General features: G+C 38.1%; 4 protein-coding genes across 5 annotated transcripts; 2 read left to right on the forward strand and 2 right to left on the reverse strand.

Annotated features, from left to right (window-relative positions):
* The first annotated feature begins 8,546 nt into the window (after positions 1-8,546).
* On the forward strand, positions 8,547-35,485 carry LOC134658223 (activin receptor type-1). The gene is made up of 11 exons (XM_063513833.1): positions 8,547-8,632; positions 10,067-10,243; positions 12,251-12,460; positions 14,416-14,516; positions 15,154-15,317; positions 17,222-17,407; positions 18,102-18,248; positions 18,801-18,979; positions 19,936-20,149; positions 21,688-21,850; positions 35,472-35,485. Exons 1-10 carry the CDS (start codon positions 8,547-8,549, stop codon positions 21,838-21,840), a joined length of 1,617 nt encoding a protein of 538 aa, XP_063369903.1. The 3' UTR covers positions 21,841-21,850; positions 35,472-35,485.
* On the reverse strand, positions 31,089-74,491 carry LOC134657947 (tubulin beta chain-like). 2 transcript variants are annotated; one of them, XM_063513546.1, is made up of 3 exons: positions 74,344-74,491; positions 37,406-37,514; positions 31,089-32,310 (listed from the first exon to the last, which is right to left on the reverse strand). In XM_063513546.1, exons 1-3 carry the CDS (start codon positions 74,398-74,400, stop codon positions 31,106-31,108), a joined length of 1,371 nt encoding a protein of 456 aa, XP_063369616.1. In that variant the 5' UTR covers positions 74,401-74,491; the 3' UTR covers positions 31,089-31,105. The 2 variants fall into 2 exon arrangements, with proteins under 2 accessions (XP_063369616.1, XP_063369618.1); XM_063513548.1 differs by lacking the exon at positions 74,344-74,491 and adding an exon at positions 67,370-67,404.
* Positions 74,492-87,050: 12,559 nt separating this feature from the next.
* LOC134658224 (uridine 5'-monophosphate synthase-like) lies at positions 87,051-90,890 on the forward strand. Its single transcript, XM_063513835.1, has 2 exons — positions 87,051-87,188; positions 90,393-90,890. The coding sequence occupies exons 1-2, from the start codon at positions 87,051-87,053 to the stop codon at positions 90,888-90,890; spliced, it is 636 nt and encodes a 211-aa protein (XP_063369905.1).
* A 2,601-nt stretch (positions 90,891-93,491) lies between these two features.
* Positions 93,492-106,159, reverse strand: LOC134657949 (tubulin beta-1 chain). Its single transcript, XM_063513550.1, has 2 exons — positions 105,996-106,159; positions 93,492-94,980 (listed from the first exon to the last, which is right to left on the reverse strand). The coding sequence occupies exons 1-2, from the start codon at positions 106,050-106,052 to the stop codon at positions 93,694-93,696; spliced, it is 1,344 nt and encodes a 447-aa protein (XP_063369620.1). The 5' UTR covers positions 106,053-106,159; the 3' UTR covers positions 93,492-93,693.
* Between the last annotated feature and the right edge of the window lie 1,625 nt (positions 106,160-107,784).

A 107,784-nucleotide genomic window follows, 5' to 3' on the forward strand; every position in this document is an offset into this window, starting at 1 on the left:
ACCTTAAGATTCAAAGTGACATCCCTGTAAAGCCGTGGTTTTACAATAAAAACTTTAAAAGACGTGAAATATCATGTTTAACACGCATGAGATTGGGCCATACATCTGCTCCTTCTGACCTTGCTCGATTTAAATTTACTAACGATCCCAATTGTGACTGTGGTGCCGAGGAGGCGGATATTAATCATATATTCTTTTCATGTCCTTTTTATGATCGTACTGCTTTGATGGATTCTTTACTATCCAAAAATGTTCCATTTCCAATAGACATCCCTTCCTTGCTCATCAATCCAGACTTTTATAACATCCTAGCTTCATTCATCGTTTACAATGATATAAAGGTATAATATTTTATAAAACTAAGTATATTTATCATTTTGTATTTCATCTATATACCTACCTGTCCTGACCACTACACTTTCCAAATTCCGAATTACCTTTAATCCTTGTTCCGCGTTTAATTTCCTTCCCTTTAATTTACTTGACGTTGGCTACGGGCAACACCGCCCTCAAGTCCATTAAAAAAAAAAAAAAAAAAAAAAAAAAAAGTTTGAAATCTGCATGAATCTAGTATAACTGGATTGGGCATGAGTGGTGGGGATAACTGACAGAACGGGATAGTCTTATGTATCTTTCAGTAGGAGTAGCAGCGAAAGCGCTATTATTGTTTGTCCTTGTCACAGTCTCACATCTTGTTTAATTCCCCACCGTAAATTGACCATCGTGATTGGTCGAATTCATTTGTTACCCACCATAACAAATAAATTCGACCAATCATAGCGGCGCAATGCGACGCTATGATTGGTCGAATTTATATGTTTTGTCCCTCACGGAGGCACGGGTAGACCACTTCTATAGGATGCTACCTTCTATGGAAATCTGGTTCCCTCATTGGCGTCTTATTTTTCGCCAGGAGCGGTCGTCCCTGGTAAGTCGATATAGACTACACTACCTATAGATATTTAGGGTACCTAAAGATATTTTAAATTAACTCGAGCCTCGTCAATAGTCTTTTAAATAAGCATTCCGAAATATATTAGTGGTAAAAAATGGAGGAGCGCGATCCGGACAATCTACCCTCAAATAAACGGAAAGCTTTAAATGAAACCGGAAATACAAAGCGTACACGTTACGATGAGGTTTTAAATAACTTGTCATTACAAGTCGCAAATATTCAAAATTTTCTATCAAATCATTACCCACCAACAGAAAACCCTCCATCCCCTAGTGAAAATATAGAATTGTCCGCTGACGATGCCCTTGATTTAAATGCGAGTGGGGAGCTTTTTTTCCGATGAGGCATCCGGGTTACCCTTACCGGGCGATCAGGTAATTGATAGTAAAAAAGAGCCTAAGGTTCCTGAACAACCGTTTTCAATGACCTTAGAAACCGTCACTAAAGATCCATCCGTCCCAAAATCAGTAACAAAACACTTGGAGTCGTTAAAACAGTTTCAAAGATTTGAATCTTCAGATTGGGCAGAAATTCGTTATTCCGAGGTTCAAAAGAATTATGTGTCTACCCCCGGTTTCATAGAGTTGGAGACGAACGAAGAAATAAAACCCTATGATAATTTTAACAATCTTAGTCATACAGAAAGAGGTTTCGCGGCTATTTCCTCAGGGTTGTTAAAGCAATGCGATGCGATGGAACAAGGAATTCGCACCTTTATGTCGTGGATAACTTCAACTGAGGTGGTAGATGTCGTAACAATTCAAAATAAGATCAACGAGATTTTCTTGGAGGGTGATTACAAGAAAATCTCGTCAGACTTATTACAGATGGCCTGCGGCCATCGTGCTGATTTAGTACAGCAAAGGAGAGACGGTATTTTACGTTCGGTCAAAGATAAATTTACAAAAGAAACCCTTCGTAAAATACCGCCATCATGTGACAGTCTTTTTCATGTGGACACGTTCTCAGCTACGTTAGAAAAGAAAGGTGGCACAAGTAAAGTGTTTTGGCCTCTTAAAAACGAAACTCGCCCCAATAAGAAAGCCGCGCAGGCTGATTCTATTCCAAGTGCAAAACAAAGATACCTATTGCCCGCGCAGGGTAATCAACCAAGTTTTCAAACTGCCGTACCACCGGCTATGAATAATTATTATTATCCACAAACGGCAACCGCGCAGGTTCCCTACTATCCATACCCACCAGTACCTGCTGCGCAAGTTGGTTATGGGATGTATGATCAAGCTTTGCCAAGACTGCCCACGCAGGGTAACCGCAATTTTCGCTCTCGGGCCTCTAGGGGCAGGTCAGGTCCCGCTAGTAACCATGCACCTAGACAATCTTACAATGACTCACGAAAAGAGTCTCGAGGAAGGAAAAAATTCTGACTCGATGTTTCAGGCAGGTCAAATATCCCAATATGCAAATGTATGGGAATCCTACGGAGCAAGTCCAATGTTATTAAAAATAATACAGGGATATCGCATCCCTTTTTGTTCAAAACCGATACTTCAACTGCCATGCCTATCCAACCACCCTCAATTAACATTACCGTCAGAAGAAATGGACTTGGCAATCAATCAGCTAATAAAAATGAAAGTCCTAGAACCAGTACAAATGACCCCCAGTTTTGTTTCTCGAATTTTTTTGGTCAAGAAACCAGACGGCACACACCGTCCAATATTCAACCTGAAAAGCCTAAATCAATTTGTATACGTAGGCAAATTCAAGCTGATAAACATACAAAGAATCCCGAGTTTTATTCAGGCTTCAGATTGGATGGCCAAAATCGATTTGTCGAACGCTTACTTCCACCTTCCGATAGCACATGCCCACAGGTGCTTTCTAAGGCTAATTTACAAGGAAACTTTATGGCAAATGACCTGCCTGCCATTCGGCCTCTCATCAGCGCCCAAAGTATTTGCCATGCTCAGCAATTGGATAGCTCAAATATTACGCGAACAAAACGTCAGAGTCATCGTTTACTTAGACGATTATCTTCTAGTGTCTCAAAACAGGGAGGTACTAGAATCTCATGTGTGCCTGGCCTTAAACCTATTAAAATCTCTCGGATGGCACATAAACATGGCAAAATCGATACTAGTACCACAAAGAAGCTTACAATTCTTGGGTGTAATGTGGAGCCCCCTCACAAATTTAAAGTGGTTACCATCAGACAAATGCCTTGCCCTTCGAAAGAAGTTGGAATATGTATTGACAAAAAAGACGGCAAATCTAAAACAAATGCAAAGTCTAGTAGGAACATTGAACTTCGCAAGTTTTTGCGTCATGAACGGGCGATTAAATCACCGAGCCCTACAGCGGTTTGGTCAACACCTCCAAAAAACCGATCATTACAACGAAGTCCCGATTCCGTCAGAAGCCCAAAAAGAGCTTCTTTGGTGGTTGCAAAATCATATGAATGCATCCGACATTCATCAATACCCGGTAACACATCACCTGACGACAGACGCATCTGGTCAAGGCTGGGGCGCTCAACTAAACAACCTATCAATACAAGGACTTTGGTCCCCCCAGGAAATATCTCTGCATTCCAACGTAAAAGAGATGCTTGCTATCTACAAAGTTCTAATGCAAACGAATCTTTCTCATACTACAATGGCCATACAATCGGACAATCGAACTGTATTAGCATATCTCAAGAATCAAGGGGGAACAAAATCTCGACAACTTTCGGATCTGACTGCCAAACTCTACAAAATATTAATGGCAAGGGACATATTTCTGTCATTACATCACCTACCAGGCCTCTACAACGTAGAAGCAGATCACCTGTCTCGTCAAAAGAAAATGCCAGAGTGGCATTTACTTCCTCACTTCACTCAGATGTGTTTCAAGAAGTTTGGAACCCCCGTGATCGATCTCTTTGCCTCTCACCAGGCTCACGTTGTCCCACGTTACGTGAGCCTCAATGTGAAAGACCAGAACGCAGAATTTCACGATGCGCTAAGTCGAACATGGACTTACTCCCTGGCATGGGTGTTCCCACCCCCATTCTTGATACCACGAGTATTAAATCATCTCAATCAAGCAATAGGTCGTTACCTCATAGTTGTACCCAAATGGGAGAAAGCTTTTTGGCGTCCGGACCTCAAACAACGGGCCATAGCGCCCCCGTTCACCATTCGAAACCTAAACCAGGTTCTGATCGACACAGCGACGGGCACTCCCCCGTCCAAAGTACAAAATATGACCATGGAGATTTGGAAATGTGGGGGTGGGATTCGGCATTAAAAAATTGGACCCCAGAACAAAAGAAGTTCCTAAAATCCAGCTGGCGCGAATCTACCATAAGAACATATAAACCGGCTTGGCGACGTTGGTGCGAGTGGGCACAACATAACAGCGTTAATTTCAAAAACCCGAACAGCGCAGATCTAGCTAGATTTTTGACAGATATTTTTATGACAAATAAATTCTCTTATAGCACTATTGCGCTACACAAATCTGTCGTTTCTACCTTATGTGACCCAGACAAAACCAAGAATTTAAATTCTCATCCGCTAGTTCGTCATGTGATGAAATCGGTCAAGATAAGTAAACCAAGACACGAAAAGACACCAATATGGGACATGGACATATTGGCAAATTGGTTAAACAACACACCAAAAACTACTAATCTTTACGAATGCTCCAGAAGGACAGCTTGCCTTCTTCTACTCTGTTCGGGAAGAAGAGTCCATGATTTGACTCTACTTTCTGTAGAAAAAGATAAATTTATTATAACAAATGATTCAATAATCTTTTGGCCGGATTATGGCTCAAAAACAGATGGCCCTGACTACAGACAACAAGGATGGCGTCTGCTTAAAAATAAGGACTCTCAAGCCTTGGATCCAGTGTATTGGGTGAAACTATTGTTAGAACTATCAAGTGAAAGAAGAAAAGAAAATATAACAAAATTATTCATTAGCATATGTGGGACACCTAAACCAGCTTCAAAAACTATGATTGCAAATTGGATAAAATCAGTCCTTAAAGAAGCTGGAATAGAAGCTACACCGGGAAGCATAAGAGCAGCAGTTGCATCAAAGAATTGGATAGAAAACTGCCCTCTTGACGAGATCCTGCAAAGAGGAAATTGGCGGTCCCACAATACTTTTATGAATCACTATCAAAAAGTAGTTAAAGTAAGTAATTATAACACATCAAGTACTGTAACTAGATTATTTAATGTGATCAATTAAAATAAAATTAAGTATGGTGTATACATATAAATATATTATCCTTTATGATTGGGAAAGATAAATAAACAATGTTTTGTGTAAAGTGATTTCTTTTATTTATGAAAAATACCAATATCTCCTAATTACTTAACAAGTTATTGCTTTTTTATGTCTAATTACAGCATAATTATAATCTACTTGAAAGTATATTATCACTTTCTATGCCAAGAACTCCCTGGGTGTTAGGCATCAAAGGTGTTAAATATTATTACTTCCTGAAATCACATTGGCATCTTATCACACCAGGCGATAACAAACAGGTCTCATTATAATGTAAGGTTTTGAATAACGGTACAGGATTTAATGACAGCGTTTTACCTACCAATAAAACGCTTATTAAATACTTACCTTATTCAAAACCTTACATACAAGCTCTGCCTGGTTATAGTTTTTCAAAAACTTCATAGCTTATGAGACACAATGAGGGAACCAGATTTCAAACTTGTTTTTATAAAGACTTGAAATCCGCTGCCTGGTGTTGCCAGTAGGTAAAAAGTTGACGTTTTATGGGAAATAATAATAGGGATGACCGCCTCCGGCACGAAAAACGAGCGCTGCTCTCATTATAATGTAAGGTTTTGAATAAGGTAAGTATTTTTTTCTACTCCAGCACTTAAATGTGTCAATTAAATGACTGACAGTGATATCTAAAGCAATGTCATTTGAATGATTTGTCTATAGGCTCATAAGATGACTGCTAGCAGTCATCTTATGAGTATAATACAACTGCTTTATTTTTTTTAAAGATACAAGTTCCGATCATCTTGATTGAAAGAGGTATGTTTTCATTTACAATAATAACTCTTATTTTTTTAAATAATAACTCTTTTTTTTTAAATAATAACTCAATTTTTTTTAAATAATAACTCTTTTTTTTAATAATAACTTTTTTTTTTTTTTTTTTTTTTTTTTTTTTTGCTGCAGCTGTCATAGAAAAAGTAATGTATGCAACAGCTCATAATTGGTTCTTAAAATTCTCGGGTCTTTTTTTACAAAACTCGACTACGTCTCGTTTTGTAACTTCGACCCTTGAATTTTAAGAACCCTTATTATATCACTGTTGCATAAACTACTAAATAAGCGTTTTATTGGTAGGTAAAACGCTGTCATTATAGCTATCTTCATAAACACACATGAAGGTGGCCTATTCACTATCAGGCACTAGTTTTATCAATGTTTGATAATGCTTGAAGGTGTGAAAACGCTTAAGTGTAAGTTTTAAGTTGCGTTTTGTTATGCATCAGTACTGTAGGAATGTGTAGGACTAGGACAGAGTAGTATAAGGGTATGCGCGCACGGGCAACTTAGTCGCCAGGCGACTTATTTGTCTCTTACGACAAATTAATCGCCTCCTCGCCGTGATGCGCGCACGAGAGCGACAGCAACACGACTTTTTTCTACGCAGTCATCAACATGGATTGCGAAGAGACGGCTGTGGTCGTTGCACTCGTATTAAAAAAACCGATGAAAACGTTGAAAAAATCAATATTGGGTGCATCCATTATGACTATGTTGTTTAAGTTAAATAAAGGATTCTACTTAATAAATAATTATTACAAAATATATAGAGGTCTCCATTCCACTTCTTCAATTAGCCTACTATTATCGATTATCATCTTCTATGACCGGCATTTTACTTCGTATTGAATGCGGGCGCGTATCCGTACACGTACACATACAAGCTCTCGCCGCGGCGGTCGAGTGGCATCTGGCCGGCCGGCGACTTATTTGTCGCCCGTGCGCGCACTAGCATTTAAACCAATAGGGAAGGAGACAGTTGCGTCGCGGGCTTGTCACCGAACCCGCGGACAAAAAAGTCGCCCGCGAGTCGCGTCGCTACGTGAGCGCACTTCCATACTAACCCATAGACTTGACGTGAGAGACAAAATTGTCGCGGCGACAAAAGTTGCCCGTGCGCGCATACCCTAATATGCAGTTGAGCTGATACTCTTTTTAGGGTTCCGTAGCCAAATGGCAAAAAACGGAACCCTTATAGATTCGTCATGTCTGTCTGTCCGTCTGTCTGTCCGTCTGTCTGTCCGTCTGTCTGTCCGTCCGTATGTCACAGCCACTTTTCTCCGAAACTATAAGAACTATACTGTTGAAACTTGGTAAGTAGATGTATTCTGTGAACCGCATTAAGATTTTCACACAAAAATAGAAAAAAAACAATTAATTTTTGGGGTTCCCCATACTTCGAACTGAAACTCAAAATTTTTTTTTTCATCAAACCCATACGTGTGGGGTATCTATGGATAGGTCTTCAAAAATGATATTGAGGTTCCTAATATCATTTTTTTCTAAACTGAATAGTTTGCGCGAGAGACACTTCCAAAGTGGTAAAATGTGTGTCCCCCCCCCCCTAACTTCTAAAATAAGAGAATGATAAAACTAAAAAAAATATATGATGTACATTACCATGTAAACTTCCACCGAAAATTGGTTTGAACGAGATCTAGCAAGTAGTTTTTTTTAATACGTCATAAATCGCCTAAATACGGAACCCTTCATGGGCGAGTCCGACTCGCACTTGGCCGCTTTTGGAAAAACAAAACGCAAAGAGTGACCGGAAGTATATTTTACAATAAATACACAACTTTTTTAATTGATTTCAAATAAATATTGTGTCTAATGTTAGTGCAAACTCACTATATCAAATAAATAATATAATATATTTTTTTAAACTAATACATTTGCAATTTTTATGACTTTTAGCAAATATCTGTCTTAATGAGTTCAATTTTGAGTTCCGCAGTGCATTGTTATGATGAACGTAGAATGGCGGACGTTGTCATTGTGGGATGGTTGTTCACATTTTTATTGATAAACACTTGCCATGGTAAGTAATACTAAGTTTATATACTTGGACATAATCTGCAACTCATATTACTCAATACTTCAAAAGTTCATGAGCCTGCATTTCTCACAGACCGCGTACGAGATGATTGTTTTTCTACTCGTGCAGCCAGCTTTGTTTTTATATTTCAGTGTCTTTTTTATTATTGTAATTGCTCCTAACTGCGTTTTCAGTTTACCTTTGACAATTTTGTAAAAAAACTTGCTTATAAAAGTGATGCGTGTACTTGTACTACTAAATGTTAATTCATGGAAGTGATTATGTATTTGTATTTAAATTTAGTACGTCTTCAGGTCTTCTGGACTACCGTAGTAATGTAATATAAACGATAATTATTGTTATTAATCTTACGGACTTCCCTACGAAGCCATATATTCTAATATCATACTCGTTCATAGTAAATAAACACAATAATTACTTTTGGTACTCTTAAAATACTTAAAGTATCCTGTAAGTGAAACTATAAGTTCTGATGGTGACTACAGGAGGAATGGTGGACCCGGATGACGACTCCACAAGGAGCTTCGGATCCATGCAGCTTCTTGAGGATCAAAAGTCGACTGTTAATATTTTCGGGTATGTATCATCAATTTTTTTTACTTTATTTAATGTTAAGGAGATCTGAATCACGGGAATGGTGAATTTAGGGCATATTGAATTTTGATTTGTCAATTTATTTTTGAATACTTGTTGAATAAAATTTTGGGCCGCGACAGGTTAAATACAGATAATTTAAAGCTGCTCTATTTTTGTTTAATAGTCTACTAAATTGTGTATTCTAGTAGGTTTTACATAAAAATAATTATTAATTTATGTATCTATTCTAGATGAAATGACAGCACAGTATTTCTAATATATATATTTTTTTTCACAGTATTTCGAATATATTTATTTATTTTTGCCATTTTCATAGCTTTGCTTATTATGGCTAAAAATAAAAACATTTTTTAACCATTTTAATTAATTTATTATCACTATGCTGCCTAAAGGAAAAGGAATCATAAAAGGTGAGATATAAATATTTACCTGGTCTATATTGGAGCAGAAAACAACTTAACACAATACACATATCTAAATTTGTCTCTAAATATTCAATCGGAGGTTGTGGGTTCCAATTCAAACCCTGGCTCGAACCAATGAGTTTTTGGAACTTATGGTATATCATCCAGTCACTTTTCGGTGAAGTAAAGGGGTCCCGTTGTTTCCCATAAAGTTTTAAGTCATAATGTATTGTTTGTCATATTATCATTAGTCATAAAACTGAAACCGTTAACATTTAAGGATTTTCGTTAGGTTATCCTATAGATAGGTTACTTAGGTTAGGTTTTTTTTATGGGAATCCTGAAAAGCGACGCGTTTCTGAACCAAATGAATTATGACTAACGAAAATGCGGGAAAACAATACATTATGGCTTAAAACTATTTGAGAAACAATAGACCCGAAGTAAAACATCTTGAGGAAACTGGACTAATGGCAGTCACTTTCATAAAACCTAGTGCTTATGCCAGTTCTTGGGATTGGTTGCCAAACGGACCTCAGGTTCCTAGTTCCTATGAACTGGGACAATGTTATCTTACCAAAAGTTTACTGTATCGTAAAACTACAATTGTTTACCATTATGTTGCACAGAAAATTCTATATTAAAAGTATTAAAACTGGTTTCCCACTAGCGGTGAGCTCTCTTTAGCCCTTTTGTACGCTTTGGATACCCTCTGTAACCTGGAGCCAATATTTCCCCGCAGACCTTTTGATATCGTCGTCAACGCATATTGGGTCTATTGGGTCTACTTTGAGTACGCTCGAGTGGGCGTTTACTCCACAAATCGGTCTTTTAGTGCTATATGACCAGCCCATTCCCATTTCAAATTAGCTACGCGTTTTACAGCATCCGTGACCTTGCTCTGCTGTCTTAGCCGCTCATTCGTTTTACGGTCTCTCAATGTGATCCCCACCAGTTTTCTTTCTAGTGAGACAGTAAAGACAAGATATTTATCAACTTCAAATTTCAGATACAAATGCCACCAATGCGAGTCGCCATACTGCGACACGCCCCAAGAGTGCTCCGAAGCGTTGTTCTGCTTCAAATCCTCAGTCCGGGAATCCGATGGGTCCCTCCGGTTCTCGCGGGGCTGCAGCGCGGGCCTCGCCCATGCGCAGTTCACATGCCATCACAGGCCTGACCAGAGGTAATTTTAACCCTTAAATGCATAGTGATGCATTTATACACACAACATAAACATCAAATGTTATGCATTATTAAACAAATTCTATTTGTTCTTGTATATTATTTCAATAGTAAAACTAATAAATTTTCCGAATTATTACATAAATTTACGCAGTATTTTAATTTATAAAAGTTACATTTGTTTATAGACGAAATGTCGGAAAACTTGGAAAAACCTGGAAGTTGATGATTTTTAGTATGTGATTTTGGGCAGATTTTTCGGGGTTTGTAATTATTTTATATTTACAAATTTTATCATAGGAACATCACAAATAGTGTACCTTTCTGTTGGCAGTTAAGATTTTTCCTATACCCCTTACTAATAGCTATATATTTCCAAAAATATGATTTAGACTATGCAACTTTTAACACTGATTTCCCAGTGAAAATCGATGATATAATTTTTTTTACTATTTTTCCTAGAAACGGCAAACAATTATGTGATATATATATTAATTTCGGGCAAAACGAAAAAATCATGTATTTAAGGGTTAATTAAATTCGTGAACTTGTGAAGAAATTTTATTTCAAATTAGTACTGGCTTGTTCTTTGGGTGACATTTTAATTTCGCTTAAACTGGCCACCCTAAACTAAAAATGAATTCTATTCACCTATAAACAGAATTCATTTTATAGTTCGTTTTTTTTAGCATTAGAAATAAGGTAAACAATCTTGATGTGTCTTTTAATTGAAAAACACATTTTTAAAATAAGTTACGGTAAATATGTAACAATTATGAATCTAATACGATCTTTTATAGTCTTCTGCTTTCATAAGTAATAGTTATTGATTTTTAAAAAGTGTTTTCAATTAAACGACATGTCAAAATCGCTTACCTTCTTTCAAATTCTTTCTAATGCTAAAAAAACGAACTATAGTATGTATAGGGTGGCTAGTTACTGATGAGTGGCCAGCTATTGATACCTCTAAACTAAAATGAATTCTGTTTATAGGTGAATAGAATTCATTTTTAGTTTAGTGTGGCCAGATATTGGCCGGTGGTCAGCTACTGGCGAATTACCCTGTGTAGTTGTTGATTAAAAGTGGATTACAATGAAATGGTAAATATTTTGGTATCACTGTCTTTTGCGTTTAAAATGTAAGAGCGCAACCAGGGGGGTGTCACTCCGCAGTTTAGGTACATTTGGCCGGCGCGCCCATCGGATAGGCGTATGGCAGTGGGCTGCCGCTCGGCGTGCACGATAGTCGTGTCACTTGGCGCTCGCGCAAAATTGAAAATACACAATGGCTTCGAAACTTACTTCCGCGAGAATCAGACATGCTATCTTCGGATAATAAATGTATGTTTACATAATCAACGTTTGTAATTCCTACATATTTATCTTAAAAACAATAAATCAGTGGGTATAGGTATAAAATCTTGTCAAGTGATAACCCCGTGCCGACACTCACAGCTCGGTCATAAAACTGCGGCGCGCAAAGGAGATTCACGGTTCGTGCGCGGTTATAAGTTTCAATTTTGCTTGCAGGCGGCGATATAGGTGTAATTTTGTACCTAAACCTGACTTTTGAGAAGGAGTGAATTTTCTGTACGGTAGTACTATTAGTTATTCTGTGGCGAAACATCATAAACTGAGTCAGGAATAAAAATACAAATTTAACACATCATCGCCACCCAGCCAAACAAAAAATCCGCACCAGGCCACAAAAATTTCGTCATACAAAACTGTAGTACCACGATCCCGACTATCGGGTCGTCCGGCCTGGGAACGAAATCATAAAATACCCGATAGTCGGGTTTTCGGCACTGAATGTGTTAAAATGTGTGTTACAAAATACAGTACCTTTGATAGTCAAAGAAGGTTGCCACTTAGCAAAATTTCTACTGAAAAACTGTTATAGTCTGTTCGGAAAGAGAAGAGTCGTGGAATGTATTGGGCCCCATACATTCCACGACTCTTTTTCCGCACAGACTCTAGGTACCTTATTTTTTTTTATATTTTCCAGCGTTCGCAAACGCCACGCGAGCCAGCTCAACGTGACCTGCTGCACAGGTGACCTCTGCAACACCGGAGACTTCCCGCTCTTGGCTCCTCAGGACACAGCGGTGGAACCTCTGCCCGACCACTCGTGGAAACTGTGGGCCGGAGTGCTAGCTGCTGTGTTGACGGTCTCAGCAGCCGTTGTTGCTATAGTGTTGCTGAGAAGGAGTCATAGGTAAGTCAAGCATAGTACACCTCTGTAACACCGGGGACTTCCCGCTCCTGGCTCCTCAGGACACAGCGGTGGAACCTCTGCCCGACCACTCGTGGAAGCTGTGGGCCGGAGTGCTGGCAGCTGTGTTGACCGTCACAGCAGCCGTTGTTGCTATAGTGTTGCTGAGAAAGAGTCATAGGTAAGTCAAGCATAGTACACCTCTGAAATACCAGGGACTTTCCGCTCCTGGCTCCTCAGGACACAGCGGTGGAACCTCTGCCCGACCACTCGTGGAAGCTGTGGGCCGGGGTGCTGGCAGCTGTGTTGACGGTCTCAGCTGCCGTTGTTGCTATAGTGTTGCTGAGAAGGAGTCATAGGTAAGTCAAGCATAGTACACCTCTGTAACACCGGGGACTTCCCGCTCCTGGCTCCTCAGGACACAGCGATGGAACCTCTGCCCGACCACTCGTGGAAGCTGTGGGCCGGGGTGCTGGCAGCTGTGTTGACGGTCTCAGCTGCCGTTGTTGCTATAGTGTTGCTGAGAAGGAGTCATAGGTAAGTCAAGCATAGTACACCTCTGCAACACCGGAGACTTCCCGCTCCTGGCTCCTCAGGACACAGCGGTGGAACCTCTGCCCGACCACTCGTGGAAGCTGTGGGCCGGGGTGCTGGCAGCTGTGTTGACGGTCTCAGCAGCCGTTGTTGCTATAGTGTTGCTGAGAAGTCATAGGCAAGTTGAATTTTTTATCCTTGTCAAGAGAATGTCCTGGCAAAGTACCTCCAACTGGCCAAACCAGTGTGGAGTTCTTGTACTCACAGATTTTAGAATGGAAACGTTCAAGGGTGTAGGCAGGGGGGAGTAGAAGGGGCAGCTACGCCCCTCCCCTAGGGGTCCAGTGATATCAACTTGCTCAACCTCCTAGTTCAATGGCCCTTGAACGCTTGTGATTGTGACATCCCTAGAGGTCATCAGAAGCGCTTATGATCAGGCAGGTTATATGCTTATTTGCCACCTGGTATAGAAAAAGAAGATCTCTGAAGAAATATTAAATCTAATGCATATTGTTATTGCATACATATATATATCATAGTTTTACTACGTTTTTTAGGGTTCCGTAGCCAAATGGCAAAAACGGAACCCTTATAGATTCGTCATGTCTGTCTGTCTGTCTGTCTGTCCGTCTGTCCGTCTGTCTGTCCGTCCGTATGTCACAGCCACTTTTCTCCGAAACTATAAGAACTATACTATTGAAACTTGGTAAGTAGATGTATTCTGTAAACCGCATTAAGATTTTCACACAAAAATAGAAAAAAAACAATAAATTTTTGGGGTTCCCCATACTTCGAACTGAAACTCAAAAATTTTTTTTTCATCAAACCCATACGTGTGGGATATCTATGGATAGGTCTTCAAAAATGATATTGAGGTTTCTAATATCATTTTTTTCTAAACTGAATAGTTTGCGCGAGAGACACTTCCAAAGTAGTAAAATGTGTGTCCCCCCCTCCCTGTAACTTCTAAAATAAGAGAATGATAAAACTAAAAAAAATATATGATGTACATCACCATGTAAACTTCCACCAAAAATTGGTTTGAACGAGATCTAGTAAGTGGTTTTTTTTTATACGTCATAAATCGCCTAAATACGGAACCCTTCATGGGCGAGTCCGACTCGCACTTGGCCGCTTTTTTTTTAATTAATAGAGGAAGACAAGTCCTTATTTTATTGTACTGATGATGTGCAGTCAGAATGTTTCCAAAATTGAGAAATTTTCACTTCGAACAAACCTGGGGTTAACCCGTTAACCCAGTGTCAAATTGTACTGGTTACCATGGTAACTCCAGGTTTAACCGGTTAGTGGGATGGTGCAAGTGGCGCTTAGTGTTTCATGAAATTTTCAGCTAAATTTCCGAGAACTTTTCAATCTTTTTTGAAATATTCCGTAACTTGTAAATAGTGACGGTATTGTTTCAGATTGCGCGTGTCCCGCGCGGCGCTGCACAAGCTGGGTCCGGACTCCAACTATTTTTCAAGCAATGTGTATAGTCCACAAGTCACCAGCGCTTACTATGAAGGTAATCATCATATTATTTACAACTTATTTTTCAACTTGTTAGGGTCCCACTGGGACGTAGAATTAAAATCGCGAACTGTATCAAAATAGGCTTGTTTATTCCGCCTTAATCACAAGGAGCGGCAAACATTTATAAAATTGAATTCGGTATTCGTCCGTTGCCGGTGAAGTAGGTAAAAATATGTTGAAATGTTGGGTTTAATGGTGCTAACTGTAAAAAAGGTGTTTAAACCTTCAGTGATATTTGTAATTTCAGGATTAAATCGTGAAATCCCTGAAAGGGATAAGTTCGCCTTTGTACAAATGTGTGTTTTTCATGTTGTATGTTTCTTTTTGTACAAAAAAGTGTTAACAAAAAAAGATCTGTGTCCGTAATAGTATACTTGGGAATAATAATAATAGGGAATTTGACTAGAATTAGTGAATTTACACCATTCACTATAAAGTGATTGGAAAAACTTGGTTATATTTTAACTCTATTTTTATTTAATAAATTTGAAAGTACTATATACTAAACTTCATAACGGCTAATCGTTTTGACAATTCAAAAAAGTTGCTGATTTGACTGGTGGACTAGTCAATCAAACCCCTATTTGCAAGCATAAGGAGGTCAAAATACCAACATTATTGTTTTCCAGGTGTAGACGGGTCCCAGAATGGAGTCCGAGCGACACTAGCGGGTGACTCTACACTACGGGAGTACCTGCAGGGCTCCATGAGCTCGGGCTCCGGCTCCGGCCTGCCCCTGATGGTACAGCGGACCCTCAGCAAGCAGGTGTCGCTGCTGGAGTGTGTTGGGATGGTAAGGACACTGTGTCCGGGGGACACTAGCCGGTGACTACACTACGGGAGTACCTGCAGGGCTCCATGAGCTCGGGCTCCGGCTCCGGGCTGCCCCTGATGGTGCAGCGGACCCTCAGCAAGCAGGTGTCGCTGCTGGAGTGTGTTGGGATGGTAAGGACACTGTGTCCGGGGGACACTAGCCGGTGACTACACTACGGGAGTACCTGCAGGGCTCCATGAGCTCGGGCTCCGGGCTGCCCCTGATGGTGCAGCGGACCCTCAGCAAGCAGGTGTCGCTGCTGGAGTGTGTTGGGATGGTAAGGACACTGTGTCCGGGGGACACTAGCCGGTGACTACACTACGGGAGTACCTGCAGGGCTCCATGAGCTCGGGCTCCGGCTCCGGCCTGCCCCTGATGGTGCAGCGGACCCTCAGCAAGCAGGTGTCGCTGCTGGAGTGTGTTGGGATGGTAAGGACACTGTGTCCGGGGGACACTAGCCGGTGACTACACTACGGGAGTACCTGCAGGGCTCCATGAGCTCGGGCTCCGGCCTGCCCCTGATGGTACAGCGGACCCTCAGCAAGCAGGTGTCACTACTGGAGTGTGTTGGGATGGTAAGGACACCGTGTCCGGGCGACATTAGCCGGTGACTACACTACGGGAGTACCTGCAGGGCTCCATGAGCTCGGGCTCCGGCTCCGGGCTGCCCCTGATGGTGCAGCGGACCCTCAGCAAGCAGGTGTCGCTGCTGGAGTGTGTTGGGATGGTAAGGACACTGTGTCCGGGCGACATTAGCCGGTGACTACACTACGGGAGTACCTGCAGGGCTCCATGAGCTCGGGCTCCGGCTCCGGCCTGCCCCTGATGGTGCAGCGGACCCTCAGCAAGCAGGTGTCGCTGCTGGAGTGTGTTGGGATGGTATGGGAACAGTTTTCGTCATTTCATTATGATCAATCGAGATATTGGATTGTTCGTTTCTCCTTGCCATCTTTATGTGTTTCTGTTTGGCCCTATCGTTGACTGGTAGAGAATTTCATTCTGGCATTCAGTCCGCCATTTGTACATAGTTGTATATCTTTGTGCAATAAAGTTTAATTAATAAATATCCCGATCTTGAAAGATTTTTTTGTAGTACGACAAAAAATAATATTTGACTGTTTAAAATAAATTATTTTACACCATGCATGAAATAAAGCACCAGAAGATTAATAGAAAAACGTAGCTAGACAGCGGTTATTTTTAGACACAATTTATATTTTAAAACCCGTATAAAACTATAAACAGTAGGTAATTTGATTGTGACGTCACATGCTAGTGTTTCATATCAATTTCATAGTAGCAAAATCTCAATTCGAAAAAAGAAACAGATTTGACTAATGGTTAAATACCCTATTTAAATGGGGTTGGCCGGTCGTAGTATTTAGCAGATGGCGCCATCATAGCTTGCCCTGTCAATCCCTAGAATTGTGTCAATTTTTTTTTTTAATGCCCTGGATGCCAGCTCATAGAAAAAGGGGCAAGCTATGATGGCGCCATCTATGTAAACCTTTGACAGTTGCCAACCCCAATAGGGAGTATTACTGCAATGTTTTGCCGCCAGAGTGCAGCACTAGTGACTTAAGTATACCATAGAGTAACTTATACATACTGTGCCTTAAACTGTTTTTTGACAAGTTTTCACAGACAATCAAATATGACATTGATACATGAAGGCGGTTTGTTTACAAAGGGCCTACGGGGAAACGCGAAATCGAAACTCGGCTATCTGCCTCTTTATCGCTCGAATATGCAAGAGTGATAGAGAGGTTAGATAACAAAATACTCTCTCGTTTGCGGTAGACCCTTAGATTGTTTACTTGTTGTAGGAGTGGCGCCCCCTACGCAGACTTTCGCGTAATATTCCCTATTTCCATTTTTCCCAGGGCCGCTACGGCAAAGTGTGGCGCGGCCTGTGGTACGCGGACAGCGTGGCCGTCAAGATATTTTTCTCGAGAGACGAGGCCTCGTGGCAGAGGGAGACGGAGATATATAGCACCGTCCTGCTCAGGCACACTAATATACTGGCGTATATAGGGAGCGATATGACTAGCAGAAACAGTTGTACACAGGTAACAATATAGTAGGTTAAATCTTTTTAGGGTTCCGTACCTCAAAGGGGAAAAACGGAACCCTTATAGGATCACTTTGTTGTCTGTCCGTCTGTCTGTCAAGACCCGTTATCTCGGGAACGCGCGAGGTATCGAGTTGAAATTAAAACCATATACTCAGGTCTACGTACCCTTGAAGCTGTGAATTAATTAAACTTTTAAGTTAACGTAAAAAAAGATACGGCCGTTTATGCCGGAAAAAAAATGTTTAGACACTCAAGGTAATCAAAATTTATAGGGTACTTCCAATACAGGGAAGACTCGAATACTTAACTATAAATGTGTAAAAAAAATAAAAAAGGAAGTAGTTAAATTTGTACGAAGCTTGCAATGAACCTATATGCAATATGTACCTATGTATGTTTGTACGGGTTAAATCTTGCAAGTTACACTTCCCGACTTCCAATGAAGCTGAAAATTTGCATACATACATAGTCGGGTGACAATGCAATATTATGGTACCATCGAGCTGATCTGATGATGGAGACAGGAGGTGGCCATAGGACTCTGTGATAAAACAACGAAACCTAATTGTGTTTGGGGTTTTTAGAATTGTCTCGACGAGTATTAGTTGGCTGTGGAAAGAAAAACTAGTCAGCGATAAAAGCTTGTACCAAAAATGATTTGTCAAAAACTTATGTTTATATATTTTCAGTTATGGCTGATAACGCACTACCACCCTCTGGGATCGCTGTACGAGCATCTACAGAGGACCACGCTAACGAGGCATCAGATGATGCTGATATGTCTGTCCACTGTTAACGGACTACTACATCTACACACAGACATACATGGGACACAGGTTAGTTTCTGTTTTAACTAGCGACCCGCCCCGGCTTCGCATGTGTTATTATACACAAACCTTCCTCAAGAATCACTCTATCGATAGGTGAAAACCGCATGAAAATCCGTCCAATCGTTTTAGAGTTTATTGCGGACAAACACACAAACAGACAGGTGCGGCGGGGGACTTTGTTTTGTAACGTGTAGTGATTTAAATGTTGACAAAAATTAAATGATAATATAGCAAAGTAATTATCAAAATATAAATTATATTTATTTTATATTATTGTATTGTTTTATACTATGTAGTGAAGATGTATTAGGTAAGTTTTATGTTTTACACCAAATAAAGTAGTTCTATTCTATTTCTATAGTAGTAGTAATAGGTATTAAGTTTATGTTTCAAAATGTTTCAATAAACAAAAAAATTACACCTTTCACGGAAATTTGTCTCTTTTGTATTTTAAATCTGGCCTTAAAACTCACGAAATCACAATTTCGTTGTAGTTTTTGAGTACCAACTATTCTGAAACTTGTCTAACTCTACTCAACTTATCATTTTATTCCTCAGGGCAAACCCGCCATAGCTCACCGGGACATCAAATCCAAGAACATACTCGTGAAAGTGAACGGCGAGTGTTGTATAGCGGACTTCGGCCTCGCCGTCAGCGCCGCGCACGTGGCCAGGCAGGAACCTAGTGCGAGGCAGGGCACCGTGCGGTACATGACTCCCGAGGCACTGGACCAGAGGTGAGAAAACATGAACATCCTTGTGAAAGTGAACGGCGAGTGTTGTATAGCGGACTTCGGCCTCGCCGTCAGCGCCGCGCACGTGGCGAGGCAGGGCACCGTGCGGTACATGACTCCCGAGGCATTGGACCAGAGGTGAGAACACAAGAACATCCTTGTGAAAGTGAACGGCGAGTGTTGTATAGCGGACTTCGGCCTCGCCGTCAGCGCCGCGCACGTGGCGAGGCAGGGCACCGTGCGGTACATGACTCCCGAGGCACTGGACCAGAGGTGAGAAAACATGAACATCCTTGTGAAAGTGAACGGCGAGTGTTGTATAGCGGACTTCGGCCTCGCCGTCAGCGCCGCGCACGTGGCGAGGCAGGGCACCGTGCGGTACATGACTCCCGAGGCACTGGACCAGAGGTGAGAAAACATGAACATCCTTGTGAAAGTGAACGGCGAGTGTTGTATAGCGGACTTCGGCCTCGCCGTCAGCGCCGCGCACGTGGCGAGGCAGGGCACCGTGCGATACATGACTCCCGAGGCACTGGACCAGAGGTGAGAACACAAGAACATCCTCGTGAAGGTGAACGGCGAGTGTTGTATAGCGGACTTCGGCCTCGCCGTCAGCGCCGCGTACGTGGCGAGGCAGGAGCCTAGTGCGAGGCAGGGCACCGTGCGGTACATGACTCCCGAGGCATTGGACCAGAGGTGAGACACAAGAACATGCTCGTGAAAGTGAACGGCGAGTGTTGTATAGCGGACTTCGGCCTCGCCGTCAGCGTCGCTCACGTGATTCTCGCTCATTAGATATTGGGTTAACAATCTTGATGTCTTTTTATTGAAATACACTTGAAAAATAAGTCACAGCAAATGTGCAGCAAGAACACATACATATTTACTTTCTTTTGGTTTCATTAGTATAAGTAATACATTTTTGTTTTATGTTACTTTAATATACATTATTGTTTCAGCATGAACCTCCAATGCTTCGAGTCGTATCGCAAATGCGACATATACGCTCTCGCGCTCGTTGTATGGGAGGTCTGTCGACGCGTCAGCCCGGCACGAGAGGCCAGGGTGCCATTCTATGAGCACGCTCCGAGTGATCCATCGGTGGAACTCATGAGGAAGATTGTCTGTGTGGACGGGGCAAGGCCGGAGCTTCCTGACACTTTCACACACCCAGTAAGTAACACCGGACCACAGAATAAATAATAGTACTAAGTACAGAAGACTCACTCTCTAACAAAACGCGTCTGTTATGATCAGCACAGATATGGCCGCTAGGTGGCGACAGCGCCACGCGCGGCTTATGGCTTTCCCCAAAATTGGGGCCGAACGAATGTACTTTTAGCTACCTGTAGCAAAGCGACGAAATCGCGGAGTGAGACACGCCTGACCGGACACCCTAAACTGCAAGCGTTCATAGACTACTATGTTCTCTTACAGTTCACCTTCTACCACGAGACAGTGTGGAGTGTCACAATAAACGTCATAAGGAAAATAAGACAATCGTTGTGACGTTACCACACTTGGTCATAGTAAAATCTGTTTAAAGTTAGCTCGGTCCGATTCTAAGTACCAGGAGTGTATAAGTCGGTAGGAGTAGTCCCTAAGGAAGCTAAGTGAGTCCATATTCTATGAGCATGCACGGTGGAAGTCATGAGGAAGATTGTCTGTGTGGACGGGTCAAGACCGGACCTTCCTGATACCTTTACACACCCGGTAAGTGCGATAAATGTACATAAAAAGCTTTCAAAGAGGTGGCAACGCGCTTGTGACACCATTAGATCAGTGAACATCTATAGGCTACTTGATCCTCTTACCAAAATATGTTTTAGTGCTTGTTTATCACGAATATAAAACTCGCTAGTGAAATCTGAGGTACCAGGAGCGTATAAGTCGGTAGGAGTAGTCGCTAAGTTAGCTAGGTGAGTCCAGAGCGGGACGCTAGAGTACCATTCTATGAGCACGCTCCGAGTGATCCATCGGTGGAATTTATGAGGAAAATTGTCACCTTCACACACCCAGTAAGTAACTCCGGACACCCTAAACTGCAAGCGTTCATAGACTACCATGTTCTCTTACAGTTCACCTTCTACCACGAGACAGTGTGGAGTGTCACAATAAACGTCATTTAATGGAAAATACACAATCGTTGTGACATCACCACACTTGGTCATAGTAAAATCTGTTTAAAGTTAGCTCGGTCCGATTCTAAGTACCAGGAGTGTATAAGTCGGTAGGAGTAGTCCCTAAGGAAGCTAAGTGAGTCCATATTCTATGAGCATGCACGGTGGAAGTCATGAGGAAGATTGTCTGTGTGGACGGGTCAAGACCGGACCTTCCTGATACCTTTACACACCCGGTAAGTACGATAAATGTTCATGAAAAGCTTTCAAACAGGCGGCAACGCGCTTGTGACACCATTGAACCAGTAAGCATCTATAGGCTACTCTGTCCTCTTACCAAAACTGGGTTTATCACTAATATAAAACCAGCTAGTGAAATCTAAAGTACTAGGAGCATATAAGTCAAGACGGGGCAAGGCCGAAGCTTCCTGACACCTTTACATACCCAGGGCCGGTAAGATAAATGTATGTAAGATAAAGTTCGATGTACATTGCTGCTTTTGGTTCGTTTCCTTGGGATACCATGCTTTAGTTTGCTTTACATTGCTACTGACATATCCTGCTTGACAGACTATATATTATTGTCCACAGACGATGGCGGGTATGGCACGCCTCATGCGTGAGTGCTGGCACGCCAACGCCTCCGTGCGTCTACCGGCGCTACGTATCAAGAAAACCCTTCTCAAACTCGCTGCCAACGACAACTCCATACACCTGGACGAGGACAGCGAGGTGTTCGTGTGAAGCGAGGCAGGTAGACCTCATGATAATAATAGTAAAGTTACATTAAGAGGCAAACTGTATACAAGTATATAGTGCTAATCTGCCACATAATCATATAGATAGAGATAATGGGATAAAAGGGCCATATGGGGCATTATCTATGAAAAGGGACGTTGTCGATGGCGCTTACGCCGCACAGCGTCGCGCGGCATTGTATTTATATCGGAGCATCGTTAATAATGGCGTAGCCGCCATCGACAATAAGGTCCTTTTTCATAGATAACGTCACATATAATGAGCTCCATCGTCGTTGAATTTGAAGATAACGGAATTTAGAGGTCTTAAGCGACGGAATAAACTTGCAACGTTTACAAGACAAAACCGTCTTTGCCCTCATTATAAAAACCGGCCAAGTGCGAGTCGGACTCGCGCACAAAGGGTTCCGTACCATTACGCAAAACATGGAAAAAAATCACGTTTGCTGTATGGGAGCCCCACTTAAATATTTTATTCTGTTTTTAGTATTTGTTGTTATAGCGGCAACAGAAATACATCATCTGTGAAATTTTCAACTGTCTAGCTATCACGGTTCGTGAGATACAGCCTGGTGACAGACAGACAGACGGACAGTGGAGCCTTAGTAATAAGGTCGCATTTTTACCCTTTGGGTACGAAACCCTAAAAAAGATTGAGTATAAGCCTTAAAATCGACGTTAAGACTCAGTTTATTTGAACGTTTCTCAAAGGAATGTATGAAAAATAATGACAGCTGTTTTTTTACACTATTTTTAGCGCTTTAATTACGACATAAGTTATTACTTACATATTAGTTTTATAAATTCGTAAATACGTCAAATTATACATAAACTTGTTAAAATTTAGCACATTATAGTTTATTAAATAAGTGCCTATACATAAAGTCTATTTTTTTATTCGGTAGACTAAAATGACATTTCATAGTATGAACATCATGTGTCATTTCATACTATGAAATGTCATTTTAGTCTACCGAATAAAAAAAAATTACTTTAGTGCCTGATAGCAAAACTCAAACTTGAAAATGTTATAAGAATTTAGTTTGCTATAAGTACAATGAATTTATTGTATGAAAAAAAGCTTTACTTAAAAATTGTTATTTACTAAAAATGCTTCCTATTTATGGCATATTTACATATGAATTTCGTTTTTAATTTACACTTGCTATCCAATATATTTTATATAAGCGGCCAAGATACTCAAATATATCTAAACATGCACTCTACATTACATAATAGAGGTATTTTCATATATTTATGAATACCTTGTCCGCACAGATATATCTGTCCGCAACTGTACTTTTAGCTGCTTTCTACGCCATATATCTAATCATATATTTAATAAGTTTTGTTTTATATATTTTAGTTACTTTACTTTATTAACATTATCTTAATTAACACTGATTTAAACTTTCACGATTTTTACACATTTGATTTGTTTTTTTTTTGTCTTCTCTGAGACCACGGGGACAACGCCGTCCTCGAAACGTCGGAGGTAAACGCGATTAAGTCTCGTTGTAATTTTTCACTCAGTTTGACCAGTAATAAGAATACATGATCACACGCCAACATCTTTATTTATTAAGACATATTGTCAATACGCTTCAACGAATAAAGTTTTTGCTTCATCCCGGGAAAACTATACTAATGGCTACAACGTAGCGCTGCTAGCGTAGCTTAGCAGTGACGTTAATAATACATATTACCGAATGTGGAATGGTCATTTAGAATGTTTGAGAAATATGTTAAATAAGTAAGTACAGAATATTTAATAAAATGAAGCGTTCAATAGAATTGGTCAAAAATGTAATTAAATATAATACTCGCAATACAAATACGTAATTAATCAAAATCTAACGTAAAGTAAGAATGTACAGTCAACAGCAATAGTTACTAAGCGGGCGAGGTGTTCAAAATGATCTTGACGCGACTTTATTGTTTACGAGAATAAGAGCGTGTCAAGGTAATTTTGAACACCTCGCCCGCTCAGCAACTTCTGCTGCCGACTGTAATATTCATCAAAAGCTTTTGAGTACAATGACAATCAGATAAAGAATACTATAAGACCCATAAAACTGTCTTATATAATAATGTAGCGGCAATTTTGACACCTGAAAAAGCTGGATATGTCAGTAGCAATGTAAAGCAAACTAAAGTACGGTATCCCTAGGAAACGAACAAAAAGCAGCAATGTACATCGAACAGCTATGAAATGTAAACAAAACAGTTCCACAGATAATATATACGAGGGTGAATTGAAAAGTTTTGAGCCTAACATTTAAAATAAATTGAGTTTTTATAACAATTTTATTTCTCTACATAGTCTCTAAAACTATCTATACACGTTTGCCACCTTGCTTCTAACTTCATTATTCCTTGTAAAAAAAAATCAAGTCTTACGTCCCAGTATTATTTTTTCCTCTTATCTTCATTATAAACCTCAGGCTCAAAACTTTTCAATTCACCCTCGTAAATGACACGCGATTGTTGAAAAATTCAAATGTAGTGTTGCTAACCCGCGATTTTTCTACTGACAAGATTTGCTCGACCAAGTATATTATATTTTTATATTTAGTATATTATATTTTTATTTATGACCACTTCTGTTGATCTCTCTAACTTAGGATAAGTGTAATAATATGTGTCTTTATACTGCCTTACTGGCAACATGTCAGGATATTTTGACAGAATATGTCAGTCATGACTGCCATGTCAATTACTGGCAAAATGTCAAAAAATTTGTCGGATTATGTCACCCATGAGTGACATAATTATTGAAAAAAGTCAAATTATTTGACAGAATATGTCAGTCATAATTGTCATGTCAATGTCGAGTCTAGATACTTAATAAAAAGTGCCGAATAGTATTTGTAATTATTTTATAAGATGTATAAATGTAATAAAAATAAAATATAATTATAGTTTTAAGATTTAGAATTTAGTACTAACGAAATTTTAGTTTAACAATTTGCCTAAGTATACAATAGCTCGTCATCTATTCACTCATTTGACTTTGACAGAAAGTAAAATAAGGTCAATGTGGCTAATTCCTTCATAGGGACTATTCCGTCCACGAGCGTATATTTCCTTGATTTTCAATCGTAGGAAAAAACCCATTTGCTTTTGATTGCTGAAACTAAAAGCAATAGGCTACACGACTATTTTTTTTATGGTATCAATCGATCGGGTTTGTTTTTAGGATCAAATGTCTATATGGGACCCATTGCATTAAAGTAACACAAAAATCAGAAATTGTAGTCAAAGTCCTACAGTCGCACTTCACTCGCGAAACGCCCTATACAAAACGGGCAGAGGCCGTGACGTCATCGCCCATCTTGTAGTATGGACAAAACAAGAAAATTGCGTTTTTGTCGGTGAAATATTGCGTTTATGTATACAGGGTGGATTTTCTTTTTGGGTCAGTGAGGGCAGCTACCAGATCCCGTGCTGCTACGAGAAAACGGTCTAAGAAGACCTTCCCTCGATTTCAAATTAATGAAGATTGGCTTTTACAGATTTTGGAAAAAACATACAGGGTGCGAGAAAAAGGTCATTTTTGACAAACTTTTTTTTTGATGCCAATCGATCCCATTCCTATTAAGGATCAAAAGCTTGTATGGAACAAAAAAAAAATTTCCGGCTAGAAAAGCCACAAATCGAGGAAAACTTTCCCCATACAATTTGTATGAAAATGAAAACTTGTATTTTTCACATGCTGTTTTTGTATGCCAATCGATTCCATTCCTATCCAGTATCAATAGTTTCCTAGGGGTCAACTTACGGTAATGTACTAAAAAGCCACAAATTAATAAAAACTTTTTCCATACATTTACTATGGAGAAAACGTGAAATTTAATTCACATTTTTCTATCTGGCCAATCAGTCCTGTTACATTTAAGGACCATAATACTGTATGAAGACATTGCTGTAGGACTGATGGGCGAGATAGAAAATTGAGAATATGACGGAATTAGCCACATTGACCTTACATAGTTATTAATGCTAGAATAGGAATGAAGGTAATGTGTACTATTGGCAAGGTGCGAAGTCGGTGGAGGGGGAAGTGGCGCTGATCGTCACAAACACAGGTAGTCTTATGGAATGTCCGACATTAGTACTAACGGCAGCCGCTTGAACTAATTTTACTCCATAAGATTTAACGTAGAAAGTCCGACAAAATGAGGGCAGCACCAGTCGTGCACCTAGCGAATAGGGAGTGTGCATGAACTGAAGACGGCAGCATAGAAGCCCCCTATTCATTGGCGCAAAGCACTTATGGCAAGTTTCTATTTTAAATTCAAGCCACTAGGTGGCAGACCCTCCAACACGTTTGAGTTTCCAAAATTTCCACTAGGATTTTTTTTATAGTTCGTGTTTTTTAGCATTAAAAAAAGACAACGCGATTTTGACGTGTCTTTTAATTGAAAAACGTTTTTTATAAATCTGTAACTATTACTTATGAAAGCAAAAGAATGTAAATGATCGTATAAGATTCATAGTTGTTACATATTTGCCGTGACATATTTTTCAAAAGTGTTTTTCAATTAAAAGACACGTCATGATTTTTTACCTTTTTTCTAATGCTAATAAAAACGAACTATAAAAACTTCTCATATTTTTGTATGCCAACCTTTAGGCAGACAAATATCTAAAAGATGCTAATATGTAATTTGAAAAATGTTTGAAAAAGATGCTATGCGTCAATTTTGAGTATGACGGTTTCAAAAGTTGCTAAATTTAGCAATTAACTATATTTTTACACTAATTTAGCAGCTTCATATTGTAAGTATAGTTATGTCTTTCGTTGCCATACTGTAATGTTCTAGTTATTATTGTGCATTTTATATCACGGTGACGTTTTATAGGTATAATATACGATTGTAATATGTTAATTAATTATAACCAGTACTATGCTTTGTGACATAAGCTTTTTGAGGTCATCTTTTATATGCAGTTAAATTAAATATATTTGTGTCTTTCCATCACAGAAGGGTCCTTATGACTCAAGTGAAATAAGGACCTTTTTATCTGTTATTCCAAAAATATCTGATAGGTTGATCCTTATTGCACAAGCAAAAGGACCCTTCTCTGATGGAAAGACACATTATGTACGATTCCCACCGACCGGCTGGAGTCGGGTCGTGTCGGAACGCGTTTTCAATGTGCCTATACATTATGTATGGCAGAAGCGATGGAGTTAGGGTTGCCAGATGGTCGGAATTTGGCGGGATTCTCCCGATTTTTGGCATGTGTTCCCGATTCCCGACAAAGTGAAAATTGTCCCGAAAAAAAGCTTCACGTTATAAAACAATAATTTCAAGTTCCTAACTGTCGTCGCGCGAGCGAGCGACCCGCGTCGAGATTGGGCAGAGCAGCTGACGTAGTGCCAATAATGTAAAATATCATTGTTACAATACAATTACTTTAATTTGAATGTTTCTTTTTTCCCGACTTAAGTCCCAAAATCCCGAAAAATTTATATTTTTTCCCGATACTAGCGCCTTTCGATCTGGCAACCCTAGATGGAGTCCGTCCGTATCCGGCCGCGTCCGCGAGGAGCCGATCGGCTTGCGGCCGTACAAATATCAAATGCGCTCCGACTCTGCCAGTTCGGTGGGAATGGTACTTTATAGAACAATTCACTTTTTTAAATAATTTTTTTACAAGAATAATTTTATTTTTCTGATTTAGTCAGATAGCTGAACAGCATCGTATAGTATCTTCTGGCAATATTGGGGCAACAATATTTTCCACTACTTTGTTTTGTCTGCTAGAACTATAAAGGTTCCGTCACACAGGCGCGTTTTCCGGGCGGGGCGTGAGCGGGACGCGCTGCTTTTACATATAAAACGCTCACGCCCCGCAAAAACGCGTCTGTGTGACTATGACGGAACCTTAAAGTAAAACACTTAACGTTCTACGTTATTTATGGCCAAGTAAAGAAAGTTTGAAAAAGTTAAGGAACTTATTAAATTATACAACGGGACTTAATCGCGTATCTAAGTTTTAAGATTTACCTCCGACGTTTCGAGGACGGCGTTGTCCCCGTGGTCTCGGAGAAGACTGGCTTAAGTTGACATCAGCATCGTTTAACCGCGCGAGTTTTTCGAACTACCCGCACTTGGTCTTGTTTGTCCGCTGTCAAAAATCGTCAGGTGAACAAGTCTGCCGTGGCTGAGCATTTACTGGAGTCAGGACCAAACCACTGGATTGAGCTGCATAACCCTAAAATCCTGTCCACGGATCGTCATTTCTACAGCAGGAAAGTACGGGAAGCCATTGAAATCAAAAAACATAGTAATTTCAATCGGGAGAGGGTTTCAAGATCTCATCCACATGGAATCCAGTCATTAGTAAATGTAAGCGTAAACGAATATCGACAGTCGATAAATCGAATATCGTTAGTGTTGTGTGTCGACAGAGTGACATCCCTAGTGCGCAAAACGTTCAAGCGGATAAACAAGACCAAGTGCGGGTAGTTCGAAAAACTCGCGCGGTTAGACGATGCTGATGTCATCTTAAGCCAGTCTTCTCCGAGACCACGGGGACAACGCCGTCCTCAAAACGTCGGAGGTAAATCTTAAAACTTAGATACGCGATTAAGTCCCGTTGTATAATTTAATAATGTGTAAAAATCGTGAAAGTTTAAATCAGAGTTAAGGAACTTTTTCAAACTTTCTTTACTTGGCCATAAATATACAATATACAATTATACATATGTAAAATCATTTTCTGTACGAGGTTTTGGCCTTATAATTTCAAAATTGTTATGATTATATTAAAATTTGTATATGTGTTTGGAGGCTAAAATGTATAAGTATGTGACATTCCACGGGCAAAGGTACCTTATGACGGTCGGCGCTAACGCCAATATTAACAACGCTCCAATACTAATGCGGTGCTACGCGACGTAAGCGCCGCCCGCCAGAAGGTACCTTTAGCCGTGTAACGTCACATTTAAATATAGAATCTCGTAGCAATTGGGTCACTTGTTAAACAACTACACTTCTTTGTTGGTGCATTTAATTTTGGTTCCTTACTACTTAATACTCAAAAAAGACAAAACCTTGATCATTATGTATCCTCTGGAATCCAGAGGATTAAAAAAAATGGGACCTTTTCAATCAAAAGGTACCACATTGTCGGTTGTCGATAAGGTTGATTTTAAATTGAAGCTATATGGAAATAGCGCCTTATTGACCGACAGTAAGTACCCTTTTGGTTGAAAATGGCACAAATATGCTAGAGCCTTACCAAGCTAAGACTGCCTTTCCACTGACTGAGGCACAGATGACCGGAGATGGGAGGAATTGGAGATCCAGCAGAGCGGAGAATAGATTTGGATTACAACGACTGCTATTGGTTGATTCCCGTACGTCTCATCTCTGCTTCAGTGGACTGGCAGCCTTACTCAGTACAGGCTTTCCAGTGGCAGAGTGTGGAGTGCCACCGTAAACGAAAAGTCTCCCAGGTACCTTTTGTTGATTTTCCAGGTTTGGCTGATGTGTTCAAAAAAAATTGTAAATATAGATGGTCAAGCAAAACTTGTTAGTAAAAAAAGGCGCGAAATTTAAATTTTCTATGGGACGATATCCCTTTGCGCCTACATTTTTCAAATTTTCCACCTTTTTCTACTGACAAGATCTGCTTGACCAAGTATAGTAAGTATGCAAGCTAATAACAGTAAGTGTATGAGATATGATCAGAGCGAAGAGAATAAATATTTGTTTATTGAAATATTTGATTGTTTTAATTGATAATTCCATTTTATTTCGGTCTAATAGGGTAATTCGCCAGTAACTGGCCACCCTAAACTGAAAATGAATTCTATTCACCTATAAACAGAATTCATTTTAGTATAAGGTGGCTAGTTATTGAAGGCTGGCCAGTTATTGAAATCTTATACTAAAATGAATTCTGTTTATAGGTGAATAGAATTCATTTTTAGTTAAGGTGGCCAGGTATTGGCCGGTGGCCAGTTACTGGCAAATTACCCTACTCAATTCAAGAAGCTTTTGCTTTAACCTTATGGGCGCCAATGGCCGATATATCCGCACCGTAGGTTCAACGCCAAAGACCGATTAATCGGTCACAGACCACAGAGCAACATAGACCTATGTGCATATCCATAAAGTTCTACTTCAGTTTTGACACTTCAATAATGTGGCGTCTGAGTGACAGCTTTTGTGTTTGACACGGCGTGGAAAAGGTTAAGCTGGACTTCAATTAAAGTTACCTACAGCAATTAAAAAAAAATCCAATATAACCAGTATTAGATCAACATATTCCAGAATAGACTTACTAAAATGGGTGTATAAAATAAGGGAAGGTACATATCAATAAAAACATTGGGATTTGTGTAAAACATTTAATTATAAATTAATATATAAAAGCATACAAGACGTTACACTAACTTAAGCTAGGAAATGCACGAATTGGTACGTTCCTTATTGCTTCCTTATCTATATAGAATTTCTGTAATACTATATTACTTGCACTTTCAAAATCGTCAATAAATTGACGCTTCAGTACGTCTCGTAAAAATCTCGATCAAATGTAGGAAAAATACAGAAGTAAGCTAACATTACGTTAGAATTCAAACATTTAAAATGTAGTTTCATCGTAAGTAGAATCTATTCCGATTGGTCATTCGGGACGCCATTTTGAATTGCTGCTGCCTATCGGCTACTGCGATACTAGCGCCAGTGTTGCCAACTTCGCGAAATTCTCCACGACTTGTAGTTTTAGTGAGACGCCATTTTGAATTGCTAGTCTATCGGCTACTGCGATACTAGCGCCAGTGTTGCCAACTTCGCAAAATTCCCCATGACTTGTAGTTTTCGTGAGTTCATTCTTTCATTGGTCCGCGTCGGACTAAATGCGACTTAGCCTCTATTCGTTGGACATATAAAAATTAATATTTCGAGCGAGGATAAGTTTGATTCGTTTATAAGCTCTGTTTCCGAGATTAGTAAATTCCATAATTATTTCATAGATAAGCCGACTAAATCTTTAGAAATAACTACACGTACAGATATAGTGATGTAGTGCATAATTATTTTCCATCGTATTTTCACGGAAATGTACGAACGTGTTGCTATTTCAGTCAGTCTCGGTACAAAAAGTACTGACTTTGACTGGAGTAGCATGATAAATACGAACGTTTCCTAGAGAATACGATGGAAAACAATTATGCACTACATCTAAACTAACCATGGAAACAAAGGCTTATCCTAAATACTAAGCTAAGACTAATTATGCTCATCCTGGGCCAACTCCTCAAGGTCTTCTTGATCAAATTCAGTGTCGTCTTCGGCCGTCGCCTCCTGGTACTGCTGGTACTCCGACACCAGGTCGTTCACGTTGCTCTCGGCCTCGTTGAACTCCATTTCGTCCATGCCTTCCCCAGTGTACCAATGCAAGAAAGCCTTGCGCCTGAACATAGCCGTGAACTGCTCCGAGATACGCTTGAACAGCTCTTGAATGGCTGTAGTATTACCAATGAATGTCGAAGACATTTTCAAGCCCTTAGGAGGGATGTCGCACACGGCGGTCTTCACGTTGTTAGGGATCCATTCGACGAAGAAGCTGCTGTTCTTATTTTGGATCGACAGCATCTGCTCGTCGACTTCCTTCATGGACATGCGGCCGCGGAAGATGGCGGCCACGGTGAGGTAGCGGCCGTGGCGCGGGTCGCACGCCGCCATCATGTTCTTGGCGTCGAACATCTGCTGCGTCAGCTCGGGCACGGTCAGCGCGCGGTACTGCTGGCTGCCGCGGGACGTGAGCGGCGCGAACCCGGGCATGAAGAAGTGCAGACGCGGGAAAGGCACCATATTTACCGCCAGCTTTCTAAGATCGGCGTTCAACTGACCAGGGAATCTGAGACACGTCGTAACACCGGACATAGTCAGAGACACTAGATGGTTCAAGTCTCCGTACGTAGGGTTAGGTACTTTAAGGGTCCTATAGCATATGTCATATAGAGCTTCGTTATCGATGCAATAGGTCTCATCCGTGTTTTCAACTAGCTGATGAATAGAGAGGACGGCATTATACGGTTCTACGACAGTATCTGATACTTTGGGGGAAGGTACGACTGAGTATGTGTTCATGATTCTGTCAGGGTATTCTTCTCTGATTTTTGAGATTAGGAGTGTGCCCATTCCTGAGCCGGTGCCTCCGCCGAGCGAGTGTGTGAGTTGGAAGCCCTGGAGGCTGTCGCAGTTCTCGCATTCTTTCCTGACGACGTCTAGGACCGCGTCGACGAGCTCTGCGCCCTCGGTGTAGTGGCCCTTGGCCCAGTTGTTGCCGGCGCCGGACTGGCCGAACACGAAGTTGTCCGGGCGGAACAGCTGGCCGTACGCGCCGGAGCGCACGGCGTCCATGGTGCCAGGCTCGAGGTCGAGCAGGATGGCGCGGGGGACGTACTTCCCCCCGTTCTCCGCGCACGCAACTGTAAGCAAACGGAATTTTAAAGGTTAGACTAGCTATCTTCTTACTAGCTATCGTCTTAGGGCTCATTTAAATAGACGGTGCGAGAACTCGCATGCGAGTTTCATTACATTGCGTCATTTGATCGGTCGGCTGAATTGATGTAACCTCAATGGTCCGCAATGTAACTAAAGTCGTATACGAGTTCGCGCGCCGTCTAAATCAGCCCTTAGGGTGTGAAGAATTGTGAAACTAGTAAGAGGAATTCTGCAACTAGATTCTTAAGAAATAAAATTTTAAGGTTCGACTAGCTTTCCTTGGGACGAGGACTTGGATATGAACGAGACATCTAAGAGTGAGTCTAGTGCTAGATCCTTGAGTGTGTTTCATTCATAATGCAGTTACAAACTGTCTGATATTCCTAAAACCTAGTTCTAGTAGGTAACCGAAACAGGTATTCCGCAAATGGAATTCTGAATCCTGGGAATGAAGCAACGCAATCTCCTTCCTGAATTTTCAAACACCTACCTACCTAAAATTGTAGGTAGTACTTTTTGAAATACCGTTTTAGCAATTCTAGCATAAATAGAGTTACTATTAGTCCATCCAAAAAATCGTACCTACTTGTCATTCTAGTAGTTATTAGGTTAGGAGTTATTCATAGGTAACTACCATACCTACAGAAGCAGATGAGCCTAATCTTCCTAAATGATTTTATGGGCTTTAAACTGCTCTGACGAAACCAGGATTTAACCTCTTTTAAATTAACCTAATTAGTATCTGGCCAACAACCCAGGAAATTCTAATTCTAGCTTTTTATGGCTATAAATAGTTAAGGTTTTAAGTAACAAAAATAGGTCGAACCTTTTTTTGCTTGATTAAAGCATGAAACTTGGCACAGTTGTTCCTTATATCAAAATAAGCCGATTAAGATCGGTAGCCCGAGGGACCCCCCGCTTAAGCCCGAGAGAGGGGGGGGTCAAGTAGCGCCCCGCCCGGCTTCATTCTAAAAATTCTAACAGGCCCCGTTTAGCTAATAGGTCATATTTGGTATCAATTTCGGATAAATAAATAACGTAGAATTCATTATTGGTATAAAAAATTGCAATTTGTTGAAAAAAAAATTAAAAAAACACAAAAAATCTAATTTTTCAAGTGTAATTTTCGTTTTTTATTTATTGTCAAAATTAAACTGCTTGGTTTTTCTACATACAAAAAATATGTCAATAAAGCCTATTTAATGCAGATTTTAAAAACATAACTTTTACTAACCTTTATGAAAAAGAAATTGCATTAAAAAAACATATATCGTCCCGCGCCGGTGAATATCTTGTTACCGACATAGGCATCGATATAGACAACATCCGAAGTACACACTCTGGAGACCGACTAAATGTGTTGTTTATTATTGTAGATCATATATTAAAGATAGAAAGGCGTACATAATATTTGATTAGAAAAAAAATGTGTCGTTCAGTGAAAAAAGGGACCTTGGAAAAATTTATCATAGAGCCTCTCTTTTGTATAGAAGCATAGTTAATTCCAACCACTCCATGGACTCCATGGTCCCTGTTCTCAATGAATAAGAAGTAAACTGTAAGTATTATTTAATCTACTTACTTATTACATTGTAGAATAATTTGCCAGTAACTGGCCGCTTTAATAACTAGCCGCTCTAAACTAAAAATGAATTCTATTCACCTATAAACAGAATTCATTTTAATATAAGGTTCCAAAAACTGGCCAGCTTTCAATAACTGGCCACTGGCTGGCCTAAAATGAATTTTTGGTTTTGGGTGGCCAGTTACTAAAAGTGGCCAGTTACTGGCGAATTACCCTACCACACTTTAATTTTGCGTCTTGTGTCGTAATACGGTTCCTTCCCCAGACACATAAATGCGTACATTTCATCATTCATGTAGTTGCATCGCGTTTTTTATTCCGGTTTGCATTTACTTCTGGTCAGTTTCAAACATATTCTGACCAAAGCAGGTGTCAGACCAGTGTCGAACCCATCGTCTGCTTCTTGCTTCCATTCCCAAGAAGTCTGACGGACTGAGCAAGTTTGACGACGAACTAACGTCTGAACCTAAACATCAACCCCTCGGTACACTGCGCGTAATAGGGCATTTATATGGCTCCCTTTTGTTAGAATTAGGTATACATTATGGAATTTAATAATAAAATAACTTAGCAGTGACTTAATCTCATAGAACAGGTATAACATTATACAACTCTTCATTTCAATATCCCGGTGTAACTTGCCTTCTTCAATATTACACTTATTACCGATCATATAATAACATTTTAGTACTTTAGGGGAATGCTTTTAGCCACTGCTATTGCTCAATCTTGTAAGAGCTTGAATCCTTGTAGTGGTTTGGTTGAACTCTGAACAGATTCCATGCTTCGAATTCACTTTTTCTCCCCTTTCCACTGAATGCTCGAAACAGGGCTAAGACTTCCGCTCTTTTAGGGTAAATAAAAGATAGTTTACTTAGCTTATAGAATAGATAATTTTATTAGCTTAAAATATAATTCCTTGATCTGGATGCAATGGTGTGTCATGTGATATAATTGTGTTTTCCACTGTGTCAACGTGAGCCCACAATTCCTGTAGTTGGGGAAATATTCGTACGCATGAATCTAGTCTAGCTGCTATGACTACGTTCATGTCTACTGTGCGTATCAATACCTTGCAATGACTGTTTTACAGCATCTGCAACTAGGGCCATCATATTAAATGAATCGGACTTTTCATGGTTCTTGGAGTATTCGGAATCTCACGAGGAACATTACTTGTGACATATTTCTCTACACAATTTCGCGATGGCATAAATAAGGACTTTTAACTCTTCGAAGTTTTGTCAACACAGTGTCTCAAAATAATTTACCTAGTGGTAAAGAAATGAGTTTCACTAAAAGATCAGTGGTTATAAGTGAAGCTTACCGTCATGGTAAATTAAACTCTAATTTATTTCTATCGGGCCCTGAAAAACCAGGAGTCGTGCTCGTATTCCAAGCATTCTCTCGATCGACCTTGTAATACTGTAAGCTCAATAAGACTTGTGATGTGGGTACTACGTGATATATATCATATATATTTGATACATACACTCAAAACATCCATAGGTAATTCAGGAACAAGTATTCACGATAAACAAACAAATAAATGCCTTCTAGAATTTGAACCCGGGTTCCCCATTTAATATAAGGTGTATAAAAGTGAGATCTAAGCATGGACCCTTTTTAGCCTGGCCGATACAAGGATTCAAGCTCCTACAGGATGGAGCAATAGCAGTAAATAAATAGCATTCGCCAAAACTTTATTATACCTTTATATGATGATAGGTGAAATAACCTTGTAAAGCAAAGTACAGTGATACTTACAGATAAAGCCGTTGCTAAATAATTAAAAAATGCCCGAAATAATTCTTTACATGAATCGACTACTGAAATAGAAGCAGCCTTATCAGGATAGGATTATATGTTTGGGGTCAGACTTTAGTTCCTCTTTAAACTTGCTCAGTCCGTCTTCTTGGGAATGAAAGCAAGGAGCAGACGACTGTTTCCAAACTGTTCTGACAACCCTGCTGTGGCCAGAATATGGTTGAAACTGACATATATACGTGAATGACGAAATGTACCCATTCATGTGTCGGGGGAAGGAACTGTATTAATATACAAGACGCACAATTTAAATGTGGTATAATGTAATAAGCAAGTATATTAAAGAATACTTACAGTTTACTTCTTATTAATTGAGAACAGGGACCATGGAGTCCATGGAGTGGTTAACTGGTGATTAACTAAATACGAGTATGCTTCTATACAAACACGAGGCTGGCTGTGATAATTTTTTTAAGGTCCCTTTTTCACTGAACGACACATTAAAAAAAAATTTACGCTTTTCTATCTTTATAATAGAATCTACAACAATAAACAATACATTTAATCGGTCTCCAGAGTGTGCACTTCGGATGTTGTCTATATCAATACCGATGTCGGTAAAAAGATATTCACCGGCGCGAGACGATATAAGTTTTTTTTATGCAATTTCCTTTTAATAAAGGTTAGTAAAAGTTATGTTTTTAAAATCTGCATTAAATAGGCTTTATTGTCATATTTTTTGTATGTAGAAAAACTAAGCAGTTTAATTTTGACAATAAATATAAAACAAAAATTACACTTGAAAAATTAGATTTTTTGTGTTTTTTTATTTTTTTTTTCAACAAATTGCAATTTTTTATACCAGAAATGAATTCTACGTTATTTATTTATCCGAAATTGATACCAAATATGACCTATTAGCTAAGCGGGGCCTGTTAGAATTTTTAGAATGAAGCCGGGCGGGGCGCTACTTGACGCCCCCCCCTCTCGGGCTTAAGCGGGGGGTCCCTCGGGCTACCGATCTTAATCGGCTTATTTTGATATAAGGAACAACTGTGCCAAGTTTCATGCTTTAATCAAGCAAAAAAAGGTCATTTCACTTAACACCCTCACTATAAACTAGGACATGCAATTTAAAATGGTAATTAACTATTTATGTTGGTTTATGCATTTAGCCCGGTACGAGAATAGTAAGAATGTTAACGGTGTAAATGTGTCTGTAATACCTACTTATATGCTTTCTATACCTATTTACATATCAATAACACAAAAATTGTTCTGTACCTATATATATTCACTCAGCAACTGAGGGGGTACTCAATTTCTCCTTCCTTTATTTTATTGTTCACTAAAAAAACATATCAGCAATAAAAACTAAACATAAACAACGGTAGACAACATGCAGCCTTATCTAACGCTAAGAAGCGATCTCTTTCGTCAACCTTTGGCGAGTGGAGACGTCTTTTATTCAGACGCAAGACGTCAGTAGGTAATCCGAGGTCGTTGTCCTCTGCAATTGTCTGGCAAGTCTGGCAATTAAAGCAATTGGACAATTGTTCCGGGTAGGGCTTGCCTGAGTCTGGGCTAGGACTTTCGACAATTACTTGCATGGCTTGCGCGGAGACGTGCAATTTGCTGAATTTTAAACAAAGTTACCTAATCGTAGTTATGGAGTGCTGTCCTAGTAGACGCCCTGAGGGTATATAATAAGATAAGATAATACTTACCAGAGGCCTCATTGTAGTAGACGGAGATGCGCTCGAGCTGGAGGTCGCTGGTGCCCTTGTAGACGCCCTGAGGGTCGATGCCGTGCTCCTCGGATATGATCTCCCAGAACTGAGGACAAATACAGTTCTGGTTAAATTTCAAGTCGACAGCGTAAGTAGTTCTTGAGATATTTACCGATGTGACAGTCAGACGGGCTGAGTCGCACCATAAGGGTTTCTTTTTACCTAAAAACGCTATCGGATTGAATTAGGGTTCTGTACCCAAACGGGAGCCTATAACTAAGACTCCCCTGTCCGTCCGTCTGTCACCAGGCTGTAACTCATGAACCGTGATAGCTAGACGGTTGACGTTTTCACAGATGATGTATTTCTGTTGCCGCTAAAACAACAAATATACTAAAAACAAAATAAAATAAATATTTTTAAGTGGGGCTCCCATACGACAAATGAGATTTTTGCCGTTTTTTGAGTAAAGCGCGAGTCTGACTCGCACTTGTGTAACCTCCCACTACCTACTTACTTACTTACTTAACTAACCATGATATAAACACCCTCTTTAGATTTACCCTTAGAATATGGCCATGTGATTTAGTCGTGATCGTCTAGTCTAGCGTTAGGACCCCTCGAAGTGAACCGCGGTACCCTAAGTTCTTTAATGAATATCAGCTATATTTTGGACTCTGATTTAATTTACAATTACCTGGACTTTAGGATAAATATATTATGAAATTGGAAGCACGTTTATTATGATGTTAACGAATAACTTACTAGAAAAATTTATTAAAATACTAGAATTTAGTACCTAAAGCCAATATTTTATTAGTGTAATGTAAATGGCGTTATATTTTACTTCAAATAACATTATTTAGGTAAATGCAGCATATATGATAATACCAATATAAAAGAAATATATTTGATAAAATGAGTTTAAAAATGGGGTTGGTAAAAGCCTGCTACAATCTATTAAGCCTCCGGGATAACATATGAGTAGCACTCCTGGGGTAAGCCCATTTACTCCTAGCACTTCAAGTTAATATTATTAACTTTCAGCTTCTATACGAAATATGCTACCCATACGCTCGATGCAGGTTTGGGGGCTCCTAGTCCAATCAGCAAGGTCAATTGGAACTCCTACCTACCCTACCTTTTTAGCCAGACGGGCTATGACCAACACTTCGGAACCTATGCGTGCCTAGATGGCTATGGAAAGAAGTGTCAAAGTATCCATCAGTCATCAAAATTACTATTCTTTTTATTTCAAAAACTAGGGATGCGAATCCCATTTCCATTCCCCAGAACTAAAATATAAACTGTATTTCTAGTCTTTTAGAAGTATAAACGAAGTACTAAGTTTATTTGTTAAAAATATACTATATTTTATGAGACTGAAATATCAAGATGAGCATTATTTCACTCAAAATATCCTTCGGATTACTCTTGCCTGCCAAAGGTTCCCTAAAACAGCTAGTCGTCGATTTTCTATCTCCAAATAGACTGTGTTCCTAATCCCAACTTGATATTTATGATTTTATTATGTAAATACCTTAGAAACATGATTGTAATACTCAGTACCTCGTCTTTACACCAGCCAGCCTATTATGGATAGCTTTATCCATCTTTATCCACGTGATAAAATAACTGTCACTGTTTAACACCGTGGGAAAGAAAGTGACGGACACCGTTTTATCACGCTGTCACGTAGACAAGAACGACCATCATATCCGTACTGAAAACCAGCCAGCCTATTATGGATAGCTTTATCCATCTTTATCCACGTGATAAAATAACTGTCACTGTTTAACACCGTGGGAAAGAAAGTGACGGACACCGTTTTATCACGCTGTCACGTAGACAAGAACGACCATCATATCCGTACTGAACTTCATAAATAAAAATAGAGATAAGATTTTACGTTAATTATTTTCCCCAAATAATTTAAATATTGGAAGATCTAAGCAATTCAAACCCTATACCTATTTACGTTACGCACAATTTTAGTATAGCGAGACCGTAGTTGAAGTCCCTTAAAAAGAAAAATACATCAGTTTTACAGACCAAGACTAAAACGAACCCTAAATTCCGAATAATTAGTGTGTGAATTTACCCTTAACCTACCCTTGTCCCTACTCTAGTATAACCAAAGCACAGTTCGTACTTACCATCGACCTGGTACTTTGGAATATACGCAAGTGTATCCCTACTAAGAAGCTGTAAGAGTTCGGCGAGCGATTCCGAGAATGCAACCTAACAGCTCGTGGACTTGTCTCCCCCCATGGCGGGTTGCACAAAGGCAGGGTGGCAACATGGGTAAGACAGGGCCCTATTATGTATATAAGTGGTATAAATAAATATATTTAATATACGAAGCCTCCAAATACTGTAGATTTCAAATGGGCCCAGATTACTCCGGATGATGCGCACGTGACATCCCCATTATTCATCTAACAGCTGGACATTGGAGAGCTAAGGAGGGAGACGTTTTTCACCTTCTATGTTGGTAAAGAGAAGGTGCCAAGATAACCCTCATCTTGGAACAAAAAGACTCCTAGACAGCTCACATTTAACACCGCAAGGGGTGAGCGGTCCAGTCGGACAAACAGTCAGTCCAAACAATGATCTGGTTTTAAACTATATAGCAAAAGACCCCATAGTAAAACACTAAAATAACTAGGTTCAATTTTACGAACCAAACTACTCACAAAATCAAACTAACTAAACACAGAAGTGAAATTCCCTTAAACACCGCTATCTAAGTTCAGTTTTATGACGATATTGTCCCCACAAAACCAAACACAGACACGCTTTCCAAGCCCCTGTTATGCAACGATATTGTCCCTGCATAACGTGACGGCACTTAGAAAACACAGTGTAGAAAACTTCACTATAACAACACACAGTAGCAAAGAATCCCCGCAATAGCCCAAGTTCAGTTTTACGACGATATTGTCCCCGTAAAACTAAACACAGACACGCTTTCCAAGTCCCTGCTATGCAACGATATTGTCCCTGCATAACGTGGCGGCACTTAGAAAAACACTGCGTAGGAAACTTCACTATATTTAAATCCCGTACACGGTAACAAAGAATCTCCACAAAAGTCTAAGATCAGCTTTACGACGATATTGTCCCCGTAAAACCAAACACAGACACCATTTCCACGTTTAAATTCACCAGGATAATTCCCGGCAAAAACAAACATAGTAACAGTAGTAGAGGAACTTTGCTCACCGAATATTTAAACGCCCGAGAACCAGAGTCACTGCTAGCCGATGGTTGAAGAATGAATGAATACCGGCGGTCCGCACCTGCCTTTTATACTCTTTTACTGGCTACATAACGGCGACATAACGGCGACATAACGGCGACATACTGGCGACATACTGGCGACATAATTGCGACATACTGGCGACATAATGGCGACATAACGGCGACATACTGGCGACATAACGGCGACATACTGGCGACATAACGGCGACATAACGGCGACATAACGGCGACATACTGGCGACATAACGGCGACATACTGGCGACATAATGGCGACATACTGGCGACATAACGGGACAAACATTAATCAGAAAGTACCAGGATACCATGACTGAAGAAGAGGTTATTTGCCCCGTACCTATTAGCGATATGCAACCGACGACCAGTGATTTATTAAGACAAATGTTTACCAAAAGTACCAGGCTTCCATAACCGAGGAAGAGGTCATTTGCCTTGTGGCGGGTGCCGACGCTCGATTCAAGAAGAAAGATCCTAAGTCCTATTTTGTTTACTAAGCCATACGACCGTAATATTAAGGTTCACATTCGTAAAGTTCGATGCTACCAAGATCTATCCCTTTCACGCTTGCGTCTTAGAGAAAGACGGAGATATTCTAAATGACGTCTACGCACACATTCACAGGCAATAGTTGGGTAGTCAGTTTGAGTAGACTAAATTAGAATAAAAAGGAACGCTTTATGGCCCCTCTACACGCACGAACCTGCAAGCATTATTTTACTTTGGGATACTTCTCTTTCCGAAAAACACTCCTGTGTGGAAGTATTTTACGTTCACCAGTAGCAAACATACTCAAAACATAGCGGGAAGTTTAAAATCTTAGGCGTTTTGGACTGTTTGTATTAACTCTGTACTAGGAGTTCAGACTCCAATACGACCGAACGTCACGCTGTCAATGTCACTGTCATTCTCAATGCCAAAGTTCACATATTTAGTTTAGTTTCAACTTGAGATGATTACTTCACGCAATTTGATTTAAATAGCGAAAATTTTATAGTGTGTTATATATTTAACGAGACCACAAGTGGCAAAATATGAAAAAGTGTGCTTCAAGTTGTAATTGTTACACTATCCATTGGAATCATGTATGAAATACGCGACTGAAGGGGATCTTAGTATTCAAGGTATTTCTTTCTAGTTTGCGGGTTTTGTAATGAACAATTTAGGTTAATACTAGGCAATAGGTATACGACCAGCCACACTTGGCCGGTTTTTTATCCGTCTCTATTATGATATGAATGATCTTTGATCCCATGCGTCTTACATGTGTGAGTATGTACCTAGGAGAGCACGACAAGTCTCAACATGTTTCAAAAGAGAGTTGACTATCGAGTTATTTTTAACGAAATAACAATAATTATAACCTTTAAGAATTATCTCCATGTTATTTCAATGAGTCATACGACGATTTGTACTTGTGTTATGTGGTACGTACAGTACAGTAAGTCATAGTCGAATGAACACATGCTGCTATTAATTGAAGTGAAAACATGATAATAAATGTGTCATAACGGTTTCAGTTGATCTTGGACTATAAGTACCTATAAGATAAAAGTTTTCGGATGTTTCGGAGGTAGGTACCTACCTACTTACTGTGATAGTAGGTAGGTTACTGTGATTTATATTCCTCCGGTGAAGTGGTGACAGTAAATCCCATTATTGTCACTAGCAACACCCAATAACCATCAATAACTATTGGGACATTTGTAACTACGGCCTGAATTCTGAATTACTATTGATTTGTTTAACTTCAGGATTTTAGGGCGGAGGTGGACGACTTTTGAGTTAGTAATATGTATTGGGATTTAGTATACTTAGGACAACAGAGTTCCTAGCCAAGATGACAATATTTATGATGAAGTTTGGGTTCGGGAGCTCGAAAACAATACTAAAGTTAATCATGGTTCATATCCCGGTCGATATAAGTCTATAGGTAGGTACTAGTTTTTAACATAGAGTGGAAACTAAGGCCTTATTGGAATAAGTACTTTATCTATCTCTATAAGTACCTATATTATTATACAAATCCCCGTAAGAGCGAATATTTATATGATGAGCATGAATTAGACAACTAAACATAACATGATATCGGCAGCCATTTAAAAATCGATGGCGCCCCACACGTTAGGTTTTCCGCAATGTCCAGTATACACCCCGCAATTTGTAAGTTCCTGGAAGTAAAGTACTACAAGTGACAACCCTAGCAGCTAGGGCTAGCCCCACGTCAGCCTAAAGGCCAGTCCACACGGGCCAATTTTTCGCATAATCTGATAAAAACAACACTTTAAGGCCGTGCATCGAAAAATAACAGGATCTTAGAAAGGTGGCAGTGGCTAGCCCCGGAAACAAACAGTAGTGATTTTCGGATATATGTTTCTTGACTATATGATAAGACATTTCGTAGTAGTCGAAACACGAATGCTTAAAATTTTCTCGATAGAAAATAAATCCAAACTTACGTGTTCATTTTTCGGTTTTAGCTTCGTGCAACTAGAAAACACATCCATATCCAGCACAATCCACCTTACAGCAAAGGTTTTCATCTCGTCTTAACTTTCAAAGAACTAAATATTAACTTATTATCCTTTACCGATGGATTTATTATCGATTTTTGATTTTATGAATTCAACAGCAAACGCCCATTTTACGCAGTTCGGTTTCTCTTTCTGTCATGCGTCAAAGTCATAAATGCATTCTTTATGCCAGTAATGTTAGATGGCCGTCGTGCCTCAAAGAGGTAAGACCTATGTCACTTCGCGCAGCGCTCCGAATTACGTAAAATTTTAATATCCAATAAACGTTGAGTCGTAACTCCATTGAGTAGTAACGGAATCGGAGGTAAACCTATGATGGTGCCTTCTTACAGGCCTATACGTTACGCATGTGTGCGTGTTTGCTTAGCTACGTCATGCTACGTCGAAATCTATATTCTTTGTCAGTTACAACGGGTTAGGAAATTTCGACAGATATTGAAATGTATCGGTAGCTGTTTGGTATTTAGCCATCAGAATCTAACCGTAACTTTTTGCTTTATTTTTGTTTGAAAATAAAATATCTATAAGAATATATTTTTTGCTTTTTTTCTATTGTAATGATAAAAATAAATCTAGTATGTTTCATGCTCAAATAATTTAAAATAATTGAATAAATATTAAAAACTAATTGATATTATTCGTTTTAATTATTATATTATTAAGTTTGTTTGAATAAAATATTTTATTTCAATAATACGAAAAGTTATTATATTTAAGTACCACTAAAAAAGGTCTCTACTTACAAAAACTCACTTGCACGGGCCGGGGTTCGAACCCGTGACCTCCGGTTTGAAAGTCGCACGCCACTACAATTTCACATAAGTAATTAACAATGACATGATACCGTGGAAAAAGTGAATATTACAATGTAGGGCCCGGCCACATGTCAGCGGTGCGGCGCCGCCGCCGCCGCGCGGCGCGGCACCGCAGAAATCTGCGGCGACGCCCGCCGCAACGCAAAATTTTGCGGTGCCGCGCTGCGGCGCCGCAAAGCGGTGCGCGGCGCCGCGCGCGGTGCCGCAAAGCGGTGAGTTTCGCCGCGCGCGGTGCCGCAAAGCGGTGAGTTTCGCCGCGCGCGGTGCCGCCAAGCGGCGTGCGGCGCCGCGTGCGATGCCACGCTGCATAGTAAATAATAAAATTCGACTACCAGTTGTTTAATCAGACATGGATCCCTTCACACGTGTTCTGCTCTTGCTGTTGTTATAGCGATAGCGGTTCGCCAAAAAACGCTGCAAATGGTGTTAAAGGTATGAAAATCGGTACGATTGAGCTTTAGGACATTTGAAACAATTTGACCCGAAGCACCAATAAATAAATAAAAACGAGAGGAGTTATGACGTCATCTTTTTTTTGTATGAAATTAAAAAAAAAATTGTTTAGAAACCTATCGTGTGTAGTATTAAACGAAAGGGCTTTCTGAACCGATTCCAAAAATATATCACATCATTACATTTGAGTCATTTTTTTTTATTATAATAAAAATATTTTTCAAAACATACCAAGTTTGGGTTTCTCCAGATACAATACCGTTAAATTTTTTTTTGTTAAATATACCTCAAATTATACCTAATATCCTCATATCTAATTCTAATAAAGCAATTTTGAAAATATTTACATTTAGTATATTTGTTTTAATTTTTTCTACTCCCGTACCTTTATTTGTCATTTAAAAGGTCATCACACACACATACACACACCTTTAAACCCCTATGTTATAGTTGTCAAGACAAGTCTTTAGTCTATTCCCCAAAAAAGTATTTGTGCATACACGCAGTATCTTTTTGGTACTTTTACGATACTTCGTGTAATCACCACTTAAAAAATATTGTATTGAAATATATTGTTGCCAACCTAATTTTAATTGATTGATGAGTACTAAGTGCATTGCTGCCAATTTACAAAATATTCATTAGGTTCTATAGTAGAAACAATAAAATTCCTTCAGAAGTCAGAAACGCGCATGTGACACCCGTAATATAGCAAGATCCATAGACTACGAACACCGCTTAGCGTTGCTTGTTAGTCTCCATAGGCTACTGTGGCCAAAATTGAGAAAAAAAAAACTATCCAAAATTGTAATTTAACTAAGAGCAAGTACCAGGGCCTCATGAGTTACTAGAAGGTGTCGTTGACCATCCGGCCGTGGGGCGCGGGGCGCGGTGGCCGAGTCGCGTATCTTAGCTGTATACTTTTGGTTTGTTTACCTACATATATGTCCTATATGATTCCACTTGTTTAAAGTATTATTTTTGTTGAATGAAAAATATTTGTTAAATTTACAATTTTTTTTTTTTCAAAGTAAGTAAGTGCTTGGTCGTAGAAAAAGTATTGTATGCAACCATAAATCATAAATCATAAATCATTTATTTGCGTGAAAAGGGTACAGTTACAGATGTTCACGTTTATTGTTGTCCTCCTTATTCAGCTATCCACAAACAGCATGCAAACAATACAGTTTTATAAGCAGGAATATTAAAATATGCCTACTTATTAAACACTTATAACTAATAAACTAAACCATGCCTATATACAAGAATGTCCATGTGCACATACTTAATTAAATAACATAATTCAAATTTTATTTTCATAATTAACATAATATAGGACGTTAACATAATATAGGAGGAACGTTGTTTAACTGAGTCAAAAAATACTCGTGGCGTCTTTATTAACAATTTTCGGCTTCGCCTCAAATTGTTACTCACGCCACTCGCCTTTTTTGACCCCTCTTAAACAACGGTTGCATAAAATACTATTTCAATTTTACAAAGTGTAATAATACCCCTGCCGAATTATACTCATAATGTCATTCGGGTAAAATAAGAGTATTGAAACTTGGTTTACATGTTCCTTTGGTAATATGTAAGCTTTAAGTAAGAAAAAGTTCTCATAAGTGGGGGGTGGAGAACTTGGGGAAGGGGGGGGGGGGTTAAAGGTGAGATTTTTCAGTTAATTCTTACATAAATAATTTTTACTGCGACTTATAGATTCCGAGATATAAGCGACTTTCTGGAAAAACCGTTATACTTATATTAATTTTTTTGCTTTCTATTTAAATATTTAATTGAGAGATTCATAGATCACACTTTGTAAAATTGAAAAATTAAAAAAAAAGTACTTCATGAAATTATTTTCAAAATTGCTTTCATAGGGTTAGATACCTAATATCCTAATAGGATAATAGGAATAATAGGATATTAGGTATAATTTGAGGTATATTTTACAAAAAAATATTGAACGGTATTGTATCTGGAGAAGCCCAAACTTGATGTTTTGAAAATTATTTTTATTATACTTAATTAAAAAAAACCGGCCAAGTGCGAGTCGGACTCGCGTTCCAAGGGTTCCGCACATTACACAATTTTTAACAATATGTTTTTTTTTAATGAAAAGTCAGTAAAATGTCTTTAAAAACCCGTAGGGGTCGGATCAAAAACTAAATACTCAAGTCCGACTCACGCTTGACTGCATATTTCTAATAGGTTTTCCTGTCATTTATAGGTAAAGAACTATTTAGTGTATTTTTTTCAATATTTTAGACCCAGTACCTAGTTTCAGAGATAAAGGGGGGGAAAGGGTCATTTTTTTTTTCTATTTTCTTGAATAACTGCTAAACTATTTATCTTAAAATGATCATTCCAAAATTTAATTAATAATTAAATTAATAAACTTTACTTTGAAACACTTTTAGGTACAGAAATTTACAAACTTTTCTCAAAATGAGCTCTTTCATTTGATATGTAACACGATATCTTAGTTTGAAAAACTTTATTTTTTAATTTGCTCTTTTACCCCCCAAAAGTGGCCTACATATTTAAAATTCATTTGTTTACGTTACATATATGTCCGTCTTTGGGTCACAAACTTACATATGTGTGCCAAATTTTAACTTCATTAAAAGTGAGTAAAACGTCTTTAAAAACCCCGTAGGGGTCGGATCAAAATCTAAGTACTTAAGTCCGACTCACACTTGACTGCACATTTCTAATAGGTTTTCCTGTCATCTATAGGTAAAGAACTATTTAGTGTAATTTTTTCAAAATTTTAGTCCAGTAGTTTCAGAGATAAAGGGGAGGAATGGTAATTTTTTGCCTATTTTCTTGAATAACTGCTAAACTATTTATCTTAAAATTATAAAAAAAAAATATTTGAGATTTTCAAATGAGATCTTTCATTTGATATGTAACACGATATATTTTGAATAACTTTATTTTTTTATTTGCTCTTTTACCCCCCAAAAGTGGCCTCCATATTTAAAATTCATTTGTGTACGTTACATGTCCGTCTTTGGATCACAAACTTACATATGTGTGCCAAATTTCAACTTATTGAAAAGTGAGTAAAATGTCTTTAAAAAACCCGTAGGGGTCGGATCAAAAACTAGTACTTAAGTCCGACTCACGCTTGACTGCACATTTCTAATAGATTTTCCTGTCATCTATAGGTTAAGAACTATTTAGTGTATTTTTTTCATTATTTTAGACCTAGTAGTTTCAGAGATAAAGGGGGAGAATGGTCATTTTTTGCCTATTTTCTAGAATAACTGCTATTTATCTTAAAATTATAAAAAATATATATTTGAGATTCTCAAAATTAGCTCTTTCATTTGATATGTAACACGATATAGTTTGAAAAACTTTATTTTTAAATTCCTCTTTTACCCCCCAAAAGTGGCCTTCATATTTAAAATTCATTTATTTACGTTACATGTTCGTCTTTGGGTCACAAACTTACATATGTGTGCCAAATTTCAACTTTATTGGTCCAGTAGTTTCGGAGAAAATAGGCTGTGACAGACGGACGGACAGACAGACGCACGAGTGATCCTATAAGGGTTCCGTTTTTTCCTTTTGACGTACGGACCCCTAAAAAAAATGACTGAAATGTAATGATATGATATTTTTGGAATCGGCTCAGAAAGCCCTTTCGTTTAATACCACACACGATAGGTTTCAAAACAGTTTTTTTTAAATTCCATACAAAAAAAGCGGCCAAGTGCGAGTCGGACTCGCCCATGAAGGGTTCCGTATTTAGGCGATTTATGGCGTATTAAAAAAAAACTACTTACTAGATCTCGTTCAAACCAATTTTCGGTGGAAGTTTACATGGTAATGTACATCATATATTTTTTTTTAGTTTTATCATTCTCTTATTTTAGAAGTTACAGGGGGGGGACACATTTTACCACTTTGGAAGTGTCTCTCGCGCCTCAATATCCTTTTTGAAGACCTATCCATAGATACCCCACACTTATGGGTTTGATGAAAAAAAATTTTTTTGAGTTTCAGTTCGAAGTATGGGGAACCCCAAAAATTTATTGTTTTTTTTTTCTATTTTTGTGTGAAAATCTTAATGCGGTTCACAGAATACATCTACTTACCAAGTTTCAACAGTATAGTTCTTATAGTTTCGGAGAAAAGTGGCTGTGACATACGGACGGACAGACGGACAGACAGACAGACAGACAGACAGACATGACGAATCTATAAGGGTTCCGTTTTTTGCCATTTGGCTACGGAACCCTAAAAAGATATCTCATCTCATTTTTTTAATGGTGCTTCGGGTCAAATTGTTTCAAATATCCTAAAGATCAATCGTACCGATTTTCATACCTTTAACATCATTTGCAGCATTTTACTGAATTTCTCGGTATACTGCCAGTGCTATTAAGAAGGCGCAGAAATAAAAAAACAATTGAAAAGAAAATTTTGGGTGGACCCATATCTTCGTATAATGAATGAAGATGCAAATCATTTCAAAAGAAAATACCGGCGCGGCACCGCAGAAATCTGCGGCGCCGCACGCCGCTCGGCGGCACCGCGCGCGGCGAAACTCACCGCTTTGCGGCACCGCGCGCGGCGCCGCGCACCGCTTTGCGGCGCCGCAGCGCGGCACCGCAAAATTTTGCGTTGCGGCGGGCGTCGCCGCAGAGCGGTTTGCGGCGCCGCAGATTTCTGCGGTGCCGCGCCGCGCGGCGGCGGCGGCGCCGCACCGCTCACATGTGGCCGGGCCCGTACTGTGTTACTATCATTTTATAGTTTATTTTGGCTTGACAAGGAGGAATGAGAAAAACGTGCAAAGCGAGAGGATTAAATCTCTCTGTCCCTTTCTTAAAGTAGCCAATCCTAATTATGACATCTGTTTTGATATTAATTCTTTGAACATAATTTGTCGATGTTCTTTTTTATATCATCGAGAAAGATTTTTATTAAAAAAATGTGTTGAATTTATATGTTTTATTTATGTTTTTTTGGCATAAATTTCATTACTTTTGACAAATTTTGATTGTGATGACAAACGATTTGATGTGATGTGTGAAACGAACCATGTGATCAACGATTTATCTAATAAAACTTCATTTAGTCGAAAAAAATAGTTGTCTACTACCGGGTGGAAAAAAATTATGGGCCCTGGAGGGAAAGTGCCTTAAAACCTTACGTTTGCTCATTTTACTTAAATGAAACATTATTGTTTTTTAAAGAAACAATTGCATTCAAAGATTTTTGAAGTGAAAACTTCTTTAGCGGCGCTAGGCACTTTTTGAGGTGGGGAAAAAATGATAAACTCGAGACAGCGTAAGGCGATCATGTGACCGTAAGGTTTAGATGGCCAATCATTTAGATGGCATTTAAATCAATAAAGAAAAACTCAATGACATTACATGAAAAAGGTTATAATCTTGTACGGGCTGAAATACGAGGATCTCACAGTATTATAACTTTATATCACTCAAATATAATTCAATAAAGCTACATCTTGATGAAATCGCTAATAAAAGTGAACTCTAGTACTGGTGAATAAAACTCAAAATATCATGACCAAATATATTTAGACGCGAGGTCTGCAAGGTAACTTTACAATTTCTATTCGAATTTTAAACAATTAACGCTATAAATTTGAATTTCGAATTTTAAACAAGCTCACTGACCAGCAATTTCGGAACCAAAAGTTTTCAATAGAAAGGAGGATGGGTCAATTATACATAGTGCTGCAGACATTTTGGACTAGTCATTGAGTTTTCACTTCTGTCGGCACTCCCGGAATGCAACACGTTGTTTTTTTTTAAATTCGCTTAGTCGCGCCCGGGAATCGAACCTACCTTTTCCACACTGTATAAAAGAACACAAATGCTTTTCTTCTGGTAACTTAAATGTTCTATCTATATTGGTGATATGTCAATGCAATCAAATAATCTGAAAAAATAATAATAACCCAATTTATGAATTCCGTTCCTTCAGAAAAATGCGAAATGTACGTACAATTTTTAGGGATATCGTACTTTTCCCAGAGACAAATTTAGTTGGCTAAGACACATTTTCACTGATTTGGGGTCTGTACTAAAAATCTAACATAATATGATAAGGACTTAATCGTTTTAAGCTCAAGAGTGAGTTTTCCAAAAGCTTTTTCTAAAAATTATGTCTTTATTAACGTTAGGAGTGCACTGCAGCATGTCAAATGTATGGCAAAATGTCAAGGGAGAGAACAATAAATTAAGTTTAAATTCCACTTCCACTCATCAGCAAAGTGATATAAGTATATCAGCAGTTTAAAGTTATTTTAGATTACAAAATTAGCGCATCAAAAAAATCAAAGTGCATAGAAAAAAAGTCTCCTGAGTCATAATAAAATTGATGTCTCTTGGGTCACTAGAAAAGTCACCAGGGAGAACGATGACCCAAATCACATTTAAAAGAAAATGTAAATTTTGTGTACTACCTACGAACATTTTTCAAAAAACTATGTTTTTATAACATATTAGACCCAGGATAGATCTAATACCTCTTTTCGTACCCCGGATAAAATGGTCGGCGACTAAAAAAGTAACTGAAACGTTACGTTATTAGGTTCACGATGCCGCGTTGTACCCTTGCCTTCGTTGCGATATGTTTGGTAAGTCAGGAGACTTAAAAATGATTATGGGACATATTAACAAATATTTTTTTGAATATATATTAATTTTAGCGGACTTTAATAATTTACCAGTTAAATTAGATGTAAATACCTTTTTAGTTAATCGTTAATATGATATATTAGTAGCAGTAAAACACTTTATTGTACAAAAAGACACATAAAACATGAAAAAACACACATCCTTCGTATATGGTAGAATATATTTTTCACACTTATAAGTAAAAACCAAAACCGATACGCGATTGGGATACGCTCTTTTTGTATGGGATAAAAAAAAATTCTCCTGGGTCACCAAGAAAAATCGACATATTAAAATAATTCAGTTCGTTTTTAAGTTCTAGTCAGATTGACTTTTTGGTTATTTGAGATAAATTACAATAACGCTTAGATTTGAAAAACATGATTTTCTATTTTGTTGCGATCGACCCGGGTAATAAAAATACGGCGAATTTGAACTTTTGTTTGTTGTCGTTGTAAAATGTATTAAAAAATAATGTACCCCTGACAATTGAAATTCAAAATTATCCAGAAAAAGCGGCCAAGTGCGAGTCGGACTCGCCCATGAAGGGTTCGGTATTTAGGGGATTTATGACGTATTAAAAAAAAACTACTTACTTACTAGATCTTGTTCAAACCAATTTTCGGTGGAAGTTTGCATGGTAATGTACATCATATATTTTTTTTAGTTTTATCATTCTCTTATTTTAGAAGTTACAGGGGGGGGACACACACATTTTACCACTTTGGAAGTGTCTCTTGAGTTTCAGTTGTTCTAAGTATGGGAAACCCCCAAAAAAAATTTTTTTTTTCTATTTTTGTGTGAAAATATAATGCGGTTCACAGAATACATCTACTTACCAAGTTTCAACAGTATAGTTCTTATAGTTTCGGAAAAAAGTGACTGTGACATACGGACGGACAGACGGACAGACAGACAGACAGACATGACGAATCTATAAGGGTTCCGTTTTTTGCCATTTGGCTACGGAACCCTAAAAATGAGTGTTTCAAAAAGGCACCCTGTATTCCTTACATACCTAAATAATCTCTTATTCAATAAAACATATAATTACTAAACACTGTGATTTATTTCAAATAAATGCAAATCGATCGGATAAAAGATATTAATACCTACCTATACAACAATGAATACGAGTACAGTCAGCTGCAATAATATGTTACACACCGAAGGCCGTTTTGCGGTATATGTTAGATCTTATTTGTAGAGCCATAAGAGCGTGTCACATATTTTTGCGGCCGTCGAAGAGTAACATATTATTGCAGGTGACTGTACCTATGAAAAATTCGAGGGTTAAAAAGCATTTCAACCAAAGCATTTATAATAATAACGACCATGGACGCCTGCAACCCCAGGGTTATTGTAACCCCATAACAATAAGGTTGAAATTTGCATTTAGTGACCGCAAAGTCAGGTGAGCGTAATCAAGTAAATCTGTTTTCATCATATTTTATCAAAAATAATCTCTTTTCTGTTCTTGTGCTATTTTCTTATTATCAATACTCTTAACTTATATGCTATATACGCTGCTGCTTCTATGATGTTAACATCTTCCAAAATAACAATAAATATGCAGGTTTATGAATTAATTATTTTATTGTTTGCTATTATGAACAAGTAACAACGCCATCTGTTTAAATTTTTTCCGAATTTAAGTTTCTGGCCGACCGCAGCGACCACGTATAATGGTAGTTAACTTCTGTAACGTTAGATGGTGCTAAAAGGTCACACAAACTTCACGTGCGGCGCGAAGCGTTTCCATGTGTGCGTGTTAGCGGGGAGGGAAGAACTAGCGGGCGTGGTTTACGAAGCGCCAGACGCGGCTGCAGTAGGCCCTTAAGACGTGTATAGAGGCAACATTGAAACTACTTAACTAAGATTGTAAGATTATGACCGATCAAATAGAGGTGCGGACGCAAGAATACCAATTTTCGGCGCTAAGTATACGCAATAGGGGCGTTTTTTAAATTTCGAGCGCTCGTTTGTCATCTTGGCTAGACATCCCTGGTGCTGAATGTCTGACAATAATTTCAGCCCTTAAGTGTATTCTTATATTGACAAGTTAAAGTGCCACAATAGGCCTAACAGAGACATGCTCCGTAAATTGATGCCCGTATAGATCAATGAACACCAATGCTGACTTATTGTCAGACGATTGTGTTCACAAGTCGTTTGTGCTCCTTACACGGAGGCGTTGACCCCAACTCTTATTTTTATGACTTTATAGATTATAATTACCTATATTATGTAGGTACTTATATCATTCTATTTAACACCAACTGCATTTTTGAAAAGTATCAATGGTAATAATTACATTAGGTACTGCATTTGGTCGATTGATTGGATTCGTTGCTCCTACTTAGCCAGCAATTATCTAAAATCACGTGCCAATTGGTTGCGACGTCTATAGAAGCCTTAAAAGAAAGCGAGTAGGTAATTTAAAAAAATCTGGCTACATCAACGGCTAGCCAGACTTACGTTGCTAAACCTACCACTTACACTGGTACTTTTTACAGTTTATTGTAGTTTTCTGTGATTGTAGGTATGTATATTTATGATGCACACAAAAAAATAATTAAATTCTGTCAAGAAGTAATTTATATATCAATGTGAAATTCATTACAAATTATTAAGTACTAATCATTAAACCAGAAATCCTCATCTGATGTAGGTACAGTTAGGTACAGACCGAGGCACTGCTGGCATCGTAATTCTGCCAATCGGCTTAAAAATAATTGGAGCGACTAAAAAGCGAATAATCAAAACGAATCTCGTTTTAAATTTCGAAATACAGTAACGAAATAATAATCGCAGTTATTATGATCTTTGCAGATTAATATCGTCAGGTGACAGGCAAAAGTCACTAATTATTAAGTATAAAATATTTAAACAAAAATCAACCTTCTTTTCGTACTAATATGGTTCACTATGGCTATGAACTTGTGGAGGTACTTTTGCTTGTCACCTGACGATATTATAACGCACCGTTGCAATTCGACGCGTAAATTAGTTTTTGCAATTCAGAGCACTATTTTGCGAGGATAAGTACCTATAGAGAAAGTACTGAAAGTAGTAAGTGATCAATTTCATCTCGATTCACAAAAAAAAACATCGTGTTCTCTCGCGTCACGTCGCAGACAGCGACGAATCAATCGATGGAGAAAGTCTTTCAATTTCGTTGTCATAATCTGTGACAGGCGGACAATAAGGAGAGTGTGAAATTGCCTTAATGCCTGCGTACTGCCAACGTAGAAAATCGAATTTCATTTTTTATGAACAATGGAATTGTAAAAGAATGTAAATCGCCGTTATTAATGTAAATAGGTTCATTTGTTTGTGTTAGCACTTGATTAAATATTTGTTCAGAGAGTCTTCAACTTTAGAGAACCGTTGTTTTAAATTTAGAACACCGCTGCGTTTCGAAATACGCGGCTATTTTACATAATTTCTTTTATTTCCCTTTCCTTCGTCCGCTGCGCCGCTGCAATTTGAAAATAGAAGCGACATTTTTTTCTTATTGCATCGCGAGGTGGCCGTTGACATCCAGTGCGTCTTATTTTCGGCCAGTGCGGAGGGTATCCAGATATGGAAACGGTTACTTGACACGATCAACAGATCTCGTATCCTCAAGGATATAATTATTAGCTCAGGAGGATATAATCTGTCAACGACTCTATGCTTAAATACTTGTCGTATAAACTATAAAGGAATCCGTTAGTTTAAAAAAAAATACCGCCAGAAACTGTCGATGGAAAAGAAACATGCGTTCTCAGAATAGAATAAGTAAACATTCATGTAGGTGCTTAAAGGGAATAATACTTTGAAAATGTCTGTATATTTGAAGACTATATCAATGTTTTAAAAACATTATGGCAGGGCAAGAGGTTTATTTTAAAACGTCAAGTAATAACAAATGGCAAGAGATGTTTAAACAAGGACTGGCAGTGTAAAGTTTACACTGTAAACAGGCGTCGGCCACTTACAAGAGTGGAAAAAAGTTTAAGTAAAAAGAAACGGAAACGGGTGTTCTGGTTCTTCAGTGTAGAACTGTAGACTACACAAGACTGGTACAATCTAAGATGTTTAGTATTTTTTTACAGTTAAATCCCCCTGTTTAAATGTAAATACTTAATAGATTCGACATTTAAACAGGAAATTATTAGGTAAATATTAAAAATGCGCGTTTTAAATGTTTACTTCTTGGTAGTCGTATCCGATCCGACATATGATATCGGAATGGACAATGTGATAACCAGGCATCGGAGTTTTTGTCGCATGGTAAGACTAATAGCAAGCTATGGAGTCGACATTTGCCATAAATGTAAACTCTTATTCATACTCATACTCATGATTAATTTTATTTAATATGAGAACAGATTACTAAATAGTTACTACGTATACGAGTTTAATTTATTATTAATTTTGAGCTGAGTGATAGAAAAATCACAAACAGTACATTGTATAACGGACCGGTCGGGATCATATATTATAGTTCCTCGTGGTTTTCTATCCAGTTCTGTATAAAGCTTGAAGTCCTAGTGGATTTCGTTTGATGAAGAATACTGTTGATTAGTTTTAAAATTAATGTATGTTTTAATTGGGTGAGTTGTACTTCACAACTCAAGCACAATATAGCAGATTTTTCATAGTCATATTGTAAATCGTATGGCTGTATCCATGCCGAAATTGCAGCTATTTCTGGGTTAGGCATAATAATTAATTATGGAATATTCCACAACGTATTTACCACTTACAGATATAAATAACTACTACGCTTGCAATCACTAGTGATTGACACATGACAAATACTAATCAAATTTATCAGCGGTCAGTAGTTTGTATAGTTGTATGTTAGCAGCGATGTAGTTTGTATAGTTGTATGTTAAAATAGTTGAAGTTATGAATTCATAATGTAATAGAAAAATATTTTTTTATATAATTTGACTAAGATAATATACACGACCGACCGCTCTAAAGGCATTTTAAGATAAATTAAATGAATGAGTATGAGTATGAATAAGAGTTTACATTTATGGCAAATGTCGACTCCATAGCTTGCTATTAGTCTTACCATGCGACAAAAACTCCGATGCCTGGTGATAACGCTCTGAGTACCTACTTATTATGTGGCATAATAAATTATTACATACTAGCGACCCGCCCCGGCTTCGCACGGGTTAACAAATTATACATAAACCTTATTCCTCTTGAATCACTCTATCTATTTAAAAAAACCACATCAAAATCCGTTGCGTAGGTACTTAAAGATCTAAGCATACACAGGGACAGACAGACAGCGGGAAGCGACTTTGTTTTATACTATGTAGTGATTATGTGATTTGTAACTTTGTAGACCTCCTTTAAATGAAATTCATAATTCATAATATCTTTATTGCGTCCATGTTCATGTTTACATAGGATGGTATTACAACATTATAAAGTCGGTACATGGTACCCTGTTAGGGCATGGCAATAATCTTAATACTAAATACTAATTAACGGTGACTATTTACAAATAATACTAAACTTACAAATGTACAACAGGCACACGAAATGTCATTTCAATATCATAAATTACAATCATAAACTTATGTGCTTTTACTTTACGTTAAGTGCATGCTTTCCACATATCCCTTAATACCCAGCAGTAAACGTTATTTGCTGGCTTGTTTGAACAGGCCTCGTAAAAGGAAGTAGTACTGACATTAAAAATAATTTACACTAGCATTAAATAAGGCCGAAGTGCTTTTCTTTGAACTTCGGGATTGTTGGCGTCCGGGTTGGTTGAAAGTGAAACAATTTGTAAACTTTGCAAATAGGAAGGATGTGGCATGTAGGTACCCACACTTTGTTATGTTTGTGGCGTGTGGTTACCAAATCCAAATTTGGAATTTCCTGACAAAATTCCTGATTAGCGATTTTTTTTCTTGACGCTAGTATCGGCCTAGCCGTATGCGATGCCGATATCTATATGTATGCTTGATAAGTCAATTTGAATAAAGTAAGTATACCTTTTTAGGTACATATTGTTAATTCACTAAAATTCCTGACATTTCCGTATTCCGGCCACATTCCTGACATGTCAGGAAAATTCCTGACATGTCAGGAAAATTCCTGACACCAACCCTACGGTGTGTGGTGCGCTATAGTCTGACAATAAACAAGCGAAAATGATAATTTTTAATCTATAGCTGGTCAAGCAAATCTTGTCAGTAAAAAAAGGCGCGAAATTCAAATTTTCTACGGGATGATATCCCTTCGCGCCTACATTTTTCAAATTTGCCGCCTTTTTCTACTGACAAGATCTGCTTGACCATCTATAAATAATGTCTAAATGAATTGAGCGAGCACTAATCGTTATACTCCACATAATATATATCATAATTGTACATTTAATTACTTATTTAACCTGTAGACAGGAAAATGCATTAAAGAGTCATCGCGCCGCAAAATTATGCACAAGGTATTTACTCGAGTTACTAATGGCTAAAGCTATGTTTACATGGTCCGATATACTTTTCCTTCCTCGGTTTAAAAATACACAGAAACATATGTATATGTCGGAGCGAGACACCAGAAAGACGTATTGCAGCATTACAGTTCATAGTTAGACGCCTGTAAAAGTCGATTAGCAATGTTTGACTATGTATTATTTGCTTGTAACGAAATAATGAAGCTGCGTAGTGAGTAACGCCACCATCTATTGGCGTATTATTGAACTAAAATGACAGGTAGAAGGCTTTGGAACGTCAAGATGTGTATCTTGAGTGAAGGTAGGCACGAGCAGGCATTTTTGTCGTTATGTTGGTAGACTGGTCAGGCAGGTTTACCAACTTGAATTGGAGGCGGGAGCCGTTGGCTCCGCCGCTGGAACTGGCTTCAGTCTTCTTGATCGGACCGCGCTAGAGATCGGACGTTAGCCAAGCTCGTGCCTAATTCGCTACGTTCCTGAAGGCTTACACCTGAAGGATTATTCTGAAAGCTTATAGATTCTCACGTTGTTTAACCGTTTAGCTAAGTGTTTTATTCCAAGTGTTATTTTGATTTCTTATGTGCCATTAGAAGCTTACTTTTGTAAAATAAAGATTTGAACGGTTTCACGTGATCTTTTATTTTGATTCAAATAATTTTGGAATAGTGATTAGTTATTTTTATTATTTAGTACTCAAATAATAGTAGGCACTAGTATGGTTAATGAGTCCGAATGTTTATTTCATGCGTAGGTAGCATACCTACTATTTTGGCTGTGAAGTAATACATCTAGGTACTACCCCCACGCGCCCACCGCCATCGGGACCATCCGTCGCCGACATCAGCAAGTGGGATAGATGCGGAGTTTCATGTATTGCTTACACAGCCACCTGGGAGCGTGGTGTATTTCTGGTGACCTACATTCCATAATCTGGACACGTGGTAAATGGTAAGCTCACGTGTCTAACCTTCATTGAAAGGTGAGTGCAATTCATTGTTATTTGGTGAGAATTATTGTGAAATTGTGAATTATGATTGAGGCAGTCGAGCATAGCGGTCGTTACGTGACGTCATCTCTGGGATCGTTATGTTTCTTTGTAATTAATTTTTGTAATCCATTTAAATCGAAGCGATCTTGAGTTATTTTGATTTTAAATCCATACTGTTAATTAAAACCAAGTATTAGCTATCACGACGTGATATTATTTTATCGTTCACATATGAATCTACCCTCAATAATTGATTTGAAAATACAATTAATTTTTAAAATCCATTTAAATCTAAGTTTGGTATGAAATCCATATTGTTAATTAAAATCCAATATTGGCTGTCGCGACGTGATATTATTTCATCGCTCACTTGTGAATCTACCCTCAATAATTGATTTGAACATACAATTAATTTTTAAAAATCCATTTAAATCTAAGTGATCTTAAGTTATTTTGGTATGAAATCCATATTGTTAATTAAAATCAAATATTGGCTGTCGCGACGTGATATTATTTCATCGCTCACTTGTGCATCTACCCTTAATAAATATTTTTTTTTCATGAAAATACAATGCACCGTTAGAAATTGATCCTGCTGATTTGCCAATGCAAGCATTATGTAATCTTTACCCTGTAATGTTTAGTAATTAATAAAATTGCGACAAATTATTGCTCGTAATGCCGTGATAGATCACAAATCGTGCATAATATGGAAACATGAGCTACGCATATGAAAATTAATGTTACAGTGTCCTGCAGCCAGAGCCGAGCGAACTTGCAGACACCATTACGCCCGTGGCACAGAAGCAGCTGTGCAGTATCTTCTGTGCTGGAGATTTGGAAATAAAAGGACAGGTTTCGTTCTAATTGTTTATTAGTGAATTTTATTTTGAGTGTAATGGCGAAGCATAACAGTCGAACGTAACTAATATGCTGTCACTTTTCGTATTGGCCCATTTTACCTTGTTACTTATTTTTGGAACACGTGTTTGTTTGTTCATAGAAGGAAATAAAACTCACTCATTGAAGTTTAAATTTTATTCTGAGATTTTTGAAGTCCCGTATACATTGGAAACATGTTTTTTTTTGTCTCTGCTACCTTGCATTTTATAAACCTTTTGAGTTTAGCCTGCATACATGATAAACCTGATACCGTGCAAATGATGATTTCAGTAACAGCCAGCTATGTTGAACCACATCGTGTCTCTCGCAATCTGCCGCAGCAACGGCAACGGCAAGCGGAAAGGATCAGCCTCCGTGCTTGGGTTGGACCTCACCACCACCACCTTTGACTTGGTCGCGTGCATCATACTTTATTAAGCTGGTGAGCAGTTCCCATTTCGTTGGGATTATTTTGAGATGTCTTACATCTGTTTAGAACTCTTGAGCGAGTTTCTGTTGTAAAAGCTAAAGTAAAAAGCGATTTTCAGTTATTTTGATCAGTAAAGTTCAGTTTCAGTTGATCAGTTGACGCTGATAGTACCAATGGTTCTGAGTAACATGATTTAAAGACCTGTTTTTATTTTCTTTTTTTTGGGATTCACTGTTAACATTGTTTTGCTTTCGACGGACTGAAAGCTTGTACTTTCGTAGGACTGAAATTACGCCCGGACTGGGCAATACTGTCATGCTTTCGATGGACTGAAGGCACGCCCGATGGACTGGGCAATACTGTCATGCTTTCGATGGACTGAAGGCACGCCCGATGGACTGGGCAATACTGTTTTGCTTTCGATGGACTGAAAGTATGCCCGATGGACTGGGTATTGTTTAGTGACCGCATCAGAAGTGCCGGAGCATGTAAGAGGTGCACGTGGTCTGCTTTTTATGTGCAGAATGCTCTTTGCGAGGAGTAGCACTTACGCAGCTGAGATGGTTACTTCTGACGAGGGTCTGGTATCTGCCGAAGGACTGGCAATGCACCGAAGGACTGGTGTTGTTTTGTTAAAAATGAATTCCTGTTTATGTACTGTGTTCATATGAGTAAAATTGGAACTATCAATTCAGAATGTTAGTTATTTTAAGATGTCTTACAAAAATTTAGATCACATATGACCAATTTTTTTTTTAATGACAGATAATTTCCCCGTAAATTGATATTGACGACAATAGTAGTGATACTGCCGAGCAATGAATTAGAGCTGTTGTTACTTGTGTTTTTGATGTTTGGGATTGTTCTGTTTTCACATAAATTTGAAAGTATCCGCCAGTTGGAGGCGATGATTATTGGTGTGTATCCGTTAGATAGCGGCGATGATTACTGATGATTATTTTTATTTAGTCGTTGCTCGATGGACTATTTTTTGACTAGAGAATTGAGTATTGTTAAAGTAATTTTGAACAATTATTTTTTCTGGTTTGATTGATGACAAAGTTTGATTTTAATAGTAATTTGAGTGAGACCCAAATTGTTGGTCAGGAATGACCGAGCGATGAGATACTGTGCTGAGTATTTTGTTACAGAATCAAATGCATACACCCACACACGAGGACGTGTGTAGCGCAGGACGGCCGTGTCGGAGCGAGACACCAGAAAGACGTATTGCAGCATTACAGTTCATAGTTAGACGCCTGTAAAAGTCGATTAGCAATGTTTGACTATGTATTATTTGCTTGTAACGAAATAATGAAGCTGCGTAGTGAGTAACGCCACCATCTATTGGCGTATTATTGAACTAAAATGACAGGTAGAAGGCTTTGGAACGTCAAGATGTGTATCTTGAGTGAAGGTAGGCACGAGCAGGCATTTTTGTCGTTATGTTGGTAGACTGGTCAGGCAGGTTTACCAACTTGAATTGGAGGCGGGAGCCGTTGGCTCCGCCGCTGGAACTGGCTTCAGTCTTCTTGATCGGACCGCGCTAGAGATCGGACGTTAGCCAAGCTCGTGCCTAATTCGCTACGTTCCTGAAGGCTTACACCTGAAGGATTATTCTGAAAGCTTATAGATTCTCACGTTGTTTAACCGTTTAGCTAAGTGTTTTATTCCAAGTGTTATTTTGATTTCTTATGTGCCATTAGAAGCTTACTTTTGTAAAATAAAGATTTGAACGGTTTCACGTGATCTTTTATTTTGATTCAAATAATTTTGGAATAGTGATTAGTTATTTTTATTATTTAGTACTCAAATAATAGTAGGCACTAGTATGGTTAATGAGTCCGAATGTTTATTTCATGCGTAGGTAGCATACCTACTATTTTGGCTGTGAAGTAATACATCTAGGTACTACCCCCACGCGCCCACCGCCATCGGGACCATCCGTCGCCGACATATATAATTTTAATTTACCTAATTACTAAATTACGAAAATTAAAATATGTCGGAATCCATTTATCCTATTTATATTACCTTACCTATTATATTACCTCCCTACTTGCACTACATGTAGGCATACATTCTAAAATATCTGTGCACAGTATATGCAAAATATAATATATCATTTTTGAAAATCATATTATGCATAAAGCCCATAAAGGTACATGCAAAATAACTCCTAGGCTAGGTCTATAAATATAGGACAAGTGTCTTCAACCGGATAATTGTATATTTCCTACACTAACAGGCACTAACTTTAGACGAAGTTCAGAAGAAGCTTTTCAAAATTAGCATGGAATTTGTTTTCGTTCCAAACCACCCAAATTATGTGAAAAATATTTTCTATGTCAATATTCAGGGAGGAAAATGGACACTACAGGAAAAGCGGTCATCCACTGTCCTCTTTAAAGTGGAAAACGGAAAGTTTGATCTAGGGTTGATCAGTTTTTTTTTATAGACTAAGACTAGTCATAATTCACATCCAGCCACGTTACGTTCCGCGGCGGCGTCGAATCGTGTGGACGCGCTCTAACGTCTGTCAGATCAGCAATTATGGCCGCCGGTCGTCGACCCCGCCACAATGAAAAATAATGGTCCACGAGCCAGGCGCAAATTTCGTCAGTCATCGCCTCCCGGGTGAAAACTCGTATACTGGTTAACGGCCATATATGATGAACCCTCGTGGACGTCAGCTGCCGCTACGTTGGTGGGTTGAGGAATGGCAGCCACCGAAACACGTAAAAAAAAAATGTTTTTCAATCATCGCCTCCCGTTTGATACTTAGTCAGATGAAAGTTTAGGTGCTATTGTTAATAAAAACAATCGTCAGCCGGTTGTATCGCGGTGGAATCACCGTCAGCTGTACACATGAACATGTAAAAAAAAATTTTTTTTTTCAGTCATCGCCTCCCGCTTGATACTTTGTCAGATGATAGTTTAGGTGCTATTGTTAATAAAAAAACTCGTCAGCCGGTTGTATCGCGGTGGAATCACCGTCAGCTGGTCACATGAACATGTAAAAAAAATTTTTTTTTTCAGTCATCGCCTCCCGCTTGATATTTTGTCAGATGATAGTTTAGGTGCTATTGTTAATAAAACAAATCGTCAGCCGGTTGTATCGCGGTGGAATCACCGTCAGCTGGTCACATGAACATGTAAAAAAAAATATTTTTTCAGTCATCGCCTCCCGCTTGATACTTTGTCAGATGATAGTTTAGGTGATATTGTTAATAAAAAAAATCGTCAGCCGGTTGTATCGCGGTGGAATCACCGTCAGCTGGTCACATGAATTTATAAAGCAAATAAATAAATACAATCTAAAATTTAAAATAATTGGTTTCAGTCATCGCCTCCCGTTTGATACTTTGCCAGATGATAGTTTAGGTGCTATTGTTAATAAAAAGAATCGTCAGCCGGTTGTATCGCGGTGGAATCACCGTCAGATGGTCACATGAACATGTAAAAAAAAATTTTTTTTTCAGTCATCGCCTCCCGCTTGATACTTTGTCAGATGATAGTTTAGGTGCTATTGTTAATAAAACAAATCGTCAGCCGGTTGTATCGCGGTGGAATCACCGTCAGCTGGTCACATGAACATGTAAAAAAAAAATATTTTTTCAGTCATCGCCTCCCGCTTGATACTTTGTCAGATGATAGTTTAGGTGCTATTATTAATAAAAAGAATCGTCAGCCGGTTGTATCGCGGTGGAATCACCGTCAGCTGGTCACATGAACATGTAAAAAAATATATTTTTTCAGTCATCGCCTCCCGCTTGATACTTTGTCGGATGATAGTTTAGGTGCTATTGTTAATAAAAGAGATCGTCAGCCGGTTGTATCGCGGTGGAATCACCGTCAGCTGGGCACATGAACATGTAAAAAAAAATATTTTTTCAGTCATCGCCTCCCGCTTGATACTTTGTCAGATGATAGTTTAGGTGCTATTGTTAATAAAAAACATCGTCAGCCGGTTGTATCGCGGTGGAATCACCGTCAGCTGGTCACATGAACATATCAAGCAAATAAATAAATAAAATCTAATATATGTTCATATGACCAGCTGACGGTGATTCCACCGCGATACAACCGGCTGACGATTTTTTTAATTAACAATAGCACCTAAACTATCATCTGGCAAAGTATCAAACGGGAGGCGATGACTGAAAATATTTTTTTTTTTACGTGTTTCGGTTGCTGCCATTCCTCAACCCACCAACGGAGCGGCAGCTGACGTCCACGAGGATTCATCATACGTAGCCGTTAACCACTATAGGAGTTATCGCCTGGGAGGCGATTGGTCATGGAAACCTGTTCGTGGCTCGCGGTCTATAACCCATTTTGAAATTAGAATGACGTGTTCACTGCAGGTTTGGCGCATAATCGGCATTGTTAGGGGTTCCGTAGTGTACGAAAAACCCGTAAAAGTTCTGCCATGTCAATCCGTATGTCTGTCAGTCTTTCCTTAACAAGTATCTACAAACAAACAAACAATAATTTACATTTAGCTCAGCAACCCTGTACCGTAAGTACCTACTAGAAAACCTTAATTTGGAACATGTAGGTATCTAGGTAGGTACTTATATGAAGGATTACCTACTATATTAACTATAAAACTAGCTCCTAGTAAGAAGGTATTTTAAAGTTTTAATATTTACTTACTTACTCAACAAAATGAGTTTGAAGATTACACAAAACTTGTACAAGACTATAACTGGAATTGTCAGACCGAGCTAAAAGCGAAGACGTTTAGGTTCAATCTAGAAATTAGCCAGACATGGCTGCTTACTGTAAAATTGGCCCAATTAGCTCATCACATTAACCATTTTGGCAAATGGGCTCATGCCGTGACATTGTCTCAGTCATTTTAAAGTCACGAACGGTCAACTTAGAGCATGTAGCTATTTTATTTAGACTTCCGCAGACAACTAGAAACATCTTGTATACTTAATCATTTCGTCATGTCTAACTACCAGTACGGATATGATGGTCGTTCTTGTCTACGTGACAGCGTGATAAAACGGTGTCCGTCACTTTCTTTCCCACGGTGTTAAACAGTGACAGTTATTTTATCACGTGGATAAAGATGGATAAAGCTATCCATAATAGGCTGGCAGGTCTATAACCGCGAAAATCGAAGTTCGCAAATTGCGGGCATTTTTCTCTTTCACTCGAATTACGCCTTCATTGGAGTAAAAGAGAAAGATCCCGCAATTTCGGTTTTCGCGGCAGCCCCTCTGTTTTGACTGTCTGTCCGTCCGTGGCTTATTTAGCTCACCTATACTTGGTCAACCAGATCTTGACAGTAGAAAAAGGCGGCAAATTTGAAAAATGTAGGCGCGAAGGGATCGCATCTCATAGAAAATTTGAATTTCGCGCCTTGTTTTACTGACAAGATTTGGTTGATCAGCTATATTATATAAAAGCCGTAATTTCGTATAGAAATTAATATCGACCACGCTAACAAAAAGTGGTAAATCCCTATTTCAGTTTTTTATTAACCAAGACATAAATGTCAGTAAATAACTAAATATTACCAAATAACAAATAAAACCAACCATAACTTCCGGGCAGTTATAGTTTTGACATCTTGGAGCGCTGCCAAAACCAGTATACATCCATATAAAAATCATTTAACACTCTTTTATAAGACATTTACATTAATAGCTACCATCTATATTTATTTTTATAATTCGCTGATGAAAGTATAACATTTATTAACAGATATTTTTAGAGTGTCGTTTTATGATTTATAACTGGTCAACCAAATCTTGTCAGTAAAAAAAGGCGCGAAATTCAAATTTTCTATGGGACGATATCCCTTCGCGCCTACATTTTTCAAATTTGCCGCCTTTTTCTACTGTCAAGATCTGGTTGACCAAGTTTAAATAATCTACAGATAATACACGACTAGTAATCAAATCATTCACTCGTTCATTCGTTCAGTCCAGTCAGTCCAGTGGCGCCACATCAGATAAATGCATAAAAAACTGTAATGAATTTGAATACCTACTTGTCTGCGGTAAACAGTTTCTAAGAAATATTTAGATACCTATTAGAATGACTAAGTCCGTGTACAATACAATATTATTGTTCAGTCGTCTTCTCGGAAAGCAATCAGCAGACAGTGAATCAAGGGAAATGGATTAAAATCGTGATTCATTTTAGAAACAATTTTGTCCAAGTTCAGTATTATTCGTCAGGTTTATTTCACAACCTTTCCTCAGTCTGGTAGAGTAGAGGGCATTTCATCTTTCTTCTTTGAATAAAAATATCATATTTGTATGTGATTTAATAGAATTATGTTAAATGCATGTAGTGGGCAGCTGGACACTCTTTTTAATATTATTATATTTTATATTTTAACGACGGTGCAAGTAATGGACACGTAAATAAAATAAAAAAACGTTTTTCTCTTTGTCGCCATTCTTCAAACATGAGTTTAATATTTAATGCATGAGCATTAAATATTAAATTCAATAAAACATGTTCTGCCCATAAACAATACCAACTTCAGATCCAAAACGTATCAGCATTGCGATACAGCGAGAAATTGTCACCAGCATCCTTGGTACAATGCCTCAAGGGCCTATTTTAGATTTAAGCTAGTTTTTAATTTCTTTTAGTAATACACTGTATATATCTTGTTTGAAAACGTCTTAAACCCTTCCTCAAGAACATGTGTAAAAATCTGCGGCGGTCAGGGCTATAACCGCGAAAATCGAAGTTCGCAAATGGCGGGCATTTTTCTCTGTCACTCTAATTACGCCTTCATTGGAGTAAAAGAGAAAGATCCCCGCATTTGCGAATTTCGGTTTTCGCGGTAGCCCCTCAGGAAGTGGTCGTATTTCACAGTTTAAAAAGGTGACAATGAAGTTCCTTGGCAACAGACATGAGTCTATTTGCTTTTAGGAAAGCAAAGACCGTGGCAATGAATAATCAAGATACGGTCCCGTGCATTGGCCGTGAAATGCCTTACATTAATACTAAAAGATCTTTAGTTCATTTTAAACGGATGTACCGTATTGCATTCTGGAAGTAAGTTTTCGTTGCACGATGACTGCACAAGGTTCTCTTATAGAAAATGTTTAGTATGGGTTTTACTTGCTAGTTTGCAACGATTGCAATGTTGATCACAATCTTTTGTTTATTTAATTTGATTTCATGAGGCTTCACTATAATTGTTTGCTTTGCTAACATGAGAATGGGTATTAGCAAAATAAGAGGATCCATAATCATAAGTTACTTAAAAGCAATTTTTAGAAATATTGTGCAACACGCGTGGCCAGGGAGTAGGTAAATTGTTCCTGTTTGACCATTAGTCGAAAATCCAAAAAGTTCAAAAGTAAAATAAAAAAAAAATTGAAGCTAAAATGCATACAACGCTAATGAATATGGCATTATTTATGAATAATACATATTAAGGAAAACAAAACAGTAGGTACCTGAGTAAATGGATGACAAAGGTTCGAAGCAAAGCAGCGCCCAGTGCCGACTGAGCGATTACAGGAAACCTAAATATGTACATTGGTTTGGGGCTGGGCGAAACAGGCTGAGGAAATACGGACACTTACGGCAATCGATTGATTTTGAATGTCACGTGCAATTGGAGGTACCTACTAACTTGACTGTATTGGTTTTCATTAAGCCATTGAAAATACTTGAAAATTAAGTTCCTGAAGAGGTGAAGAGACAAGTAAATTTTATGCATATTATATGATTGATATATTTGGCGAAGCCGCAAAAACTTAGTTGGTTATTTTGGGTTCCCATAGAATCTGCTACATATTTCTTTAAACTAGATGGATGGATTCTGTCTTCACAATTTGCTATACTTAATGAATTTCACTGAATTTACTGAACATTTCTTGTTGATTCGCTCTTTATTAAAAACTTAACTGTTTGGTTAGGTATTGAACTAAATTTAGAACACGAATGAAAAACATAACTAAGTATGTACTATGTATTGATATGTTTTTCAACAAAATACAGGATAATTTACCTAAGCCTCTTTTGGCTGCTTATTAAAACCAAATCAGTCTAAACTTTACCTCCAAGACATCTTTGGCGGCCGTAACTCCTAATAAGCGACATGGCTTGAATCTAGATTTCGTGCCAAACGTAAGTACAATTAGCGTCAAATGGCCGAAAAAGGACGACAATTGCAAGTGGCCGGACGTTCGTCAGCTGACAATGGACAAGGCGGCGCGTACGCACGACGAATTGAGATTAGGGTGAATCACGCACAAGGAAAGTTATTTGCTACACAAAGAACATGGCCTGCACCCGATGTGAGTATGTTTCGAAAAAAAAGTACAGGATCACGAAGTCAAAGGGTCATATCAAAAATCAATTTAAGATTTAAGGACAATCAAATACTGTAATTACTATGGCAAACTATAAAAAACTAAAATACATAAAAAAAGCCATATGGGAAGTACCTTTTTTTGAAAAAAATCATTATTAGACTTAACCGACCGTGTCTAAAACCATTGTCGTGAAAAGTACTTATTTACCAGGGGAATTTTTCTTTTTTTTTTTCAAAATTTTTGTTAACCTAGTTCAAAAGTTTGAGGGAAGGGGTTTAAAATTTAAACCTTAAATCATGCATGTTATGCGGTAAAATATTGAAAAAAAATGTGCCCAAAGATGGTGAGTTCTTTCTAATGCTAAAAAAGTAATTATAGATTCAAGAAATATTGATCAAATGACGGATAAATAAATCAGTTTCAATATTTTTCTAGATAGCAGTAAACTTCGTCTCTCAGATTCATCTGCATACTACAAAGAAAATCAGTATGCATAGTGCATACCTCACAATCCAAAGCGCAGAACGGAAAAGACATTAATCTAATCATACGGAAGAACACATGAACATAAACAACAAATGAAAACATAATAGAAAACTAGGTACGTACATCAATTACTAGTACAGATAAGATAGGAATTATGTATGAAATGAGTGTACCTATTTATTGTGAACGAATGATTAACCGTTGTAGAATGATAAGTCGAATGGCTTTCGATAAACAACATGTCCCTACCTATTTACAATGGTGTATATATAATTGTGTATATACTTTAATAACGTAATTAAATAAACAGTTTTAAATCACTCTTATTGGGATTCAGCCATGTCAACTTGGTTATGGTTTTCCTTCCGTTATTATGAAAATATTTTCAAAAAAATATTCCTTTTAATGGTATGGTAGTGTTAATAATCTATAACTCTGACTTATTTAATACTATAAAACACAACCGTTTAGGAATGAATAACGCTATTAAGGCACTTTAACACGTGTCTATTATCATAGTGGATATATTTATAGCTACCTCCCAATTCATACGCTTTTCGCATACATTAATCGCCGTAGCCAAATTTCACACGTGTAATAAAATTAAAATAATAACTGCACGAATTCCATTCGTTCATTCATTACTTACCGATTGTAATCGCGTATGGATTCCATATTTGAAAGTGATCTGATGATAAAGTAACGGTCACTAACGGTCGGGTGACCACTTTTCTGTAATAATGGCCAGTAGTAATGACAAGTAGAATTATTATCGTTAGCTGGAACAATACAAAGATATACGTGCGCGCGGATAAATCTGGAACTAGCGTTAGTGCATATAAATCTGAAGCTGGCTTGCGACAACAGCGCCGCTTTTGGTGCTAAAGATAAAATTGTATTAGTACAAAGCTGGAGAGGCAATTAGATATGAAATTATAGACGGCAGTGTCAGTTACAGATGTTCCGTTTCGGCCGCCACGTTGGGACAAATGCAAGAAATCAAATATTTACAGTTCCTCACATGTTCCGATCGAAAACATAATGTATTATTTAATTAATATATTAACGACAAAGTTAAATTGGGTCATAATGGATTTCCTTTACACCTACATAAATTGACTACATATATTTTCGTATTGGTACCAAGAACAGGAGCAGGAAATACAAACTTCTATGCAGGCGTATAGTACCTTTTCTCTGCAGCTGTGTACATTAAACATTAACATTAACACTACACGTTTAAGTAACTTCATTAGATATACCGTTTTATCACCAACAGAGTATTTACCTTGAATCTAGATTCCACTCAAATGCAACCTAATTTCAATTATTTCAAATAAAAAAGGTAAAATTTCACTTTCTCCAGAATCAGATCGCATTAGGCCTGGTTAGAGTGGTTAGTGGTTACCTCACGAATTCAAATCATCAAATTACCTTTTAATTCTCAACTTATTACGCGTTAAAGAGCCCAAAACGATCCTAATTATCACTACTATCATTATCACTTGTTTCACAACTGTTATGGGTCAATGACCTCGTTTAATGATAGTTCAAGGGAAAGTTAATGGTAATATTTTATGATTTTTAAAACACTTAATTCGTTTTATGAAGCAGAACCAAGTCGTAAAGTGTCTTATAGTTTTTAGTTATGAATATAATTAATGAAGTATAAAAATTACAATTACACTATTTTAATTAATAGCAGGTTTATTTTCAATGTGAATTAATAGAATTAAATATATGATAAGTTTCAACTTTATATTAACTTTAATCTTTATTAACATTTGAATTTAAAAACCCCCAACATACCTATCATACAAATTCTGATACAATTTTTTAATAGAAATGTAGTATGTCAACCTCATTTTAAATCTACTCTATTTTCTACATAAAGTCCGTCAACCAAATCTTGTCAGTAGTAAAAGGCGGCAAATTTGAAAAATCGCGGGTTAGCAACACTGTGTTCAAATAATTCCAAAACGCGTGTCATCTGTGTTTTATCTGTGGAATGTGGATCGTGAATGACAGCCGTCACCTTATTTGTTTTCATTTGGTTTTCATTCTGAATCGTTTCTGTTTCAAGAGATATTTCTGCTGTCACCATTAAATACCAATACATTAAATAAGAATAAGCAAAGCTAAGGGGCCTACAATGTACAATCATGCTCGTTGATGGTAAACATTACTAAAAATTGAGGTTATGACAAGTATTGGAAGAACTCTTTCGAACTTTTAAGATTATGTTCAGTTTTTTTGTTTTAGGGTTAAAAGGCATAAATAAAATTAAAACGTATGCCTAAATCTATCCAACAAGACCATAAATTGTGTCCTGGAAACCGTCCATAGGCCCACATGTCTAATATTTTCAGCAATCAGTTGTGACTATTTACAAAGGTAAACCTTTTAAACAGTATTAAGAGCCTTGATTATATCGCCGTTCTTTCGCAATATCTACCTAATCCATACATGTTTGTTGCAGGATTAAATCTTGCCCAATATAAGGCGTTCGTAGTAGGTAGTATATTTTCAGACAATACTTACCTATGGCGGTTTATGTACGTGTACAACGCAACCAAGTCGAAAAGTGACCCTTATCTTATTTACCTTTAAATTAAATAAACACCCAAATATCAGTTGTTTCATTTTTAATATGTATATTGTACAATATATACCAATCAAAAAAATTACACAGGTATGTCATATTCATCCAGAACAGTACACTAATTTACATTAACAAGTGGCATATTATATTGTAAATAACAAATATATGCACTATCTAATTATCTGCATTTTGATATGATTTTATTTTAGTAAACTTAGAAGACATAGATAGGGAACAAAGAGAATATAAGCACTACGATAGGGAGTTGTTTTTGATATCTTCAAATTTGTTCATCATTTTGATTAACATTGTTTTAACATCGCTTCTAAATTGTCCGTCCATGTTTCAATTTTTTTCAATAAACCGCGAGTGACAATTTGAATTGACGTACGCAGGGCGCGCTCAGCGGAAAAAAAAAACTGTTGGTTCGATGTACATTGCTGCTTTTCTTAGCGCAATACTGCTCTTTGAGTGTTGCCCTACTTTAGTTTGCTTTACATTGCTACTGACAAGATTTGGTTGACGGACTATATTATATTACTTATTGAAAGTAGTAAAAAACTTAACAAAACTATTATTTAAATTAAACAAACGGTTTTCTAGTCTTTATTAGTAGTTGTAACAAAAAAACATTTTTGGAACCTAATCCAATAATAAATGAGGCAATAAATATAATTTTATTCGAAGAAAACACTATTTTTGTAGGAAAAATTAATTTTCATCTTTTTTTTACCAAAATCTGTATCTTTGGGATAGATTTCCTAGCGATATGACTAAAAGTAACAAACGCAAATTAGGAATAATCCAACGTATCCTAGTCTAGGCTAGACCGTAGAACATGTGTGCAGTGAACAATTTTTTTTTTTTACAAAATCTGTATTTTCGCAACAGATTTGCCAGTGAAATGGCTAAAAGCGACTTCAAATTGGGCATAATCCAGCGTATCTAGGCTAGGCTGGAGACTGTAAGTGGCATGTTAGAAAGCATATCGGCGTGCTTGCTCCAATAAAAGGTGTAAAAGCGGACGATCACGACCGTTACACTTGGGTACTGGCCGGAAAAGCATAGACAAGTTTTTTTTTTGAGCTAGCAATTTCCTTTTCGTTGGGATGACACTTTAACTTTAACAACTTTTTTTTTAAATTTAATAAGATCGGTATCTTGAATACTTGGGTTTAAAAAAATCATCACATTAAATAAGATAAGAACAAAATATAGTCTGGTAAGCCAATTTTGTCAGTAGACAAAGGCAGTAAATTAGAAAATGTAGGCGAGAAGGGTCGACCTTCCATACTAATTTTGAACTTTGCACCTTTTTCTATTGTCACAAAAACAATTATGAATAGTCTCTAATTATATTGTCCATAGTTTCTGATTTGTCCCAATAACTATATAAAATTAAAAACTGATTATAGTGATTATGATATTAAAGTAACTTAATTACTACACTCAAGAGCAATAACAGCAGGTCAAAATGTATAAATATTTCCATGGAATTCAAAGTCATCGCTCTAGTGTACTTACATTGAGTACTTACTTCAATATTTATAGTCTTACAAAGGCGTAGCGAATTAGCCATGAACTTGACTATATGGACTAAAGAGGTCACCGAGGGTGAAACGAGCAGATGTCCTCGTCTCGACGTTAATCCCGGGCTTTAGGAAGGACTAATTATTATTATAATAGGCTCCTTCTAATACATACATATATCAACTGAGTTGGCTTTATAGTTCGTTTTTTTAGCATTAGAAATAAGGTAAACAATCTTGACGTGTCTTTTTATTGAAAAACACGTTTTAAAGATAAATAATGGCATATTTGCCAATTATGTAACAATTATGAATCTAATACGATCATTTATATTCTTCTTTCATAAGTAATAGTTACTGATTTTTAAAAAGCGTTTTTCAATTAAAAGACATATCAAGATCGCTTACCTTCTTTCTAATGCAAAAAAAACGAACTATAGTTAGCAACTAGAGTCCGTCTATGCTAACTTTCCACCGACTTGAATATAACAAATTTAATGTATTCGTATTTTCATAGAAATTTGATATTAATGATGACATTGTCTTTGCAAATTTCATGCAGAGTTAGCTTGGTCAGACTCTATTTGAAATTTGTCTGGAAAGTGAGTTTCTAAAGCGCATAATTGCTAGATTATTCTCGACAGGTAGTAACAAATTTGATAACGTATTTAAATTTAACGTAGCATAACAGAAACAAGATAAGTTTACATTTGATATTTTTTATAAAATAATAAACCGTATTTATTTGATACGCAAGAAGCTAAAATTGTTTAATAAATAAATCCGTGGGCATGCGTATTTTTAATATTTAATAATGTTAATTAACACAGCCAGCCTTATGGGAACCCTCCCACAGGGATCGGACCTGGGTGATCTAGCCTAATATATACATATTGGGCTAGGTCACCCACATTATCTTTATTTATTTTTTAGGTATTAGTTTTAGTTTTGTAGGTAGTTTTAATTTTTATTTTAAGTTTGTTATTAATTATGTTTATGGTTTTAATAAAAATAATTATAATGTTAATTGATAACATAAATAAATGCCATTTGATCCAGTCTGCGTACTCGTGTAACTATTTACTTAGTCAAAGTAGTATTTGCAACCGCAGAATTTAATGCTGAGTGGTAAATAACGGCATGATGGGTAACTGTAAACTAAAACAGTCTCGATTACCGGAAACATGAAATAGGCTATTATACCGTATCCTCTTGAACTGTGACAATAGTAAGTACCTACTAATTTCCATTGAGCTTTGTTTAATTATTTAATTAAACGAGATTTTATTAAAAATGTCATTAAACTCAAGCATATAATGATTTAAAAAATTAAACAGTAAAATTAACATCGTCTTTCAAAATGTAACTTCCTACTTTACATATTTTAATAAAAACAATTAAACGTCAAAATCACTTCAAAAACTCAAGCAAGTTGAACGAACGCAACTGTCAAAATTCAAACTCTCATTCCAAAATCAAATTTAAAAACTCACTTTAGCTCCAATCTGGTTCCCGCACTGTCCGGCCTGGAGATGCACAATTTCCCTCATGTTTATTTTTTAATTTGTTCTTTTAATCGGTTTGACAAGCTGCGGCCGGTGTGCGCTCCCTCGCCGGCTGAACTGAACTGAACGAGCGAAATGAACGAAAGGAACGGGAAGGGTGAGTGTGTGGCCGGCTTATCTCAATGCCTTATTTTAAAATTAAATAAAATGTCCCCGTATTCTAGTGATGAATCGTTATAATTAATTATAACGATTAATAGTTGGTAAGATGAAAAGGAGTTTCTTATAATAGCATAAATTATTATTAAATAGATTCAATCCATTTGTAAGTAGGTATTTGTACATAAGTACTTATTACTAGTTAACTTAATACATAATACATAGGTATATAGATACCATTGTTTTATTTTAATACTTATTTGAAATAATGAGTACCTACCTATTTTAAAATGTAAATGTATATAGTAATCGTAGTTGCCACCGACCACCGACATCGCAAAAAAATAAAATCGAGTAAGTAAATAGGGTATTTCCATTTGTCCTCGTCGGGCACAGATGGGAATAGGTGTTTTCATATAATCATTCCCGTTTGTCACCGTGGCGTGGCAGCGGTCACGTGGGGCGGGGACAAATGGGAATACACCAGAAAATTTAGTTGAAAAAAATAGAAAATTCTAATAAATTTTAAAGTTTAGCATGGCAACACTGATGAATCATCAAGATCAAGCGACAATGAAACCATTAATTAGCAACCAGTGCAATCTGTCGGCCAACTACACTTAAACCCCGGTTTGTACAGTCGCCAACGCCATCAGATATATCGGAGCGGCCGAGGTGCTCACAAATATCTGAACACGCAATCTGGCGCCCTGACAATAGAGGCGTGTTCAGATATTTGTGAGCACCTCGGCCGCTCCGGTATATCTGATGGCGACTACCACGTTTGTACCCAACCCTACACAAACTAAGGACTAAGGATCAGGAGGTAAAAGTATAAACTTGAACTTTTAAAGTAAATGGTTCCGTACCCAAAGGGTAATAAAAACGGGACCCTATTACTAAGACTCCTCTGTCCGTCTGTCGGTCACCAGGCTGTATCTCATGAACCGTGATAGCTAGGCCACGCGTCGGCGTCTAGTCAGCGCTATGGAGAATGGCGTCGCTGCGCAGTTGCGCCAACGTTGCGTCGAGCAGCAGCCATAGAGTTGACTAGACGCCACGCTCGGGAGACGCTAGTGTGTGGCGGCCCTTAATTTCATTTCTAAGCCACAAATCACTTGAATGTACATTTTTTATTCAGCGGTCAGCAACACAATCACTTACCCTACCATAATTACCCGAAAACTGGGGTAAAGTTCCCGTTCAGTGACCGACGTAACCTCGAATGACCGATAAGTGAGACGCATTAAAAAATCATTAATGTACGGAGCATTATTCTACTAAACAATGTCCTAGGGTGTCGTTTCTAGTTGAGTCATAGGTATTTAAGTACAGCCAAGTGTAAAAATATGGGTGCATATAACTTCTCAAAAAGATATGTCCCACCCATAGTTCTTAATTCGCTGACATAAGAGCTATTATGGGACATAATGTTGAGTATGATGTGTGCACCCATATTTTTACTTTTACACTTGACTGTACTTCTGTTCCGAAAAGTAAAGGATGCTAGAGACAAATCATCTAAGAGGCCATTTCTTAGCTTTTTTCTGCTCCTCGGCATGGAGTGAAACGTGTTGAGACTTAAAATACGCGAGTGAGCCGTTTTATATAGGTAGGTACTTATTTAACATTTCTATTATTAGCACTTACTCGTTTCTATACCTTTTTTATGTAGGTAGGTAGGTAGTGAATAAGTATATGGATTATTTCTTACTATATTTACTTACTGATACTGACCTACGCTGAGATGAGTTAAATAAAAACTTACAAAAGGAAAACATATGTTGTATGTCTGTCTGTGTGAGTAATTGAGTATGTGTTTAAAAACGGCTAACCTTGACCGGGAGTAAGTGCATCGAAAATATCACATATAACATTTCGTATTCTCAATCGCACTTAAGCCTTATACTCGGTCCCTCGTGGATTGGCTCACTTTCCAAAGAAAATGGTTGAAAGGCTTGAAAGTGGTTTAGTTTCTACAAGTGCATAGGTACAGTAGAGTCGCCATCAGATATATCAGAGCGACCAAGGTGCTCACGTTACGAAAGCGTTATGACTTATGAGTGTGTTTAGATTTTATGAACACCTTGGCCGCTCCGATATATCTGATGGCGACTGTAACTAATACATTGACCTGTCTCTTTCCAACTTATGACTGTTCCCGTGTCTGGGACCTGAACTGTCATATTATAATATTTTCCACATAGCTTGAGTACTATGGGTACGGTGACAGCTGTCATCTCAACTCAATAGTCTCAATAAGTACACCAATATCACCGTCCCAAATATGAAAAATGTCAAAGTATCTGGGACATAAAAGCAGAGCAGAGCTTTTTGATCCCGTTTGTTACCTAAGGCAATGATCTACTGCATTTCTAAATATGCAACGTAGTCACCAAAAGAATCGACATTTCGAGTAGCGCCATTGACCAATACAGCGCAAAGAGACTTCGGAGACCGTTAGCAGATCGGCACGCGAGCAAAAAGTTTCAAAGTCTCGGTCTCGGTATTCTCCGAGGGCATGGCATGAGTGGTGGGGATAACTGACAGAACGGGATAGTCTTATGTATCTTTCACTAGGAGTAGCAGAGAAAGCGCTATTATTGTTTGTCTTTGTCAGAGTCTCATATTTTTTTAGTCCCCACCGTAGTTTATGGTGGGATACAAAAAATGCGTAAACGTCAAATTGGTGTGAAACATATGAACAGTGCAAAGATTATCAGGAAAAATATTGAAATCAGTGTTTCGTGTGCATGTAGTACGAGGGGCGTTCAAAATATTCTCGGTATTGATATCTTACGACCTCTTCTAAAATTTCTTTCGTTACTGGCCGCTAAGGTTTATTCATTGACATTAAAAAAAAGTATAATTCGAACCGAGATAGTCTTTTGTTTTTCTGCAATTGCTGAACAAACATGAACATCCTGTGCGAATTGACAATGTTAACTAAATTAGAACATCGATGCGTGATAAAATTCTTGACAAAACAAGGTAAAAATCAAAAAACCATAAAAGAGGAAATGGATTGTGTTTACCGTGAGTCTGCTCCTTCTTTATCTACCATTCAAAAGTGGTCAAGCGAGTTTAAACGCGGAAGGGAGAGTATTGAAGATGACCCTAGACCTGGCCGGCCTGTAGTAGCTACTTCACAAGAAAATATTGATAAAGTGGAAAAACTTATATTGGAAGATGGTCGAGTGAAGGTAAAATCTATAGCACAAGTAACCAATCTCTCTATTGGTACCGTACATGATATTATACATGACCATCTTAATATGTCAAAAGTAAGTGCAAGATGGGTTCCGCGAATGCTGACTCGGCTTCAAAAAGACATGCGTGTAGCTTGTTGTTCCGATTTTATTGACCTGTGCGGTGAAAATCCTGATGAGGTGCTGCAAAGAATAGTTACTGGAGATGAAACCTGGGTTCATCATTATGACCCAGAGAGTAAACAAGAGTCCATGCAGTGGCACATTAAGGGTTCAGCTCATCCCAAGAAGTTGAAGGTCATCCCTTCAGCTGGCAAGGTCATGGCCACGATATTTTGGGATTGTGAAGGAGTATTACTGATCGATTATAAAGAAAAAGGTGTAAATATCACAGGACAGTACTACGCTAACATTCTACGTCAATTAAAGGATGTAATTAAAGAAAAGAGGCGAGGAAAGTTAACCAAAGGTATTCTGCTTCTGCATGACAACGCCCCCGTCCATACTGCTCATATTGCCAAGGCAGCTATTGTTGAACGTGGGTTTAAAACTGTTACTCACCCACCGTATAGTCCGGACTTAGCCCCCAGCGACTTCTTTTTGCTCCCCAATCTTAAAAAGGATCTGCGTGGAAATAAATTTTCTGACGATGAAGCATTGAAGACGGCAGTGGAGGAGCATTTTTACACGAAAGATAAAAAATATTTTTACGAGGGATTAAAAAAAATAATTGATCGATCTTTTAAGTGTATGAACATAGGGGGGGAGTATATTGAAAAATAAAAATATCAAACTTTTCGTACTTGTTTGTTTTCATTCTCATACCGAGAATATTTTGAATACCCCTCGTAGTACTTAACAATTCAACAAATATGGTGAATTGCTCAGTTTTGCGCTGTACAAGTGACTGCCGGCAAAAACAGTACACAGTGACAGTTATTTTATCACGTGGATAAAGCTATCCATAATAGGCTGGCAGGACAACGTAACATTTCACAGGTAAATACAGTATTTTATACTTCGGTCACATTATCATGCTTAGTAACAGTATCCTACAATCTATATCAATTAAAATCTGAGTAGAAAAAGCATTTACAGTAAATAATAACTCGGGTGAAAAAATTAACCTATAAATATTTCCTGATAAATTAACCGACCAAATTCCGTACGCATATTGACAGTAAGCCGTCACCCTTTTAATAACGTGTATTCAATTTAGTCGCATAGCTATTATTCGAGGGATACCAGCCCGCGATGCATATCATTACCCCAAAATTCGGGTATTTTGTATTTTAATAACATTTTTATAAATAATTTTGCTGTAGAACTGGACATATACGAACAATAAAATTGAACTGTGTTTAAATTAGAATGTAAATTATATTTATTTAAGCATTACGGATTCTTTCTAACGTTATAGAGGGTTTTGCCACGACTCAGAGAATCTAATTCTATGATATGCTGCAGGCACTAATTCTTAATTTTGCAATAAGAGTGACAGATTACAAAATGAATATTTCGTTTATTACCTCCAGATTCCCACAAGATGCAGGCACGCGTGCTAAATGGATTTTAGCAACCGGAAGGAGAAACTGGGCACCGACGCAAAACTGCCGGATATGCTCAAAGCATATTACGAAAACCTACCTTTTCTATTTCTTCCTGTGGCACACAGTATGCTAAAAATTCTTTCTTTAGGCGTAGGTACTTGTAATATGTATAATGAATCGCTTAATGATATAGACATTTTTGTTCATAGTTTGTCCGTTTCCAAGAACAAAGTTCGGCATATTTTGTTTACTAGTAATTGAAAAATTGTTTCAAGTAAATATTTTGCATTGTTTTCTTACTTTATTTGCGTGTTGTACTCACAACTATACCTACGGGTAATTTATAATTAAGTAACCTATTTACTTTTCATTGTAATAGTCAACTTAGTAACGTATGAAACTAGGTCTATTTTTAGTCATTTTTGTAAGACTTATTTGTAAAAGGCTGTTTGTTTTCTAAATAAATAAAAAAAAAAGAAAATTGGCCCATTGATAAAGTCCGTCAACCAAATCTTGTCAGTAGTAAAAGGCGGCAAATTTGAAAAATCGCGGGTTAGCAACACTGTGTTCAAATAATTCCAAAACGCGTGTCATCTGTGTTTTATCTGTGGAATGTGGATCGTGAATGACAGCCGTCACCTTATTTGTTTTCATTTGGTTTTCATTCTGTTTCAAGAGATATTTCTGCAGTCACCATTAAATACCAATACATTAAATAAGAATAAGCAAAGCTAAGGGGCCTACAATGTACAATCATGTTCGTTGATGGTAAACATTACTAAAAATTGAGGTTATGATAAGTATTGGAAGAACTCTTTCGAACTTTTAAGATTATGTTCAGTTTTTTTGTTTTAGGGTTAAAAGGCATAAATAAAATTATAACGTATGCCTAAATCTATCCAACAAGACCATAAATTGTGTCCTTGAAACCGTCCATAGGCCCACATGTTCTAATATTTTCAGCAATCAGTTGTGACTATTTACAAAGGTAAACCTTTTAAACAGTATTAAGAGCCTTGATTATATCGCCGTTCTTTCGCAATATCTACCTAATCCATACATGTTTGTTGCAGGATTAAATCTTGCCCAATATAAGGCGTTCGTAGTAGGTATAGGTGAACCAGGATCTATTGAGGGTGCGCCATGTTGCGGAATTTCACTGGAACTAATTTTTTCATACTACACTGAATTGTCACCCTATACATGAGAATAACAGCGCCCTCTTGACAATTATCATATATTACTGGTCAGGCTATAGTATCTTTTCAGACAATACTTACCTATGGCGGTTTATGTACGTGTACAACGCAACCAAGTCGAAAAGTGACCCTTATCTTATTTACCTTTAAATTAAATAAACACCCAAGTATCAGTTGTTTTATTTTTAATATGTATATTGTACAATATATACCAATCAAAAAAATTACACAGGTATGTCATATTCATCCAGAACAGTACACTAATTTACATTAACAAGTGGCATATTATATTGTAAATAACAAATATATGCACTATCTAATTATCTGCATTTTGATATGATTTTATTTTAGTAAACTTAGAAGACATAGATAGGGAACAAAGAGAATATAAGCAGTTGTTTTTGATATCTTCAAATTTGTTCATCATTTTGATTAACATTGTTTTAACATCGCTTTTAAATTGTCCGTCCATGTTTCAATTTTTTTCAATAAACCGCGAGTGACAATTTGAATTGACGTACGCAGGGCGCGCTCAGCGGAAAAAAAAAACTGGTGGTTCGATGTACATTGCTGCTTTTCTTAGCGCAATACTGCTCTTTGAGTGTTGCCCTACTTTAGTTTGCTTTACATTGCTACTGACAAGATTTGGTTGACGGACTATATTTTATTTATCGCTGCGTCTTACGTAGGCGAACAACTCGCGAACGTGATTAAAATTACCCCAATATTTGATAATATTGGGGTAATTTTTACCTATATGGTATCCCCGGGTTTGTGACGTCATCTATGTCTATCCCTTACGGGGGCACGCGGTAGGCCACATCTATAGAAATACTACCATCTATGGTATTCTCAGTGTTCGCGACTCGCAACTCTCGCGGGCGAGAGTCGAGGTCTCCAACCAACCTTAGATAAACCCTGATTTTCGTACCTCTGCCCCCTGGAGGGGTATTCGACAAGCGACGTTTGACGTATCGTGTTGAACACCCGTTGAATCGGAACAATCCTGTGTCAAGATATGACATTAGCAATCCACATCAGTTAGGTGACAACCAAACCAAACCATTATAAACCTTAAAGTATGTAGCAATTAAACGTAGATTTTTGTTGAATTATTGGTTGTATCAAATGATATCCGCAGTTGATGAACATGCGATTCAATTAATCAACTGTTGAATTAAAGTGGACGCGAAATCTGACTACAGTTGTACATCTCGAATAGTGGCCCAGTCGTCAGTCCCCATTCGCCTAACCAATATGTAATTTTAGGCTAAAATATTAGGATAATTGATTAGTGGATTGTGTAGTGTAGGCCATTCGAATTTAGGTTAACGTATTTATTAGCAATAATTTAGCCTATAACAATACGAGGTGTTAAGCTACGGGCCCGCGCAGTGCCGGCCGTGTATAAGTACCTACTAAAAGAGACGTTCGTATAAATGCAGGTCCACCAGTGTGCAGCACAAGCATACCTATGCAGTACAAAAATGCTTGCGCTGCACACGCACAACGCCTTAAGGTGCGTTGGGGTAAATTCATAAATCACAAACTGTCTGCATGATCTCAATCTGTTGACGCCTCAAATCTCAAATTAATCATACATCACTGCACAAAACAATAAAGACTAAGGAATACTACCTCAGAAAAAAAGTTATACAGTTTAAATTCCAATACAGAAAAAACAGTTACCTACAACAGCAGTCACTCACCGTGCAGATAAAGTTATCTTAATCTTTGTTTACGACGCGAAACACTCAGACAGACGGACGGACAGAATGGCATTCCGGAATACTAAGTACAATATTGATTTGGAGCGAGAAAGTTTATCACTGAGACTACTCAGAGCTTATAGTTGTTGAGTGGTTTGTTCTTAAATACTATTAAAAGTAGGAGATAATTATCATTATTTCTGTGTATTTTTAATTGTATGGTGCACAATAAAGAATATTTATTATTATCTCTTTATTTACTTGAACTCTTAGGCTAGGTGATTTATAATATGAATATAAAAGTAAAATATAAAAACACTTACAAAACAATAAAAAAATATAAACACATTATAAAAAACCTAGCCTAGGGTGCCGCCAGCAGCGGGGCAAGGCCCAAGCTGCCGGTGGTCAGGGCCGCAGAGAGAGGAACCGGCGGACTATCCGCGCCGTGTCCAAGATCACCGCCTTCTGCATCTGGCCCTTGATCCAACCACCTTGCACCTAGCGAGAGTCTCTCAAGATGTTGGTCGAGACTCTTCGCTATTAGACCGTTCGCTGAAACAACTATCGGGACAATTATTATTATTATTATAAAGAAGCTCGTAAAATTAAGTTTAATTAAGTGTAGTTTTACTACACTTAATTAAACTTAATTTTACGCGATAAATCCCGGGCGTTGTGAATAATAATGAGTAAAAATCATGAAAGTTTAAAGGATAACTCACGCTAGGCCGGGCCGGGGCCGGGCGGGAGCTTCCGGCTCTTCGTTATCTATGGAAAGCACCATGTGATCACCGATCAGAGGGCCTACCGCGAACCACGTTCGACGTGTTACCTCCCTGTCATACTTACGTACGAATTTACAAGTGCGACAGAGAGGCAACACGTCGAACGTGGTTCGCGGTAGGCCCTCAGCAAATGGGCCAAATGGCATGTCGGACGCCTCAGCCGGGCACGGCCATGGCTGCACCCTTGGGTACATTGAGGTATATAACAAGAGACGACATCTCGAACAAAATGTTTCCACACCTCAGAGAAGTGCATGCATGCATGCGAAGCCGAAAATTGTTAATAAAGACGCCACGAGTATTTTTTGACTCAGTTAAACAACGTTGCATACAATACTTTTTCTACGACCAAACATTTACTTTGAAAACTAAATAATAGTAAATAAACAGTTATTCCATTGCTTACCGGTGAATGTTATTCCATCCCATTTATTATATTTTCTTGTGCTATTGTTGCAACTTTTTAACACGCACGAAGGCATTCTTTATTTTTATTTTTTTTTTTAATTTTCTGTAGGTACATGTGTGGCATCTCGTCAGTGGTCGGTGACGTACTAAAAGCAAAGAAGTGCATGCACTTTTCTGAGGTGCGGAAACATTTTGTTCGAGATGTCGTCTCTTGTATAGACCTCAATGCTTGCATGGGCACATAAGAATTTGGGGCCCGTTTGAAAAGATAAAAATCGAATTCAACTAACATTTTTCTACTATGATCTTCTATTTATTATGGGTAATCAAATATGTGACGTTATTTATGAAAAGGGACCTTATTTTCGATGGCGCTTACGCCATTACCGATATAAATATAATGCCGCGCGACGCTGTACGGCGTAAGCGCCATCGACAATAAGATCCCTTTTCACAGATAATGCCCCATATACTGTTACTGTCTGTCCTTCAGGGCCCCCCTGAGGATGGGCCCCGTGTGCCCTTATGGTAAAGACGGCACTGTCGTGGGCACGGCCCGGTCTAGCGTGAGTCATCCTTAAATCAGTGATATACATACATATAGGTTAGAATCGTGGTGTCTCACCTCACCTGGAAGTAACTAGGTGTGGATCAGGGATGTTGCGGATGCAGATTTTTTGACATCCGCGGAAGCGGATGCGGATGCGGATATTTAAAGGCTCACATCCGCGGATGCGGATGTCAAAATTAGGTACTTAGAAAACGTCAAATATTACATTTTTAGTATTTTTTTATTAAAAAAAAACGAAACGTTTAGTATTTGAGCAAGAATATAGGTGCGTTATATTTAATAAACAGTAACTTGGCCGACTTTTCTGGATCTAGACGGTTTCGTTGTGGGTTTGACGAAATTACGCTAGCACTTTACGCCGCCGCTAAGACGTTCCTGTACCGACTTGTTCGACATCCGCATCCGCATAAGCTCCGCATCGATTTTATGCGGATGCGGATGCAGATGCGGATGTTGAAAATAATGCGGAAGTTTTGCGGATGCGGATGTTCGCAACATCCCTGGCGTGGATGTGCGCGGGCGCCGGCGTCAACGACTTGTGGCGCCGCGCCAACTCCGTTTAGTTGTCTATTGTGCTTTGCAGTTTTACTGCCAGACTGCCAGTGGCCATCGCTGATATAGTTGGTCAAACCAAATTTGTCAGTAAATAAGAACAAAAAAATCGGCCAAGTGCGAGTCGGACTCGCGCACGGAGGGTTCCGCACCCTTAACAAAAAATAAAGCAAAAAAATGGTGTTTGTTGTATGGGTGCCCCCCTTAAATATTTATTTTATTTTTAGTACCTATTTGTTATTATAGCGGCAACAGAGATACATCATTTGTGAAAATTTCAACTGTCTAGCTATCGCGGTTCATGAGATACAGCCTGGTGACAGACGGACGGACGGACGGACAACGAAGTCTTAGTAATAGGGTCCCCGTTTTTACCCTAAAAATTACATTTTCAACGTGAAAGACAAACACCTTCTTCGTATGTTTTTTAGTTCACTGGGCCAACGTAAACGTAAATAGGTAATAGGTATGTACATGTACAATAATAATACACTTTAAGTAAATATTCCGCATTCCTAACTACGACAAACTAAAATAACCTTCACCTTCAGTTAATTTAATTGCATATATGTAAATGGATAATATATAAATTAAATAGGTAAACAGAATTCCATCCATCTTATGAGATAACATAACATAACCGGTACATTCGATAGACGTTAATTTGTTTACATTGCTGATTCATTGACAGACTTCCAGACGAGTAGGATGTATGTTTCTCCCTTGGACTTGTTTGGGTTTTAAAAAGTAAAAAGTTGCGGCCATTTTGAAAAGTTCGCGCGTTTTGTTTGTGGTGCTTTTTTTTGCTGAGCAAAAGGATAGGCTAAGGTAATATAATTTTCATTTGATGAGTGGAACCGGATTTTTTTGTCGAAACCGAAGGTTCGGTTTTGCTCTAGTCTAGTAGCTTTTTAGTGCCAAGCACTGAGGTGTGCAGATTTTGGACACCTGAAAAAATAAAACCAGCTGCAAAAGAGTGCACGGCCACTTTATGAATAAGTTCCATTCAGACCTATCTAATATGTCCATGCAATTTTGAAGCTCGTTATAAAAAATACCTACGATAAATAAATAAATTAATAAATATTATAGGACATTCTTACACAGATTGACTTATAAGTCCCACAGTCCCTCAGCTCAAGAAGGCTTGTGTTGTGAGTAGGTACTCAGACAACGATATATATAATATACAAATACATACATAATAAATACATACATAGAAAACACCCAAGACTCAGGAACAAATATATCTGTGCGCATCACACAAATAAATGCCCTAAGTTGAGTAAGTGGATAAAGTAACAATAATAAGCCGATAATAATTTTTATGTTGACTTAGTTAAGTATATAATTATACCTATCATCACAGTTATAACATATATATAAGTACTCATCTATGCCTATTTACCCACTGCGTATTTACAGATTATAAGTAAGTTTTTTCCTCATAATTATCTAAGGATCTTTGTATCAACAGTAAATATATAGTTAACCTACCTAACACAACCAATGAAAGTCTTTTAACTCTGCCAAATACGAAACTTCATGTTGTCATTGTCTGTTAGTCTAGAATATTTATGTGGGAAATAAATGAAATGGAATCTTTTAAGCACGATCTGGTCTCATGCATGGTAATTTGGGGCACTCGCGTAAACATGTCATAAACAACTCGTAGAAAACATTTCCATGGGTGAATAAATTAATTACCGAATCGATAAACAATTTGGTAGGTAGGTACCTAAACCTAGTTGGAAAAGCACGGATTGTAAGCCGGATATAATAGGTCTATGGCCGGATGCAATTTCGGCGTATGATAACAATTTAACGAACTAATTATAATGACTACTTACAATAACTATTTACTATCTGACTTAGTAACTAGTAGCCTTACCACGAGTACATCTCGATGCTTAGAAAGTAAGTTACGCATCACGTTAGTGAATATGTCAGTGTCTAACTGGTGGTAGCCGTGAAGAACTCAAAAACGACCCCAAAATCGACCAAATCGTCAAATATTGTAATGCCACTTAATAAGTTTGAAATATAGTAAGTAAGTATTTTAATATTAGCCAATTAATTATTGTGGTATTACAAAAAAAATAGCTTAAATCTATTAAAATAGGGCCTTGAGGCATTGTAACAAGGATGCTGGCGACATTTCCTCGCTGTATCGCAATGCTGATACGTAGTGCGAGGTAGCCGCCAGCTCTTCGGTCACCAGTTACGTCAACCAGACGCTTCGCGATTTATTTACTTTCTTTCATAGTAATACCACTGTATATATCTTGTTTGTAAATAAATGCTTATCCAAATATTAAATATTTTATTGACCATGCAATTAACAACTTTTTAAATAGCAGGAATAAATGTAGCTATGGGTAATATTCAAAGCTGCTATACCTAATACATCATATTAGGCTAGTTTTTCATATTGGTCCGGTGCGGAGCTATCCCACCCCGAAAATCATCATGACCCCGTTTCCTCCTACGTCTTCCTACTGAATTTATGAATAGCCCCGTATGCGCACTTAATACTGCCTATTTTTTCAGATGTGGTCTCACGAGCAGCTTGCGTTGGAACTCTTCGACGCCGGCGCAGTCCGCCTGGGCGACATAGAGGCCAAGGCGGGCCGACGGACGCCCATCTACTTCGACCTGAGGGTCATCGTTTCTCACCCCACCATTATGGTAACTACTTCCCTCCTAACTCTTCCCTACTTCCTCGTCCTAATCTCATATCGTCTCTCAGGCATCGAAGCTAAAGGGCCGGCGGACACCCATCTGCTTCTACCTGAGGATCATCGTGTCTCACCCCACCATTATGGTAACTATCATCATTCGCTGGCTTGAAGTGGTCTCGTGAACAGCTCGCGGTGCAGTCCGTCTGGGCGACATAGAGGCCAAGAAAGGCCGGCGGACGCCCATTATACCTCGACCTGAGGGTCATCGTGTCTCACCCCACCATTATGGTAACTATCATCATTCGCTGGCTTGAAGTGGTCTCGTGAACAGCTCGCGGTGCAGTCCGTCTGGGCGACATAGAGGCCAAGAAAGGCCGGCGGACGCCCATTATACCTCGACCTGAGGGTCATCGTGTCTCACCCCATCATTATGGTAACTATAATCATTCGCTTGCCTGAAGTGGTCTCGTGAGCACCTCGCGGTGGAGTCCGCCTGGGGGCCGATTTTTGAATTTCGACCACTCGATTTCGTGTATTTCGTTAATTAATATCTCCACTACTAGGCATTTAAATTCTACTAATAGAATTGAAATTGAGTGGTCAATACCAATAGATTCCAAATTTCGATCGCTCGTATTTCAAAAATTAGCATTTCGCCGTTTTCCACCGATTTTCGAGTGACGAAATCGAGCGATCGAAATTCAAAAATCGGCCCCCTGGTCGACATCGAGGCCAAGGATGGCCGGCGGACACCCATCTACTTCGACCTGAGGGTCATCGTGTCTCACCCCATGACCCCACCATTATGGTAACTGATCATTCGCTTGTCCGGCCTTCTCCTATTCACTTGGGGTAGTACAGTCAGTCACCATCAGATATAACAGAGCGGCCAAGGTGTTCACAATATCTGAACACGCACTCTAATAACGCCTTGACAATAGAGGCTTTGTTCAGATATTTGTGAGTACCCTTGACCGCTCCGATTTATCTGATGGCGACTGTACCTAATTACTTCTGTGACCCTTTTCTGTCATATCTCATCGAGTCATCAGAAGGTCGCAAGTTTTTCAATTTTTCCTTTAGTCGTCTCATTTGATGTTAACAATAAAAGATACAGGAACTAAACGATAGGTACTGTAGGTATGTAGTTCATATTATGACACTTCCTATGCGTCTCAAAATATCTACAAATAGTACAAATGTAGGTACATGTATTTCCCGGGTCCTAATTCTTAAAATTCTAACGGACCAGTTTAAATGTGAGCTAGTTGGTAAAGCGGAAGAGGTCTCTAACACCAGTTATAGGTACGAGATTTTCATCGTGAAATCCGTCATGTCTTCCTAAAGGGGCCCACTCATTAATAGTCCGCCGGACGATATCAGCCTGTCAGTTGTTCGGAACTGTCAACTTTTTGTTATAACTGACAGGCCGATATCGTCCGGCAGACTGTTAATCAGTGGGCCCCTTAAAACTCCCCATATCCGGGAGCAAAAGTCGATAAAATAAACTAGGTTTTATATCAGAATCATTGCCAAAATACGCAAAATAGTGGTAAACATATCGCCTAGTTCTAAATTAGTACTTTTATTAGATTTTTGCCCGTTTATCGATTATATACGTAGGTACCTATACTGTGATAAGTAGCCGAACGTTTGGGTATTATACGATAAATAGGTATTCTAAGTAACTAAGCTCAATCTTTTTACCAACCAAACAGTACCTCTAATGAGTCACTTTTAGTTTAGTTTTAAAAGTACCTACAAATATTATTTAAAGAATATTAAAAGTTTTAAAAAGAATACAAAAGAAGTTTCTACATCTTCATGTTTCATAAAAATAGAAACGACATTTTAAAATGGCGGCAATTAATCTTGCTTAAAATCCCCATACAGACGATATATTATATAGATAGACCATTAAATGCAGATTGATGGCCAACTGACACAAAAGTTTCGATCGCCACAACATTTCAGCTGAGCCACTTTCAGCCACTCTCCGTTGTTTAAAAAAAAAAGCGGCGCTCTTAAATACTCGTAGCAACGTCAAGATGCGTTCGAAATAAAATAAGTTAACCATAGACAAGCAAAATTTTACAGCTGTATTGACGTAGAAGATTAACCGTTGCACTTTATTCTAAAGGATTAAGTTTCAAAATCAATATAAGTTTAGACATTCGAGGTGTATTTGTAAGTTGGTTTTGTGTAAGAATTTGTGCGTTTCCCGCCGTCTATTCTTATCGAAGGCAGACGACAAAATGATAACTTCTAGCCGAAATAGTTTGTTAAAAGTTTTACGAATTCCTTTCGCGTGGAGCTATTCATCTATGTCAGGATTTCTCAAACTTTTACCCCGCTCAATCTCAACCTACCCCTGATAATATTTTTACTCAAAAGTAGGAGGAAAACCCCCTTTATTGCCAGCGAACCCCCTGGATTACTAGCCCATTTCTCTGGCAACTGAGCTTTCACTCAATCACAGATTAAATAATAGTACTAGACACGATGACAGCGAATACTTCCAGTATATTATGAGGCGCCTTTTGAGTGATATCACCTCGCGAAATCTGGCTAATGATTGAAAAATCATCCCTTTATGCACATTATTTACACGTTCTACACGCCTCAATAGTGGCGATCGGCAGTCCATGCTCAAATTTAACTTAAAACATCTTTAAAGTTTAAACATACATTAAACTACGACATGTCATTAATATAAATAGCCCAGTTTTACGGAAGGACTTATTGTTTGACCTACTTGTTGCCTTGAATATCAAGGCTTGAAACGAAGTGAATCAATCGATGTATTAATGTGTCAACTGGTCAACTCTGTAGGTACCTATTCGGTTACCCTAGTTATACTATACATGACTATACCTACCAGATGCCATTCCAAAGTACCTACACTACCTACTCCGAATTAGAATAAAAGATAAATAAAATAAAAAACATTTTCGTTTATAAAAATATACTTTCTGATGAATATAACTATCAAGTTTTATCTACCTAGTATTGTGTCAAAAGGTCGTGTCTAAGATCAGTAAAGTATTTTGTATTTTTAAGTCGCCGTTAAATCAAATTTTATACCTACTTGATAAGTAGATAGATAAGTAACGAATTTCTTAAAATAATAAATAGATTGTATTTTTATACCCAGCGACATCTTTTCGAAAACGCGCACAATCATATTGGTAATTTTTCTCTCTTTACACAGATGGCGGTAGCACTGCATCTCCAAAAACTAGCAGCCGAAATAAAGCACGACATCCTATGCGGAGTGCCGTACGCCGCCCTCCCGATCGCCGCCGTCATGAGCGTCAACACCGGAACCCCCATGATCATGAAACGAAAGGAAACTAAACTATACGCCACCAAGAAAATCCTCGAAGGAATCTTCCGACCGAAACAAAAATGTCTCGTTATAGAGGACGTGGTGACATCTGGCGGCAGTTTGCTAGAAACAGTAAGCACGCTACGCAACGAAGGCTTAAGCGTCACTGACGCCGTAGTAGTTCTCGATCGAGAACAAGGTGGCGCTGCTGTGCTCAAAAGGAATGGCGTCACTGCACACTCGCTTTTCACAATGAGCGAATTAGTGAAAATTCTTAAAGACGCCTGGCGATTAACAGATGAAATTGTAGAAATGGTTTCTGATCATATAAAAGTATGTCAGTTCGGTATTGGAGATAATTTAGAAATAGCTGAGCACTAACTAATGGCACTAATCATTAGAAATAAATATTTGTCGTACAAGACGACCGGTACTTACTGCCGGTAGAAAACATGGCCGATCTTCGCATTGATTTTAGTGTCCCTATAGGCTATACCACCTATGTGCACGTTAGTTATAGATGTTCCTGTTCCTACGTGACAGTATAATGGTATAACATAATATTATTTGTGATTCAACAGCCGAGCCGGCCTGTTTAGTTTTGGAGGCGGACGGCTTTACCATATCGGGTGGGAGGATGAATAACTTGAGTGAATCAGCGATGCGATGAGTAGTAACGCGCCTATTTCTAACTTAAAAATAAATCTACGAGCTTAATAAGGATTTCATAATAATAACATTTAATAGCCTTCATATGAAATCTACATATCTAGCCGTAGCTAAATAAATACCTATCTAAGCTAAGTTGTTTGAAATATCGCTGAACCAAGTCGAAAATCTAATTCCTAGCCTAGTAAGGACCTTATACTTCCTTCGCCAGCCCTAAAATTATGGGTTTTCCTTGCAAGATTACAAGAGAATCGAAGATTAAATAAAAGATTGGGAACCTCTGACCTTGGTAACTTTTTGTACTTGTGTACTACTTACCGAATCGATAGGTAAAAAACTCAAATCGTAATGTATGAAGTATTATCTATATGCCTACCAAATTGATTAGCCAATTTACACTATATTTGCATATTTTTGTTACTTACCACACTTGTAGGAACTAACAATGATATAAAATGAGCATGCCACATCGATATGAAATTATGAAAATTCAATCCTGATGACTACCAGTAATTTGCTTGTTGTGTTATCGATCTGATGTTATGTGATGATGGAGCCAGGAGTAGTGGATCTAATTGTCAAAATTTTAGCTAATCTTAGTACCTATAGGCCGGTGGTTCCTAACCTGGGGGTAATTACCCCCGTGGGGGTAAAACTGGTATTTTACGGGGGTAATAAGCTAACCTAATTATAACAATACAATAAACGTACACGTTTTATTTTTTATTACCATTGGGAGGAGGGGAAAAATCAGGTTCCCTAGTTAGTCTTAGGGGTGAACGGACTGAAAAGGTTTGAACCACTGCTATAGGTCTATAGGTACTGTATTAGATAATGAAGTCTCGCTATCTAAAGGTACCTAGATAATATTGACGGTTAATCCTCGAGTAATTAAACTAGTAATGCGGGCAGGCTATTGTACATTGTACCAGTTACGTGATACATGGCCTGTCAGACTCCCGTTATCTAGCCAAGGAAGTGTGGGATCCGGCCATATGCAAATGCATTCGATATGCATACCAGGCGGTCTAGCATGAGTTGCGTTCTCGCGCGCGACTTCAAGTATGGTCTATGGAGTCGCGGGCGGGAACGTAACTCATGCTAGACGGTCTGCTAGCAGTTTTACTTACGTACCCTAGATTACTACAACTGGCACTGATTAGAAAAAGGCCCCATACGCACTAGCCAGCCGCCTGACGCGGTTGATATAGCGGCTGGCCGCTATGGCCCTTAAGCATTAAGGGATGGCTGGCGTGGCGCAATAGGCGCAATTTGTACAACAAGAGATCAAAGTTTGATATTTCTTCGAGTGCTTATTGAGTCCCGTGCAAGCGAAAGATTCTATAGTAGAATCTTGAGCGTAGTAAGGGACTCAAAAGCGCACGAGATGTAAATAACTTTGATCTCGTGTAGTTCACAAAACTTTTCACCTCAGCAGCGAGAACATATTAGAGAACCCGAAAAATGTATTCCTTCATCACTTACCTCTATTCATTCATGTTTTCTTAAGATATACCAACAATTAAATTTTCACCTCAGCAGCTCGAACAAGGGTACTTTGCTACTTAAAAATAGTGAGCAAAATGCGATTTTGCTCATTTCGTCTCACTCAGTGAGCAAAATGTGATTTTGCTCACTGTTTTTAAGTAGCAAAGTACCCTTGTTCGAGCTGCTGGGGTGAAAAATATCTTGGAAGTGTTAAGAGACGACAATAGTGCACGAATGCCACTAATACTCGTATGGGAATTTATGGTACATGTAATGTAACACAGGTACCATTTATCAAGCGGATGTAAACTATGTATATCCGTATCAGTTATGTGTTGACAAGTATGATTTGTCCTTGGTATAGGTATTTTATTCAGCTACTTATACGGAAATCGGAATTGTAAATGAAGTCAACAAATTCGAATTTGACTAATACAAATGTAAATTATTGGTAATTCTATCTGAATTTATGTTAAAAGTTTAAAAGAATTTGTATCTAGTTTAAATAAAACGATGTAAATAAATTCAATGTATTTTATTTTCACCAGCTGGAATATAATAATTAAAAACTTTGATCGACTTCGAAAAATTGTACGACAATTAGCTTTTTAGTAAAAAGCCAATAAAAATCACACTGGTTACAAAACAAAGAATTAATAATTAACTTAGGTATTAAAAACTCATGTTCAGCCTTATCAAAAAGATCTTTTCCTTTCGTGTCGCGTATTCAGCACCATACGATGGTTTGGAAGGGGTCACGTCTTTTTCGGAAACTGTTTATTCGGTAATAAACATCAGAGAGAGCCGCCCTTCGGCAAGGAAAACAACCGGGAATGTAACCGCTATTCATGCATCGCAACATCAATGTGTACTCCCAGGGGGTGGGGAACTAAATCTCAAAAATATTGTAAAAAAGTACTCGGTAAAAATACTATCGAAGCAAAAAAATGCAGTCATCACGCGACGCGGTTCGCGGGAGACGGGACTGGGGTAGTGTGAGTAGAGGGACGAGTGGGGGGGGGGAGGCTTAGTTGTCCTCGATCTCCTGTTCCTGCTCCTCGTCGAACTCTGCGTCCTCGTCGGCGGTGGCCTCCTGGTACTGCTGGTACTCCGACACCAGGTCGTTCATGTTGCTCTCGGCCTCGGTGAACTCCATCTCGTCCATTCCTTCCCCAGTGTACCAATGCAAGAAAGCCTTGCGCCTGAACATAGCCGTGAACTGCTCCGAGATGCGCTTGAACAGCTCCTGGATGGCGGTGGAGTTGCCGATGAAGGTGGCGGCCATCTTGAGACCGCGGGGCGGGATGTCGCACACGGCGGTCTTCACGTTGTTGGGGATCCATTCCACGAAGTAGGAAGAGTTCTTGTTCTGGATGTTGAGCATCTGCTCGTCGACTTCCTTCATGGACATGCGGCCGCGGAAGATGGCGGCCACGGTGAGGTAGCGGCCGTGGCGCGGGTCGCACGCCGCCATCATGTTCTTGGCGTCGAACATCTGCTGCGTCAGCTCGGGCACGGTCAGCGCGCGGTACTGCTGGCTGCCGCGGGACGTGAGCGGCGCGAACCCGGGCATGAAGAAGTGCAGACGCGGGAAGGGTACCATGTTCACGGCCAGTTTGCGAAGGTCGGCGTTCAGTTGACCGGGGAACCGCAGACACGTGGTGACGCCGGACATGGTGAGCGACACGAGATGGTTGAGGTCGCCGTACGTGGGGGTGGATAGTTTGAGCGTGCGGAAGCAGATGTCGTAGAGAGCCTCGTTGTCGATGCAGTAGGTTTCGTCTGTGTTTTCGACTAGCTGGTGGACTGATAGTGTGGCGTTGTAAGGTTCTACTACTGTATCTGACACCTTAGGCGAAGGTACAACTGAATATGTGTTCATTATTCTGTCGGGGTACTCTTCTCTGATTTTTGAAATGAGGAGTGTGCCCATACCGGATCCGGTGCCGCCGCCGAGCGAGTGTGTGAGTTGGAAGCCTTGGAGGCAGTCGCAGGATTCTGATTCTTTTCGTACGACGTCTAGGACTGAATCTACGAGCTCGGCGCCCTCAGTGTAGTGACCCTTGGCCCAGTTGTTGCCGGCGCCAGACTGTCCGAACACGAAGTTGTCGGGGCGGAAGATCTGTCCGAAAGGTCCAGAGCGGACAGAGTCCATGGTGCCGGGCTCCAAGTCCACCAGGATGGCGCGGGGCACGTACTTGCCGCCGGAGGCCTCATTGTAGTACACGTTGATGCGCTCCAACTGCAGGTCCGAGTCGCCATGGTAGGCGCCGGTGGGGTCGATGCCGTGCTCGTCTGAGATGATCTCCCAGAACTGTAACAAGGGAAACAAAAGATCAGAAAAGGTTCGATTGTCAAACAACACGCGTGTTTTGTTTCCCATAAAGTAGAGGGTACCGCAGACTGGTACGGTGCGCGTGGGCTCGGATGAGTCACCGGTCGCCTAGGCAACTACGCTCAAAACAAACGAATAGCCTTATCCCCATTAGCATATTTGCGAGGGCGTAATACTTTGCGTAACATTATCGATCCTACAGATACATTACATTAGCCGTATAAGGCTGAATGTAAACGGTATGAATCAGTAGTTGCGCAAATTGCAAAAAAACTGGCCATAAGCGAGATGACCGCCCACTTTCGTGGCTTTATGTAACGGCACCATATAAGCGGAGAGCGCGGGGCAAGTTTCTTATTTGGGAGCTTCGCCTTGTCAGTCTGTCAAGCTGTAAATCAGAGGGCGCCGGGTCGCGGCGCCGGCTCGCTCAGTGGGACGAAATAAGCATAACTCTCCATACTGCACTGTACAATACTCTCACATTTACATGAAATTGCGCTCAGATGCTATCTCTCGCCTTTCTACTCGACCGTGAGCGCTTCTTGTGATAAGATCAGCATTATTAATAAAGAGTATGATCGACCAGATAGCGAGGAATGATTTGTTTCGTCGTGAATGGAATGCAGGAGCAAAACAAATAGGTCTATTGTTCATTCAATATACCGAATTGTATGATAATATTGATGATACATCTAATCAAATTAGGAATGAAAGAATAGAAGGTGTTTATTTAGGGACAATTTAATGAATGCGTAGCTGATAGTTTTTTAATTAAGATAGCAAAGATTAACGGGTTATTGTTTTCTAACGACTTCCTGTTGATTTAACTCAAATATCACACATGCTCGAAGTATTTACTAAAAATACACGGATTCTTAAGGCAAACATGTGATATCGATCTGGCAACACGCCAAATGTGCCGGAAAAAATACTTTTTCCGGGATATTGCAGTTTGTCAGGCGAGTTGGACGGTAGTCAAGTTTTTATGCCTTTTGCTAACACTCATTTTAATAAAAAGTGACTTATTTCAGGTAATTTATGGCAAAACTTTGCAGTCTGCCTACCAGTCTGTTACTGGCATTTTAGTAATTACTTAATGTGCGATAGATGCCATTTATTGGCAGTAAGTAATTAGTAATGTATGGACTGTCGTAATGCCACCAAAGATGTTGCGATATGGCGATGTTAGTTGGTACCTATCGAGAATAATACTTATATACAAGAATTGCTCGTTTAAAGGTATTAGATAATATAGGTATAGGTTATAGCGTTATAGGCGAGAACTGAGACGTCAGATATAGCTTTATTATATCCAGTACTTAACTACTGCCAGCACTACACCCACACACATCTGACACATCCTTTCAATACCTAGGTATACAAGAAACGCCTAGCCAAGACCCTGCATGGAAAGCTTTCTCAAACAAGTTTCTCGACACGAAGTTAGCGCATAAAGGTAAATTTTACTGCTTGGTCGACTCATTGTAAAAGTTTTCTAGTGTAGGTAGGTACACTAGGTACTAGCTCATTGTAACTTTTCTCTACTAGACTAGCTATTGTTTTCCACTTGAGCTCACTAATTGGCGATACTTTTATCCAATTAAGGCGGAGATTTAACTAGTTTTGGTACGTGTAGGCGTGACTGGTTAAGGTAGGAACGTGACTTGCTTACTTAGTCTAATTATACTACTGCCCGCGACTTCGCCTGCGTAGATTTATGATTTCCTTAAAAAACACGCCTATGTACTTCCCCAGTAGGCTACTCACTATCTATCTCCATACCAATCATACCAAATTTCAACTACATCGGTTCAACTAGAGGTAGCACAAAGCGGTAACATACAGAGGTACATACTTTTGAAATTATAATAGGTAAGTATCTACTTATTACATAATGGGAATAAATGCGAAAGTGACTGTTTACCAGACAAACTCCTGAATCGATTATGATGAAATTTGGCATGTGTAAACAGCCCTTAAAATGACATGGCACTTACCTACCGTAAAACGGGGTGAATAGACACGATTTTCAACTTCAAGGACGATTTTCACCAATAATCCAAACCAAATGATAAAAGTAATAATTTTGACATCATTATTTGAGTCTTGCTTAGTTCTTCAATTCTGTATACGTATTTTTAATTTCAACCCGCTTATTTTAGAGAAAATCAAGAAAAACTACCCGATTTCGACATATCCGTAAAACGGGGTCGATAGACACGTCATATGGGGTGATTAGAAAAAACAGTCAGGGCTGTCACAAACTTGAAATAGGTTTTTATTAGGATAAAAGTAAATAAATAAACTGACTTTCAGTAAATCACTTATGAGAATTGTATGTATAAGAATAAACTTAGTACCTACTTCTTTAAGTACCTACTTATTATTTAAGGAGCAGTGATAAAGATTCATATCATAATACATAAAATCAAAATGAATAGTATGATAAAATATCATAAAAAAGTGTTCAAACTCAAAACACATATTAAATACCAAAATATATGAAACATTGCTCAATTTTATACTTTATAGTATTGTACAATTAAAAAAAATGGAGAACATACGTTTTGACAACCCTAGCATAAATATTTCCATTCACCCCCATTCGTTACTCTTCACCCCATATGACTTGTCTGTTGACCCCATATGGCGTGTCTCCTCACCCTGTTGTCGTGTCTATTCACCCCGTTGGGAAGTAAAAACGGTTATGATTTGTTTTTTGCACATTATCTTTAATTAATAAGGAAAATCGGCGTTATCTTTCATTATTTAAATACTAGAAGAACCGGTTTACTTAATACACTATAAATGAACCGGTTTACTTAATACACTATAAATAACACAAAAACTAACCTGTATTTCACTGCTATATCAAAGTTCAGACAGGCAATATATCTTACTTTCACAAGGCTCACTTCAAACTAAAATATTTATTACTTATGATCAACTTCATGCTTGATTCGTGTTACCAGATTAAAGAGAATATTCTACTATAATTGTACCTCAAAAGAATTGGCAATGGTAGTCTAGTTTTTAAAATATAACAATATGTAAAGTACCGAAAATTTCTCTATTCACCCCGCGATTTCTGGTGACCCCGTTTTACGGTACTTTTTTTTTGAAATTAAGAGAGATTGGGCAAAGGAACTAATGAAGTGTAGGACTGATGATACCTATCTAATACATTACAATTAGGGATTGCAGAACCGGTACTGTTTAAAAGAACCGGGATTTTCGGTACCGGGTAAAAATGGAACCGGGATTTCCCGGTATTTTCGGTACTTTCGGGACTGCCTTCAAAAATCATTTTTCACATCAATTTTCAGTAAAAAAAGCGTAAAACGACCACGAATCTTTCTTAAAACAATAAAAAAGTAGCACAGTGAAGGTACACACTTCTTTTGTACCATAATATGTGTCTTTAAGTCACACAATCATTAATATAATTTGTTTTTTTTCCTAAACTACATGATATTTTTACTATCTTTGTTGATTGGTAAAAACTGAATTGTGGCTCAGTAATATCATTTTTTTTTAAATATGTAAGACGTTTTGTGAAAAAGGATAAAAAAAATTGATAATTTTCGCATGCGTTCAAAATGGGCTGTGGACCTTCGAACATATAATAACAGAACTATCAATACGACAAATCAAGAAATTATTCAGCCAGAATGATTAATTCATTTAAAATATCATTATCATATGTGAGTTTCTTATACCGTGTTTGAATTTGAATTAAAAGTAGTATTTTATTAATTACAAAATCGTCTCTATTTTTGCTTCTAGTTAGTATACAAATATGAAATAACTAATTCGTATAAAATTATTTATCGTACAAACATTTATGCCCTTAACTTAAAGTATCAAATTACGCAATTTTATATTGTCGGCATTGTCAAACCCATTGACTTTTTTTTTAATTTATTTTAATGTAGTGGTTAGGCGTAAAAGTATTACCATCAGCCTTAGATTGATAAAATATATTTATTTTCTTTATAAAACATGATATTTCATGCTAAGTAACAGAAAGCAGTCAAATATTGTACCGGAAATTTTAGTCCCGAAAATCCCGGGAGTACCGGGATTTTAATTTTGAAATCCCGGTTCTTTGCTTGGCTCTAAATCCCGGGAATTCCCGGTACTTTCGGTACCGGTATTTCCCGGGAGCAAACCCTAATTACAATATTTGCTAGCTTGTACTCGTGCTAATGGTGTTGGCATGTACCTGACATTTTTCGAAATGTAAAATGCGGTTCAAAAGGATCATGATATTAATGTCTAAAGTCTATTTTTTTATTCGGTAGACTGAAATGACATTTCATGTTCATACTATTAACTGTCATTTCAGTCTACCGAATAAAAAAATAGACTTTAGTGCCTACAAAACTGCTGTCTATAGTTCGTTTTTTTTAGCATTAGAAATAAGGTAAACAATCTTGATGTGTCTTTTAATTGAAAAACACGTTTTAAAAATAAATAATGGCAAATATGTAACAATTATGAATCACGATCATTTATATTCTTCTGCTTTCATAAGTAGTGGTTACAGATTTTTAAAAAGCGTTTTTCAATTAAAAGACATGTCAAGATCGCTTATCTTCTTTCTAATGCTAAAAAAACGAACTATAGTAATAAATAACATAAAACGCTGGCTTATAATAGCTTCGAGATGATTTATATGATGTTTCTTACCATGTTTAGTTTAGTAACAAGTGTAATAACAATCATTTGAAAACGTATTAATCCAGTCTTAAAAATGTGCCCTGTATTATAAAACATAAGATCGGATTTCCCGTATCCAGACAATCCCTCCCTGTTCAAGTAATTAACTTAATAAGCTACCTAAAACCATGTGGTTTTCCTATTACGTGTCTCTAGGAAGAATTTTATGGCGATTCAAACGTCGCATATTACAATTTGGAGAAGGTACAGTTAGCAGCAGAAGTTGCTAAGCGGGCGAGGTATTCAAAATTACCTTGACGCGCTCTCATTTTCTTAACAAAATCGCGTCAAGATTATTTTGAACAGATCGCCAGCTCTTAGCAACTATTGCTGCTGACTGTATTATTAAATAATAGCGTGAGTAAACATTTTCTTCACAGAATGACACAATCTCATATCTACATTATCTATCAAGTAGGTACCTTAATATGCGCTATTAAACGACAGAGTAGAGGTTTTTTTACACTTAAAAGCCTGTCTCAACCAAAAAAAGTAGTTACGCCAGCAGCCTGCTCTCCTGATCTTAACTATCGCTATTTTGGCCATTGCACCCATAAAATAGAACCTTTGTTTGTCGTAAACTGTTTCACTGTTTCCGCGCTATTTTAACACGCGGAAGTTCAACGACCCCTGCACGAGAATTCAGTTCGTTAGCTCACTTCCTCATTTTAACTACGGAATTATGCAAAAATCGTTAATTGGTTATATTTTTTCGCTAAAATTGGTACGGCACTTGGTATTTTGATATGCAATTAAATTGTCAGCAATTTTATATATCTATTAATTGACGTACCTATTTACTGTCCTGTGCGAGTTTTGGGTACTAGGTATTACTGTATCGGTAACTTTAAATAGCCAGATAGGAATTAAAAAAAACGATAAATTTCCAACGCTTTTTACCTGTCTATTTCCTGTAGCAGCGTTCGATACCAAGGTAAAAAATACCATAGGCATCATGGTCTAATAAAACATGGTCTTCTCTTCCCAGAGTGTCACTTGCCTACGTCACAATAACATTGCCACTTTATTTCAACATAACATGTTACATGGGTACATTATATCTATGGTTAATAAGTTAATTTATTTCTTTATAATTTAATAATTTTCATTTATATGTATTTTATCTTAAATTTTACAATAACACGTCATTTTTAATTATTCATTAGCAATATCTTCCGATTCACGAAAGAAATTTCAGACGTTCGGGTAATTCTGTTTACACTACTGGCAACACAGGATAGCGCTTTCACATTTGACAATCCGCCATTTTGTCCCTGACCGACCGTCCTTGTCGAACGCGTGTTAATTGTTATTCCCTTCTCGCTCAGTGTCAGCAGTCGCAGTGTTTTCCAAACTTTTCACGTCGTAAGCTTCGTAATTAATGTTTTGTTACGAAAATGGTTGGCTGCTCTATTCGGAACTGTAAGAGTAGGAGTGAAAAGTGCAGTATAGATTTGTTTTATTTTACTATGTTTCTACATGAATAACTTAAAATTAATGCCGTTAAAATAATTTTCACTGTTGGTTAAAATTCTCCCACATTTTAAAGTTTGAGAACCTGTAAACAGCATGATGACGTAGGCAAGTCAGTGTTGCCAGATCGTACCTTTTAGTACGGTTTTACGTACTATTTTTGGACCTTGTGTACCTTTTTTGTACGCAGCGTACATCGTACTAAAACCGTACCTTTTGATGTACGATTGTTTATCAACTTTTTTTTTCGTTATATTGGTTCAGGATGGTTTGTTCAGGGCAAAATATCTAATCTGACAACAATAGCCACCATAAAAAAGTACCATGTACTATAGAAAAAACACGTTTCTTTAGTTGCAGTCGGCAGTTGTGTCTTTCTTACCTGTGCTTTGCTAATAGTAATAGTAATATCGTTTATTGCAAACCATGGTACAATAGAATAGATGTTACAATGGAAAAAGATGACATGGCACCCTGATAGGTTATTGGCAATTATCCATAAAACTACATTAAATAATTTATGTGTAATATTATTAATATTGCTTTGTGATTGCTTCTAATGCAGTTGCTCGAGGAATAATAAAAACGCTAAAAGAAGTTAAAAAAATGATAAAGAATTTGTTGTCAGTCATGTTATGTCCATAAATCCTACTTTTTTATCTTACCAATCTTATTCAAATGCATTTCTTTTTAATTTATATAGGGTGATTGTGTCTGTTTGCCGTCCAGTGCCTGTTTCCGTCCACTTGGCGGAGTTGCTACAAAGAATTGCGGAAAATTTGAATATAAACAAGCCTTCTCACACATGTTTGGATTTGTTGCAATCCATAATGTCTAAGCAATATTTTTACCAAAATAAAAGTGTTATTTGACAAATAGCGGCTTTAAAAAAAATTATGTAAGTGGCGGCATTGCATCCAGAGCTTGAAAACGTCATTTTGCAAGAAAAAAAAAGTGTTGGCGGCAAATGTTCACGGTAAGTTTATTAATTAATTTAACTAGTTTAAGTTACGTTATTGGCACATACTGCAACTTAAAAGTATAGTAAACGCAATTTTAAGTGTTTTTTATAGTTTTTTCATAATAATCTTTGATAAATTTAGTGGACGAGTACTGACATACTAATTTTGAAAAATATTTAGTTTCCGACCACACGGACGGTAACTGGAACAGCTAGGTGAGTATTTGTTATGATCGTTTTACTTCAAAAGACTTATAAACTACTATATATTTTCTCTTAAAATGATGTTTCTTGCTTATAAGATTATACATTTTAGTTTTCGTCCACGATTTTGTCAGTGTTGCTTGATTAAAATCATGTTTAAAATACGTGGTCGAAAACTAAAAATAGCTTTAAATATTGTTTCAGTTTCCGTCCATGTACTATGAGTGGTGTAGACGAGATTTATTATTACATGATTACTGAGGGCGAAAATAGCAATTCGTGGATGAGTTTCGATTTTGTTCGACGAAATGAAAGAATTGAACTGAGTCCGACAATGAGACGATTCCACGAATTGCTATTCCCACCGGAGCATAGTGGTTTGCCCCAAATATGCGAGGAAATAAGTTAAAATAGGCAATTAATTATTTAAGCATCAAGCATTACTCGAATCTTAATATAAAAAATGTCAAATCTTACGATTTTCCCTCCTTAATATCTCGCGCACGAGTGTGGAGCGGGCTTTAAAATAATTGAAATGTCTATGATTATTAAGCAGTATTTACACGATGTTACAAAATAGTCCTGCAAGAATGAGACATATAATTGTCTCCCTATCTCGCTCTATATCCTACAGCATGAACTGATAGCTGTACCAGGCCGTGTGGATGCTGGTTTAATAAGTATCTGTTTTTCGCTCTCACTTAAGCCCCGCATTCACACTCCTACCTTGTAGGCCGCCTCGTAGTCCGCCTCGTTGGGTAGGATTGTGTATGGGGGTTGTAGACTACGAGCCGTCCTACCGTTTAGCCGTTTGTAGGACGGCTCGTAGTCCACAACCCCCATACACAATCCTACCCAACGAGGCGGACTACGAGGCGGCCTACACGGTAGGAGTGTGAATGTGGGGCTTTATAAAACTGCGTCCTTAAAAGCCATCTCTTTCTCGCTCTCACTCATGGGTGCGGTTGTCTGTTACACGGCTTTAATGGACGTACATACGGCGGATCACCTTACACACGATCGAACGTGCGCCGGACCGCAAAGTCACGGTCCGGGCGTCTGTAAGGCCAAGCGCGCACCACGATTTTAATTTTTGCGAGACGATTTTAGAATCGCGCTGTAATTTATCGCAGAAAATTCACTGCGCGCACTGCGATGAAAAGTCGACGATTTGTTCATTCTCGACATGGATTTCGTACCAGTCGCCAGGCGTGAAACAATATGCAATCGCTGTATGACTGAGTATTTATACCACAAAGGTGATCTCCTTCTATTTCTATAATTAAACGGTCAACATCTAGCGTCTCATCTTGTGACTCCATTGGAGAAGCAGGTTCCGATATGTTGACTCTTGGAGAGCGAAATGCCGACTGAGGTCCGGGGTGCGATTTTATTATCGCAGTGCGCGCGGGGCCATACAACTCCGTATGCTGCAATTCACTTTGTGACAATGGCGTCGCGAGCAGTCGCGGAAAAATGTGACAAATCACAATTTTAAAATCGCTGCGATTTTTTTGTCGCATATGCAAAACAAAACTAAGTCGGTACTAGTAACGTACATAGCTTAAAAATAAATGATTCCTTATTATATTGATATTATATATTATAAATGCGAATGTAACACTGTTTGTCGGTCTGAGTCCTGAGGAAGGAAATATATATAAATATTTATCACGAAAATAACCATTCTACGCGGTCGAAGTCACGGGCAGAAGCTAGTAACTAACTAAGAATTATCTATATAACATAAAAACAAAAAATAAAGATAGGTATAATTGATTTTCAATGCAATAATGCCCCCTACAGTACTTTTTCATACAGTGGACGAAAACTGACTCATACGTGGACGAAAAGTAGCTCACAGGCGGACGGAAACTGAAATAACCCTACTTTTTCAAAATATATTTTTTATAAAATAAACCGTAAATATTATTTAAGGTCACGTAATATTAACCTAAAATAGACAATATGAGCAATACAAACAAATATAGCACATTTAAGCAAGACTACTTAAATATTTTTTTTTAGCATTTCAAAGTAGACATCTCCTATAATTGGACGGTATCTGACACAATTACCCTACTTATGTACATTTGCATATCCAGTAGAAAGTTACTTAGTCATCTGAGTGTATTTCGTTTTATTTGGCATTATTATCCAGATTACAAAACTCAGGTAGTCAAAATTCAGCCAGCCATTTATAGCCGGTCAACCAACTTAGTCAGTATAACATGGCGCGAAATTTAAGTTTTCTATTGGACCATAACCCTTCGCACCATTTTTTTTTAGATTTGCCGCTTTTTTCAACTGACGGAAATGGCTTGACAAATTTTATTTTTCATGTACCTATATCAATGCAAACAAAAATGGTTAACTATGACGTGTACACTACACTTATAGTTGGTCAAACCAATTTGTCAGTCAGTAACAATCAGGAAAACTATACTCATCCACCCACCATACCCCCCCACCCACATAGAAATATTGTTTCTGTAAGAATATTTTACTAATAAAAAAACCGTACCTTTTTTATCAACATCGTACCTTTTTTGACGTACGACTGTACATAAGCTGGAAGCGCTCTGGCAACACTGAGGCAAGTGCCAGTTAGGTCATTCGCGAATCTCGGAATAGAGTACCAGGCGGAGTATATTATTATACCATGATAGGCATGACAAAAAGTAGTTATTATTCAAGTAAGAAGACTTTAGATTACCTAACCAATAACTAGCAACCGCCTACCCTACCTAGATAAACACTAAAATAAACTACCTACCTAAACAATAGAACCAAAAACTTATCGTAATTTTAGGTACTCTGAAATTAAACACCATGCCTACCGCATCTGCTGTAACGGTTTTTTCTCTAAGTACAATTAAAATTCGAACGTTACGAACGGCGGCCTGTGATTGGTCGTCCCTTATCTACGGGACGCCTAAATAACCTTGAGTGGGGCGCGTGCCCTTTTAACGGATTTTTCGTGGCGGGAAACAGGGATTAAGGATTTAAGATGCGATCCAAATTTCAATATTACAGTGCAATAAATTATTGAAAGTTATCTTTACAACGCGTTTACAATTTCAGGCACTATCAAGATAAAGAACTTTTGATGTACGCGAAACAAACATTTGAGACAACATACACTTTGATAAGATAGGGTATTAGGTATCGAAAAGCCGGCCGGTCACGTAAGCGAAAATTCTCAGAAATTGATATCTGAATCAGAATGGCGAAGCGAGACACGTGGAATGCCTAGTCACCGCTACTTTGTGAACGATCGATAGAATAGAGGTGTGGTGGTACGTATTATCATCAAATCCGACGAAAATCACTTGGAATTCCAAAGTGTACAAAACGTGGCATTTATAGACAGACAGACAGCTAAGATATAATTATGAAAGGAATTATTACTGTTACTCGTGCATTAAACTGCCACACCCACTCGTATGAGAAATCATTTTAGTATTAATTAACCAACAATTACGAAATTAACGCCTCAGCACCCGACAAGAATGATGTCATTCTCTCTTGTGGCCAATTTCACGTACCGGTCACAAAATGCCGGCCGGAGGTTCGAAATCCGAACGACTTTTATCCGTTAATCGTAACAAAAGAATAAGTGTTAAGTATTTACCTTAGCGCCGATCTGGTTGCCGCACTGTCCAGCTTGAATGTGCACGATTTCCCTCATTTTGTTGAATGTAAACTATTAAATTACTTAACACTATAAATTTTTTTGCTCCGCACGCACCACGTACTTTCGTGGTAGCTAGTTGAAGAATACGCCGAAATTCGTTTCGCGCAAGCAATGTAGCGGAGCGGTGGCCGCTAGTGATGCGACGCCACGATTCAGTATCGATAAAAAATGACGCATTGCGACACACCTACACAGGTTTTATTTAAGTTGATATGATTGTTTTACTATTGAGTGTTCCACTTAACTCTTTAGTTATTTGAAATAATTTATTGTAAACATTTTAATTTATAATTACATTTTATGATAGTAAGCTATTTTATAAGTATATACGTAATTAAAGGAACAGTCGCCCAGAGGTGTTATTTATTAACTTGGCAACTTGGTAATAATTAAGTCATAATTTGCGTTCCGTACATAAGTGTTGAAACATTTTGTCCTTACATCTTCTGTTATTTTTTCTCTCAATTGCTCAGTTAACGTTAACTGAAAGATATCAATATCACGTATATTGTTTATCACGTATAAGTAAATTGTTGTGTCACACATTAATTTCTTTTAATCAGATAGATAGACTATGATGGTGGAGGTGGAGACTGGAGAAGCTCGGATTTGTCCCTTACATTATTGTCACAGCGAATCCTGGACGCGAAACTGGGAACGCACTTGTCACATTGCAGTGCACCATTCTCAAACCCCGCATTGACTGCGGGGTGCTTATTTAGGATTTTTCATTGCTTAATCTATTGATAAGTGGCTCTGTGAGTTATCACAGCGAACTTACAATGGTCTTAAGTGCCATGGACTCTACTGGTGCTTAAGTCATTTATGCCAATTTCCACTAATTTTAACTAAAAAAAAACGAAAAATTATATCTAAATACCGAAGCAGCTCACAAAATTTCACGAAATACGGTTGATAATTGTGACAGGTCAGATTTTCAGTTTTATCCATGGTTTTCCTTTGAACTTTGTCATAGAATTATAAACTAAGTTAAGTTAAGTAACTCGTTAAGATATTTTTCTATCTTTATTTTTATGTATATTCAAATACAGGTAAAATATAATTCTGCTGTGTGACTTTATAAGTAATCAATATCAATTTGTCTCCTAAGCGCAATATCGACATCGATACAGGTTCGCAAAACACATCGCGTACAACTCTAGTCTGACGAGCTCCTTTCCTATTGGTTGAGCGGGTAACGCTATCGGCCATTTTGCGCTCAAGCTTGCCAACATTACGAGTCAAATCAATGTCTCTTTTTAGTCCTCTTTATTTTTCTTATTCAATATAATTACCGTATTGTATTACTATAATGTAAACTACGTAATTTTACACTAAAGTAAAGTAAAATTTATATTGTAGTTTCTATTATATCGATGTTGTTCACAGTTTTTTGTCACAGGTGTTTCATTTATTATGTTGGTGTACGGTAACCGGCTGCCGGCCGGCCTACATACATACGTATGGCTACATAGGGCACAGATAGATTCATTTTTAACGACTATCGATGTAGGTACCTATATGTATAAAGGGGCATCTACACCTACACGTTTACGCTTCACCCTGCGTTTTTATATCAGTTTTACCGTGCAATGCAATGCAAAGCAAACTATTATATTAAAAGCGGGCGGAGGCGGAGACAGGAGACAGCAATGCAGTATTTTATACTTAACTAAAAAGTATTGATTATTCGGAAGTAACGGAAGTTGCTTTAATTTCTTCTGCT

Source organism: Cydia amplana, chromosome 21, assembly GCF_948474715.1.
Source record: "Cydia amplana chromosome 21, ilCydAmpl1.1, whole genome shotgun sequence".
Classification (NCBI taxonomy): Eukaryota; Metazoa; Arthropoda; class Insecta; order Lepidoptera; family Tortricidae; genus Cydia; species Cydia amplana.

What these genes read in the sequence shown, in the direction of transcription:
- LOC134658223 (XM_063513833.1), top strand. Translation starts at nt 8,547, where the DNA reads ATGGTGGACCCGGATGACGACTCCACAAGGAGCTTCGGATCCATGCAG. An exon ending in CACCAGCGCTTACTATGAAG is followed by an intron (nt 14,517 to 15,153) that starts GTAATCATCATA and finishes ATTGTTTTCCAG; the next exon opens with GTGTAGACGGGTCCCAGAAT. An exon ending in CTGACACTTTCACACACCCA is followed by an intron (nt 20,150 to 21,687) that starts GTAAGTAACACC and finishes TATTGTCCACAG; the next exon opens with ACGATGGCGGGTATGGCACG.
- LOC134657947 (XM_063513546.1), bottom strand. Translation starts at nt 74,400, where the DNA reads ATGAGGGAAATTGTGCATCTCCAGGCCGGACAGTGCGGGAACCAGATT. An exon ending in GGAACCAGATTGGAGCTAAA is followed by an intron (nt 37,515 to 74,343) that starts GTGAGTTTTTAA and finishes ATTTGTCCTCAG; the next exon opens with TTCTGGGAGATCATATCCGA. An exon ending in CTACTACAATGAGGCCTCTG is followed by an intron (nt 32,311 to 37,405) that starts GTAAGTATTATC and finishes GTTTGCTTACAG; the next exon opens with TTGCGTGCGCGGAGAACGGG.
- LOC134658224 (XM_063513835.1), top strand. Translation starts at nt 87,051, where the DNA reads ATGTGGTCTCACGAGCAGCTTGCGTTGGAACTCTTCGACGCCGGCGCA. An exon ending in TTTCTCACCCCACCATTATG is followed by an intron (nt 87,189 to 90,392) that starts GTAACTACTTCC and finishes CTCTTTACACAG; the next exon opens with ATGGCGGTAGCACTGCATCT.
- LOC134657949 (XM_063513550.1), bottom strand. Translation starts at nt 106,052, where the DNA reads ATGAGGGAAATCGTGCACATTCAAGCTGGACAGTGCGGCAACCAGATC. An exon ending in GCAACCAGATCGGCGCTAAG is followed by an intron (nt 94,981 to 105,995) that starts GTAAATACTTAA and finishes CCCTTGTTACAG; the next exon opens with TTCTGGGAGATCATCTCAGA.